We start from the raw sequence: 144,179 nt of genomic DNA on the forward strand, positions 1-144,179 counted from the left end.
AAATATACATGCACACACATTGTCTTCTAATTTTCTAAAATAGGATCAGACTATACATAACACTCTGCAGTTTTCTTTTTTCACTCGGTAATATTTCAAAGATACCTTTCCAGGTAATATATAGATATATCTCATGCTTAATAGTTTCACTGTAATCCATAGTGTGAATATATCATTGTTTATTCAAACTTCCCTTTTCTTTGAACATTTCAGTTGTTTGGTGACATTTTTGCTACCATATCACATAAGTATATGATATATATACATGTATCAATTAAAAGGTTTCCCAGGTGGTTCAGTGGTAAAGAATCTACCTGCCAATGCAGAAGACGCAAGAGAAAATGACTTGATCCCTGGGTTGGGAAGATCCCCTGGAGTAGGAAATGGCAACCCACTCCAGTATTCTTGCCTGGAGAATTTCATGAACAGGGAAATGGGACGGGCTATAGTCCATGCGAGTCACAAAGAGCTGAACATGACTGAGCAACTGAGCATGTAAGAACTAAGCAAGTTCATCTACTACAACCTCTTGCTTTACAAGTACAGAAGCTAAGACCCAAAGACATGAACTTATTTGCCCAAATCTCACACCACCTAAATAAATGGACTGGAAACTAGAACCCAAGTCACTTGCCTAGTATCCATTCCCCCTTTACCTAGTAACAGCTCCCTGATTGAGTGGAAGGTAGTGGGAAAAATATTGGGCCCCCCAAAAAAATATCTGTGACCTAATCCCCAGAACTGTGAACATGTTACCTAACATGGCAAAAGGGCTTTTATGGTGTGATTAAGTTAAGGATTTTGAGATGGGGAGATTAACCTGGATTTATCTGGGCCAGAGTGAGATGATTTCCTGCTTTGAAGGTAGAAGAGGGCCATGAGCCAAGGAACGCAGGCAGCCTCTAGAGGCTGCAAAAGGCAAGAAACAGATTCTCCCCTAGAGCTTCCTGAAGGAATGTAGCCCCGCTGACACCTTGACTTTAGCTCAGTGAGATTCATTTCAGAATCCTGACTCCCAGAACTGTAAGATAATGAACTGGTGTTGCTTTAAATCACACTGTGCTAATTTGTTACAGCAGCAAAAGAAACAAATATGGGGAAAGGACCAGCGTCCTCCTACTCTGTAGTTATTTTAATTTCACTAATAAACTCAGCATTCAGAAAGCTAAGATTATGGCATCCAGTCCCATCACTCCATGGAAAATAAATGGGGAAACAATGAAAACAGTGAGAGACTTTATTTTCTTGGGCTCCAAAATCACTGCAGATGGTTACTGCTGCCATGAAATTAAAAGACTCTAGCTCCTTGGAAGCAAAGCTATGACCAAACTAGACAGCCTATTAAAAAGGAGAGATATTACTTTGCCAACAAACATCCATCTAGTCAAAGCCATGGTTTTTCCAGTAGTCATGTATGGATGTGAGAGTTGGACTACAAAGAAAACTGAGCATAGAAGAATTGATGCTTTTGAAGTGTGGTGTTGGAGAAGACTCTTGAGAGTCCCTTGGAGTGCAAGGAGATCAAACCAGTCATCCTCAAGGAAATCAGTCCTGAATATTCATTGGAAGGACTGATGCTGAAGCTGAAACTCCAATAATACTTTGGCCACCTGATATGAAGAACTGAATCCTTGGAAAAGACCCTGATACTGGGCAAGATTGAAGGCAGGAGGAGAAGGGGACAACAGAGGATGAGATGGCCGGATGGCATCACCGACTTGATGGACATGAGTTTGTGCAAGCTCCAGGAGTTGTTGATGGACAGAGAAGCCTGGCGTGCTGCAGTCCATGGGGTCGCAAAGAGTCGGACTTGACTGACTGAACTGAACTGAACTGAATATACATAAGTCCACAACAAAGAAGAGACACAGAAAATCGCGGTATATACAGAATTTGACTACTTACAATACATTACAATAAATAGGGCATTTTATAAATAATTCAGTATTGGATTAGAATCTTTCCAGGGATGGCTAATTCTAGTTAGCAGAAATATTACAAATCCATTGCTATTAGGATGACAAAAGGCTTTCATTGTTGCTATTGAGTACTTTAAGCTTAATGTTATTAAATCTGAGTTTTCTGTGATTTTACATTGTAATCAATGTTTTTTAAGGAAAGCAATTTAAATCTAACAGTGTTTACTCTGATCTTAGTTGAATTTTTATAACAAAGGTGAAACTTTTCTCCATACCTCATTTTTCTTTTTGCAAAAGTAAGAATCATTTAGAAGCTTGGTGTTATATTCCTCTTCACCAACTCTTCAGTTTATTTAGGGAATATGGAACAGTCAGCCAAGGACATATTATCCAGGCTTGGGTAACCAGCATATGCCATGCCTCAGGCCAAGGTGACTTGAATCAGCAGGTCAACAATACTGGCCTATGAGAGCCAGACCCAAAGTTTGTACTGAAACCGTTTGTTAAACAGAATTTCTATTTTCCACTGGATTTTACCTGAAAGCATATAAGCTTGGAACTTCCCAGGGCTCCTATGAGGGGAAAGCCTGCCTGAGAACAGAACAGCACAGAGATGGACGATGGACAGAACCAAGAGATGGACGTAACAGCTCCCTCCCCAGTGTTGTCTACACACTTGATCAATCTGAGTATGAAGACAATTTCAGTCTGCTTTTCATTGTTTGTAGCCTAAAACAGTTCTGCCTAGTTCACCAAATTCTCAGTCTTCTGTCATTATGGTTCTTTCCGAAGAGAATTTTAAGCTATTTTTTAAGGCAACTGACATACTAGAAAATGATACAAAGCCATAGAACTATCTTAAAAGCTTAATAATTATTTAATAAAGCATTAACCAAGATGCCAGGGTAGTAAGTTCCTTTCCTTAAGTGTAATAAGGAGCATCACGTTGCAGTTAAAGCAGAATGAATTTAAGTTTGACACAGAAAAAAAAGAACTTATGGACTTCATGGTTGTAAGATATGAACATGCTCTAAAATTAAAATGTTTTCCAGAAATCATTAAGAGTATTCAAGCCACTTAGGGACAAATACCAGGGGGAACAGTAAGTACCTCTGGCTCTTTTCTCCGACCCTTGGAAAGAAAGTTCATGTTCTAAACCAGCCTGTTGGTTACAGATATAAACCTGATAGAGCAGGGGTAGCCAGTTAGTTTTGTAAATAAAGTTTTATTGGAAAATATCCACACCCACTTGTTTTCATATTGTTGATGGCTGCTTTCCCAGTACAAAAGCAGAGTTGAGTAGCTGCCCACAAAGCCAAAAATATTTACTATGTGGACCTTTAGAGAACATTTGCCAACCTTTGAATGAGAGTTGCCTTATTCTGGATCAGGCTGGGAAATAATGGCTTCATCAGAAGTATGGTTAAAGGTAGGGAAGCAAACTAACTGTCCATCAACAGATGAATGAATGAAGAAGCTATGATATGTATATACAATGGAATACTATAAAAAAGAATGAAATTTTGCCATTTGTCAAACATGAATGAACCTGGAGGGTATTATGCTTAGTAAAGTAAGTCAGACAAAGAAAGACAAACATATATTATCACTTATATGTTGAACCTAAAAACATGAAACAAATTAATCAATATAACCAAATAGAAAAGAAGAAGAAGAATTAGACCAGTCTACCAGAAGGGTTAGACCTCACATCAAACCAAACACTCCCCGATGCTGGAGTGCCTGTTATGTGCAGGTACTGTGCTAGGTGCTGGGAGTGTAAAGATGAAGAGCATTCAGGCCCTGATGTCTAGGAGCTGAGGAGTCTTCTGCCTCCAAGAAAACACAGATACATAAACAAACGTAGCACAGCATGATATGGAATTTGAGAGATGCATTTAAACAAAGCAACATGCAGAGAATGTTTGGCCAGTGGCTAATACTTCAGTTCAGTTCAGTTGCTCAGTTGTGTCCGACTCTTTGCGACCCCATGAACTGCAGTACGCCAGGCCTCCCTGTCCATCACCAACTCTCAGAGTTCACTCAAACTCACATCCATCGAGTCAATGATGCCATCCAGCCAACTCATCCTCTGTCGTCCCCTTCTCCTCCTGCCCTCAATCCCTCCCAGCATCAGAGACTTTTCCGGTGAGTCAACTCTTCGCATAAGGTGGCCAAAGTATTGGAGTTTCAGCTTTAGCATCAGTCCTTCCAAAGAACTCCCAGGACTGATCTGCTTTAGGATGGACTGGTTGGATCTCCTTGCAGTCCAAGGAACTCTCAAGAATCTTCTCCAACACCACAGTTCAAAAGCATCAATTCTTCGGCACTCAGCCTTCTTCACAGTCCAACTCTCACATCCATACATGACTACCTGAAAAACCATAGCTTTGACTAGACAGACCTTTGTTGGCAAAGTAATGTCTCTGCTTTTGAATATGCTGTCTGGGTTGGTCATAACTTTCCTTCCAAGGAGCAAGCGTCTTTTAATTTCATGGCTGCAATCACCATCTGCAGTGATTTTGGAGCCCAAAAAAATAAAGTCTGACACTGTTTCCCCATCTATTTCCCATCAAATGATGGGACCAGATGCCATGATCTTCGTTTTCTGAATGTTGAGCTTTAAGTCAACTTTTTCACTCTCCTCTTTCACTTTCATCAAGAGGTTTTTTAGCTCCTCTTCACATTCTGCCATAAGGGTGGTGTCATCTGCATATCTGGGGTTATTGATATTTCTCCTGGCAATCTTGATTCCAGCTTGTGCTTCATCCAGCCCAGCGTTTCTCATGATGTACTCTGCATAGAAGTTAAATAAGCAGGGTGACAATATACAGCCTTGACATACTCCTTTTCCTATTTAGAACCAGTCTGTTGTTCCATGTCCAGTTCTCACTGTTGCTTCCTGACCTGCATACAGGTTTCTCAAGAGGCAGGTCAGGTGGTCTGGTATTCCCATCTCTTTCAGAATTTTCCACAGTTTATTGTGATCCACACAGTCAAAGGCTTTGGCATAGTCAATAAAGCAGAAATAGATGTTTTTCTGGAACTCTCTTCCTTTTCCCATGATCCAGTGGACGTTGGCAATTTGATTTCTGGTTCCTCTGCCTTTTCTAAAACCAGCTTGAACATCTGGAAGTTCACGGTTCACATATTGCTAAAGCCTGGCTTGGAGAATTTTGAGTATTACTTCACTATGTGAGATGAGTGCAATTGTGCGGTAGTTTGTAAGCAATTAATAGATGGTAGCTCTTTTTGTTGTTCAGTTGCTAGGCCATGTCTGACTCTTTGTGAACCCATGGACTACAGCATATCAGGCTTTCCTGTCCTTCACTATCTCCTGGAGTTTGCTCAGACTCATGTCCATTGAGTCAGTGATGCCAATGGACTCTGCCAGCTCTATGGTAAGGGCTAGTGGCAACCTCCTCCAGGAGGACTTGTGCCAACATGCCACACCTCCCAGGACTGCTGCTGCCAGTGCCCCCTGTTGCCACAGCAGGCCGCTGCTGACCCACGCCTCTGCAGGAGATCCTCAAACACTCCCAGACAGAAGCTGAGCACACATTCTCCTACTCTGCCATCAGCGGAAAACTGAATGAAAGATTTACCTCGCATGGCCCTGCCCACGAGAGCAAGACCCAGCTTTCCTCACAGCCAGTTGCTCCCATCACCAGTAGCTCTTAACTTTTAACAGTTTTTACTGTAACTCCTCAAATGCTCTGAGAGCTACCTAACCCTAACAAAGGTCAGAGAGGTTTCTCCAGTTTAGTCTCTGAAGCAACAGAGCAAGCAGGAACAGCATGACTCCAGGCGTGGATAATTCGCCTGTGAGTATGAAAAATACCTATTTTGTCAGCATGTAGTGAGTAATCTGAAAGTCTTAGGCTTAGCAATTGCAGAAGGGAAGACTCTCTTAAAGCATCTGAGACTCAACCATGAAGGATTCCTTGTGTTTCTAACAAACAAAGAGCAAAAGGATGAAGAGAGAGACAGGCTCAAGAAAGAGTTCGTTTTAGGATAAAGAAACACTCAAAGGCTTGTAGGCACAGAGAAGGGAAGGAAAAGGAGACAAAAGCACAGGCCTTGAGAAGTAGGTGTCTTCCTGTGCTGTGCTAAGTCGCTTCAGTCACGTCTGGCTCTTGGCAACCCCACGGACGGCAGCCCATCAGGCTCCTTTGTCCAGGGGATTCTCCAGGCAAGAATACTGGAGTGGATTGCCATTCCCTTCTCCAGGGGATCTTCTGGACCCAGGGATTGAACCCGCTTCCCCTATGTCTCCTGCACTGGCAGGCACGTCCTTTACCACTAGTGCCAGCTGGGAAGCCCAGGTGTCTTGCTGCTGCTGCTAAGTCGCTTCAGTCATGTCCAACTCTGTGCGACCCCATAGACGGCAGCCCACCAGGCTCCCCCGTCCCTGGGATTCTCCAGGCAAGAACACTGGAGTGGGTTTCCATTTCCTTCTCCAATGCATGAGAGTGAAAATTGAAAGTGAAGTCGCTCAGTCGTGTCCGACTCTTTGCGACCCCATGGACTGCAGCCTACCAGGCTCCTCCGTCCATGGGATTCTCCAGGCACGAGTACTAAAGTGGGGTGCCATTGCTTTCTCCAATGTGTCTTCCTAGGAGAAAGAAAAGAAGGTGTTGCTTCAAAATCTGACCCCATACGCTGCAGGTATGGAGAGACCAAAGGAAGAGACTGGTCACTCACTCCAGATGGGTAGGTGGCAGGTTTAATAAGCATGGAACTTATGTACAAGGCTGGTCCTGGGAGCTGTAAGATGAGCAGACCTACACACTGGTCAGCAGGATCTTAAAATGTATATAACAGCTTTAATGGGGTTCAGTCCTGTATTCAAAAAACTAAGATCATGGCATCTGGTCCCATCACTTCATGGCAAATAGATGGGGAAACAGTGGAAACAGGGGCTGACTTTATTTTTCTGGGCTCCAAAATCAGTGCAGATGGTGATTGCAGCCATGAAATTAAGATGCTTACTTCTTGGAAGGAAAGTTATGACCAACCTAGATAGCATATTAAAAAGCAGAGACATTACTTTGCCAACAAAGGTCCATGTAGTCAAGGCTATGGTTTTTCCAGTAGTCATGTATGGATGTGAGAGTTGGACTATAAAGAAAGCTGAGCGCCAAAGAATTGATGTTTTTGAACTGTGGTGTTGGAGAAGACTCTTGAGAGTCCTTTGGACTGCAAGGAGATCCAACCAGTCCATCCTAAAGCAGATCAGTCCTGGGTGTTCATTGGAAGGACTGATGTTGAAGCTGAAACTCCAATATTTTGGCCACCTGATGTGAAGAGCTGACTCATTTGAAAAGACCCTGATGCTGGGAAAGATTGAGGGCAGGAGGAGAAGGGGACAACAGAGGATGAGATAGTTGGATGGCATCACTGACTCGATGGACATGGGTTTGGGTGGACTCCGGGTCTTGGTGATGAATAGGGAGGCCTGGCGTGCTGCGGTTCATGGGGTCTCAAAGAGTCGGACACGACTGAGCGACTAAACTGAATTGAACTGAGTCCTGTATAAAGACTGTCCAGATAGTCTCAGCCATGCATCGCCATCTCAAGGCCCTGTCCTTGGGGCAGCTCTTAGTGGAGGAAAGGCAATCAGACACCTGTGCCAAGGACAGGGGATGGGGGAGGGGCCTCCGGCTGCCCGGCTCCAGCACGAAGGTCAACCAGCAGTCACGTCCTCTCTGTGACTTCCTCCAACACTCCACCTCTCAGACAGGCTCTCATAACCTTACACAGATCCTTCAGCGTTAGCATTAGAGGCCCCTCCTCCAGTGGACCTCTGACTATCCTGGAGGTAGGCCTTAGAGCAGCAATAGAGGCACACACAAGAGAAAACGCAGATCAAGATAATGATTTCCAAATAAGTAATTTTTTCTACCAAGAGCTCCATGATCTGAACCACTGATCACTTAGTTCACTGGCCTGGGGGTCAGATCAGCTAGGATGTTCACTTGTGTCTGCGTGTGATTTTACAAAAATGATATATTAGCAGACTCATCAGCTATGGACACACAGCACTTCATCTGGATGATGGCACAGGTGAGGCAGTCATAGTGTCCAAGGTCATCCTATTTATTTTTAATAGTTAGTTTTTATTTGGCCGCACCAGGTCTCAGTTGCAGCATGCAGAATCTTCAGTTCTCGTTGCAGCACGCTGGATCTTTTTAGTTGCAGCATGCATGATCTAGTTCCCTGACCAGGGATCGAACCCAAACCCCATGCATTGGGAGCATGGAGTCTTAGCCACTGGACCACTAGGGAAGTCCCAAGGCCATCCTATTTTAAAGGACAGCTTTTCTCGTTAGAGGCATTTCAGTGTTGCCTAAGAACAGACTTTGACAGCCATCACTAAAGACTTGGTGAATTTCGCAAGAGCTTCTATGTGTGCCCTCATGTCCTCCAGGCCAGTGGAGCAGCCAAATGATGGAACCAATGGAACACAGACCATCTGGCCTTGAGGAGAGGGGGGCTGGAGGCATTAGGAATTTGATCGGATTGTACAGATCACACATGTTGGCCAGGGGAAGCAGCGCTGTCTGACATGATATGAACAGGGTGTGGGGGGGAGGGGCGGAGTTAGGGTTCAAACCAAAGCTTTCCCAACTCTAGTGTTAATGACCATTTCCCATAGTGGTTAGCAATCATCTCAGGCTTCTGACAGTTTAACTGAAACCATGGCCTTCTCTCTTCAGCCACTTGCCAGCGTTTGACACTATCCTCCACCTTCCTCCCTGGCTCCAGCACTCTTTCCTAGTCTCCTTGCAGCCACTGCCCCACCTGGCCACTCACTTCACATGCCCTGCACCTGATCTTCCTTTGCTTGGCCACACCTCTGTGCATGCTCCTCTTCCAGCCCAGTCCTGTCAACACAAATCCTTGTGAATTTCTTGCTGAGTTCAAATGAAATACTAACCTAAAGAAAATTTACAATATAGCATCATGACAAGAAAAGAGACAACATTCTGGTTTATAAGTGTTACCATTTTAAAGATTATTTAAGATTAGCCACTGAATAAGAAAAATTGTAGTGCCTAAAACCTAACAGTTCTCTCATTGGTGAAGCACATTTGATAGAAGCTTTCTCAATTTAGCAATTCTAAAAATTTACAAGTTGTGAAACTAAAGGAAACTTTTCTTAAATATCAATTCAGTTCAGTTTAGTCACTCAGTCCTGTCCAACTCTCTGCGATCCCATGAACCGCAGCATGCCAGGCTTCCCTGTCCATCACCAACTCCCAGAGCCCACCCAAACCCATGTCCATTGAGTCAGTGATGCCATCCAACTATCTCATCCTCTGTCATCCCCTTCTCCTCCGGCCCTCAATCTTTCCCAGCATCAGGGTCTTATCCAATGAGTCAGCTCTTCACATCAGATGGCCAAAATATTGGAGTTTCAGCTTCAACATCATTCCTTCCAAAGAACACCCAGGACTGATCTCCTTTAGGATGGACTGGTTGGATCTCCTTGCAGTCCAAGGGACTCTCAAGAGTCTTCTCCAACACCACAGTTCAAAAACATCAATTCTTTGGCGCTCAGCTTTCTTCACAGTCCAACTCACACATCCATACATGACTACTGGAAAAATCATAGCCTTGACTAGACGGACCTTTGATGGCAAAGTAATGTCTCTGCTTTTTAATATGCTGTCTAGGTTGGTCATAACTTTCCTTCCAAGGAGTAAGAGTCCTTTTAATTTCATGGCTGCGGTCACCATCTGCAGTAATTTTGGAGCCCCCAAAAATAAAGTCTAACACTGTTTCCACTGTTTTCCTACCTATTTCCCATCAAATGATGGGGCCAGATGCCATGATCTTCGTTTTCTGAATGTTGAGCTTTAAGTCAACTTTTTCACTCTCCTCTTTCACTTTCATCAAGAGGCTTTTGAGTTCCTCTTCACTTTCTGCCATAAGGGTGGTGTCATCTGCATATCTGAGGTTAGCGATACTTCTCCCAGCAATCTTGATTCCAGCTTGTGCTTCTTCTAGCCCAGCGTTTCTCATGATGTACTCTGCATATAAGTTAAATAAGCAGGGTGACAATATACAGCCTTGACATACTCCTTTTCCTATTTGGAACCAGTCTGTTGTTCCATGTCCAGTTCTAACTGTTGCTTCCTGACCTGCATACAAGTTTCTTAATAGTCAAAGATAAATTCCAGTTAATGACATTAGAGGGCAGAGGGGATTACCTTTCTATTCCACTAAAAACATAAGAAAATGGCGTCATATGAAAAAGAGATCAGAGAAAAAGCAGCCAAAAACTGTACCGGGAGAAGTGTTATATAGAGGTATGCCTGGGAACTATTAATGATTTTAAAATATTATCTTTCTGGACACTTTCAGTTTGTAGCATTTGTCATCTTTTTAAAATTTTTGTTGTGATTTGTTCTCATTCTAAATAGTCTCTTTTGTAATTTTGAATTTTTCTTAAAGTTTTGCATAAGTTTTAGACCACAAAAGCTGAATCACCCCAGCTAAGCTGAGATGGTATATTAGTTTTGTACAGGCAAATTACCACACACTTAGAGGCTTAAATGACACAGATTTCCCTTACCGTTGTGTAGATCAGCAGTCTCACATGGGTCTCACTGGCTAAAATCAGTAGCAGGGCTGTATTCTTTCTGGAGGCTCCAGGGGACAATATGCTTCCTTGCTATTTCTATGTTCTGAGGGCTGTGAGCCCTTCCTCCATATTCAAAGCCAGTGATGACAGTCAGGTCCTCTCACATAGCACCACTCCGACCTTCAGTAGTCACAGCATCCTGTTACCCTCCCGCCTCACTCTTCCACATTTAAGGAACTTTGTGACTCCATTGGGCCAACCTGGATAATCCAGGATGTCTCTCTATTTTAAGGTCAGTTAATTAACAACTGTAATTCCATCTGCCGTCTTAATTCCCTGTTGCTATTATGTAAGTAACACATTTACAGGTTCCTGGACTCAGGACATGGACATCTTTGGGACTTATTCTTCTGCCTTCCACAGAGGGTTGTTAGTCTGGACTACTGTGCACCAGACTTCTCCACACCCAACCCCAAAGGCCAAAGCTATCAACAGAAAAGAAAATAAGAATAAACCCCAGGAGGTGGGCAAGGTGTGTAATGAAGAGAGGAAGAAGGAGAGAGGGAGAGAAGGAGGAAGCATTCACAAGCCCTGGTCACACCAAGTCCCTGACTCCACCCACTATTCTTCCTTGTCCTTCCGCTTGAGCAAGTTTGAGTTCAGTTTCTGTCACTTGCCACCAGCAGAACCCTGATTAATAGTCATTATTATTAACAGTCATTTATTGAGTCTACACTATGGAAAGCACTGTGAAAAACTTCCCACACACTTGCATTTTTTTAATCCTCATAACCATTCTGCAAAAAATATTAGTTTTTGCATTTTAAAAATGAATATGCTAAGGCTCTATGAAGGGAAATACCTTGCCCCAGGTCACCCACCAAGGCTCAAACCTAAGTCTGTCGAAAGATTTAAACAGACTTTATAGATGGGATTTGGGGCTTCTCTTTTGTGGGTCTTTTCCTTCTGGAATTTCCCCCCTAACTTTCTGTCCTGTGGTTCTTCAGCCAGAAAGAATACAGGTTTTCTGTTGGGAGTTCTAGCTGTTCGTAACTAGGGCCTGACTCAGGCTAGATGCCAGAAAACAGAAATCTCAGACAGTGCTATTCATTTTTTCAGAGCCAACTTCCATCCAGGTTTTTCTTTTCTTTTTTTTTTTTTTTTCAAGTTTCAGACTATTTATTCATCAGTGTAAACCCCAACACAATACACCAACATGATTTCGTGCATTTAGAGGGGAAATATTTCCTGGTTAAGTGGAAAATTGTGCGGATGGCTTCTGGAAGACCTTCATTCTAATCAGCTTTATAGTGAAATATTTCATTTAGAAGTCTGGACCTTCTTTCTTCAGTTTGCTGTAATCTACATTCACAGAGTAGAACTTGTACTGATCATTAGGACCTAGTTTGTTCCAGGGTTCTGGGTTATTCTTTCTGTCCCAACTGACATCGGGATTGAACAATGCCAGGCGCATGACATACAGTGCTGCTCCAGTCCCTCCTGCTCCAATAAATATGAAGAGGGGAATCAAGCTAGGATGCCTCTTGGCCTGACCGATGATCTGGCGGAGCATGGTTGCGACAGTGGCCTCGATTCCAAACCGAGAGAAAAACTAAGCCGCAAGGCCGGGGATTAAGCACTCACCGCCATCCAGGTTTTTCTGAATGGTCTCTTGCCAGTGCCCCTCTGTGTATCAGTCACTCAGTTGTGTCCAATTCTTTGTGATCCTATGGACCATAACCCATCAAATTCTTCTGTCCATGGGATTCTCCAGGCAAGAACACTGGAGTGGGTGGCCATTCCCTTCTCCAGGGGACCTTCCCCACCCAGGGACTGGACCCACGTCTCCTGCACCGCAGACATTCTTCACCACCCAAGCCACCAGGGAAGCCCTAGTCTGCCGCCTTCCGATCTGTATGACTACCTGCCTTCGACACATTGCTATTTGAATGTCTCAAATCCAGTCATTCTTATTCCCAGAATACACTGTTCCTTCCGAATTTATTGTAGTGGACAACCATCTAAACCAAACACAGGGCAGGCATCCTGGACTTCTTCACTCCCTTACCTACCAAATCCTATTGATTCTCTCTCCTTAACATTTCAGTTTCATTCCTATTGAATTACCTGAGTTCAATTCCTTTCCATTTTTTGCCAAAATGCAACATTTCAAACTCACTCCCTACTCCTTAGTCTACCCCCTTCTCATCTTCTTTTTACACTGTGGCCAAAGTGAATGTTCTGAAATATGTATACCTGCTCATTTGACTCCCCAGTTTAAAACTTTTCGGCAGTTTGTTGCCTCCAAGAAAATCTGCCAGATGTTTATTTGAATAGTCAAGATCTCTGCCTGCCTCTTTAGCTATTCCTCCACACTAGCCCTGTTGTTGAAACATCCCTTCCTCCACCATCCAACTAACACCTAATTATTCTGCAAGAAAGGATCAGAATTTTACCTCTGCAGAGAATTTTCAGACATGCCTTTATGCTTGCCACAGCACTTACGACGCTGCCTTGTTTTTAACTTTGCTGTTCCCTCTCTAGGAGAAGAGCTTCGTGAAGGATGAGACTCCCTTTTCAATATCCATGTTCCCAGAGCCCAGGATAATGGCTGATACGTATTAGACTCTCCATAAATATTTGAACAAATAAATGAAATAAAATGTTTTAAAAATGGAAGGGTGGTCATATTGTAAATATACTCTGTGGATGGGGGTATCCTAGAATTTTCCCTATCTAGATAAAAATTTTAGTTCTTCCAAACTTTTAACACTTTGGTGACCTCCATCAAAAAACAAACAAAAAAATCTCTTCAGCGTCCTCACATGGCATTCAACCTTGCAAGTATAAAATTCTTGGTTCTTTCCACTACACTGACCATCAGTGTGACTGAGTGATCTGAAAGTCTTTTTAATAATTTGGGTATTATAAGGAACTCAATACACCTAAGGCACATTATCATCACTGCCGAATTTGTTAATAATAACTGGGGAGAGCACCCACATTTTCCATTTATGTAAGAGTTCCCTGAAAATAAATGTGGTCACCTTTGCTCTTTTGGTTACAATATGTGCACCTACAAAACCACAGAGTAAAAAAACTCATTTATTTTGGAACAGGTATAACAAGATAAAATAATTAAACTCAATTAAAGGAAAATTTTAAATACAGTGGAGATTCGTAATATGAAATAATGTCTGCTCTCAAAAGAAATATAGACCCTTTGCAGGGTGAAATAACAAAGATTTGAATCAAAGGCAAGAGGTAATTTGAGAATATCAAGTACAAAACTCACCTCTCTCATCAGAGAAAACTAGCTGCAATGATCAACTTTTCTTGGCAACAGGAAAGTAAAAAACCCTGGAGTATAGCAAATTGGTCAGCATCTTAATGCTAGTAAGAAACTATTCAGTAAAGAATATTATCATTTCAACCTGTATCAACATGAAATGGGACATAAAAGTGGAATACAAGAATTTGTTTGACACTTGTAAGATAATTTAGAGTGGAAGAAAACTCTTATCAATCCAGAGAAGCAACAACCTAGACCCAAATTAGGCTCAAAAGTAAAAAATAAGGCATGCAGTGTTTTCCATAAGCTGCTTTGCAGTACTATGCCTCTTGAGGGCACCAAAGATTTTTAAATACTTTCACCATGTTTTCTGATGAAATAAAAAATTCTCAGATTTTTTCAATAAACATTTACTGAACACTGTTAATATGTTTTATGGACAAGGAGCCATAATAAAGATGCAAAAATAAAACATGATCACTTCCTTGGTGAGTAAGCTCAAGGTCTGGTGGGAGTGGCCTTAGCACTTTTATTAAGATAATGGAGAATGTAATTTGTTGAACTAACTACCGGCATTAGGTATAAGCGTATCTAATCTAGCCTTGACAGGGGTTCTCTAAGTAGGGGCCAGACTCCTGCGGCTATGAGTCCATTTTCAGGTCGGGAAAAGTCAGAACTACTTTCACTGTAATACTAACATGTTTTCACTTCTGTAACTTTCATTTTTCCATGCATGTATAGGGGAGTTTTCCAGAGGCTAAGTGACATATGATAGTGTTATTGCTCTGCTAACTAATGGAATGTGTATTTGTATATTGTAAATTTTTTTTTAGAAATTTCTAAGGCATAACTGGTTTAGGGTAGGAATTCCTGCATTTTCAAAGATGGATTTTGTCCTCTGTTCTCCTACAGGGCTGTTGCTAGCTATCTTCAGTTATACTTGCTATGTTTTCTGCTAATTCATTATCCAATAAATCATGATTCTGAAGCCCACAAGATGTTCTTGTAACTCTGTGGAAACAACACTACTGAGCATAATTTGATATTTTGATATTCTTTAATATTGAATATAAAATTCACTATTTTAAAATTCTTGAAATTATTTTAGCGTTTTACATAAAATATTAGGGTAGCTTAATATTTTATATGAAAATTAACTATATATTTTTCTTATGTTTTAGAATAGATGCCTTAAAATAGGGAGATTGAAAGACTTTTTTTCAATGCACACTTGTGCCATCTACGTTTAAAGATGTTGAAAGAGATGAAATCAACACCCATGGAAGGGTCCTATCTCATGGAAGGGAGAAGCATCTACATCTACTCCAAAGAAACTGGGCAAAACTATAAGCAAACTAAAGTACGATTAAAACTATCTTCCCCTTGGCTTTACAGATGTTTATAACTTGCCTTATTGTGCCTTCTCCTGTATAGGAGAATATTTTCATATAGTTTTTCAAATAGTTTTATAGTGCAACTTAAGTTGCAACATCATTTTGAAACCAGAGTTTAAAGAAAGTATATACAGAGTTTAAAGAAAAAGGGATTGAGGACCACTGAGTTGTGTGCCGCCCCTCAAGTTCATGTCTACCATGAAAGTGAGAATGTCATTTTATGGAGACAGGGTCTTTCAGATGTAATCAACTAAGATGAATCATAATAGCTTAAGCCCTGTCAGAAAACACCGGAAGCTAGAGACAAGGAGGAACCCTCCCCTAGAAACTTCGGGAAGGGGATGGCCCTCCCAACACCTTAATTTCAGGCTTCTAGTCTCCAGAACTGAGAGACAATAAATTCCTGTTGTTAAAAGCCACCTAATTCGTGATACTTTGTTATAGCAGCCCTATTATTTTTAACATGGACATGATGAGCTCTTTAAAAGCCAAAATAGTTTTAGGCATTTCCAAACTGGAAATGAAAAGGTCATCAAAGCATCTTACAGGCTTTTGTATTCCACTAACTAGAGAAACCCACACATTAGCTGAGAGGCATTCAATTTCAAGCCCTGATAGAACAGATCACTATGGAATGCCTGAAAATTCAGTAAAGAAATCACAAGAGTGCCATTTTCCAATGATATGGTAATTTGTTGAATTAAAATTTTAGCTGCAAACCCGGAGACTGCACTAATAGCTTATCTTTAAAATTGTACTTGCCATGTAAATGACTGAATTTGGGATTTTTTTTATTGTTTTGCTTATATTCACCTGGTATCAATATCAATTAATTACCAAAGAATATCTTCTCCTTTTATGTAAATGCTTGCCAACAAACAAGTTATTCAGTGCTTAAACAGTCAAAGCACTGAATAATTTCTTTAAAATATATAGTTCATACTGGAACAATTATGTTGAATGTGTACACCAATGGTACTTAGCATGAATCGAGGTGGAGGCATCAAACATTAGTAATCATTGTATCTCTTCACTCCCAGGTACTAACAGTAAAGGAAAACAAAACAAAATAAAACACCAGCTTCTTTTTAAAATGTTCTGCATAAAACAAAAAGTTATGTTTACCGGATTTCAATTCTTGAATATGTGTCTTTTTAATATTCTGTGTGATGCAAAGGGACACACACCTAAGGCTAAATATTCCAGGTCATGTTAGTTATATAGTACTATTAGAAAGCATGAGGCAAATGAATTACACAGAACATCCAAGGGAGAAGCAGCTGAAATTATTTATGACCTTGTGATGAGACACCATAAAAAATGACAATTTAAAAAGCATGAGTTAACAAATTTCCCCTACATGAGACCATACAATCTAAGTCAAAAGGGCTGTTTCAGTTATCTAGGTCAAGATTTTCCCAAATATTAAAAGCCCTTAATATCATCTATCAAAATTGGTCACCCAGCTCCTGCTTGACTACTGTCACTGCTCATACCCTCTCAAGGAAACCACTTTGTAAGAACTCTAGTAGGAAGATTTTTCATTCAGTGAGTTAAAGCCTCCATCCCTCATCCAACATTCTCGGACTGGCCCTAAAGGTAGCTTGACCTAGTAGAAAGCACACTGAATTAGGAAATTAGACGGCCTCATTCATAATTTCCAGTGTACCCACGTGCTAGGAGGGTGACTTAAGGCAAATTAGTAATCTCCTTGGATTTCAGTTTGTAAAAATAAGAGTACTTAGTCTTTTCAACTACACTCCAGCAACTGGTGTAAGGACCAGTAAAGAATATGTTTAAAACAACTTGCTAAACATAAAAATAATGTTTACTCATATGACACATTTATTTAGAAAAATATTTGCTAGATTTCTCTTCAATAAGCTACATAGAAGAAAAATAATAGCAAAAGCTAATATTGCTGGTTGTTGACTACCTGCCAAGCTCTTAAAAGGGCTTTACATGTTTGAGAGGTTTTGTTCGTCTTCCCCCAAATTTTATAAGACAGCTCCAAATAGCATCCAATTTTTTACCTAAGGAAACTGAGGTATACACAAGTTAGGTAACTGAACCAACATCACACAAAAACTATCTAATTAATCCCTCTTTTTCTAAGAGTGCTGCAAACTCTTAAAACCAGTCTTCTTACTTGCTCTCTACTTGCCTCATCTTTGGGGGACCCGTGCACACACATTTATCTTTTGCTCAAAATAGCCCAGAGTCTAAGCAATTGATAGATGGACCTTCTGAGACCCAAGGATGCCTGTGCTAATTAGATTCAAAAGATGAATGAATGCCTGTGAAGAGCCACCCAGCCTGCACTGAGAGATATGATAGGAAAATCTAACCTCTCTTCATAATTATCTCCAAGTCAAAAATAACAGATTGGAAATTTGCCAAAGTTAGCAACTGCAATTTCAGCAATACTCCTGTCTACCAAATCAGTAGCTAAAATTCAAGGCAAACAACAAGTAATACTCTAGGAATTTTTTATTAACATTATATCTTATAAAATATGTGATTTTTATTTTTTTTAACAAGCACACTGGAACTGGACCATCCAAATGACTATTATTTCAGAGTAATCACATTGGCAGGCTGTACACTTCCGAAGACTCAGGAGAAGAGCTGGGCACACCGAAGTTGCTTAGATGTGCAAATAATTTTGGTGATATTGCCATTACTTAGACCATTTTTGGAATTCTTTTGGTTCTGTCCTCCAAAGCCAAGACGTATTTATTTAAAATAATCTTTGATAGGAGCACTTCTTGGTCTTAGAGGATACTGCTTAGCACGTTGTGAATTTCTTCCTCTCAATTGTGAAATAAACCACAGAAAATTATATACAACATATGAAGAATTTGAACAAGCTTTAAGTGTAAATTCAATTTATTTTTGGAAATAACAAAACTACCTATTCAAAGAGATTTTTTTTAAACAAACTTTCAGATACTAAGACTGTATCTAGGTAAGATGTACAAAGAATCAGACTTATCTTCCCTGGTCTTAAAAATACAGATATTTAGGTAAAAAGAGCATGTCTCTCGAGGAAGGATCACATCTTTATATGTTGAGTCTCCTCATTCACTAATCCTACATTTTGTTTATGGTTATTGTCAAATAATTTTTAACTATTTGCTTTTTAGTATGAGTTACTTTGGACTACCAGGAGCTGACTGTGGCTCGGATCATGAACTCCTTATTGCCAAATTCAGACTTAAACTGAAGAAAGTAGGGGGAAAACCACTAGACCATTCAGGTATGACCTAAATCAAATCCCTAACGATTATACAGTGAAAGTGAGAAACAGATTTAAGGGACTAGATCTGAAGGACAGCATGCCTGATGAACTACGGACGGAAGTTCCTGACATTGTACAGGAGACAGGATCAAGACCAAGAAATGCCAAAAAAGAAATGCAAAAAATCAAAATGGCTGTCTGAGGAGGCCTTACAAATAGCTGTGAAAAGAAGAGAAGCAAAAAGCAAAGGAGAAAAGGAAAGATACACCCATTTGAATGCAGAGTTCCAAAGAATAGCAAGGAGAGATAAGAAAGCCTTCCTCAGCAATCAAAGCAAAGAAACAGAGGAAAACAATAGAATAGGAAAGATTAGAGATCTCTTCAAGAAAATTAAAGATACCAAGGGAACATTTCATTCAAAGATGAGGTCGATAAAGGACAGAAATGGTATGGACCTAATAGAAGCAGAAGATATTAAGAAGTGGTGGCAAGAATACACAGAAGAACTGTATGAAAAACATCTTCACAACCCAGATAATCATGATGCTGTGACCACTCACCTAAAGCCAGACATCCTGGAATGTGAAGTCAAGTGGATCTTAGGAAGCATCACTACAAAGATAGTGGAGGTGATGGAATTCCAGTCGAACTATTTCAAATCCTAAAAGATGATTCTGTGAAAGTGCTGTACTCAATATGCCAGCAAATGTGGAAAACTCAGCAGTGGCCTCAGGACTGGAAAATGTCAGTTCTCATTTCAATCCCAAAGAAAAGCAGTGCCAAAGAATGCTCAAACTACCACACAATTGCACTCATCTCACACACTAGTAAGTGAAGTGAAGTCGCTCAGTTGTGTCCGACTCTTTGCAACCCCGTGGACTGTAACCCACCAAGCTCCTCTGTCCATGGGATTCTCCAGGCATGAGTACTGGAGTGGGTTGCCATTTCCTTCTCCAAGGGATCGTCCTGACCCAGGGATCGAACCCAGGTCTCCCACATTACAGGCAAACACTTTAACCTCTGAGCCGCCAGGGAAGCCCACACGCTAGTAAAGTAGTGCTCAAAATTCTCCAAGCCAGGCTTTAACAATATGTGAACTGTGAACTTCCAGATGTTTAAGCTGGTTTTAGAAAAAGCAGAGGAGCCAGAGATCAAATTGCCAACATTGGTTGAATCATCAAAAAAGCAAGAGAGTTCCAGAAAAAAACATCTATTTCTGTTTTATTGACTATACCAAAGCCCTTGACTGTGTGGATCACAATAAACTGTGGAAAATTCTGAAAGAGATGGGAATACCAGACTACCTGACCTGCCTCTTGAGAAACGTGATGCAGGTTAAGAAGCTACAGTTAGAACTGGACATGGTACAACAGACTGGTTCCAAATAGGAAGAGGAGTATGTCAAGGCTGTATATTGTTACCCTGCTTATTTAACTTATATGCAGAGTACATCATGAGAAACACTGGGCTGGAAGAAGCACAAGCTGGAATCAAGATTGCCGGGAGAAATATCAGTAACCTCAGATATGCAGATGACACCACCCTTATGGCAGAAAGAGAAGAAGAACTAAAGAGCCTCTTGATGAAAAAGGAGAGTGAAAAAGTTGACTTAAAGCTCAACATTCAGAAAACGAAGATCATGGCATCTGGTCCCATCACTTCATGGGAAATAGATGGGAAAACAGTGGAAATAATGACAGACTTTATTTTGGGGGGGGCTCCAGAATCACTGCAGATGATGACTGCAGCCATGAAATTAAAAGACGCTTACTCCTTGGAAGGAAAAGTTATGACCAACCTAGACAGTATATTAAAAAGCAGAGACATTACTTTGCCAACAAAGGTCTGTCTAGTCAAGGCTATGGTTTTTCCAGTGGTCACATATGGATGTGACAGTTGGACTATAAAGAAAGCTGAGTGCCAAAGAATTGATGCTTTTGAACTGTGGTGTTGGAGAAGACTCTTGAGAGTCCCTGGGACAGCAAGGAGATCCAACCAGTCCATTCTCAAGGAAATCAGTCCTGAATATTCATTGGAAGGACTGATATTGAAGCTGAAGCTCCAATACTTTGGCCACCGGATGCGAAGAACTGACTCATTTGCAAAGACCCTGATGCTGGGAGGGATTGGGAGCAGGAGAAGAGGACGACAGAGGATCAGATGGTTGGGTGGCATCACCGAGTAAACTCCAGGAGTTGGTAATGGACAGGGAAGCCTGGTGTGCTGCAGTCCATGGGGTTGCAAAGTCAAACACGACTCAGTGACTGAACTGAACTGACAAAGGAGAGTTTACTTATTGAAAGAGAAAAATCATTCATTAGAACCTCATTTTTGTGGGGTCATTACCTAACATGGTATTACTGATGGGCTGCCTGGGGGAACTTCTCTTGTACAGATCAGACCCTTGTTCAACCTTTCCCCCAACATGCCACTTTTAGTTTGCCTCTTCTATTGCTAACATGTACCCCTCAACCTAGACGACTTTATGTACTCAAACCTGCATGACACATTGGCAAGTTTTCCCTCCTACCTGTCCCTGAGTTTTAAGAAAGCATACATATGAACCTTGACGTAAAAAGACTTAAAAGTTCAAACTTAAACTGAACCCCGTAAGGTTTCCTGAACTCAGTATGGGCCAATTCCCATAATTCACCTAAAATTCCCTTCTGTCTTCTGTGTGCCTTATAAATTATTATTCGTTAATACCAAGCTAAGACATCTTCTGGAAAGCCTCCCCTGAGACCTCTTACACTACCCCTAACTCTACACACTGCACATATTTTGAAAACTCATTTACATTAATTTACCCTACAAAGCCATGATCAATTTCAACACAGGGGTTATCTTTACTCTTTGTACTTTCAGCACAGGGCCTAGCCTGGTAGGCCCTCCTTTTACTGACTTTTCTATTTGTTTTAACTTGGGAAGTTCCAGATATAAGGAGTATTTACTGCTAAATAAGTCACTGATCAAATTTAAATGTAAGCTAACAAGAGTTATTATCTCCACATTTTTTCATTCTCCATTTTAGATCAAATCCCTTCTTATCTAGGTTGGATGACAGAGTATTTAAACCTGGAGCCAGTTAGAGACTGTTTAGTCCTGTCCCTTGTGAGTTAGGGCTGGGTTCAGTCATTGCCGCAGGAACTTTCTCCTTACTCTTTCCTATGGATTTAGATCCCATGCAGTATCTGTGCGGTGGCCTAACTGCACTGTTTCGCAGCTTTACTAGCTGAGGACACTGTTTCCTATCATGAGTTTCCAGGTTCAGATTCAATACACTAGTTTTACCTTTTTCCCTGTTAAGAGACCTGAGATCCTTCCTTCACTCCAACTTGAGGAATAATTTTGTACTGTCCTCTGTGCCAAACTGCTGGTCTGAACATGCACTACTGAGAGATTATCCAAGGTATTATCTAGGCAGTCATCTAAGCAGCCATCATACTTCAAATGAAGGGACCAAAAATCTAATGGGAACCTGATGTGTTGGAATAGTAACTTCCAGTACCAAACAGAGTTGCTTCTCTCATGTTTAACAGATAAACTGTTCTTCACCATAAACGGTGCCGCTTCAGAGAAAAATTCTAATTTCTACCAAAGGCTTTGCCTAAAGGCTTCTCCTTTAAAATAAATGGTTCATATTACTGTTAACAAAATAAAAAATGAAAAAAAAATTCCTTTTTATGTTTATAAACACATGAAGTCCAGAATGCTGGCAGAGTAACAGAAGTCAGGAAAGAAATTACTGCGCTTTTAGGGGAGAAAAAAAGTTTATATTTCTAAAACTCTCCATGTGTTACTAAAGTTTCTCCATTTTCTCAGTAGTCCCTACTTACATGGTGTTGATAAATCTCCATTTCTTTTGATGTGACTCAGGATGCAATGTATTTTATCCTGCATAGATATATTACCACAATCATCTTTACAAAAACAGGAAAAATATTTTAAAGGTTTTTTTAACAAGACAAAAAAGCATCCAGGTAATGGTGCAAAGATCAAATACCACAATCCAAATTTTACTCATTTCCAAAGGTCTGGTCCTTAAGACTGAGGATTTGTTGTGCAGCCACTAAGTTACATCCGACTCTGTGACCTCAGGGACTGCAGCACGCCAGATGGATTCCTTGTCCTTCACTATCTCCTGGAGTTTGCTCAAACTTGTATCCATTGAGTCAGTGATGCCATCCAACCATCCCATCCTGTTACCCCCTTCTCCTCCTGCCCTCAATCTAGCAAACTACTGCCCTTAGATAGCTAGTTTTACTAGAACACAGGACACAACCATTCATTCAGGTATTTTCTGACTGCTTTCATGCTATAATGGCAAATTTAAGTAGTTGCAACAGACCATATGGGGCTTCCCTGGTGGCTCTGATGGTAAAGAATCCACTTACAATGTAGGAGACACAGAATCAATCTCTGGGTCAAGAAGATCCCCTGGAGAAGCGAATGGCTACCCACTCCGATATTCTTCCCTGGAGAATTTCAGGGACAGAGGAGGCTGGCAGGCTACAGTCCATGGGATCAGAGTCGGACCTGACTGAGCGACTTAACACTTTTTCAACAGACTATATGGCCTAAAATATTTACCATCTGCTGTTTTATAGAAAGTCTTAAAAAAAAAAATCCCCAAGAAGGAAAGTATAGACATCTTAATGGGTGGCATGAAGCCTTTACATCTCTATTTGGGCATAAAGATGGGTCCTATCTATATGCCTTACTTCTCAGTACACAGGTTTTATCTATTCTGCCAAATGACTCTCTGCTCTACAACTCACTTCACGAAAAATATCAGTGCCATTGTCACGACATTTAAGCTCAATTTTGAGGAGAAAGTACTAATTCCAAATAAAATACTTTTTCACCTCACCAAATCAGCTTCTTATAAAGCAACTACTACTATTTCAGCACCCAGACTAACTGAAGGAGGCGTTTAAAGTGTGTTTAGTCTGTCAGTTGTGTTGGATTGTTTGCAACCCTGTGGACTATAGCCCACCAGACTCCTCTGTCCATGGGATTCTCCAGGAAAGAATACTGGAGTGGGCTGCTATTTCCTTCTTCAGGGGATCGTCCCAACCCAGGAATCAAACCTGGATCTTCTGCATTGCAGGTGGACTGACTCTTCTTCACCATTTGAACCACCAGGGAAAACGCCAGTTAACTGCTAGTCTGCAAATTTCTCCTCTTTAAAGAAAACCACGTTCAGTTCAGTTCACTCACTCAGTCGTGTCCGACTCTTTGAGACCCCATGAATCGCAGCACACCAGGCCTCCCTGTCCATCACCAACTCCTGGAGTTTAACCAAACTCATGTCCATCGAGTCGGTGATGCCATCCAGCCATCTCATCCTCTGTTGTCCCCTTCTCCTCCTGCCCCCAATCCCTCCTAGCATCAGTCTTTTCCAGTGAGTCAACTCTTCAAATGAGGTGGCCAAAGTACTGGAGTTTCAGCTTCAGCCATCAGTCCTTCCAATGAACACCCAGGACTGATCTGCTTTAGGATGGACTGGTTGGATCTCCTTGCAGTCCAAGGGACTCTCAAGAGTCTTCTCCAACACCACAGTTCAAAAGCATCAATTCTTTGGTGCTCAGCTTTCTTCACAGTCCAACTCTCACATCCATACATAACCACTGGAAAAACCATAGCCTTACCTAGATAAACCTTTCTTGGCAAAGTAATGGTTCTGCTTTTTAATATGCTGTCTAGGTTGGTCATAACTTTCCTTCCAAGGAGTAAGCATCTTTTAATTTCATTGCTGCAATCACCATCTGCAGTGATTTTGGAGACCCAAAAAATAGTCTTGCCATTGTTTCCACTGTTTCCCCATCTATTTCCCATCAAATGATGGGACCAGATGCCATGATCTTCATTTTCTGAATGTTGAGCTTTAAGCCAACTTGTTCACTCTCCTCTTTCAAGAGGCTTTTTAGTTCCTCTTCACTTTCTGCCATAAGGGTGGTGTCATCTGCGTATCTGAGGTTATTGATATTTCTCCCAGCAATCTTGATTCCACCTTGTACTTCATCCAGCCCAGCGTTTCCCATGATGTACTCTGCATAGAAGTTAAATAAGCAGGGTGACAATATACAGCCTTGACATACTCCTTTTCCTATTCAGAACCAGTTCCAACTGTTGCTTCCTGACCTGCATATAGGTTTCTCAAGAGGCAGGTCAGGTGGTCTGATATTCCCATTTCTATCAGAATTTCCCACAGTTTATTGTGATCCACACAATCAAAGGTTTTGGCATGGTCAATAAAGCAGAAATAGATGTTTTTCTGGAACTCTCTTGCTTTTTCCATGATCCAGCGGATGTTGGCAATTTGATCTCTGGTTCCTCTGCCTTTTCTAAAACCAGCTTGAACATCTGAAGTTCACGGTTCACGTATTGCTGAAGCCTGACTTGGAGAATTTTGAGCATTACAAAACCATGTTAAAGCTGCATTAAAGTTGTAACAACAAAAGTAAATTCCCTACTGAAAAAAATACTCTAACTCCTAAAATGTCATTACAAGGGAAACTTACTACACTGTTGGTGGGAATGCCAATCAGTACAGCCACTAGGGAGAAAGTATGGAGGTCCCTTAAGAAACTAAAAACAAGAGCTACCATATGATCCAGCAATTCCACTCGTGGGCATATATTTGGAGAATACCATAACTCAGAAAGATACATGTACCCCAATGTTCACTGCAGCACTATTTACAATAGCCAGGAAGCAAACTAAATGTCCACTGGCAAAAGAATGGATTTTAAAACCTATAAAATCCATTTATAGGTTCTCTACTCAAGGCTCTGTAATGACTTATATGGGAATATAAAAAAAAGTGGATATGTGTGTAACTGATTCACTTTTCTATTCAGCAGAAACACACTGTAAACGTATATGGTAAGTACATATACATAGGTCTTCCCTGTAGCTCAGACAATAAAGAATCTGCCTGTAGGAGAACCAGATTCAGGAAGATACTCTGAGACTGGAACCAGAGTGCGTGTGCATGTCTGTGTGTGTGTGTGTGTGTGTGTCCACTCCACTTTGTGTGTGTTGCTGCTTAGTTGCTATGTCATGTCCAACTCTTTGCAACCCCATGGACTGCAGCACACCAGGCTTCCCTATCCTTCATGAACTCCCATAGTTTGCTCTGATTCATGTTCATTGTGTCAATGAGGCCATCTAATTATCTCATCCTGTTGGTCCCTTCTCTTCCTGCCCTCAATCTAGATAGGTATCTATATATTTAGATATAGATTTAGATCTAAATATATAGATTTTTATCTAGATACATACATATACACACAATGGAGTATTAGTCATAAAAAAGAGAAATAATGGCATCTGCAGTGACATGATGGACCTAGAGACTGTCATACTGAGTGCAGTCAAAGAAAAGAAATATATCGCTTATATGTGGAATCTAAGAAAATGGTACAAATGAACCTATTTACAAAACAGAAAGTCACAGATGTAGAAAACAAATTTATGGTTACCAAGGGGGGAGGCAGGAGAGTTGGAAAGGTAAAATTGGAAGGTTGAGATTGATATATACACAATACTATAATAAAATAGATAATTAGAACCTACTGTGTAGCACAGGGTTCTCTACTCAAGGCTCTGTAATGACTTATATGGGAATAGAATCTAAAAAAAAGTGGATATGTGTCTAACTGACTCACTTTCCTATTCAGCAGAAACACTGTAAATCAACTACACTCCAGTAAAAACTTTTTAAATATTACAAAATCATAAACTTCTTAAAAGTTGATACCTATAATCTAATTTTCCTGTGACCGAGACCTAGTAAGCTTGTCCCATGATCTAGTGTCCATTTAAGGATAAACAGCTTTTAAGAAGTCATATTCCTCTCATCAAAATTCTCCAGATTATCTCTGATCACCTTTAGTGAAAGCCACTCAGTCGTGTCCGACTCTTGCAACCCCATGGACTGTAGCCTGCAAGGTTCCTCTGTCCATGGGATTCTCCAGGCAAGAACACTGGAGTGGGTTGCCATTTCCTTCTCCAGGGCATCCTAGAAAAAGGATAAAACCTTCAGAAAAATAAACTCCAGCTTAGAATTATTTCTACAAAAAATGTCACTATTAAATGCAATTCTATTTTTAAAAACTTGAAAGCACTGAAGCCCTTTGTAATTAGTTGACAAGAATATGATTTACCACTAAAGTTTAATGACTGCATTTCAGAAAACTAGTAAACTTCTCCTTAGAGTGAGAAAAAACATCAAGTTTAGTTCATAACTGAGCATAAAATGAAGTGGAAAAGAAACAAGTCAGTTTAGTAAGAACTCAACCAGTTGTTTTACACTACATATAACCACTTAGAATAGTTTGTTTAATCTAACATGTAACTTTAAAAAATATGTACTACATGCTTCAAAATCACTGCAGATGGTGACTGCAACCATGAAATTAAAAGATGCTTGCTCCTTGGAAGAAAAGCTATGACCAATCTAGACAGCATATTAAAAAGCAGACACATTACGTTGCCAACAAAAGTCCATCTAGTCAAAGCTATGGTTTTTCCAGTAGTCATGTATGGATGTGAGAGTTGGACTATAAAGAAAGCTGAGTCCTGAAGAATTGATGCTTTTGAACTGTAGTGTTGGAGAAGACTCTTGAGAGTACCTTGGGCTGCAAGGGGATCCAACCAATCCTAAAGGAAATCAGTTCTGAATATTCATTGAAAAGACTCATGCTGAACTTGAAACTCCCAATACTTTGGCTACCTGATGTGAAGAACTTACTCATGTAAAAAGACCGATGCTGGGAAAGATTGAAGGTAGGAGAAGGGGACGACAGAGGGTCAGATGGTTGGATGGCATCACCGACTCGATGGACAAGAGTTTGACCAGGTTCTGGGGGTTTGGTGATGGACAAGGAAGCCCTGCATGCTGCAGCCCATGGGGTTGCAGAGTTGGACACCAACTGAGCAACTGAACTACATGCTACTGGGAGTTCCTGTTCAATTACATGGTATTAACAGTAGTGATTAACAGCTAAAATTCAAGAACACCTACTGTGTGCCCAGGATTTACACTAGGTGTGATTCTCTTCATCCTTACAGTAATTCTACAGAAGAGATATTAACATCTCAAGAAATTAACTATCTGGATTAAGATCAAAGCTCACATAAAGGGTAAAGCCAGGTTTCAAATCCAAGTGTGACTACTCTACCATACTGCATGTCAATACATTAGAATCTTTTTTTAAGTTCTCTAGTAACACTAATGTGTAGACAAATTTGAGAACTACTACTACAGCGAGTCTTATGTATACCCAAGGATAGGGACACTGCTGCCATTCAACATGCTACAGTCATGTCCTTCTAAGATGATTTAACATTATAAATTTCAATCAGTTTCAGATTAGGTTTCTACAAAACAAAGATTATAAATGGATAGGTACAGTGAAATCTACAGGATAAATTAAATGTCAGCAAGTGATGAACTGCACAAATAGTGATTAACTGCACATTGTATCTCATAAGGAGAGAATTTCAATTAGAAAACTTTTTAAAGTAGGTAAGTGGATTACACATATTCTCAAGCCCTTAAGTAATAACACTTTGGGTCCATGTGTCAGCAAACAAAATTATCTACTAAAGTAATCAAAGTTCTCTCGGGAGACCCATCATTTTTCTAAATTCTAGCATTCAGCCCTAAGGCAAATTTACATTAAGTAGCAAAATAGAATAATGGAAACTTCTCTACAGCCCTCGGAGATTTTTATGGATTTTGCTAATTCTTGAAATGTCCTGCTCACTCACTCCTGAAGAGCCAAGTAATGATCGCAACCTTCAGAAATGTACTGTTTTCAAAAGAAAATGTCATAATATCCACCTCTCACAATTAGTGATATTCTTATTTAAAAGCCTAGCAATATATTCCTAGGCCTTCCCAGGTGGCGCGAGTGGTAAAGAACCCGCCTGCCAATACAGGAGACATAAGAGACGTGGATTCAATCCGGTCATGAAGATCCCCTGGAGGAGGGCATGGCAACCAGTATTCTTGTCTGGAGAATCCCATGGGCAGGTGGTGCAAGTGGTCATAACCTGCCTGCCAATGCAGAAGACAGAGAGAGACACAGGTTCAATCCAATCAGGAAGACGCCCTGGAGGAGGGCATGGCAACACACTCCAGTATTCTTGCCTGGAGAATCCCACGTACAAAGGAGCCTGGCAGGCTATAGTCCACAGGGCTGCAAAGAGTTGGACATGACTGAGGCAACTTAGCAGCAGAAGCAATATATTCCTAAATGTATATGGCAAAATAAAAACCTCACTTTAAAGAAAAATTTCACAAGTACCTTTTCTAATCCAGGTAGCTGAATTCTAATAAAGCACATTTTAAAAAACATCTTTTACAAAGTTTTAGAGTAAGGGATAATGAACCATTCAGGCAGAATACGAAGTCAGGTCAAGGTTAGTTGTTTTTTTGGGGGGAGTCAGTAATATACACTTCCACTGTATAATCATAAGGGATAAATCAAATTCCTTATGATTACACAGTGGAAGTGAGAAATAGATTTAAGGGACTAGGCCTGATAGAGTGCCTGAAGAACTATGGACAGAGGTTTGTGACACTGTACAGGAGACAGGATCAAGACCATCCCCAAGAAAAAGAAATGCAAAAAACCAAAATGGCTGTCTGAGGAGGCCTTACAAAAGCTGTGAAAAGAAGGGAAGCGAAAAGCAAAGGAGAAAAGGAAAGATAGACCCATTTGAATGCAGTTCCAAAGAACAGCAAGGAGAGCTAAGAAAGCCTTCCTCAGTGATCAATGCAAAGAAATAGAGAAAACAACAGACTAGCAAAGACTAGAGATCTCTTCAAGAAAATTACAGATACCAAGGGAATACTTCATGCAAAGATGGGCTCAGTAAATGACAGAAATGGTATGGACCTAATAGAAGCAAATATATTAAGAAGCAGTGGCAATACACAGAACTATCCAAAAAAGACCTTCACGACCCAGATAATCACAATGGTGTGCTCACTCACTTAGAGCCAGAAATCCTGGAATGTGAAGTCAAGTAGGGCTTAGGAAGTATCACTTCAAACAAAGCTAGTGGAGGTGATGGAATTCCAGTTGAGCTATTTCAAATCCTAAATGATGCTGTGAAACTGCTGCACTCAATGTCAGCAAATTTGGAAAACTCAGCAGTGGCCACAGGACTGAAGAGGTCAGTTTTCATTCCAGTCCCAAAGAAAGGCAATGCCAAAGAATGCGCAAACTACCACACAATTGTACTCATCTCACACGCTAGTGAAGTAATGCTCAAAATTCTCCAAGCCAGGCTTCAGCAATACATGAACCATGAATTTCCAGATGTTCAAGCTGGTTTTAGAAAAGGCAGAGGAACCGGGATTCAAATTGTCAACATTCGCTGGATCATGGAAAAAGCAAGAGAGTTCCAGAAAAACATCTATTTCTGCTTTATTGACTATGCCAAAGCCTTTGACTCTGTGGATCACAATAAACTGTGGAAAATGCTGAGACATGGGAATACCAGACCACCTGACCTGCCTCTTGAGAAACCTATATGCAGGTCAGGAAGCAACAGTGAGAAATGGACATGGAACAACAGACTGGTTCCAAAAGGAGTACGTCAAGGCTGTATATTGTCACCCTGCTTATTTAACTTCTATGCAGAGCACATCATGAGAAACACTGGGCTGGAAGAAACACAAGCTGGAATCGAGATTGCCGGGAGAAATATCAATAACCTCAGATACGCAGATGACACCACCCTTATGGCAGAAGTGAAGAGGAACTAAAGAGCTTCTTGATGAAAGTGAAAGAGGAGAGTGAAAAAGTTGGCTTAAAGCTCAACATTCAGAAAATGAAGATCATGGCATCCGGTCCCATCACTTCATGGCAAATAGATGGGGAAATAGTGGAAACAGTGGCTGACTTTATTTTTGGGGGCTCCAAAATCACTGCAGATGGTGACTACAGCCATGAAATTAAAAGATGCTTATTTCTTGGAAGGAAAAGTTATGACCAACCTAGACAGCATATTAAAAAGCAGAACCATTACTTTGTCAACAAAGGTCCGTCTAGTCAAGGCTATGGTTTTTCCAGTAGTCATGTATGGATGTGGACTGTGAAGAAAGCTAAGCACCAAAGAATTGATGCTTCTGAACTGTGGTTTTGGAGAAGACTCTTGGGAGTCCCTTGGACTGCAAGGAGAGTCAACCAGTCCATCCTAAAGGAAATCAGGCCTGGGTGTTCATTAGGAGTGATGTTGAAGCTGAAACTCTAGTATTTGGCCTCCTGATGCAAAGAGCTGACTCATTTGGAAAGACCCTGATGTTGGGAAAGATTGAAGGCAGGAGGAGAAGGGGACGACAGAGGATTAGACGGTATCACTGACTCAATGGACATGGGTTTGGTTAAACTCCATGAGTTGGTGATGGACAGGGAGGCCTGGAGTGTTGCGGTTCATGGGGTTGCAGAGTTGGACACGACTGAGCAACTGAAGTTATTTAGGACATTTGTATTTAAACTTATCCCTAAGTAAGTTTAAAATGCTTATGTAATCTAACAACAGTACAAACACAAGCGAGGAAATTTAAAATGTTTATAGATACCAAGCCCTTCAACACACTGAATTTTAATAAGGTATACCTGATGCTTTCAAATCTGATTTTTTTAGATTAACATTTCTATATTTATTTCAACTTTAATAAAAATATATTTATGGAAATAAGTTACCCTAATCCTGAATATAATACAAGATATAATTTTGGAAATGCTATTTAAAACCCATTATCATAAGAATTTTGCTCATTAAAAAAAGGCTGGGAAGAGGGGGTAGTAGTAGTAGTAGTTAAAAGGGGAAGATTACAAAGAAGGAAACATTAAACTTCTCAGTGTGACATATATTTTCACTACCCTGACTCCAGCAATGGTTTCCACAAGGCAAAGATAAAATATATGCTTCAAATATGTAGTTTATGCCAATTTATACCACAATAAAGTGGTTGCAAAAAAGAACTTGCTGCAGAGAAACAGTCTGAAGCAATTAAAAGCAGTAACTTTTCCCCCCAGGCCTCCATGTCCTGGGTTTGACAATTTCACACTAGATGTACAATTTAACTAGTTTCCATAATACTTATGGGCTCTCTTTCAAACAATACAGTCCAAACTCTTACCAGCTGCCCATATTTCAAGAGCAAGTTAAAATCATACTACGCTTTAAACATTCTATCAAAATAAAACACATCCATATGGCTCCATCTACTCAGTAGCCGAACTGGTTAATGCTATCATTAAATACATAGAATAACCATACCATTGTATCTTACCACAATGGCAACATTCAATATCACAATATGTGAACGCACAATAAACAGTAACTGCTGAAAAATGAGACTTAAGGCAAAATTATCTGAAAGCAGAAAACAACAAAAAATTGAAAATTATAAGAATCTTTTCTAAAAGCTATTTAGAAAACACAATAAATTAATTTCAAACGTAAACCACATTTTTCAGATCCCTTTGAGCTTGTGCTAGCAAATACAATTTGCATCTGATAACTTTATTAAGCCATAAACCAAACAGTGCAATCTAAGAGTTCCAAAAACATTCAATATGATACTGACAGAGCTTTGTTTCAGTTTCCCTGCGGCTAATGCTACCTTTCACTGTAAGTGATTAGACTGGTTTTTGGCATATTATATAATAAAAGCCTATTATAAAAGATAAATTTTAAGATATATTTAATACTAATATCCACTTTAATTCATCCTCAGAAGTTTTGTGGGGGTGAAATTTGTGTTTTGTTTAAATTTCCCCATCACCAGCAGTCTCAATGTGAACCGAAAAATCTGGCTTCTGGTGAAAGCTGGGGATCCTGTATAGGATTTCTAAAATGGAAAACAGCAAAAACATTCCAGCTTTCTGAGAAAACATCTTGAGGATGTTAACTTAAACATTTTTGCTTTAAGATTATGCTCTTTATAATCAGAATATATTTAAACATGAAGTGGGATGGAAGAAGCTAAAAGAAATGTGGGTAAACAAAATCAGAACAATCAAAAATACTAAAAAAAGAAAGCAAAATTACTCTTACAGTGAGCAGTAAAGAGAAAATTCTATAATTAATGTGCAAATGAAAAATAAAGTGGTTTTTTACCATTCATTCAATAAACTTGTTAAGCAGTTGATAATAAAAGGGCTATTTTAAGTAGTTTTTTCTCTAAACTCAAAAGTAATCACCATAAAGGAATAAAGTATAACTTTGTTTTAAAAAGTGAATAAACCACAATGTGTTTAGAGACCAATATCTTGAACACTACAGAGAACGACAATATTCTGAAAATCCAGTTTATTTTCCACGTGGACAGATCCAGTCAGTGTGATCAGTTTTTCTGCATGTGTAATAATTTATCAAAATAAGTTTTCCCACAAGACTCTTTTCCATCAACTCTGAAAATCCTGGTCTTACAATATACCCAAATAAAGCTCTTGAAAATCACCTCCTTAAATTTGGAAGAAAGTGTGGCAAGTCTTTCCTGTTATATTTACTGAACTACAAATGGCTAAAGAGCAATTTATGTTTTAAAACGTGACTAGCACAACAGTTGAGTTCAGGAAATTAACGTTTTAGTGCACTTTGCTCCAGTTTTAGCCAACATGCTACATTGTCCTTTTTTGGAGGGGGAAGGCTGGGGACAGTGCCACACTAAGTGGACTTGAGGATTTCCATTGTACGAAAAGGTATGACTCTGCAAGCAGAACAGTGTAAGCTGCCTTTTTTCTTAAGACCTGGACATTTTAAGACAGAAGCTTTGCAAAACATTACACAATTTTTTTATTATTAAATGAGAAACTCTCATTTGTTACATCGTCACATTGCTAGTCAGAGAAATGCTGCAGTGATGAAGAAAGTCAATGTTGGATCAACCAAAGTCCTCATTTCTACAACATTCATTTACAAGGAAATAATGTTCAACACAGCCCAACACAACATTCTTGGTTTTCTTCATATTGAAGTCCCCCAAAAAATCATCTTCTAATGGGGTATTTTACTACATAAATTATAGTTCTTCATTTTTACAATTCACCCCAAACTGTATGAGAGATGTATCACACTAAAATTTCTAAAGCTGTTAGGAAATCCTTCACACATCGTCATCATCTGATGTGTCACTGCTACTTGTCTCTGTGTCGTCATTCTCAATAGTGGGTTTGAAAGTGCTGTTTTTCCAGGGTCCAAACTTGAAGTCACAGATCAGGCCATTTTTCAAAATACCATTTTTCCTCAGACCATTCTTCTGTAACTAAAATATCAACAGAAGTAAACTGAATAAATAAATTATCCTCCAAGAGTTACTACAAACTAAGAATGCTCTAGAAACTAAATGTAACCAAGAACACATTAAAGGTAAAAAAACTCCACAGATTACAGTATCATTTCCGAAAAACTAGCTATATAGGTAACTATAGATCAAACCAATATAACAAAATATTTCCTAGGAATAAATCACTACTCTTGGGAGAGCTGCATTTACAGCATACCAAACCATTTACATATATACACATATATATTCTAATGTTTTGGGGTGTGTGTGTATATATATAGACAGACAGACAGAGAAAGAGATACTACTTATCAATCTATACCCATGCAGATAGATAGGTATCTATACACCCATATTCACACAGCATTATCTACAACAGCCAAAGGTGGAAGCACCCCAAGTGTCCATCAATGGACGAATGGATAAACAAAATGTGGCATATACACATACAATGGGTTATTGTGTCTCTGAAAAAAGATACTCTGACTGACCCATGCTACAACATAGGTGAACCTCGAAGACATTCTGCTAAGTGAAATAAGCCAGTCACAAAAGGACAAACACTGCATGATTTCACTTACATAAGGGGCTAAGGCAGTGAAATTCAGAGACAGAAACCAGAGTGCTGGTTTCCAAGGGTTGGGAGGAACAAGGAATAGAGTTATGGTTTAATAGGTACAGAGGTTCAATTTTACAAAACGAAAAGACCTCTGGAGGTGAGTGGTGGTAATGTCTGCATAACAACGTGAATGTACCTAAATGCCACAGAACTGTATGCTTAAAAATGATCTAAACGGTAAACTTTATGCTATTTGCATTTTGGCACAAATTTTTTTTTTAGGATGACAAATCTATTAAGTAAATATAACTAATTTCCTCAAAAATTTCATTCAAACCATGTGAAAAGTGTTTTGAAGATTATTAACATTGATAATACTTCTATATAATAGAAAATTACTTCTATATGACCAGAACTATTTCCAAAAAGTATAATGGATTTTTTAAAAAAAATTGAAAAACTCCCTGAGATTTCCCTCAACTCCACCATGCATCTTCTAAGAAATACTCCCTGGTGGCTCAGTGGTATAGAATTCACCTGCCAACATAGTAGATCAGGTTTGATCCCTGGGTTGGGAAAATGACCTGGAGAAGGAAATAGCAACCCACTCCTATATTACTGCCTGGGAAATCACATGGACAGAGGAGCCAGAACAGCTATAGTTCACTGGGTCAAGAGTCGGACAGGACTTAGTGACTAAACAACTCTTTCAAAAGAGCAACTATGAAGACATTAAAAATATATATTTAAGATGTTACAGGATATCAAAATTCCTGTGCCAAGAAAAGGATATAAGATGAAATTACATTTAAGAAAGCTACTGTTTTTCTACTTATCACCAAGTCATTTTTTAAATGCCTAGAAAATGATAAATCAGACACATTCTTTACACTAATTTCTAAGCACTGCAGATCCATGGATTTAAAGAAATTGGCCTTGAAGACCTATTTAAAACAAAGGCAAATCTGACCTATAAGGTGATGCTCAACAAATCCCTAAATAAAACTTCTATCTCACCCCTTAAAAATGCTTAGTTATATGTTGTTCTGATTAAGGAAGGGCTATTTTTAAAGTGAGCTTACATCACTCAGTTCTTACCTGTTCACTAATAACTTGGAATTCTCTCATTTCATCCTCAGTTAAGGGTGCACATGTTTCATCATTTTCACTGTCTTCTTGCCAACCCATCTCCTTTAACAATCTGGAAAGGGATGGAAATGAATACATTTAATTTAGAATTTCACCCAAATTAAGTCCTTTTATATTATGTGCAAGAAAACATGATCCATTATACAAAGTCTGCACAAAAGATGTTAGGGTTTATGCTTTAAATATCTTTCTGAAAATGAATAGGTAAGATTATGCCCAATAAACTGTTTTAAATAATAAGATCAGAATGAAATGCCTAATTACTTTATCTTTGATGTAAGAGGTTCTTTAGGCTAAAAACTGAAGAAAATTTGCTAAATTCTTATACTAAAAGTAGAAGCAATACACCTCCCCATCTTCTTTAGGGCCACTATAGTTCATCATGTTCTTAGCTATTCACTAGGTTTTCTACTTGTTTTTCTTTTTTTTTTTTTTAAATAATTACATCCCTTAAGCACTTGTTACTCCTTTTTATACCTAACTCATTTTTCAAACTGAACCTGTCACAAATTGACTACTCTGTAGATCTTTAATACTGTAAAACAATCTCATAAAAAACAAGTGCTCAGAGACTTGAAATATACCCATAATTTCACCTAAAGCCTTTGACTGTGTGGAGCATCACAAACTGTAGAAAACTCTTTAAGAGATGGGAATACCAGACCATCTTACCTGTTTCTTGAGAAACCTGTATGCAGGTCAAGAAGCAACAGTTAGAACCTTTTTATGGAACAACTGACTGGTTCAGGATTAAGAAAGGAGTACAACAAGGTGTTTATCGTCATCCTGCTTATTTAACTTATACACAGAGAACATCATGCAAAATGGCAGGCTGGACGAGTTACAAGCTAGAATCAAGACTGCCAGGAGAAACAGAAACCACCTCAGATATGCGAATGATACCAGCCTAATGGCAGAAAGCGAAGAACTAAAGAACCTCTTGATGAGGGTAAAGGAGAGTGAAAAAGCCAGCTTAAAACTCAGTATTACAAGAATTAAGATCATGGCATCTGGTCCCATCACTTTATGGTAAACGGAAGGGTAAAAGGTGGAAGCAATACCAGATTTCCTCTTCTTGGGCTGTAAGATCACTGTGGATGGTGACTGCAGCCATGAAATTAAAAGATGACTGCTTCTTGGCAGGAAAGCTATGACAAACTAGATAGTACAGTAAAAAGCAAAGACATGACTTTGCTGATAAGGTCCATATAGTCAAGATTATGGTCTTTCCGGTAGTCATGCATGGATGTGAGAGCTGGACCATAAAGGCAGAGCGGCGAAGAACTGATGCCTTCTAATTGTGGTGCTAGATAATTAATGTTCTTGAGAATCCCTTTGACAGCAAGGAGATCAAGCCAGTCAATTTTAAAGGAAATCAACCCTGAATACTCATTGGAAGAACTACTGCTAAGCTCCAATACTTTGGCTACCTGATGGGAACAGCCAACTCGTTAGAAAAGACCCTGCCTGATGCTGGGAAAGAGTGAAAGCAGGAGAAGGGGGCACCAGACGATGACATGGTTGGATGGCATCACTGACTCAATGCACGTGAGTTTGAGCAAACTCCAGGAGACAGTGAAGGACAGGGAAGCCTAGAGTGCTGCAGTCCATGGGGTTGCGAACTCGGACATAACCTGGCAACTGAACAACAAAACACTATACCCACATTTTACAGATGAAGAACCATGATCATGTAAGTAAAAAATTTTGCCTACTTGATAGCAAAGCAGCAGAATTCTGGTTTTCTGCCTCCCCAGTTAATATACACTGCACCAAACTCTGTGGCCTCTGGACTAAACCCACAATTAGGAACAGATCATAACAGTGATCTGTACTTTGCCTTTTCATTAGCATTTCTTCTCATTCTCTTTCAAACTATTATCAAATCACTCTAATATCACTTTCACAATTACCACCCTCTGCCAAATATTTTCAACAGCTTCCCAATTCCTGAAAGAGCAAACTCCATAACACACAATGACCACAACTTCAAATTCCTTACATTAGAAAAAGCACAACACTAGAAGTGGAAGACTTTGAGTCACAAATCCTACTCAAAAACCAGGTATAAGACAGAGCTCCTTCTTCATCTAAAGCATTCAGATAGTTTGACTAGATCTCTAAGACCCTGCCTTTGCAATGTATCTCTAACTCCATTTAGGACTCCACACTATTGTCAAGTTATGCTATACATCAGCCCTAAAACAAACCATGCGTGTATTCTATTCTAAACATCTTTTCATACCCCCATTTCAAAATGACTACCCAGTACCCTTGCTTGTATTGTCTCACCCTTTAAGATTTAATTTAGGTCCCAATTAAAACTTTCTAACTGGTACTCAAGCCATAATGCTATCTAACCCCAAATTCCTCTGAATTTCTCTGGAACTCATTTCTATTAATTCATTTGGTGCTTAGACAAGGTAACAATTACCTCTCTGATGTTGAAACTATCCTCAATATTGTGATGGTATACTGAAACTTGATAACTAGTAATATATATGCCAAATTATTTCATTTTAAATTTTAATTAACACATCTGAACAAAAAAAGTCATCCTTGAGAACTGTATCACTGATACCTAACTTTTTAAATCAAGCTACATGAGTACTTATGTATGTATGTTAACTTAAGAAAGTTTACAGGGAGGTCCCTAGTGGTCTAGTGGTTAGGATTAATGCTTTCACTATTGTGGGCTGGGTTCGCTCCCAGGTCGGGAAACAGATCCCACAGCCCTCCCCCCGCTCCCCGCTGAAGAGATTTACAGAAAATCTGAAGCCATGGAAAATAAATAGCACTCAATTTTCAGAGAAACACATGCTACAATATGGATGTACCTTGAAAGTATTACTGAAAGTAGACTGGTGGTTACCCAGGAAAGAGAGTAACAATGAGTAACTGTAAATGACCATGGGGTTTCTTTATGGAGTGAAAGAAATGTTCTGACTGTGGTGACAGCTACACAACTTCAAATACACCCAAAATTAACGAACCGAGTAAAAAAATTAAGAGTGTATATAAATTATATCTCGATGAAGTTGTTAAAAAAGAAATCAATTTTCCATGTAAAATCAAAATTTTGGGTAGAGAAAAAAGTAAAAACACCGACCTGTGTTCTGCTTCAAGTGAACTAGAAAGAACATCAGTCTGTGGGAAGGTTGAAGACCGAATGATCTGTTGGGAAATTACTGAGGCATTGCCATTCTCTTGTGGAATTTCATTTTCATCGAAGTTTCGGTTTATATCCCTTTCTTGGTGAGTACTGTTGCTGTTATGCAAATTAAATGAGTCGTCATCCTGATTTTTGAAGAGTTAAAAAAAAAATTAGAGAATAGTTATTAAAAAAGGAAACTTTAATAGATCCTGGTTAGATCTTCATGGATAAAACATAACTGTGATGTTTATATAATCATGTAGAAAACAGTTTCATAAGATGTAAAACTAAGTTGTGAAGGGAACTTACTAACTTCAAGTATTCACATCTATTCAACCAAAAATTAAAAGGACAAAGGCAGGCAAGATGGGGAAAACCAAAAGTACAAATATGAACAGGAATCTTTTAAATTTCATTTTTGAACAGCAACTAGAGTAAGAAAAATCTATTCAGAAAGGAATTCATTATTTATGCAAATAGCTAACTAGCCTTGCTTTCAGAAATATGAAAATATTCGAAGATTCTAAATAATATCTGTCCAACTATTCCAATGACATGCTAATGTCAAGCCCAAGAATTACACTACACGTTCAATTACCTTTTCTGAGCCCACATGGCTTTCATCTTCATGTTCCTCTTCCACTCTGTCCCTTTTCAATGCTTTCAAAAACTCACTCTTTTTATCTGTGCGCATTCGTGTCAGTTTGGTTAGACGAGGCTGCTGATTAAGTTTGTCAACAGGTGAAGAAGAATTTGAGCGATTACACTAGGAAAAAAATTTAGAATGTTGATAAATACATAGAGAACTAATATCAACATAAAGTTCACAACTATAATGACTTTCTATTTCACTTTCTTCACAATATACAACAAAATTGATTTTAAATTCTATTTTCTACTATCCTTATTATTTTTAATCTATCTCACTGAATGATCTTTCTTATCCGAGAAACAAAGTCTGATAATACTAAGATCTATGATTCTAAATTAGGAGTTTTAAATATTATTTTATAAAATGGATCCTGAAATTGTTTAAATATTTATATATAGATATTTTTTAAAGCAGTTTTTAAAACTGTGTTCCACAGAGTTCGAAGGTTCTATGAACTAGTATAATTATTTATGCACAGGTACACTAAGGGTTTATCATATAGAATTTCACAAGGGAAGTTTTGTGGAAGAGCAGAGGAGCGTGGTAAAGGGACATGTACTGGAGTCTTTTTATTTTTCATATATTGAGAGTGGACTACAGAAGGAAAAAGAATGTTGGAATTCTGTGTCACAGGAATTTTAAGCCTTGGGAATAAATCAAAATGCTTAACTTAGCAATAACATCTGCAGACTATAATGAATTGAAGCCACAATTAACCAGCTGGGAATGCTGGTCCTTCTAGCACAGCTCTAAAATCCTATGACTGAGAACTAGTCAATGAGGGGGTTATAATATTCCAATATAGTAACCCAGAACAATCTCAGTTATTACAATATAGTCACAAGTGTCTTTTGTCCCTGAACTGGTCAGGGAAGTCCCTCATCTAGAAGTTTCACAAAGCTGGCCAAATGAGAAAGAAATGTGTAAGCTATTAAGTATTCAAAGTCAGTAACCATGCATCTTTCTCTCTTCTTCCTCCTCTCCGTCCTGAGTGTTAATACTAAGAAAATGTCCATCATCCCCAAAAGAAGAGTATGTAAATCCTGATTTTTTAGTCAAGGTTTAATCCTATATCATAGCATAACTTTATGACAAAAGTAAAAACATCTGTTTTCATAATTCTTTTCTTAAAAATTACTCTTTCTGGGGCTTCCCTGGTGGCTCAGTGGTAAAGAACCTGCCTGCCAAACAGGAGACATGGGTTCAATCTCTGGGTCAGTAAGATCCCCTGGAAGAGGAAATGGCAAACCACTCCAATATCTTTGCCTGGGAAATCCCATGGACAGAGGAGTCTGGTGGGCTACATCTATGGGGTCACAAAGAGTTGGACACAGACTTAGCAGGAGACACAGGTTCCACCCCTGATCCAGAAGATTCCACATGCTGAGGAGCAACTCAACTTGTGCACCACAACTACTGAACCTGCGATCAAGAGCCCAGGAGTTCCAACTACTGAGCCCATATGCTGCAACCACTGATGCCTAAGCACCCTAGAGCCTGTGCTCCACAAGGGAAACCCAGGCACTGCAACTAGACAGTAGGCCCCGCTTGCCAAAACTTAAGGAAAGCCTGTACAGCAATGAAGACCCAGCAGAACCAAAAACAAATAATTTTTTTTAAAACTACTCCTTCTGGTTAATGGGTTACACATGTTTATTTTACCATAGAATTTTCTATACTTTAGGTTATTTGGACATTGTGTTAGTAATTTTTAAAATTAGCCCTCCTTAAATTGCAAAATTAGTTAGCAAACAGAGAGAAGTATCTGAATTGTGGAAGAACTAAAGTCTCTTAATGAATTTGTTCAATGAATCTATGCCTTTTGTTCACTGTTAATTAAATTATCATGATTCAGATACATTTGGCTCCTCAGGAGTACTTTTATTAAATGCCATACCTCTTTCACTGAAGTTGCTGATGGACTAAAACTCTTGGCAGTTGATTTAAAAGCATTAAAGTTGCCAACACCATATGTAGACTCATGAGGGAAAGAAGTCCCAACTTTGTTTTCTTTAGTTTGGCTTTTCCATTGTGTAGGCTAAAGAAAAAACACACAAACATTAATTAATGTGTATCTAAACAGATTACATAGAGGAAAGAGAGAACAAAGTGAATACTATAAAATAACTAAATATGACTTAAAAAATTATTTTGTATTGTATATTAATCATTTCTACATGGTTCTCTCTTTTTTTTTTTTTTAAACAAATAAAATCAAAATCTGGTATTCAGATAAAACATTTAACTACCTTGCTTTTTTTCCAAGTTTTATCTTAAGTTAGGTTTCTTTTGCCTAATACCAAGAAAACACAAGTGAGAGTTTCAAAAGCCTAAAACTAAAGATTAAGTACAGCATTTTATACCATTATTAAGCAAATATATCACAGACGCATCTGGCAAACAAGTATTTACAGATTTCATTTACTACTGACTATTATAACAAGAAAACATACACAGACAAACACACAAACCACTTAAAAGATAATTTAAGGATACACACTGGCCCAACACTTTCCACTTAGAAATCAGCAGCCCACCAATACCCTCCCTACTTCGATGTGAATTTTTCAACATTTTTTTGGCCAAAGTAATTCAGTTGATATCAACTTGTAACTTGCATGTTAAACAATTTAGAACTTACTTTTGTAGGTGGAGCAGCAGGCTTAGGAACTAAGCCTTTATAAACACTTGGACCAGTCCCATTCTTAACTGGCTGTGACTGAAGATTTCCTACTACTGGGAATCCAGATAGTTGTAAGTCTTTTGTATTACCTTTCTTAATGACCAGCATCCTCTGAGTTCTAGATTTAGGATTCGGGGGATATTCTGTATAAATAAAGCATGAGCAACAGTTATACAGTTTAGATTTTAGCATAAAATTAAATCACCAAGAAAAGCATATTCCAAACTTTACTATATTTAAAAATAACAGCTGCTTCTTGGATAAAATGGCTAAGCTATGTAACTATGAATTGTATTCTTGCTTGAGAAATAAAGCTTCAACAATCATCAGACCATAGCAAGGAACTGAGCAGTGTCAAGTAACATTCTGAGATGAATTCAGTTAGACAGTGGCCTAGAATGCTAACTATGACCAAGCCAAAATTAATTACATTCGAGTATATTTTTCAATTATAAATTTCATCCTAACAGCTCTTAAGACTTGAAATACAAGATACATTTTCCTCTTTTCCATTTTGAAAAGAGTTTTACTAATTCTTTTTATTTCATTCATAAAATTATTACCAATAAGAAAGGATCTACAGTTCCTCTATTTCTAAATTCCTGCTTAATTTATGACTAATGAAAAGGGGAACTGTTTTCACAATACCAGTTCATTCAAATATTTACTGGCCATCGAAAGTAAACTGAAGGCATTGTGCAAGCTGTAGGGGATCCAACTCAATCTTTGCTTTTGAAGATTATACCAGAAAGTTTTTCTCAAAACAACTGAATTTGCTAAAATATGAAATATAACTTCTAGAGTTTAATCAGTTAATCTGTAACCAAACAGTTAATGTGTAATTAAACAGGTGTTACAATGAGCATGTTCCCAACAATGGCAGTGACATGTCTTTCTTCCTATAGAAAAAACTCTGAAAGCCATCAGTTTCACCACTGAAGAGTTTCAAAGAAAAGAATTAACTGGAAACAAAACTGCAGAAAATGTAAATTAAATTAGTTTAAGATATGATCCTATAAGACAGTGAGTAGTACATATGTATATAATGATGGCCTGCATCAAACAAACCAACCTTTCTATTGATTTATCTCAGAAACTAAACGACTACTAGGGATACAGAGGCATTCTCAAAGTCCCTCTGAAACTTAAACTCTTCAAACTATAGAGCTGATAAAGTAGTTCATTTATTGTAATGCTAAAAAAAAATAAATAAAAGAACAAGAACCTGAGCCCTGGTGGTCCAGTGGTTAGGACTCAGTGCTTTCACTGCACAAGCCCTGTGGTGTAGCAAAAACAAGCAAACAAATGACAATACAGACCACTCAAGAACCTAAAGCAAACTGAGAAAATATTCATCTTTCTGAAAGTTAAACATTGAAACTGTATCTACTAGGGCAAACATTCCAACTTTTCAGCTACCCACAAAGGCCCAGGATATGAAGGCTAAGAAAAATATTTTCAGGCACACAAGGACACTAATTACATCACCACTATATAGTTTTTCTGAAGAACTAACACACTGAAGTCAAAACGAAAATGAAGAATAATGACCTTACACAGAGATCCAATGAAGAACATTAGAAATAGTGCTAAACAATTTTAAGTTTTACAATTACTTCTGGTAAGCAGAAGGTGACAGCATAAATAAAATTAATAAAAAGACTCCTGAAATTACCAATTCTTTAAATTAGAATATAAGAGATAACAGTCTGGTACTCAAAATCTAAGTTAATGAACCTCAGGAATCTGAGGGATGACTGACTGATGCTGGGAAATGCAAAAAGTCTTAGAGTCTCTACGGTCTGATCTCAGAAAAATCCAAGTGCTGAAGTAGGAGGCGGTTTTATCTGTGCACCACAATAAGTTCATACATAACTGGCAAAGACTTCTATCCCAATATCGTCTATTAAGCACACAAGTTTACCTTCCTTCCCTTTTAGATCCTTATGTTAAAATTACCATAATAAGGGTTAGTCGCTCAGTCACCTCTGACTCTTTGCAATCCCAAGGACTGTAGCCCGGCTCGTCTGTCCACGGGATTCTCCAGGCAAGAATACTGGAGTGAGTTGCCACTCCCTTCTCCAGGAGATTTTCCTGACCCAGAGATCTAACCCAGGTCTCCTACATTGCTTGCAGGCAGGTTCTTTACCATCTGAGCTACCAGGAAGCCCCTCAAACTATAATGAAGGAGTAAACAAATACAGCAATAAAGAACAGGAGGAAGTTCCTCAACAATGAATGATATCAACCCATATTTCTAGAGAGTAAATAAAGTAAAGAAACAAACTTCAGCTTAGTGTGTGCACAAAGAAACCCAACAGCTGAGGAGGGGACTATATAGAATCCTGGATTGTAGAGTGGGACTTGGAAATGCCATATAAAGCACAAGACAGAAATGAAATCTTTTCAGACAAAAATTAATCACCAAGGAAAGTAAATCTACTGAAGTAAAATCTTTACTAAAGCAAATCCTAAACAATGTACTTTAGGCAGAAGTAAATGATTTCACATTGAAGGCTGAGGATACAAGATGAAAAAGAAATATTTTTGTACATAAGTCATCACTGATCAAAACTAGAAGACAGAAGAGAAGAACAGATAAACACGCAGGGATGATTAAGTCTCAATGTAATTTCTGACTACAAAGTTCATCTTTCCTAAAACTGGATTTCCAGAAGAGGTCTCTGGTGCAAAGAATGAAAGAAAATCCTACAAAGAAAAATGAAGCCCAAGAAATCAGTCACAGACAAGAGGTAATAAAGTAAAAGATAATAAAGGTACCTAAAAGATGATGAAAGGGACTGGGAGGAAAAAGAAAGCAGACACAGTGCTGACAGACTGACTTACATAAGCATTCATATTCAAATAGTACAGAAATTAAGACCATGTGCTTTCGTACCAGATTTACAGAATTTTGATACTTGCTCCAACATCACTAGTTAATCTCATCTATAAAATGAAAACAGTTATTGTCTCGGAATTACAGTGAAATGTTCTTTCCACTGTAATAGGTAACTGTATTTCAAATTAAAGGTGTCTTTTTGAAGAATTTTAAACCTAAAATTTAAATTGAACAACCACAAGAGTATAGAAGATGAGAAAAATTACAACAGAAATAAACAAAATAAAGACTAACCTATATCATTTATTATCTATGCTGAACACACTATACAAACCTGCCTGTTTAACAAGAAACGTGTTCCTAGTCTGATGAGCCAGGATGGCATGGCGGCCAAAAATAGTGGTGTTCACCTGGTGACGTGCTCCCAACTGTGTGTGCCACCGGTGTCTGTGTCCTCAGGGTGAGCTGCAGGCAATTCCTACCAGCCTTCCCTGCTGCTCTGGGAGACTCTCCAAGAGCAGCAGATACAGGTTATTGAACTGCTGGTATCATGAGACTGGCTGACCAAAATTGAGAACTTGGACTTCAGAATCCCTACTTTTTCATAGAGACATTCTAGCTAAGTGCTCAAATTAATGTGTTAAATATCAATACAAGAACACAGGAACCAAAAAGATGAGAGAGGAAGGGGGAGAGGGAAGGGAGAAGGGAAAGAGGCAGGGTGGGAAAGCTGGTTCTTGATGGTAATAATCACATCTAAGCAATGGCAAAGGTGATGGCAGCACTAGTAACTTAAATCTGCATCATTTCTATTACTTATAAACTGGTTTATCTATTCATAGATTATCTCTGCAAATTCTCCTGACATGAACCTTCTGAGCTAGGTGTTGAATCTGTTGGATTCAAACAGTATCCAATGACTCTTTCTATACTTTCTTCACTTTATCAACTGGTAAACTTCCTGAAAAAGATTCAAACTGCTCTTTTTTTTTTTAAGAGAAAATTTATGCATTGATGAAAGACATGAACACTTATAAAGAAGAACTAGTGATTTAGGTGACTTCCTTCTATAAATCATATATGCTTATTATTTCATATAAAGCAGATATTCAAATTGCCTTCAAAATACCTAAAGGCAAAATGAGTTGTAGATTTTCATATCATTATTTTCTTCTATCCTCACAAACAACTGTAATCCGATGATACCTGGCTTTAAATATTGTTTTATCATCTTGTTATTTCATGATCTCCCAGTATCTTTGAATGTTGCAGTAAGTTTTGTTCCTTAAATACAAAGCCAATAGTGGAGGGGAGAGGCTCAATCTTTTGAAGAAAAATTAGAATTAAAACACACTGCCACGTATAATACAAAGTAAGTTGGCCACATGCATAAGTCAGAGCTGACATCTCAATTCCATATTCTCTTTTCTGTTTTCATGCTCTCCATACAGCTGGCTTATATTGAGTCAATCAGTTTTCCCTTTTATTTTTTAATCTATCACTTTTTGTCTTTTTGTAAATCTATCAGAATCTTCCTCACTTACTGGTTTTGAACTTAATTAGCTAACTCATATTAAACAGCTATAACATGATCAAGGATACCAATTTAACAGACAACTTACTATTAACAATGCTTTTCTCATTAGTATTAGCATAGTGCTCCATCTTCATCTCAGAGACAAGAAAATTCACTGAGATTAAGTAAGCTTCCCAAAGTCTAAATAACTAAAGAGTAGAAGACCTAATGTCAGCACCCCAAACTATCTGATAATGCACTTAACCACTATATTATAATACTGGAGAAAATGGATTAGAGTATTGGCTAGGTCAGACAGTTCAAAATGTATACCATTCTCAACTAAAATACTACTATAAGCCTATACTGAATGGTCAAAATAGGAGGCTTGAAAGTGTACACTACCAAGTCAGGGTCCGCCCTTCCCCTCATCACAGTGATGACAATTATTAGTTTAGTTTCCTCATCATGATATAAGAGGCAACTTTACTGTGTGAATAATAGTCAAGTGAAGGATAAATAGTATTTTGTTTTCACACTAATTTGAAGAGGAAACTCAATCACATAAGACAACAACATACAAATATCAGAAGCAAAGAATCGGTACCATAGCAATAAAGCCAACTGAACACTAATTTTAAAGGACAGAAATATTTTCAAGATTATTTTTCTATGATTGATATTATTTGAATATTGCTATTTTTGATATTTTAGATAATGTAAAAATATTTTGTTTTACAGTAGTATGAGACTTTTAGTCACATGAGTTTCACTGACATAATGTCAAAGAAGGGGCATGATATTCTTTCCTTTAACAAGGTACCCACATTACTCATACGAAAAAGAGCAGGCTTTCTAAAACAAAAACAATTTAATTGATGAACACTATTTCTAACTCTCTTACTTATGTCAGGTCATCTAATCAAACTCTTAATTTTCCCTTCTCAACTTTGAACATGTGCTGTATTACCTTTTTCTTACTGTTATGTTAGCAACTGTTTTCACTTGAGACACTGAAGGAACATAGACTCATACCAATATATAAATAATCTAACTACAGAATACTTTTATATAAAGCCATCTGATAAAGATTATTCCCTTCTCTTAATCCCTTTACAAAGTCACCTTAAACACTTCACTTGTTTTCATGACCTAAAACCTCATTTAGTGTTATCATGTCACTCAACCTGTATGCTAGTGACTAGTATCATTAGAATTCTCTAGATAACAATCCATCTTTAAGAACTGGTCACCAATTTGCTTTAATTTAGAAGGCTAAACAAATAAAGTTCATAGTACTATATCAAATACAAGCAAAAATTAGGAAGTTCATCAAATTATCAAGGGATAAACACAAACGTAAATGCTGAGTTGAAACAAAACTAATTAACAGTGACTAAAGGTTTTCATCGGAGAAGGCGATGGCATCCCACTCCAGTACTCTTGCCTGGAAAATCCCATGGACGGAAAAGCCTGGTAGGCTACAGTCCATGGGGTCTCAAAGAGTCGGACATGACTCAGCGACCTCACTTTCACTTTTCATTTTCATGCATTGGAGAAGGAAATGGCAACCCACTCCAGTGTTCTTGCCTGGAGAATCCCAGGAACGGCGGAGCCTGGTGGGCTGTCGTCTATGGGGTCGCACAGAGTCGGACACGACTGAAGCGACTTAGCAGCAGCAGCAGCAGAGTTTTTCATTATTTAGTATCTTAAGCACAAAATGTTAGGCTCTGTTAATACTATGTTGCTGACATATCATGTCAACACAGAATAGCCAGTAGGACTTCTAAAAACACAAGTCAATTTGATAGTTACTAATGTCTCAAACCGGAGAAGGCAATGGCACCCCACTCCAGTACTCTTGCCTGGAAAATCCCATGGACGGAGGAGCCTGGTAGGCTGCAGTCCATGGGGTTGCTAAGAGTCCGGACATAACTGAGCGACTTCACTTTCACGCATTAAAGAAGGAAACGGCAACCCACTCCAGTGTTCTTGCCTGGAGAATCCCAGGGATGGGGAAGCGTGGTAGGCTGCCATCTCTGGGGTCGCACAGAGTCGGACACGACTGAAGCGACAGCAGCAATGTCTCAAACTGCATACAAATGCATATCATTTTCTCTCTTCCTCATTACTCAAATCAATCACCCAGCTAAATTATTTAAAAATTCTCACAGAAACACTGAAGTGCCTTGATTTTTTGTTTTAGATTTAAATTGCTAGATATAGGAGATAAATTTAGTATGAATCAAGCAACAGTAATCCTGGTTAGGATAAAAACACTACAAAAGTCAGTTGCAAACTACAAGGAGTTTCCAATAAAACTAAGTTCTAGGTAGAATTAAACATATTTAACAACAGGTTTAAACAGCTTAACTATTAATTCTTCATTCAAACTATTTTTTTAATTGGGATATTATGTTTAGACTCTTGCAATTTTTGATTTACAAAAGGACAGTTTCAGGGACAAACTGGTGGTATTTGTTTTTTAATATATATTACATTTCCATTATTAAATTTTGACTTACCTGGAGGAAGTAGCACTAGAAAAGTTCTACTGAAAATTCTCTGTCTTCCTCAGGAACATAGCTATTTTAAATGTTGCAATGGGGATAACAATATTTGGGAACCCAGGGCATAAATTAAGAAAGGAATAGTGAAGTGTAACACAGTGAAAGTCTCATTGTATTCCTATGGGAAGTACTGGGAATTTAACAATTAATCAAGTCACAGTTTTTTTTTTCTAATGCAGACACACTTTTTAGTTTACCTAAGACACAGTAAAGAGTACATCGTCCTTTTAAACATCTTTTCAACTAATGCTCAAAATCCTTAGACCAACCCTGAAACAGTAGAACCAAAATCTTTATATTAATACATTTTATGCTCAATATTTTCAAAAATGTATTTCTAAATCATTTCTAAAATTATTAACCAAGGATCAGTACCAGTAGTATCTACAGGTAGTTTTATATGACAAATGCTCACTAACATTCTTGATTTTATTTACTTTCATTTTAATCAAATCCAAATTATTCCTAATTTCTTAAGAGATTTTATTTAACACCTTGCAGGTGGTTCTACATTCTTATGCAATCAGCTGTTCCCAGAAAAACTGAATAATAAGGAAACATACCTAAGAGAGGAGCTTGGGAGATTTTTTTGGTTGGGTATGTGTGTGTCTGGGCGTGTAGGCCTGGGGAGAGTGGTAGAAATACTAATTTGCAATACAGAAAAAACAATGCCATTCACATGGTTCTAACAAAAGTGTCTGACCACCCCCACCCCCACCCTCAAGAAGCCCTTAAATAAATTGGGAGATCAAAAGAAACAAAATAATTCCCCCAGCGTATCACCCCCAAATACAATAAAGAACAGCACAGGAAGTGGCAAAGTTTAAAATAATGCCTTTATCATTAGGACTATTATGCTGTCATAAGCCACGATCCTTTTGTTTTGGTAAATTTCTTATTTTCAATAGAAAAACACAAGAACGTGTGTACAAGTTCCAAAGCGGATGCATCGCCTCTGAATTTGGTATCAAATAATTAAATTTACTTTTCAGATATCAAATCTTCATATTTTAAATTATTCCATTATTTTAAACTTCACTTGAATCTTTAAAAAGCTAATTAAGTTACTCTAAGTGCAGTTTAATCTGTAGATGCTATCAAATTAAACTTTCAGCAGTTTTAAAGAAAAGGGAGTCATTACCAGAAACACTGTCAAGATTTGACAACCAAAAAGGCAAATAATTTCAAACATAGACTAGTTCTAGGCAAAATTTATACAATTACTTTTAAAACTGTCTATGTAGAACCATTTGCATTAAGTAAAAAAATTATTTTTATAGCATACTATGATTAAAAGTACTTATCTTTCCAGTTAAGTTTTCAACTTTGAAAAACTATAAATTGAGTTAAACTAAATTTTTTGTTTCAACAGATTATCAAGCTGCTCTCCAAATGATATCAATTCATTACATTTAACTTACTTTAAAAACTCATATCTGAATATATTTAATGGTACTAATATGTGTAAATAATTATCCAAATCAAGCTTTTCTTCTGTCCCCAATATCTTGTTTTTTTAAAGTGCTACCTTTTTTTTATAGCTTAGCACATCAAAAACAGGTATTTAAAAGATAAAGTTTAATTCTAGCCTACTATTTTAAAAAACACAAATCTGAAACCTAAAAATAACATTTTATACCCCTCAACGATAGATCAAAAATTACTTACCCCATACACCTGCAGCTAAAGATTTATTCTGATTTGGTTCTCTCTCATATTCAGGATTTAGAGATGGCTGGAAAAAAAAAAGGTGGAATAAAAAGAACAAATGTTTAAACTAATCATATTTAAGAAAAAAATTCCTTTTAAAAGTAATCTCAAGAATATACTGACAAATCTGACATAATGAACTCTTAACAACTAAACACTAATTATTCATAAATCTTACTTTCTACTTATTGTAACAATTAAAATGGTTAATATCTATACTCACACTAAGTTAAAGAAAACAAGGTGTCTTTAAATATTCTCCTCATCCTCAACTATGTGAAGAAAAAGTGTTAAAAAAAAAAAAGAAAGCAAATGCAGGAGAATGCAGTCTTTGCATCAATATGAGAAATCATCCTTTCTTAGGAAAGAGTTATCTACAGAAAGTCTCACGAAATGTAAAGACTAAAGATAACTGAACCAAAATAAATAAATAAACATTAAAAAATAATTGAACCTGTCAAGTGTGATCTCTGGAGAAAATGATATGTAATGATAAAATCTCCTGAGAGATTTGATGCTTAAATAGCACTTGTAGAAACCTCATTCATATTAAAATTACAAGCAACTTACAAAATCCTCAGCCTCAAACTGCTTGCGTTCTCTCTTGTCTTCTTTCCTCCCTGTTTCACTGTCAGGTATGTTGTTTTCATGTAGTCCTTGGCTTTTTCCAGAATGGAAAATACTGCTACGAGAACGGGAACTTCCACCATGGTATCCCCCTCGATGATTTATGTTTTCAGTACCATTTCTTCCATGTGTACGCCATCCATTTTTTTCTTTCCTTCCAAAGTTACCTTTTAAAAATAACGGCAAAGTATTACAAATTCAAAGATGGTTATGCTTAAAGACTCAATCACAATCAAAACAATTCTTGCAAGAATATGAAGAAAACTCTTCTTAAATTCTATTTCTCAGCAACTTTACCTCCATTAGGACGTCCAATACCAGAATCAAAGCCATCTGAAGAGTTGTGTCGTCGGCGGTTCACATCATAACGATTTTCTGTCCATGAAAAGTTTTCAGAATGCTTTTCAAAATTCAATGACGACTGAAACAAATTATAAGCATACAGATAAACATACATATAAAATTTGACTAACTTTAGAAACTAGTAATACACTGGCTTCATTTATTCCCAAGAATTTTAAATGATTAAGAAGAATATTTTATAATTATTTCAATGTGTTTGGTAACTGAAAACTTATGAGGGATTCCACTGTTCATCTATTTTTTCTACCTAAGATAAATGAGAGTACCATTCTTAAAGAGTTTAACAACTATATTCACCCAAAAACTTTAAAGGTAAAGCCACTGTAAAGGCGTCAAGACAAATATAGTACACTTCTTTTAAAATAAAACATAGTTATCGTGTATTTCACATTCTTTGATTTAAATAGCTCAAGGTTTTCTTCAAGATTAGAAAATTATGGCAAATGAAGCTATAGTTCTATTTTAAGTTCTCTATAGATTTATTTCCAAACTCTTCCCCAAAACAAGTGTTTTAAAAAAAACCTGTCAAAGGAAGAATGTTGTAAAAACCATTATTACAATTCTCTCCAGGACAAATAGAAAAGCTCCTCAGTTTTAATACAAACACACTGCACACACTCTTTTCATTTAACTAGGCTCCTCCACACTGGCCACTGTGGGACTTAATAGTGCAAGTTCCTCTACTGCTCCTGGCTGCATCCTCATGCTGCTTCTATGCATGAAGGACAAAGCCCTTCATCTGTCTTCCACCAGCATCTACGAAACAACAGTGACAACCCGGCTTGCTAAGCTTTTAATTTTAAGTAGGGTAAAAACCCAAACACTTCACAACCCTACCAATTATGGTGATGAAGATACCATGCTCTCAAAGCTAAAACTTTCTAGAAAAACAAGGGTAGGGTCTCTTAGGCCAGACGGGGGCACAGGATAAGATTCTTCAGGACCTGGCAACAATTGTTCTCATCCAAATGATGGGTGGAAGTAAAGGTTCCTCACTGTTTAGCAACTAAGTAAGTGGCAAGGGGCAGGACTGAAGCAAGATGTCCAAATACTGCTTTAATGCTGAAATTCTCCTCTGAGTAGAAGGAAGAGATGTATTATCATGAGATGGGGTCCCATCTGAAAGGCAATATGGCTGCAGCCACTAAAGTCAAGAGGTCACCAAAGCTGAACAGCAGTGAGAATAGAGAGTTTGGGAAAGACTGAAAACATTAGAAGTAAATTTGTTAAGGCCAAACTGCTACTGACACTGGAAACGAAAATGCAAAGCCTAGCTTTCTGGAGTGGATGTATTCTGTGCTCTTTGTACTTTCTGACTCCTTTCTTCCCCACATCAAACTCAGCTGCTTTAACAAGAAAGTCAGTGTGCACCAGAACTTAAGGCAAGAAAGAAACAAACTCTTATAGTTCTGCTTCACACAGGTACCCAAGTTAGCATCCTACCCACTCCCATGGAGGGGAGACAGCATTAAGCACAAGAGTAACTCAAACTTTTCCGTACAGGGCAAAGCCATGGCACTGTGGTACACAGGGGCATGAAAGGTACCAGCCTGGGGTGTTTCCTGGGGCCAGGAGGTACATAGAAGAGAACTCAACACCAATCCTGGCTTGAGAAGCCACAAGAGAAAAAGCCTCCAGGCCACCCATGCAACCCCCAAAGGAATAGTCTCCCCCTCCACCCTGAACTTTCCCACATTCCATGCTAAAGAAATCATGAGCTGTCCTGAAAGCTTAGACTGTAACTCTGATAGGCACATACATACTAAACTCCTTAGTCTAGGCAAGAATATACAACAGAGAAAAGACAATCTCTTTAACAGGTGGTGCTGGGAAAACTGGTCAACCACTTGTAAAAGAATGAAACTAGAACACTTTCTAACACCATACACAAAAATAAACTCAAAATGGAATAAAGATCTAAATGTAAGACCAGAACTATAAAACTCCTAGAGGAAAACATAAGCAAAACACTCTGTGACATAAATCACAGCAAGATCCTCTATGACCCACCTCCCAGAGTAATGGAAATAAATGCAAAAATAAACAAATCGGACCTAATTAAACTTAAAAGCTTTTGCACAATGAAGGAAACCATAAGCAAGGTGAAAAGACAGCCTTCAGAATGGGAGAAAATAATAGCAAACAAAGCAACTGACAAAGAATTAACCTCAAAAATATACAGGCAGCTCATGTAGCTCAATTCCAGAAAAATAAACCACCCAATCAAAAAATGGGCCAAAGAACTAAACAGACACTTCTCCAAAGACCTACAGATGGCTAACAAACACATGAAAAGATGCTCAACATCACTCATTATCAGAGAAATGCAAATCAAAACCACAATGAGGTACCGTCTCACACCAGTCAGAATGGCTGTTATCAAAAAGTCTATAAACAATAAATGCTGGAGAAGGTGTGGAGAAAAGGGAACCCTCTTACACTGATGGTGGGAATGCAAACTAGTACAGCCACTACGGAGAACAGTGTGGAGAGTCCCTTAAAACACTGGAAATAGAACTGCCATACTGCGCATACACACTGAGGAAACCAGAATTGAAAGAGACACGTGTACCCCAATGTTCATAGCAGCATTGTTTATAATAGCCAGGACATGGAAGCAACCTAGATATCCATTGGCAGACGAGTGGATAAGAAAGCTGTGGTACACATACACAATGAAATATTACTCAGCTATTAAAAAAAATACATTTGATTCAGTTCTGATGAGGTGGATGAAACTGGAGCCTATTATACAGAGTGAAGTAAGTCAGAAAGAAAAACATCAAGTATATTAACACATATATATATAATTTAGAAAGATGATAACGATGACCCTATATGCGAGCCAGCAAAAGAGGCACAGATGTAAGGAACAGACTCTTGGACTCTGTGGGAGAAGGCGAGGGTGAGATGATTTGAGAGAATAGCATTGAAACATGTATATGACTATATGTGAAACAGATCGCCTGTCAGGGTCCAGCCCCTGCAGGATCCAGGGGAACCCGAAGGAGAAACAGCGTTGGCAAATGAATGAATCAGAGAGGAATAGAGGAGAGAAAAAGGCTGATATTCCTTGGTTTACACAGAAAGCCAATAAAGCCCCGAGACAAGGGGCTCGCCCTGTTCATGGAAGCCACAGGTGCCCTCCCGGTCTCCCAAGGGAGTGAAGACGCAGAACTTCTTCCCGTTCAGGTCTTAGAAACCCGGGCAGATAAGTGAACGCAGGGAGCCTCTACGCTCCAAGGGCTCAGCCTGAAAAAGAGAGTAAGAGAGAGAAAGAAAAAAAAAAAAAAAAGACACGGGGTGACCAAGCTTCTTCAAGTAAGGCCCGTTACTTTATTTTCAAAAGAGACTTTTATACCTTAACTTGTACATAGAGGGAAATGAAAGATGTAAGGTCATACAGTCAGCCCAAACATTCCAGGAATTTTGCCCTTATCGAAACCAGGATTTTTTTCTGCAAACCTTTCCCACAAATGATGTTGTGTACATTATCTTCTGGCCTTGGAGGCCTGTAAACATTTTATGACCCTCTTTTGATAAAGGCTGCTCAACCAGAAAACTTATTTTCCCTCAAAGTGTTTTTTCTTTATATTTCTAATCTATGTCAGCCTCAGAAAATGCTAAACAGAGTTACACTTCTCACAGAGCAAAGGTGCAGTGACTTACAAGAAAGAACCAATTAGCTCAAAGGTCTGATGTGGTTAAATTCAAGGCTACACTTGTTTTTCTTACATTCCAACTATGTTAACTAATGCACTCCCAGGTGCACAGTGGGTAAGAGATATGGGAACTTAGCAACAAGCATTGGCCCAGTAATGAAATCCTATACCAGCACTACTCTAATAACTTTTAACTCTTTGAAAAGCTCTATGTTTTAGGCTTCCCGTGCCTCTCACAGTTGGGAGGCTGCAAATAATCACATGCGTAGCTCCAAGAATCTGGATAAACCTGCCAAGCAAGCTAGAATGCTAACAGAGGGGGTTTGGTTTGAAATATTCCTCTCATGTCCAGGAGACTTATTAGCTAGAGCCCCTAAGTTGATTTTCTCCAGAGAAAGGTGGTCGGGGATAGCCCCCTGTATGTCAGGAGAGTTGGTGAAAGGCGCAAAACAGTAAGACAGACAGATTCTGGTTTTGGGGTAGATGCTCGAGCTGGTCTAGGGAGCCCCTTGAGTCCTGAAGCCTTGCTTAACAGTTCTCTTCCACACGACCTTGTCATGGGTGGGATGGCCCATGCTGGCTCCCGGCAATCGCCAGTCCAGGTTTGATGCATGAGACAGGATGCTCAGGGCCGGAGCACTGGGATGACCCTGAGGGATGGGATGGGGAGGGGTTGGGAGGGGGGTTCAGTTTGGGGAACACATGTACACCCATGGATGATTCATGTCAATGTATGGCCAAAACCACTAAATATTGTAAAGTAATTCACCTCTAATTAAATAAATTTTAGAAAAATAAAATAAACAAACTCCTTAGTCTGTGTGCCCACGGTGGGAATGGACCCTAGTATCCCAACATGGCTGATAAAAATCTGGAAAAATCTCAGCAGTTTAAGAGTGGGAAATTAAAGTGATTCTGCAGTTGGAGCCACTAGGCCAATTCAGTACCAGTGTGTTTCATAGTTGATGCTAACGTTACATGCTTGTAATAAAAATGCTCTAGATTCTCCCATTCAGGAAATGTCACAGGGTGACAGATGATTCCCATCCCCTTCAAAATGGTCTAATAAAAAGTACAGCTTCCAGAAGGAAAGAAAATAAATCATATGCGGCTGAAGACTTGGCTCTGCAGTATTCAGAAAGACTATTTTCCAGTACAGCAATGTTACCTGCCTGACACACACACCAAGTACACACTCCTTTTAAAAATTGAGTCCCCCTGGTAGCCTAGTGGTTAGGATTCCAGGCTTTCACTGCCATGGCCAAGGTTCAGTGTTCAATCCCTAGTCAGCCAAAAAAACAATGTGGCTCCTGCCATAATGCTGAGCTCTTACTGAAAGCAAACTTAAACTAAGGACTAACCAATAAAAGAACCCAAGAGGGCTCTTGATCAAATGGAAATCATGTGTTCAACAACACAGCTGGCCTCGCCCTTCAAGTACCAGCCATAAATTCGCAGTATACTTTATTCCCCTTCCTGCCACCATGACAAGCCAGTGTTTCAATAAGGCTCTCAAATCAGAAAAGTTCCCCTAAATGACTGAGCCTGGTTCACTGATAGTTCAGCTAAGTTAAAAGATGATGGTACACACAGTAGCCACCCAGCCCCAACAACTCTGGAAAACCAAATGAGTAAGTGCCAATCACCTCAATGGAATAAAAACTATGATCCTTGCCTTAGATATTCTTAAGGACAAGACATTTTATTTTTTTCTAACTCTTGTATCGTTGCTAATGGCCTCCTCATCTATCACTGAAAAACTATAGACTAGCCAATTAAAAACCTATCTTGGGGTCACACATGATGGGAAATTGCAGCTGCTGCTGAGACAATCTGAGTCATTCATGTTGATTCAGTAAGGCTTGCTATCTGATGAAAGTGAATGGCATTGAGAGTGACTGAAATCAGAATGCTGATCAAATCTTTAGGATACCACCTAGACCCATTATCACACCAGACATGGAACACACCCACTATCACAGACTGGTTACAAAAGAAAGGACTTTATCTTTCTGATGCAGAGACCTCTACTGCATGCCAGCTTGTGACTCCTGCCAAAAGCTGGTCCATCTGTCTCACTGTAAAGAACACCACATCACACGGAACTACATCAAAGATTTGACTTCTTCATGGAGTCCTCAACGGAGCTGGATCACTACTTAACTTTTTCAGGTTACATTATTACTGCTGCAGTCTGATGGGCTAACTCTGGTCACAGTATTGTGTCTCCTGAAATTAATTCATGTAATGGGTATATTCTAGACCAGGAACAGTCCATTAAACAGTACATCTTTTGTCAAAAAGGTCATCCTCCAATGAATCAATATTCAAAGTACTCAATGGACGTTTCATACTCTCTATTATTCACAAGTACAGACAAGCATTTTAACAGTCTCCTCAAAATTCAACTCAGAACCATTTACACTACACCTCTATACCCCTCATCTCGTCCCACATCTTAGTAAGATGAATGAATGCAGCATAACCAAAAGGGGATCATCTTCTCTTGGCCACTTCTTGTGTAGTAATCAGGATGACAGAAGTGGAAGAGTTATGACAGTACAGACTTACACTAAAAATTCTGCTCTGATTATCCCTAGATATGTTTCTTTCTTTTCCCCAAGAACAACTACAGGCCAGGCCACCCCACAGGGTAATGGCTAACCAAAAAGGAATTCAAACAATTTGGCCATCTGGATTCTCCTGTTGAACTGGCATGGTCCTAGACATGTAGACAACAGCCATTTGCTTGTGTACACTTCTCACGGAATCGCCGCCTACAGTATCCAAAGTAGATCAAGATGAGGGTGAGGTATCTTTAAAATGGGGCCTCTGAAAATTATTTATAAATGCCCCTGTCCCACTCACACCCAGTTCCTCTAGATTAAAATATCTAGGTACAAGAAGAGTTTTAAAGTGAAGTTAGAGCGATGGGAATGGGACACTGCATACAGATTACATGGCTAAAGAGGGAGAGCAAAAACCCTAGCAATTGGGAGAAGAAATATCTTTAACACCAGAAAGCACAGGTACAAAGGAGAACAATTAATGATCTCCTTATCCCCTGGAACAAGGGTCCCCAAGATGCCAGGCCATGGACCTCTACAGGTCCGTAGCTTGTCAGGAACCAAGCCACAAGCAGGTGAGCAGTGGGTGAGTGAGAGAAGCTTCAACTGTATTTACAGCTGCTCCCCATCATTCACATTACTGCCTGAGTTCCACCTCCTGTCAGATCAGTGAAAATATTAAATTCTCATAGGATTGCAAACCCTACCATGAACCATGCACAGAACGAACCTAAGTTTCACACTCCTTATGAGAATCTAATGCCTGATGATCTGAGGTGGCGCTGAGATGGTGATGCTAGCACTGGGGAGCAGCTGCAAATACAGATTACCATTAGCAGAGAGGTCTGACTGCACAGTGAAAGTCACTCAGTCCTGTCCAACTCTTTGTGACCCCACACGGACTATACAGTCCATGCAATTCTCCAGGCCAGAATACTGGAGTGAGTAGCCTTTCCCTTCTCCAGGGGATTTTCCCAACCCAGGGATTGAACCCAGGTCCCCACATTGCAGGTGGATTCTTTGCCAGCTGAGCCACAAGGTATGGACTTCTGACTGCACAGAGACCGTAATAAATCAACTGCTTGCAGGTTATCATCAAAACCCTATCAGTGAATGTCAAGTCACAACAGGGCCGCATCTGGTGGCATGCTTTATAGTGGCAAATGAGTTGATGTCCTTCAACTGTACAGCTGCATCTGGTGAAAACCTTTAAGTTAGAATCCAACACTTATTTTAGTCTGTGTGTAGGCTGCCCATTATTTTATTTACCACTTCCATCCGTCCTTCCTTCCCACCCCGCACATTTGTCTGGGTCACAGGTTTTTTGGTAGGCCCTCAAAACCTGTGCTGTGTTTAGTCACTCAATCGTGTCCGACTCTTTGTGACCCCATGGACTACAGACAGCCAGACTTCTCTGTCCTTGGATTCTCCACACAAGAATACTGCAGTGGGTGGCCTTGCCCTCCTCCAGGCGATCTTCCCAACCCAGGGATCGAACCAGGGTCCTGCGCTGCAGGCAGATTCTTTACCAGCTGAGTTACCAGGGAAGCACCACAAAAGATAACCCTAGCCAAAATGAGTAAAAAAACAAACACTGCTGGAGCACTTCTTTGAAAAGTGGGCAAAGACCCAGGTGAAACAGCAGAAGACTCTTAAGACTGCCAACAAAAAAGAAAGCTGCACTTAAGAATCCTACTTAAATTACAAGTACGCTGCAACAGGTGATTCACATTCGCCAAGTCTACCTTGTATATTATGTGCTGACCCAATAAAGCCATGAAACCTTCAAAACTGCTTCACCAGATGGAGACCAAGCACCCTGCATTAAAAGACAAGCCTCTGGAGTTTTTCAAAAGAAAAAGACATGAACATGAAGAACAGAAGCAATTATTGAAGGCCTCCACTTCATCAAACATGGCTGCACTGAGAGCATCATTTTTAGTAGCTAACTAAAAACTGCTAAAGCTAAGAAGGCCTTTATTGTTAATGAAGAGCTGATTCTGCCTGCTGCTAACGACAACTGTCTTGGACTTTCAGGAAGGCTGCAGCCCAAAAGGTAGCATGTGTTCCTCTTTCAGCTAGCACCACTGATGAAACAGCAGAAGATACTGAGACCCAGTTGTTAGAGAGGATTAGAGAGTCACCAGAGTAAGCAATGCAGGGTGACGTGAGTCTACCGACATGAACAAGGCAACAATGCTTGTTTTTGAGTGATCTGTTTTTCACCAGGATATGCATGAGGATATGTTATGTACACTGATGTTGCCAACCAACACCACAGGGGCAGAACTATTCAAATCTCTGAATGGTTACATATCAGGAAAATTCAATCAATCACTTTGTATGGGGGAGAGGGAATAAGCCACAGAATGTTTTCTATTGAGGGTAAGGGTTGCTTTTTGACCCACTGTATTGCCTCTATAATTGTAGATAATAATAATACCAAATTTTTTTTTGGTGGGGGCGAGGGGAGACTTAGTTCCCTGACCAGGGATCGAACCCATGCCCCCTGTGGTGCAAGTATGCAGTTTAAACCACTGGACCACCAGGGAAGTCCCTCCCTTGAGTGGATTTTAAAGGATAACAGAGTGGCCTTAGACCATATATTGGTTGGCTGAAAAAAATCATTTACTAGTGCCCCTTAAGCTATTCACAACTGCCTAAATCCTGGTCTCACTCACTGCTGCTTGGGACACTGGTAGTAGCCTTAATTGCTGTGTAAGACAATTAAATGGATTTGGTTCTGGTCTCTGTCAGATTAATCAGAGTAGCTGAGAGTGCTACAATCATGCGAAATTCAAGTTTGGCTGCAACATGTATGGACTGTTGGGACAGGCAATCATCATGGACCCTGAGCATCCCTCAGTTTAGTCGCTCAGTTATGACCAACTCTTTGCAACCCTATGGACTGCAGCACACCAGGCTTCCTTGCCCATCACCAACTCCTGGAGCTTGCTCAAACTCATGTCCATCGAGTAAGTGATGCCATCCAACCATCTCATCCTGTGTCATCCCCTTCTCCTCCTGCATTCAATCTTTCCCAGCATCAGGGTCTTTTCCAGTGAGTCAGTTTTTCACATCCAGTGGCCAAAATATTAGAGTATCAGCTTCAGCATCAGTCCTTCCAATGAACATTCAGGACTGATTTCCTTGAGGATTGACTGGTTTGATCTCCTTGCAGTCCAAGGGACTCTCCAGAGTCTTCTCCAACACCACACTTCCTTTGTCAGCAAAGTTAATGTCTCTGCTTTTTAATATGCTACCTAAGTTGGTCATAGCTTTCCTTCAAGGAGCAAGCATCTTTTAATTTCATGGCTGTAGTCACCATCTGCAGTGATCTTGGCGCTACAAAAGAAAGTTTGTCACTGTTTCCATTGTTTCCCCATCTATTTGCCATGAAGTAATGGGACCGGATGCCATGATCTACCTACATTTTTTAAATGTTGAGTTTTAAGACAACTTTTTCATTCTCTTCTTTCACTTTCATCAAGAGGCTCTTTTGTTCTTCTTTGCTTTCTGCCATAAAGGTGTTGTCATCTGCACATCTAAGGTTATTGATGTTTCACCTGGCAATCTTGATTCCAGCTTGTGCTTCATCCAGCCTGGCATTTCACATGATGTACTCCGCATATAAGTTAAACAAGCAAGGTGACAATATACAGCTTTGACGTACCGCTTTCCCAATTTGGAACCAGTCTGTTGTTCCCTATCCAGTTCTAACTGTTGCTTCTTGACCTGCATACAGATTCCTTAGGAGGCAGGTAAGGTGGTCTGGTATTCCCATCTCTTGAAGAATTTCCACACTTTGTTATGATCCACACAGTCAAAGACTTTGGCATAGTCAATAAAGCAGAAATAGATGTTCCTCTGGAACCTCTTGCTTTTTCTATTATCCAATGGATGTTGGGAGCTTGATTTCTGGTTCTGCCTTTTCTAAATCCAGCTTGAACATATGGAAGTTCTCAATTCATATACTGTTGTAGCCTTGCTTGGAGAATTTTGAGCATTACTTTGCTAGTGTGTGAGATGAGTGCAATTGTGCAGCAGTTTGAACCTTCTTTGGCATTGCTTTTCTTTAGGACTGGAATGGAAACTGACCTTTTCCAGTCCTGTGGCCACTGCTGAGTTTTCCACATTTGCTGCCATATTGAATGTGGCACTTTAACAGCATCATCTTTTAGGATTTGAAACACAGCCCCACTCATCAACAGAAAATTGGATTAAAGGTTTACTGAGCATGGCCCCGCCCATCACAACAAGACCCAGTTTCCCCCAGTCAGTCAGCAAGCTTCTTATCCTTATCAGAAGGCAGAGAGAATAAAAACCACAACCACAGAAAACTAATCAAACTGATCATATGAACCACAGCCTTGACTAACTCAATGAAACTATGGGCCATGCCATGTAGGGCCACCCAAGACAGACAGGTCATGGTGGAGAATTCTGACAAAATGTTGTCTACTGGAAAAGGGAATGGCAACCACGTCTGTATTCTTCCCTTAAGAACGCCATGAACAGTATGAAAAGGTAAAAAGATATAATACTGAGCATCCCTCCATGTTCTTATTTGCATGCCAAGAACGCAAGGCCTTGACAGCTCTTTCTATGGCCCTTTTCTCAGGGTTATGTTTGTAAGGAATATTGAGGGTCAGGTAATGTCCTACTCCGGGACAAAGAACAGGATTCTTATAAATGTGGCAGATATACAAGGGAGGCATATACCTGAGCTGCTCCATGTCAACTCCCAGAGGTTTTAAGGGACAGGAAGAACCAGTGCCAAAATCATGCTTATGCTGCCTGCTGTGCTAGTAATAATAATGCACTTTGTCTCATGAGACCTGGAAGTCTCATCTCTGCCAGCATCCATGAAACAGTAACAAGCTAGCTTATTACAGTTATCTTGAATGCAGGGTAAAATTTCAGACCTTTCAGACTCTGACATATAGCCAGCATAGTAAAATACTGAATAAGAAACACAAGTAACAGGATTGAAAATATAGAAAGAAAACTGATATTATTTGTGAATGATTGATTTTCCACATTAAAAATTCCAAAAGACATTAAAGGAAAAATTAATCAATGTTGCTAGAAACAACATTACTACTTCAAGATACACACACACACACACACACACTCTCTTTTTCTCTCCCCCACCAAACCAGTACTCCCCCAAGAAAGGCAGCCCAGAAGAAATAATAAACAAAGGATGTGAATAGGCAATTCACAGAAATATAACCCAATGTCCAAGAAACAGTAAAAATACATTTCATAACAAAGACTGGCAAAAATGTTAACTCTGATAATCTGACAAAGTCTTGGCAAGAGAGCAAGAGTACAAAGTAAAAAGAATAGTTATGTACAGCATACAGGAGTATAAATCAGTATACCAGATGGAAAAGAAATTTGGCAGTATGGAACTGAATTCCAGCAATTTTTCTTCTAACTATAGGTCAGAGCCTTGCCGGAGAAGGCAATGGCAACCCACTCCAGTACTCTTGCCTGGAAAATCCCATGGACGGAGGAGCCTGGTAGGCTGCATGCAGTCCATGGGATCGCTAGGAGTCAGACACGACTAAGAGACTTCATTTTCACTTTTCACTTTCATGCAGTGGAGAAGGAAATGGCAACCAACTCCAGTGTTCTTGCCTGGAGAATCCCAGGGACGGGGGAGCCTGGTGGGCTGCCACCTATGGGGTCGCACAGAGTCGGACATGACTGAAGTGACTTAGCAGCAGCAGCAGAGCCTTGCCATTCACAATGTGGTCCAGAGACAAGCACAATCAGCAATACTTTGAAGACTGTCAGGACTAGGACCCCATTAGAAATTTACTTCAATTAGAATATGCATTTTAACACAATTCCCAGGTTACTTTCATAGCCATTAAAGTCTGAGAAGCAGGAGTCTAAAGAATTCTTATCCATGCATGCAAGGAGACAGTAAAAGAATAGTCAATGCAGTATTCATTATAGAGTTCAGTGGCTCAGTCGTGTCCGACTCTTTGCGACCCCATGAACTGCAGCACGCCAGGCCTCCCTGTCCATCAACAACTCCCGGAGTCCATCCAAACCCATGTCCGTTGAGTCGGTGATATCATCCAACCATCTTTTCCTGTCATCCCCTTCTCCTCCTGTCCTCAATCTTTCCTAGTGATATAAACAATCTCAACTTAATGAGACAAACACAGTGTGATACAGAGGCAAAAAATAGAATACAGAGTTTTGAGGATCCCCTGGTGGTTCAGACTGAAGAATCCACCTGAAATGCAAGAGACTCGGGAACAGTTTTTAAGATAATTACAGCAAATCTGCAGATATCAACATGGGGGGAAATCTAAAAGATATAAATAACAAATATAAAAACAGGTTCAGAATATGAATGGTAATCATTTATATTAATGTTCTATATGTACAGAAAACTCTTTTGATATCCAGCAGAGTACATCATGAGAAACGCTGGACTGGAAGAAACACAAGCTGGAATCAAGATTGCTGGGAGAAATATCAATAACCTCAGATATGCACATGACACCACCCTTATGGCAGAAAGTGAAGAGGAACTAAAAAGCCTCTTCATGAAAGTGAAAGAGAGCGAAAAAGTTGGCCTAAAGCTCAACATTCAGAAAACGAAGATCATGGCATCTGGTCCCATCACTTCATGGGAAATAGATGGGGAAACAGTGGAAACAGTGTCAGACTTTATTTTGGGGGGCTCCAGAATGACCGCAGATGGTGATTGCAGCCATGATATTAAAAGATGCTTACTCCTTGGAAGAAAAGTTATGACCAACCTAGATAGCATATTCAAAAGCAGAGACATTACTTTGCCGACTAAGGTCCATCTAGTCAAGGCTATGGTTTTTCCTGTGGTCATGCATGGATATGAGAGTTGGACTGTGAAGAAGGCTGAGCGCCGAAGAATTGATGCTTTTGAACTGTGGTGTTGGAGAAGACTCTTGAGAGTCCCTTGGACTGCAAGGAGATCCAACCAGTCCATTCTGAAGGAGATCAACCCTGGGATTTCTTTGGAAGGAATGATGCTAAAGCTGAAACTCCAGTACTTTGGCCACCTCATGGGAAGAGTTGACTCACTGGAAAAAACTCTGATGCTAGGAGGGATTGGGGGCAGGAGGAAAAGGGGACGACAGAGGATGAGATGGCTGGATGGCATCACCGACTCGATGGACGTGAGTCTGAGTGAACTCCGGGAGATGGTGATGAACAGGAAGGCCTGGCGGGCTGCAATTCATGGGGTCACAAAGAGTCGGACACGACTGAGCGACTGAACTGAACTGAGTAACAATATAAAAACATATACTGAGAATATCTCTGGGGAAAAAACGAAAACAGAAAAAGGACTGTGAAGAAGTCAACAGCAGACTTCAATTGTTTATTTCCATAAGAGACACACAGATAAAACTGCAAAATGTAATGATGTGACTTATTCTCCATGCTTCTCTGTACGTTTAAATATTTCTTTAGAACTATCCACATGGTTCTTTTAGAATTATTAAGACAAATATACTGTAGGAAAATATATGCAGAATATGCATCCCCTCAATATGAAAAGAGCTATTACAAATAAACCACTAAGAAATACGTTATATGAATAACATTTCCTAAGACAAAAATGTTCTCAGTCATAATTAAATAATGCAAACCAAAACAATGAAGTGTCATTTTTCATTGAATTTCACAAATATGAAAAAATGGGACAACAGCCAGCATTGCCAATAGTGAAAAATCTGCCCCTCTCCATAAAATTTTTATAGGATTACAAACTGGTACAACCTTTCCAGACAGCAATTAGGCACTATCTACCAAAAGGTATAAACTTCCTAATTCAGGTTCTACTGCTAGCAATTTCCCCTACAAATACATTCAAGAGATGCCCAAGCATTCCTGCAACTTAGTCCATTTTGAGGTCCAATTAATCTATGTAGATTCACTCAATAAAAGATTAAGGTTGACAGTTGAAAAATGCAGGGAGTTAGGGGTGCCGACTCTTATGTATGATCAAAATCAGTATCCACAGATCACGCAGTTCTACAGTACATTACTTATTAGGGAGGAAAAATCCACATAAGTGGACATAAATAGCCCAAACCCATATTGTTCAAGGGTCAACTGTACACAGCCACTGCAGAGTAAAGACACCCATGTACTAACTACAGAAATAGATTATTGGAGATGCTATCCTTGAAGGAAAAAAAAAGCAATTTCATTTGCTTATCCAAACCAAGATAAAATTATATTCTGATATATATATTAAAACATCCCAGTATTTCACTTCAGAAAATTAGTCTACTTCTTAATCAAACAAAGAAAGTTATTAAACATAAATATTTAAAGTCAAGCACACATATGTTCCTATGCTAACTCAAGTACTTTGGGTCAAGTTACTTGTTTCTCTCAACCTCAGTTCCCCATCTGTTTACATGGGTTGGGGCGAGTGGTGCTGGAAGAGCAGAACCGTATTTTACCTTTTATGCTTTTGTTTGCCTTCTTATAAAGCGCTTTACACAGTGACTGGTATGTAGTAATGACTCGAGAAATATTAGTTACCACATTTTAAATCTTTTTCTGAATTTTTAAAAATAATATCATAATTTTCTGATTCCTAGAATATGTGAGTCAACAGTTAACAACTACTTAGTAAACAAGAAGTTTCAATGAATTCAGCTACCAGTCTAAATTTTCTCATCCTTTCTTAGCCTAAAGTTTAAAAAGCACAGTTTCAATGCAAACTGATACTACTTATACTATTGAAGGAAAGTAATTATAATTCTATTTTTCAAACTGCACATGAGGTCTCATTATAAAAGACACATAATTAGAACAATTTGTATTTTTTTAAGCATTTTTTTTTGACTGGAATAAAAAGACTCCAAGAGAAAGAAGAACACAGGTAAATGACTTTTTAGTTACAGCTATGTGCATATGAAAACATGATGTAAAATTTCTTATCGGGTCCTAATGAACAGTTCAAATGCCAGTATAGAAACAAAAACATGCAGTTTAAAATTTCACCACATGATGGGGCTAAAATTCTGCACACCTTAGAAAACTCAGGTGCAGTGTTGAAAACACTGTTAACCCTTAATTCAAGTACTCTTTTCATCTCTTCAAAGAATAAAAGAAAAGACAACACAAAGCTGAAAAAGAGAACCCAACAGTTATTTATGACTATCCCATTTATTCAGGATAAGATTAAAAGGGCTCTGTCCGAAAACAAGAATTATAACTGAAAACCCAGGAATAGTGATTTTGAGCGATACAGACAGTGTAAGTCATTACTAAATGATGTGTGTATTTATTTGTTTGTTAAAACCACTTTCAGAAAGGTCTAAGAAGATAATTTCAAATATTGCTAGTTAAGAGTTCAAAGTGACATTATTTACTGTAAGTAATCTAAAATAAATTAGAATTAATTGAAAATTTAGAATTGGCAAAATCAAGACTTCATTTCATGAGGGCCTATATCCAGATCAAATGTCTGGTTCTAGAAAGCATTAAGAATTCCACCACACATAACAAAGTCAATCTTACTCAACCTTAATCAACACTTCAATGAAGACAAGAATTATCCTCAATAATGTTTGTAACTAATTTTCCAGGTGCTGATAATTTTTATTGATATGTTTAAAAATGAAAACAAATCTTAACTCATTTCAAAGAGAAAAGGGAAACAAACAGAGGAGCAAGAAATTCATGTACTTCCAGGCTCTGAAGTAGGTCTGGGAAAAACTGAATCCAGGAAAAGCATAGCTGACAGCAACCAGGGGGGTAGGGTAGACATAAACAACGAGAGCAAAGCAAATTTCAGAGACCTAAATAGAAGAGAAAAGGCGGGCAAACAGAGTCTGTAACTAAGAAATGGTTTTCCCATTTCCTAACAACTGTGATCCCATCTTATAATCTATGAAATAAAATGTTTTCATCATTTTTAAAAATGCACAAATGAAAATACTACAAAATAGAAAATGCATCCTAGATTCTAGTCTAGGCTCACACTAATTATATGAAATCAGGCAAGTCAATGAGCCTTCCAGAGAAGCCATCTGCATAAAATAAAGTCAGTTCATATGCTGTGTCTCCAGTGCAACTTTTCCAATATATTATGATCGGACAAGTCCTTACTGGGGAACAACTCTGCAAATTATAAAATTGTTCCCATAAAAGCTGTTTCGGCAAACTGTTCTATAAGAACTGCTTGGACCCCCAAAAGGTCCTAGATGAATGCCTTAGCATGGTAGAAACTGATTAACAGGTAAGCAGATGATTAAGACCTCCCTCTTGATTCCTTTGCACTATGGAAAAACAAAGTGGAAGATAGTATGAAGCCAGATAGATTGATTCTAATCAATTTCAACATCCCTCTCAGCAATGCTTATAAGCAGATGACAATTTCAATGTCAAGCATGTCTTATACACTAAATTCTGTTTCGGTTATATAAAATGAACATTTTAAAATCAGCGAGTCATCTGATATGTAGCAACACTACAAAGCTCTCATAACTCCTAAAACTGAGTAATATGCCAAAGTCTCATTTATTTGAAAAAGAAGTCTTCCAGTTGTAAGGAAAGACTTAAAAAACTTCTGATTATTTTTAACGTTATCTATAGCAAAGTAAGCAAAGTTAGTTATCAGAAGAATAGTACAGAGTGAGGTAAGCCGCAAAAGTAATGTGCAATGTATTTAACTGGCTTGAATTTTAAAATGTAAAACTTTAGCACAAAAGATAACTTTTGAAGTAAATGGTTTAGAATGTTGATGGTATACTGAAAATTGACATATATAGATAAACCAACACATTAAATATGAAATAACTTAGAAAGTTTAGGTGTTTCTCTGCAAAACATTAAGCTTTAGTTTAACTACATCTGTGTAGAACATGAACTAAATAAAAGCAGATAGACAAAAAGAAAAGAGATGCAAGAAAAGAATACCTTTGTTGATGATGGTGGGGTAGGAAAATTAAGCCAGGCTGGAGCAAAGTCATGCTGCGCCATTTAGGTCCAGTCTCTCCAACTCAGCGAAACAAGGTTTCAACACCTCATGGCAAGTCCCTGTCATACAAAAGTGGAAAGCATTAGATCTATATAGTTCCTGGCCAAAGTTATCTTATACCTCCTTTAAATTACAATGATCTGACTACTATAAGATTTCAATTATAATTCTAGAAAAGGCAAAAATATAGTGACAAACCAGATCAGCACAGTGGAGGGTAAAGGGCCTGGAGAGAAAGGAAATGACTACAAAGGGAAGAAAGAAATTTTCAAGGGTAACTGGGTATTTATCTTAATTGCGGTGAAGGTTATTATACAAACGTAGACACTTGTTAAAACTCACCAAATTATGCACTTAAAACTGGATAATTTTATTATAAACTACCTCAATGAAGCTTAGTTTTGAAATTACAATAGTCTTAACACAGACTAGTTATAAAGTGTCTCCTGATGTGACACCATATGATGCACACAGCACGTATTCTTCCCCCTGCCCCACACAGAATCTGAATTCTGATCTCACTACCTATTTGCAGGAAATTCAATACAGATAATAAATTAAAGGACAACTGAGGGAAGTAATCCCATCAAATGGAGATCACAAGATATTCTACAGGTCAAATGTCCTGGCTTCTTCAACAAATACATGGATTTCACAGACAGATCAATCAAATACATGTGGACCTTACATAGATCCTTATTCCAACTAAATTCAAAAAGTAAAAATTATGAAACAGTCCAAAATTTGAACATGAGCTGAATATTAAACGACTTTTAAGAAATTATTAGTCACTGTAGATGTAACTGTTAGTGCAATGATGGTACAGTGGACCCTTCAACAATAAGGTCTCAAACTGTCACGGTTTGAGATACTTATATACAGATTTTTTTTTCACTAAATATGTAATACAGCACTACATGACCTGAGGTTGGTTGGATCCAAAGATGTGGAGCAGCAAGTGGAGAGAGCCAACTGTAAAGATTTTTTGACTTCTCAAGTCAGACTTTTGAACTGCGTGGATGGACAGCACCCCAACCTCTATGCTATTCAAGGGTCAACTGTATATAAAAGGACATGTACTGAAGTCTTTGCAATTAAATCCATGTATCTGGAACTTGCTTTGGGGCAAAAAACAAGGAATATGGAAGTCACTGAAAAAGGTTATCCATGTGTTTATAAATGTTAGTAAAGGGAGGTGCCTAAGTAGTCCCTCTACTTAATGTATGTTTGAAAATTTCCACAATTAATGATTTTTTAAATTACAATCATCACAATGGGCATCCACTACTCTTCTACATTCTAAATTTAACGTTTTGGAAGGCTCTCTCAATTGCATCAAAAATTTCAAGTCACCAGTGCAATCTAAACACAGTAAATTCACAGATTTTTTTAAAATGGGGAAGAAGCCAACTGGGCAACTATACTCATTTCAATATAGAGCTCAGAAATTAGTCAATGAAGAAATCAAATTTCCTGAACATTAATGTCTAAATTTACTAATGTCTTATATTTACAACTGCAGAATAATCTCAAAAGGGAAATTTTAAAAAGCAAAATTATTAATACCACTGCTAATCATCCTTTTTCAAAATTCTTTCAAATATAAGTGCCATGGCAGAATTTAAGTCATACCAAAGTATTTCCTAAAATAAAAATTCTCGAGATACTACACAAAAACTCCACTTCTACTATCCAATGTACTGGAAAGGGGAAAGGGCGGAGGGAAGGTCAACAAACGTCAGATATAATAAACAGAAACTGGTTAACTCACTAAGGTAATGACAATGTTTACATAATTAAATGAGCAGGGCTTCGTTGTTGGTCCAGTAGTTAAGAATTCGCCTGTCAATGCAGGGGACACTGGTTTGATCCCTGGTCCTCGAAAATCCCATATGCCACAAGGGAACTAAGCCTGTATGCTGCAACTACTGAGCCTGCGCACCCTAGAGCCTGCGTAAAGCAACAGAGAAGCCACCACAATACCAAGCCTGCGCACAGCAACTAGAGAGTAGCCCCAGGAACCATAGATTAAATGGTAAGTTAAACACTCAAACTTATTCCTAAGAGACAAACCACCACTATTAACTCTGTGTATCTTTATGAATTATAATTTAAATCAATTCTTAAAGAATAAAGCATAGATAGCTAATGGCATAAGTTTTCCTGTTCTGAAAAAAGGTAAAGAGCAATACTAATTAACATCACATTTACAGAAGTGTGTGACGAGATCAGGATGTGCCATCCCCAAAACAAGCCATTTTGATATAAGAAAAATTGAGCTGAAGGCATGCGAGTTCCTAAAATTCCTTATCAACCTAAATGCAGAGCCTGCCAAAAGAATTTCTTAATCTCCTCTCCTGGAGCAACTCATCTCTTTTTGGGAGAACAAAAAAAAAAAAAAAAATTCAGCACCACACTCAGACACTGCCACAAATGCCTACGGACCCCGTTATCCATTTTGTCTCAAAAATTATTTGCTTTTTTCTACTAAGTATTCTTTCCCCCTGTGAAGTTAGGTATACAGATTCCAAATTCTACTCATCCTCTTTCGAGTTACTCACAGTGAGAGGTACTGCCAGGTGACTGCGTGCTAATAAACTTGTTTGTTTTCTCTTGTTAATATGTCTTTCTTCAGTTTAATTTACAGATCCCCAGCCAGAGAACACAGGAAAGGAGAAAAGAAATTTTTCCCTGGTGGCTGAGGGGTAAAAGAATCCGCCTGCAATGCAGAAGATGCAAGAGACACGGGTTTGATCCCTGGGTCAGGAAGATCCCTTGGTGGCAAGCTCAGCAACCCACTCCAGTATTCTTGCCCAGAAAATCCCATGGAGAGAGGAGCCTGGCAGGCTACAGTCTATAGGGTCGCAAAGAGTCAGACACAACTTAGCAGCTGAACAACAGAGGAACTAAGATGCCACATGCTGCAGGGCAACTAAGCCTGCAGTCACAACTACTGAGTCCACATACCACAAATAAGAGCCCAGGCACCACAAAGAAAGATCCCGCCTGGCACAACTAAGACCCAATGCGGCCAAAAATAAATATTTAAAGGAAAGACAGAATACCCTAACACAGATCCAATAAAACAAAGACTAGAAGAGTTCTTATTTCTTTTCTTTTGTTTTTATTCCCTTTAGGCTCCAGACACATATCTGCAACAAAACACAAGTTGGACAAGGTAACGATGGCTCTTGTTTGAAGAGCTCTGAAACAGCCATATCTACGGACAACTGAAATAAAACTATTATATTGCCTTGAAAAACCTTTAGTAAAGTCTTATTAAAGGCTGCAACTTGTCTCAGCTGTGCTATGAGCACTAAGTTGATTTCTTGCTTGCCTATGTGTGAAGGATTTACAACCTTTAGACAATATACTGAGCCTGATAACTTATTCACCATGGACTTTTTGCATTAAACTTTATTAAAATATTATTTCTCTCAAACAACAAAACACTAGGTGATTACAATCTGAGGGACAGAGACTTCAGAAACTACCCAAAACAAAGAATACAGACTTTCAGAAATAGTTTAGAAAAGTCACTTAATGAACACACAACCACAACCCAATAGTAAGCAACTCCAAAGATGGGAAGAAAAAAATATTTGACTCCTAGAGTCTCCAACTTATTGATTCAGTATTCAAAATGCTTGATTTTCTAACAAACATTACAAAGCATGCAAAGAAACAATACAGTACAGCCCACAGGGGGTGGGGGGGAGCTGTGACATTAGCAGAAACTGCCACTGATGAGAAACAGACATCAATTGTCTTAAATACAAAGGGCTAAAGGAAACCAGAACAATGTCTCAACAAACAGAGTATCATAAAGAGATAAGAAATTCAGAAAAGAACCAAACAAATTCTGGAACTAAAAAGTACGCTAACTGAAATGAAAATTTCACTACACAGTTTAATAGCAGATTTGAGCCAGCAGAAAGAAGAATCAGAAAGAGTGAAGAGGTTAATTAAAATTACCAGATTAAGGAGCTCGAAGAAAAAAAAACTGAACAAAGACCTGTGGGACATCATCGAGCATACCAACATACACATAACAAAAGTTTCAGGAGAGAAAAGAAGGGAGGCAGAAAAAGAAATCAAGAAATAATGGCTAAATACTTAGCAAATTAGCTAAAGACACAAAATATACATGTCCAAGAAGCTAACTGAACTCCAAGAAAGATAAACACAAAAACGATTTACACCAAGACACATAACCATCTAGTCAAAGCTATGGTTTTTCCAGTAGTCACGTATGGATGCGAGAGTTGGACTGTGAAAAAGGCTGAGCGCCAAAGAATTAATGCTTTTGAACTGTGGTGCTGGAGAAGACTCTTGAGAGTCCCTTGGACTGCAGGGAGATCAAACCAGTCAATCCTAAAGGAAATCAACCCTAATTTCTGTATCTGTGGGGAAAACTATTAGAGCTAATAAACTCAGCAATACTGTAGGATACAAGATCAACAAAGAAAATTCAGTAGCATTTCTATATATTAGCAATAACAATCCAAAAGGAAATGAATAAACAAGTCTATTCAAAAATTATCCAGAAATAAATTTAACCAAGAAGGTTTAAGATTTGTTCACTAAAAACTACAAACCATTGCTACAGGAAAATTTTAAAGATCTAAATTAATATAAAGACATGCTTTGTTCAAGGACTGAGAAACTTAAATATTAAGATAGTAATCACAGATTCAACATAACCTCTATTAAAATTCCAACAACCCTTTTTTCAGGAACAGAAAAGCCATTTTCAATTCATTTGGAACTGCAAGGAACCCCAAATAGCCAAAACACTACTGTAAAAGGAGAACACAGTTACAGGACTCACATATCCCTATTTTGAAACTTACTACAAAGCTATAACGATCAGAACAATTTCTTACTGATATAGTGTAAGGGTTAGATATATAAACCAATGGAACAGAACTGAGAATCCAGAAAAAGTTATACATGTATGGCCAATTGACTTTTTTTTAACCAAACTGCTAAGACCACAACAAATGGACTTCAACAAGTGGATACCCAAAACACTCCTATTGATATCTATAACTCAAAATGGATCAAAGACCTACAAAAGCTAAAATTATAAACTAGAAGAAGAAAACAGAAGTAAAGTTTCACTAATTTGGATTTGGCAATGGAATTTTAGATACAGTACCTTTGGATTTTACTAAAATTTAAAACTTCTATACAAAGGATATCATCTAGAAAGTGGAAAGACAACAGAATGGAAGAAAATATTTGCAAATTTAATCTAACAGGTGTCCAGTGTTCAGAATATATATATAAAGAATTCTTGAAGACAATGTAAAAACGGGCAAAGGACTTGAACAGACATTTCTCAGTCTCCCTCCAAGAAAGGGGAAAGAAAACAGAGTTAAACAGTAAATGTCAGACAACCCTGGTGGTCCAGTGGTTAAGAATCCTCTTGCCAATGCAGGCAACATGGGTTTGATCCCTGGTCCAGGAAGATTTCACACGCCACAGGACAACTAAGCTCATGTGCCACAACTATTGAAACCTGCATGCCTAGAGCCTGTGCTCCACAACGCAAGAGAAGTCACTGCAATGAGAAGCCTGCCCACTGCAGCAAGAGTAGCCCCACCTTGCAGCAACTACAGAAAGCCCAAGTGCAGAAAAGACCCAGCACAGCCAAAAATTAATTAAATTTAAAAAAAAAATAAGTGTCTGTACACCCATGACTGATTCATGTCAATGTATGGCAAAAACCACTACAATATTGTAATTAGCCTCCAATTTAAATAAATTTAAATATATATAAATAATATTTAAATAAAATTTAAAAGTATATTTAAAAATAACAAGTGTTGTCAAATGCATTAAGAATCTGGTACCCTGGTACATTGTTAACGGTAAGGTAAACTGATCCAAGTGCTGGGGAATAGAGTTCGATAATTCCTCAGAAAGCTAAAAACATATAGCATATGACTCAGCAACACCACTGCATTCAAAATAATTGAAAATGGATACTTAAATACTTGAATGCTGATGTACACAACAAATCTATTCACAACAGCCAAGAGGTGGAAACATCTCAATGTCCACCTATAGATAAATGAATAAAAAACCAACCGTGTATGTATTCAATAGAAGACATACTCTATTACGATTAACCATGAAAATATGCTAAGCCGCCAAACACATCCAGAAGCCAGATCACATGCTGTACAATCCCAATTTTTATGAGATATCCAGAACAGACAAATCCACAGAGATGAAAAGCTGAGACCTAACCAGGGACTGCTGGGAAGGAGGAATGGGACTGGCTGCTAAATGGATTTAGATTTTTCTTAGAGGGTAATGAAAATGTTCTGGAACTTGGTTTCACATCATTGTGAATGTATTAAATGACACTGAATTATACATTTTTAAATGGTTAATTTCATGTAACGTGGCTTTCACCCCATAAAAATAAATGTACTATATTATAACCCCTTGAATAAAACACTATGAATCCAGATAAATATATATACAACTGAAAAATTTTAGAAGAAAAAGGTTATTTATACAATTTCTAAGACCCTCAAAAAAAAAAAAAAAGGTTAATACAGTTTTGCAATGAAATGGCCTGGCACATAGCCTGGGAAATCCTTAATCAACAGATCAAAGTGAATATCATCAGCAAAAGAACAAACTGAAATTGTGTGCCAATGAGCAAGTCAGGGCACCATTTCACTTCTGTAATATCCTAACCAAAGCACAGCCTGTCTTCAACAGGAGAGGAGCTAACTTGAGACACATTGAGACACAGTTCAGTTTATTTGCTAAGTCATGTCTGACTCTCTGAGACCCCACGAACTGCAGCATGCCAGGCTTCCCTGTCCATCAACAACTCTGGAGCTGGTGACATTATATGAGACACATTGTATGTACTCTAAGAACTAGCTCAAAATCTTCAAGAATCAAGTTTTTCTTTTTTTATCATTTTTTAAAAATGAGGAGGCTGTGATATGTTTATTCTATATATTTGAGTCATGTTTTTAACAATTTTTAAAGCTTTTTTTTGGATGTGGACCATTCTTAAAATCTTTATTGAATGTCACAATATTGTTTCTGTTTTGTTTTGGCTTTTTGGCCCTAACGCATGTGGGATCTTAGCTCCTGACCAGGGATGGAACCTGAACCCTCCCTTCTTTGGAAGGTGAAGTCTTAACCACTGGACCACCAGGGAAGTTTCATGTTTTTAACTTTTGAAAAGTATACTCTGACATTTTATTCCACTGTTGTGTCTGCTTTACTACTGCAATATCACTAATGAAGTCTGATTAACATTTAGTAAGCTCTAGGTGATTTCCAGTTTCCCTAATAAAAAGTAAAAGGTCCTTCCGCTATAGATTCTGACTCAACGGGTCTTAAGGCTGAGAATTCTATTCTTAAATGAGTACTTAAAGTAATAACAATCAGGAAAAAATGGTAAATACTGTAATATTTACTAAGAAAAAAACTCTTGCCTAAGGAACATGGCCTCTAAACATAGGAAAACAATCTACTGCTCTGTTTTTTGCAGTTTCAGTTATGAAACAAAGTGTCTAGTATCTTTTCTTAGTTATCAAATTCTCAATTACAGATTAGACTCTCAAATATAAAACATCAGCAAATTTCACAAGAGATCTAGAGTATTAGAAATTTCCATCCTTTAAAAAGTTTCATATTATTGGCTTACTTAACCTTGAATTTTGTTAGGTCCCCTACCCTCCTCAGCTTATCTCTTATTAAGCTGTTCAGAACCTTTCTGTTTTAGTTACATATAAAAATAAAAAATGGAGGAATTTTATGAGAATTGTTACTTGTTAAATTGCTACATGTGAAAATTGCTACTTTCACCCCTACAAAAAGTCTATTTAAGGAGAAAAAAAATTTACTGGAAACAGCATGCTTTCAATTCTTGAGATTTTAGATTACTAAAGGCTTAATACACAAAATATAACTTAAGTACTCCAAAACTTATAATGAGCTAACAATTTTCATACAAAATGTACCACTATAAAAAAATAACCCTTACTCTATAAACAAATTTTTACTCACTGAGCTTCTCTTTCAAGCTCACAATACTAAACAGTTTAAGTCATCCTTGAATGAGGTCTTTTTTTAAGGGCTGGTAAAGATACATTTTAATTTAGAATTACACTACAAACAATTTGGTCTACATAGGACAAAATTTAATTCAAATCAGCTCATTTACTAAACAGCCAATGTAAGCAAAAACAAACAGCACTAAACACTGCTGAAGGTACTAGATTTAAAAGGTCAGTCTTCCCTCTTTAACAGCTAACAAGCTAACAAATGGAAAAAAAAGTTGCTGCCTCATATCCTTCATAAGTTAAGGTATAAACAAATTACCCATCTGAAGTATTTAACCAAAAAAAAGCACAACCCGCGAGCGTGCACTCCGTCACTCAGCCCCATCCAACTCTTTGCAACCCCACGGACTGTAGCACGGAATTTTCCAGGCAAGAATACTGGAGTGGGTTACCTCTTTCTATTCCAGGGGAATCTTCCCAACCCAGGTTACCCCTTGACTGTGAACTAGTCTTACTAGCTTGCTTCTAATGAAAAGAATGTGGCAGAAGTGACTTCTGAGACTAGGTCATAAAAGGTACTGCACACTTCTACCTACTTTTCTTCTCAGATCACTTCCTCTGGAAATGCAGCTGCCATGCAAACAGCTGAAAATCTACATATGCAAAGGAAATTGAGTCCTCTAGGCAACAGCCAGAAGCAACCTGCTAGCCCAAATAGGAACATCTTCTTAGAAGGAGATCCTCTAGGCACCAGTCAAGCCTTCAAATGACAGCAACCTTTGAGATTTTTATGAAAAACATAGAAAAAGCCAGAACCACTCAGCTAAACGGCTACCAAAATTTCTGGCCCACAGAAAATCCATGTGCAAAAGTATTTTAACTCCCTTGTTAAAAGAATATACAGTTTAAGAAAAAAAAAATGATGTTTTGCCATTAAGAAAATGCCAATATTGTCACAGTTCAAATAAAGTAAACAGATACATTTTAAAAAATAAATGTGACATCAGCTTATATACATTCTCTGAAAGGGGTGGGGTGGGGCACAGAATAGGAAGAGATAATTTACCCCTAGACTAGGCCCTTCCCAGGTGGTTCAGTGGTAAACGATTGCCAATGCAGGAGAAAGCAGGTTTGATCCCTGGGGGTCAGAAGAACCACTGGAGAAGAAAATGGCAACCCACTCCAGTATTCTTGCCTGGGAAATCCCACGGACAGAGGAGTCTGGCAGGCTATACAGTCCATGGGGTCACAGAGTCAGACACAATGTAGCAACTAAATAACAATAAAACTACAGAGCCTGTTATGATATGAACTCAAATCTTCCTGCCTCAAAACGATGCTCATTGTTCATTATCAGTATATTTCTCAAACTTTTTCCCACAGAAGTTACTTACAAAGTTAACAAACCTACCCCCTCCAAAATGTATTTTCATAAAGTAACCAAAACAACTCGTCCTCAAGTCCTATTGTACAAATTCATGAAATTTCTGCACTGTACTTTATATGTTTCAATATAAAAAATTTTAAATTATTCAAGTAAAATAACCTTGAATCAGAGGTGACTGGTTTACCTTAAGGTTTCTTAAACCGTGTGTTTGAGAAAACACTGCTGTAACAAGGTAAAATTCCAGAGATGACTTAGTTCAACTGGAATATAAACATGAGGGAAAAAACAGAAAGATGTATGACTATGGTTAAATATATATATATATATATCTTAAATACAACTGATAATGTTTCATATAATATAGAATTTTTTAAAAACATGGTATTATAAATTAGAATAATTACCAAGAAGCTTCTAAATTACCATCCCTTAAGACTTGAAGATCTTGTTATTTAAAATGTTCAAACTTATTTAGCCCAAAACACAAAATCATAATGTTTAATGTCTTGTTTCAATTAAGCAGAAAGCAGAAAACAAAATTACACTCTCTGGCACTGACACAGAAAGGAAATGGAATTTATCACTATTTCTCCTTGTCTGTCCCCACACCTTGGCCAGTAACATAATCCTAAAAAATAAAAAGCCTGAAGGAGGGAATCCCCTGGTGGTCCAGTGGTTAAGACTGTGCTTCCGCTGCAGGGGTTGTGAGTTCAATCCCTGGTTGCGGAACTAAGATCCCACATGCCATGTAGTGCAGCCAAAAATAAACAAACAAAAAAAAAACCTGAAGGAATCATTTTGTGTGAATAATTTAGAGTAAGCACAGAATATTTCTATATAGGTCTCAAAACCACTGGGGGACTTCCCTGGTGGTAGAGTGGATAGGAATCTACCTGCCACTGCAGGTGACGTGAGTTTGATCCCTGGTCCAGGAAGATTCCACATGATGCAGGCACATCATGGTTGTGGGACACAACCACTGAGACCGAGTGCTGAAACTACTGAAGGCCACACGCCAGAGCCTGTGCTCCTCAACAAGAGAATCTACCACAATGAGAAGCCTGAGCAGTGCAACAAAGAGTTGCCCCCGGCTCGCCACAACTATCAAAAGCTCACGAGCAGCAACGAAGATTCAGCATAACCAAAAATAAGTATTTAAAAAACAACTACTACTACTGGGGGTTTCCTTTCTCAATGGTACAAAGTCATTCTGTTACAAACTTCTTTAAACTAATAAATCTAGCCAACAGACTCTCAACGCATCAACCCAGTAATGAACATGTCAACCAACATCACGCAACATGCCAGTATATCTAAAACCAAGTAGAGAAAGTACTCTGGGGACACTACGTACTGCCTTGAACAGCACACAGGAATGAGAAATCGGAACTAAATTCAGCAGGCAAGGGAAGCACCCAGAAGTTTTAAAGTTACAACTGTATGTCTGGAAATGTGCTTAGAAAAAATAAATCTGGTATAGTTTGTTGTAAAATAAAGGGAGCAGGAAGGATTCAGAAAATCACCTTGAGAGGAAAGGTATTGGTTCCCATTACCACTCACTCGTAACAGTTTTCAAAAGTTGTGTTACTTGAAAAACTCCAATTTCAGTGGAAAAGAGCAAGCTTCCTTCAATTTTCTAAAAACTGTAATATAAAGCCAAACTGAAAGCTCTCTTATAAAGAATGGAAGTAAAGAGCAAGAATAAGGAGATAGTACACGCAAATAAATGAAGTCAGAACACTCTCATACCACACACAATAACAAACTCAAAATAGCTTATAGACAAATATAATACATGACACCGTAAAACTCCTAGAAAAGATCATAAACAAAACATTCTGACATAAATTGTACCAGTGTTTTCTTAGGCCAGTCTCCCAAGACAATAGAAATAAAAGCAAAAATAAACAAAAGGGACCTGATAAAACTTATAAGCTTCTATACAACAAAGGAAACCATACAAACTGGGAGAAAATATTTGCAAACAATGTGACCAACAAGAGCTTAATTTCCAAAATACACCAACATCTTATACAACTCAATAACATAAAACAAACCCAAACAAAAAATGGGCAGACGACCTAAATAGATATTTGTCCTCCATATCTGGAGATATTCTTCTCAAAAGAAGATACACAAATGGCCAAAAAGCACATCAACAAATGCCCAATATCAATATTTCTTAGAGAAATGCAAACCAAAACAATGAGTTATCAACCTCACTTGGTCAGAATGGCCATCATTAGAGAGTCTAGAAATAACAAATGCTGTGAGAAGTTGTGGAGAAAAGTAAACCTTCCTACACTGTTGCTGGGAATACAAATTGGTGCAGCCACTGTGGAAAACAGTATGGATGCTCCTTTAAAAACTGAGAGAGAGTTAACTGTATGACCAGCAAATCCCTCTCCTGGGCATCCATCTGAAAAACACAAAAACTGTAATTCCAAAAGACACATGCACTCTAATGTTCGCAGAAGGATTATTTACAATAGCCAAGACGTGGAAACAACCATGGACATTTATCCATACAGATGAAAGGAGAAAGAACATGTACATACATACACACATACATAGACACACACACACACACACACACACACACACACAGGAATATTACTCAACCATAAGAAAGAATGAAATACCATTGGCAGCAATATGGATGGACCCAGACATTATCAAACTAAGTGACATAAGCGAGAGAAAGACAAGTATTATATATCATTTATATGTAGAATCTAAAAAACAGTAGTAAAAATGAATTTACTACAAAACAGAGTCATAAAACTTACAGTGATCAAAGGTGAATGGGAGGCATAAACTGGGATTATGGTATTAAAAGATGCACACCACCATATATAAAATAAACAACAAGGGTATAAACCAACTATACTTCAAGTAAAGAAAAAAACAACAAAAAAAAGAAAATAATAAGGGGGTAGTAACGATGAAAATGATGTGGAGGAGGGGAGACAGGGAGACTGCAGAAACACAATCTACAGGTGGGTGACTGCAAAGGATTGGATGTGAAGAGGTAAGGAGACAGAAACAGAAGATGAAAAACATTTCAAAGTTAGAAAATGAGGACACAAACATTTGGGGGTGCTAGTAAACGGTGTTAATATGCGGTGTTCACTTTGTGAACACACTGCACACTTAAACTTTGTGTGCAGTGTCCATTAGTGCATGTGTGTCACAAATGAAAACTTTTTACTGACAGAAAACCAGAAACAGAATTTTCAAGAACTACTGGGCAACTTGCAGCAAATCACTAAAGGCCAGTGATTTAATCACTCACTCCTAGGTACTAGAACCTCTGTAAAAACCCTAAAAGAATGGGTTTGCAGAGCTTCCAGGTTGCTGAATGTGCCTACTTGCTGAGGGAGTGGTATACCCCAAACTCCAAAGGGACTATTCCAGATAGCACCCTATGTACTGCTTCATTTGGCTGTTCAGTTGTGTCTTCTAGAATATCCTTTACAATAAACCAGTAACAGCAGTGTTTTGTTGCATTCCGTGAACCACTACAGAAAAATATGGAACCTGGGGGGTGACAGGGGGGAACTGGTGGTGGTGGTGGAAGGGGTGTCCATGGGCATCTCTAATTTAAAGCCAAATCAGAAAGAAGTGTGGGTAACCTGAAAATCTACTACTTGAGATTCATATCGGAAGTGGGACCAGAAAGGCAGTCCTATGGGACTGAGCCCTTAGCCTGTACAGTCTAAACTAACTCCAGGTAATAAGTGTCAGAAAATCCGCACTGAATTCAACTGTAGAAAACCCAGTTGAGTATCCACAAAAAGAACTGGAGAACTGCTTGCTGCTTGGTATATGAATGTACACAGAGTATCTAGCAGTACTCAAAAAGAAAAGAACGGAGTTGGGGTAGATTCTCCAAATAAAGAGCTAAAATGGGCACTACCACCACAGATATTTGGCTTTTCAGAGTCCTTCAACATAACAGCCATTCAAAAAGCACTGCTCACATACATAAAGTCCCAAAGAGCTTTTTAATCATTTTTAAATGTGAAGTAATAACCTAACATTTTAAGGAAAGTGGCAACAGCAAAGAGACCACTAAAAACCATGAACACAAAGGAAACATAATTCAAGAAATAACTAGCAAAATGGAATTTTCAAAACCCCCAAAATACAGAACAACTTCTTGAGAGATAAAAACAAAACATCTCCACATGAAGGGGGAGAAAAATCATACTGCATCAAACTTCTTAAACATCTCATGCTATAAGACAACAAAATAGCAGTGAAGGTGCTGAGGAAAAAAGTATTTTGAATCATGAAAGCCATACTCAAAGTATCAAAAGTGAAGCAGATAAATGCATTCTTAGACAAGCAATTCCTAACAACCAGGAGGAAAGATAAAGAAGCGTGGGACTTCCCTGGCTATCCAGTGGTTAAGACTCCAGGGTTCCAACTGCACAGGGTGCAGGTTTGATCCATGATAGAGGAACTAAGACCCCACATGCAGTGTGGCACAGCCAGAAGAAAAACAGACTAAGATCAGTGACCAACATTTTCTAGTCACTTTATGGACAGTTCATAAAAAAAAATTAACCATTAGGGGCTTCTCTGGTGGTAGAATGGTTAAGAAATTTGTCTGGAAATGCAGGGGATGCACGTTCAATCCCTGGTCAGGAAACTAAGATCCCACATGCTGTGGAGCAACTAAGCTCCCAGACACCACAACTATGGAGCTGGTCCACTATGGAGCCCGTGTGCCACAACTAGAGCAGCCAAGTGCCACAACTTCTAAAGACTGAGAGTGGCTCAAGACTCCTGGAAGCCTTGAGCCACATACAACTAGAAAACCCAGGCACCACCACCACAACAATCACATACAATGCAACAAAGATCCTGCATGTTGCAATTAAAAACCCGAGGCAAATTAAAAAAAGAAAAAAGTATTAAACGGCAAAAATGTCCAGCTATTTTCATAACAAATTAAAATACTGGAACTACTCAGCTACCAAACTTAACAAAACTCTTTGTTACGGTGAGTCCAAAAAAGTGTGTAGTCTAGAGTTAATTTTGCCCCACTAATTGGAGCTAATCCTTTTGAAGATTTTGCCTATATTCTACTTACTGCCTACGCTCCAAATCTTAGGTGGGTTTTCCACTGAAGCTAATGTAAACAAAAACCTCTCCTGGCCCTACGTAAATCTTTGGAATTGGTTCACCTACTCCTTTCTGGTGGTTCTATTCCCTGGCTTCAGTCACTTCCAAACATGCACATGCAGGTCCAGTTTTAAGTCACAAGCCTTGAGTAGATTCTTCTGAGTTCTCTCTCCACTCAACAGTTTCCTATTACTTTGCCCCACAAATTCTATCTACTTTAATCTTTCCAAATTTTCAGCTGTCTCCTCAACTTTTAGTAAGACTACCAAACTGTTTGAATTCACCCCATCACTCCCCTGCCCTGTGCTATAACCTATTACTTTTCTTCAAACAACGAGGGCTTTTATTAAGACTGACCACCTCCTGTTATCCAATGTCTAAAAGCCTGTAACACACGTTTTGTCTGGCTTTTTAAATTTCTAAGATGAGTGGGTAAACCTGGTTATCTGGTTGTCTGTTATTCTGTCATAGCCAGAATTTTAAAACTGCATGCCAATTCAATTTTACTATTACAGGATTTTCACGAAATTTAAAGTTTTACTTGTATAAATTTCCTCATATAATTTTTCTTGAAAGGATCCAATTCCAGCTTGTTTCACAAAGCAAAGTCCAATGACAAAACCTAACACTTAACAATGTGAAATTCATAATCTTTAGCATTCAATCAAAAATTATCAGTCACGCAAGACTTCCCTGGTGGTCCAGCAGTAAAGAATCTACCTGCCAATGCAGGGGACACAGGTTTGCTCCCTGGTCCAAAACGATTCCATATGCCGTGGGGCAACTGAACCTGTGCATCACAACTACTGAGACTGCACTCTGGAGCCCACATGCTGCAGTTACTGAAACCTGCACACCTACAGCCTGTGTTCCGCAACAAGAGAAGCCACCGTGATGAAAAGCCACCGCACCGCAACTAGACTAGCTCCAGCTCTCCACAACCAGAGGCCTGCTTGCAGCAACGAAGACCCAGAGAAGCCAAATAAACAAAACAAAATTAATTAAAAGTATCTGTCACGCAAAAAGGCAGGGGGGAGTGGGGGGGCGCTCCCGTACAGGAAAATACTACCAATAACAAGAGGAAGAATCTACTTAAAGACAGTGAGATATGATGGATATGACAGCATTAGCAGACAAAAACATTAAACCATTATAAAAATGTTTAAGGACAAGGAAAATAGGAACATAAAGGAAAAATAGAGAACATAAAATAATACTTCTAGAAATAAAAAGTGAAAAACACTGGACAGGATTAACAGCAGATTAGATAATGCATAAGAAAATGATCAGTAAGTGTACTAACAGGGTAGCATTCAAACTATAAAGCATTAAAGTAGACAAAGACAGACTTTATAACCGAAATGTACAATAACAAGGTAATTCTAATATTTATGATCCCAGTAACAGTGATACACTTTCATAAAACATAAAATACAGGTGATACAAGAAAAATACAGAAGACTTGAACACATCTTGCTCACTCCAATACAAACCTAGTGGATAAAAAATTAGTAAGCACATAGAAGATTTAAACCATACTCATTTAAATTTTAACAGATTTTATGTATCAAATGCTAAACCCCTAAACACAGAAAGTATATCTTCTTTTCTAGCACCCATCTCAGGCCACCAAGAAATCTTTTATAAATGTCAAACATACCTACAAATGACATTACCCGACCACAATTCAATTAAACTAAAAATAACAAAATCAAGCCTCTTCCACATGCAATTTTTAAACAAAATAAATGAAAAGAAGCAAAGTCACAAAACCAATAGTTAATAAATTGGAAAAGCTGAAGAACTATAAATCCAAAACTGCTGTGGGGTGGGGGAAGGGACAGATCAATAGAGAAGCTACTAGCACAAATATATAAAATAAAAAATGACAACATTTAAAATCATAAACCATCTGAACTCTGTGTAATTAAAGCTGAAAATATAGAAATGGACAATTTTTAGCAAAAGACAATTTACTAAGAATATCCCCAGTAAAGAGGAAATCTAAACAAATTACCATGAAAGCATCCCATTACCAAAAAAAAAACAAAAATCCAGACTAAAGTGTTCTTGAGTACCAAGATTCTAAACGTTGAAAAAAGGAAAATACACATGTAAGACAGAAGGCAATAAACAAAAACCCAGTAGTCCTAAACTTGAACTGGAAGTTATCAATATGAACTCTACAGTACTGCAAAGTAAATAAATATACATTAAGACTGGTTTATAATTTAAATTGTGCTTTAAATATCAAATATTCAAAATTTAACTCAATGTGATAAACTACTATTATCTCCAAGAAACTTCCATCCACAGATGAATGGATAAAACAGCTGTGGTACCAAAAAAAAGGAAATCTTGCCATTTGTGACAAAAAGAGTAGACCTTGAGGGCATTATGCTAAGTGAAATAAGTCAAGGAAAGACATACACTATATGATCTTACTTTTATGAGGAATCTGTTTAAAAAAAACAAACAAACTAGAACGAGATCAGATTTGTGGTTACAGAGCTGGAGTGAGGAACCCAATGGAGAAGCATAATCAAAAGGTACAAACTCCCAGTTACAAGATAAGTACTCAGGATGTTATGTACAGCATGAGAAAATGGATGCTAACTAAACTTACTGTGGTAATCATTTCACAATATATTTTAAGTGAAAACATCCTGCTGTACACTTTGAACTTACACAAATTATATGTCACTTTATATCTCAACAAAACTTAAAAAAGATTAAAGGCATAAAAATTTTTCATAAGAAAAACTTGAATCATTTCACAAGTTATTTATCAAAAGATTCAGCATAAATATATGCTATTCTATTAAACAACTAAGGTTCCCATAAAGAAATATCTGACGTATTTGTTTTCTGTATAACAAAAATGAAATCTAGGGAGTCAAAACTCCAAACCAACACTCTAAAAGAACATCCTTCAAAAGAACACATACTCGTACAGAATGAATGAAGAACTGGATGGAGAACACCAGAGAGGGAGGGAAGAATTCATGTCCTGTTCAGAGAATAATGGGCCTGATAATTTGCATTTCAAAGGCAAATCAATTTTCTAAAATTAGGAAATAATAAATTAAACATTAAATATGTAGTTCCTCAATTACAGAATAAATGGCTTTTTAACTCCTTTTTTATTTAACATAACCCAACTTTAAAAGTCACAGTGACTTTAAGGCACCATAACATTAATATGTGAACAGAAAGAAACCTCAGTGAAAGAAAGAAAAGTCCACATAGACAACACATACAGAAATTTAGTATAAGAGGAAGTCTGGACAACTCTCCTACTTCAAAGTTTACTCAAAATAATCAAACAGATTAACGATTTAAAGGAGAAAAAAGTCAAAGTCATTACAGAAAAAGTAAATTTTTATTTATCTCAGAAAAGGGAAGGAAGGCCTTTCTAAGTATGACACAAAAGAAGAGACTAAAACATATTTACATATAAACTCAAAAAGCATTCTATTTGATGAAAATCACAATGTCAAACATCATTATACTGGGGGAGGGCAGGGAATACTTGTCACACAAAGCATATATAAAGGTCTTTTACCTTCATACACAAACGTTCCTATAAATCAACAGAAAAAGAACTCATAGAAAAGAGAGAAAAATGAGAAAAGGATATAAAGAGTTCACAGAAAAAGATCTTATATATAAAATTTTCATTCTCAGGAGTTTCCTCATGGTCTACTGGTATTAATATGGAATAATCTTCCAAGATAATTCCTTAAGTAAAAAAGGTTAGATAGCAAGATGGAGGGATTTTCCCTAGTGGTCCAATGGTTAAGAATCCATCTTGCAATGCAGGAGACACAGGTGCAACCCCTGGTCTAGGAACTAGGATCCCACATGCTGCAGCACAACTAAACGCGCACACCACAATGAAACCCAACTCAGACCAAAAAAAAAAAAAAGAGCAAAGTGGACATCATATTACTACTTGTATTAAAAAGAAAAATATCATGTGCTTATATATCCATAAGATCTCTAGAAAAATTCATAGAAAACAGTTTCTTCAGACAAGAACTATAGCTGGACAAAAGGAGGTGACTTTTCTATTAAAAAAAAAAAAAAAACCGTGTACTATTTGTAATTTGCACTAGGTGCATGTATTCAAAATAATTTTAAATACTCTTAAGTCTGACTCAGCTTTACCAATTCTTGACTCCTCAAACACTTTAACATAATCCATCTTTAATTTAAAGATCTGGGGAATTCCCTGGCGGTCTAGTGGTTAGGACTCTGCTTCCACTGAGGGCAATCTCAGGGAACCAAGACCCCTCAGGCCACACAACATGGCTAAAAGTAAAAAAATTAAAGTAAGTTTTTAGAAAACAATTCAGGGAACTTTTTAAAGGAACTAAATGGTTATGAAGACAAAATATGCTATATTCACACGCACACACTATTTGTTAGGCAATCTGCTTAGGATTTTACAAGTATTATCTCATTTAGTTCTCACTATCCCCAGGAGACTGATACTATCTTTTCTTCAAACAACAGGTTTTTAGATGTGAAATACATTTTGAAATTCCCAGGGTCACAGTACTAATCAGTGGTAGCTCAAATTCTTAATCTCTATACACACCCTCAGTTCAGTTCAGTCGCTCAGTCGTGTCCGACTCTTTGCGACCCCGTGAATCGCAGCACACCAGACCTCCCTGTCCATCACCAACTCCTGAAGTTCACTCAAACTCACGTCCATCGACTCGGTGAAGCCATCCAGCCATCTCATCCTGTCATCCCCTTCTCCTCCTGCCCCCAATCCCTCCCAGCATCAGGGTCTTTTCCAATGAGTCAACTCTTTGCATGAGGTGGCCAAAGTACTGGAACTTCAGCTCCAGCATCATTCCTTCCAAAGAACATCCAGGACTGTTCTCCTTCAGAATGGACTGGTTGGATGTCCTTGCAGTCCAAGGGACTCTCAAGAGTCTTCTCCAACACGACAGTTCAAAAGCATCAGTTCAGCGCTCAGCCTTCTTCACAGACCAACTCTAGCATCCATACATGACTACTGGAAAAACCATAGCCTTGACTAGATGGACCTTTGTTGGCAAAGTAATGTCTCTACTTTTCAATATGCTATCTAGGTTGGTCATAACTTTCCTTCCAAGGAGTAAGCGTTTTAATTTCATGGCTGCAATCACCAACTGCAGTGATTTTGGAGCCCCAAAAAATAAAGTCTGACACTGTTTCCACTGTTTCCCCATCTATTTCCCATCAAGTGATGGGACCAGATGCTATGATCTTCATTTTCTGAATGTTGAGCTTTAAGCCAACTTTTTCACTCTGCTCTGTCACTTTCATCAAGAGACTTTTGAGTTCCTCTTCACTTTCTGCCATAAGGGTGGTGTCATCTGCATATCTGAGGTTATTGATATTTTTCCTGGCAATCTTGATTCCAGCTTGTGCTTCTTCCAGCCCAGCGTTTCTCATGATGTACTCTGCATATAAAGTTAAATAAGCAGGGTGACAATATACAGCCTTGACATACTCCTTTTCCTATTTGGAACCACTACACATACTGTAAATAACCCAGGGTACATTAGGTAGAGACCATGTGTTATATAAAATATTAGCTTTAACTTTAACAAGTAGGTAAGTCAGCCTCTATTTTTTGAGTTTTAAGTTTCTGCCTTACCTGTCAGGCTCCATCTTGAGTTTATAGCTTTATATCCACAAGAGTCACAACTTGCTTTCCACTAACCCAGCCAACTTTATCTTCAAATAAGACTCGTTCTCTCATCAAATTCAATCCTTGGAAGGCCCTAATTTAAAGTACTAAGGTGAAAACATTTTTACTCACTTTTCCCCATTTCCACAAAGTGCCTATAAAAGGAACTCATTTTAGATGTAGATCAAAGAGTACATAATGTGAAAATCTAAACTATGAGTTAAAAAAAAACCTAAGGCAACTAAGCTTGCATAGGAAAAGTCCTTAAGACATCTTGATAATCAAGTAGTTTTCAACCTAGCTAGTGTTCATGAAGCAATGCTTTCATTACTCACCTAATGATACCTGCTACAGCAGCCTTAAGTTTACCATCCTACCAGAGTTTTATTAAATAAGCCCCCTTGGAAGGGATCTAAAAGATTCAAAGCCAAAACTAAACTGAGAAAATCTGCAATACCATAAATAATTAAAGCTCTATGGACATAAATCTGCATTTGCCATCTCTGAGAAGGAAACGTAAAAGGATTATGTTTCCTCCTTAAAGACATCAGTTAATATAAATGAATTGTCATGGCCTTCCTGATTTCTGAAAATGAGCCTAAAATCAACCACCCACATATTTCAAGGTCACTCCTTGAAATGTAAAGTGTTGTATCTTTTTAAGCCTGAGAGGCCAATTCCACTGAATTTCAATCCCTCTGACTGAACATTTCAAAACTATGGAAATTTTTTAAAAGGCCAGGGTTATAATAAAAAGAAGTCTTTATCAAGCAGTCCCTTCAGAAAGGTTACAGCAAACCCAAAGTTAGCCTTGAATCTAGCAAACAGACTAGAAGTTCATGAAACAGTTATTTAAGTCTAGGCACATAAAGAACTTTGCTGGTGGCTCAGACCATAAAGAATCTGCCTGCAATGCAGGAGACCTGAGTTTGATTCATCGGTCCAGAAGATCCCCTGGAGAAGGAAATGGCAACCCACTCTGGTATTCTTGCCTGGAGAATTCCAGGGACAGAGTAGCCTGGTGGGCTATATATAGTCCATAGGGTTGCAGAGTCAGACACCACTAAGCAACTAACACTTACTCTCAAGCAGATAAAACCGCTTCTAAATGGTCAGACAACAAAGAAATTCACCTGCAAATAATCCCCTAACAAATTTTACCTAGCCCCCAGGCAGTTAAACAGAAGTTCTACAATAAAATACCGAGGGTGGTGGTGCAGGTGGGGGATGGATTACATTATCTAAGATGTCTTTGCGCTACATTAACACACAGAGCATATAACAATAAACAAATGAGACAAGGTACCTGTCCTCAAAAGTTTATGCAATAAAGATAGGTGAGAGGAGATAATTAAGACTGATCTGAATGTAATACAGTAACGAAATCAAAGGTTATATGAAGGGGGTTGTCCACTTCACACAGAATTAGAAAGGCATTCAGAATGTAACATATGAGCCAAAACTGAGCTAAAAAAGGAAAAAGAGATGGAGCATAAAGGCCCAAAGGCAGGAAGGAAAATGCCTGGTGTATTTGAGGAAAAAAACGGCGGAAAGTCAATGGTCTAGGATGACAGTAACCAATGTTGCAGAGAAAAAGAAGGGACAAAGAAGTTGCTTGTAGGCTACAGAGTCTGCATGTTATTCTTAGGTCCAATGACAAGACCATGCTCTGGGAATAATGAACTATAAGAATGGAAGAATGACACAATTATAAAGTTACAAGGCTACAACAAGTAGTTCAAGTAAGAGAAAATCAGGGCGTAACAGTGGAGCAGAAATGGATATATCTGGGAGAAAAAAGAGACTTACTAATTGACTAGATGGGAGGAAAAGAAATCAAAATGAGACTTGACTAGTCTGAATAGGCGGATACGGTATCCATTTATTGAGCAATAGAAGCAGAGACAAAGAGGCTGGGAAAGACTCAAAGACAAGTTCAGTTTTGGATATGTTAAATTTGTAAATGAAATAAAGAAGTCAAGGTCGGTTAAATTACAAGCCTAGAATATGGGGAGGCGGCCTGGACTGGAGATTTAAATTTGCGATCTTTTGCATTAAGATGCCATTTAAAAATATGGTACCATATTGCAAATTAAGCAATTACCTCAGAAGAGTGTAACCACTATGGTTCAACAATTTTAAACAGGTCATAAATGCAATCTAAATATACCTGGTTTCTGCTCAGTTCCCTACTTTCCCTTATCGAAAATCTCCCTCCTGGCTGATCACATGATCCTCAAATGCTACTAGCTATATGGCCCAGCCATAACACTACTACTACTACTGCTGCCATCATTTTACAATTTCAAAGCATTTAACATTCATTATTTCACTTGATTGTAATGATAACTTTGCGAAGCAGGGAAAAAAACTAGTTTTACCTGAGCAGAAAATAAAGTCTTAAAAAGGCTGGCCTGGCCAACATTAAATAGCTATTATTCACTAGATGATATGAAATCAGCATTCAAATTTAAGGACTGTGTTTACTCTATATTCACAGAACTTCAGAGAAGACAAACTACATGAGTTTAGAAATCTTATATTATTACCTGGTTTGCTACTAAATGCCCAGCACCAATCAAAGTACAGGCTACTAAATGCCCAGCACCAATCAAAGTACAGGCACATAACAGACAAACATCTACCAGGCAATAAATATCTCTAGCACACACTAATACTCAAGAAATAAAAATCCCAGATCCACTGTTGAGCCAATATTTTACCATAAATAAGATGATATGCCTGTATCTTACTTTCTCATTTGCAACATAAAAATGCTGTCATTTATTTTTCAAGTACGCTTATGTATAAATTAGATAATATCTAACATTGCAAGCCATTCAAAAAACAATTGCTCCATGAATTCAAGATGGTATTATTGTCCAAGAGGTCATATTTCATATCCCCACAAAAACAATTTCCCCTTTTAATCCAAATTTCCTATAAAAGATGTCAATCAGGTTTTAAAATAAAGCAGAAAGAAAAAGTCAAAAGCTACCATTTGTATTTATCAACTACTGCTTTGTGGAACTGACATATATCAAAGAAACCACAAATAGTTCCACACATAAGGTCAACTGACATTCAACAGAGGTATTTCCATCAACATCATTCAGTGGGAAACAAAATCTTTTTAACAAACAATTAGGAGAGTAGGACATCTATATTTATAAAAGAAAGAAATGAACCTCAACGCTTTCACATGCAAAAAAAAAAAACTCACTCCAAATGGTTCACAGATATAAAAACATAAACTACAAAACTTTCAGAAGAAAGCTAAAAATCAGGAGAAAATCCTATGAATTCGGGTTAAGTAAAAATTTATTATGACACAAAAAAGCACAAATCATGAAAGAAAAATAACCAATTTTACTACAAGTTTTAAAATGTCTGATCTCCAAAACACAGTTAAGAAAATGAAGACAAACCAGAGATGGGAGAAATTTGCAAAATACATGATCTAATATACTTATAGCCAAAATAAAGAACTCTAACAATAAAACAAGCTAATCTTTTAATGGATCAAAGACTTGAATAGACACTTCACCAAAGCACATTAAAAGATGCTTATCATGTCACTACACTGTATGATAGCTTTAATGTTGACTAACTGCCCACTCAACTACCCTAGCAGTAAATACTGTTAAAGGAAAAATTAATCAACTTGAGGAACTTTTCCTCCTTAAAGGACAAGAGTATTTTTATTAGATCATCTGCTTCTTTTTAAGAAGGGCAAATAACCTGTAGAGTATGGTCTGGAAATTAGGGGGCAGAGAAGAGGGTATCTGATCATACTTATGCTATTATATATTCAAACACATTATCATAAATGTCTATTTTCTTATTACAGATGTATAACACTGTGATCTTACTATATTCATAGGCTATTTTATTGCAGGATAGTATGGAGCACTTTAAAAAGCATCTGTCACAAACAGTTAGGAATCTGACAGAATTCTATACCACTACTCTAGAGCAGTGCTGTCCAATATGGCAGCTAGTGGCCATAGGCTGTAATTTAAACAAAAATTAAACAAATCTTAAAATTCAAATCCACATCTCCATAATGACATATTAAGTCTTGAAGTGTTAGTCGCTCAGTCGTGCCCAACTCTTTGCAACCCCATGGACTGCAGCCCACCAGGCTTCTCTGTCCATTCGATTTTCCAGACAAGGATTACTGGAGTGGGTTGCCATTTCCTTCTCCAATGACATATAGCTAGTGATTATTATACTGAAAGAATAGACACAGAGTCTTACACCTTTTCACAAAGTTTTGTTGGATAGCACTGCTTAAGACCTACTACTTAGAACCTTGGAATGCTAAGGAAGCTAAACGTAACAGAAGAATGTAAATAATCCAAATTATGGTTCCCTCACTGAGAAGCTTGCATAAATTATTTAATTTCAGACTGACTTTCTTAAACCACTGAATGGAAATACCATTTATTTTACATGATAACTGGGGAAAACACTTTCTAAATTAAATTGCTATATAAACATTAGTAATGAGGTGATTCTAAAGGAAAATATTCCTGAAAAATAACTTATGTGAGCATTTCATTAACAAGTCACAACTGTATCACATTAAGGAAAATAAAATTTAGTTGCTGGTTAAGAATAAAGTTTCTAAATTCCTGAAATAGAACAGAATTTGACTTTCTTCCTACTGTCATCCTAAAACTAACTATAAGCCATAATGGTTGGGAGTTCTGGGTTCTGGATGCAGAATGTATGGATTCAGAAATCCCACTTACTGGCTGTGTAACCTCAATAAGCAATTTAAAACCTCTGACTCTCATTTCTATAAAATGAGAATAGAACCTTCCCACAAGCTGTACCTATGAGGATCAAATTAGTTAACACAGTTAAAAAGCTTTGAATACTGCTTGAAACACGGTAAGCATTAACATGGATTAACCCACTCATTATGGTAGATGTTGATATCAAAAATAAAGAACTCCTATAACTCAACAACAAAAACAATCTGGTTTAAAAATGGGCCAAAGGCTTGAATAGGTGTTTCTCCAAAGCATACAAATGACCAATAAGCACACCAGACATCACTTATCACATTACTAATCATTAGGGAAATCCAAGCCAAAACCATAACAATACCACTTCACAACCATTGGCACACAATACACAGAAAACAACAAATGCTAAGAAAAATTTGAGGAAATTGGGACCCCTGTGCATTGCTGGTAGAAATAAGAAACGGTGCAGCCACTATGGAAAACAATATGGTGGTTCCTCAATTAAAAACAGAATTACCGTATGATCAGCAGTTCCACTTCTGGGTATCTATCCAAAAGAACTGAAAGCAAAGATGCAGACAAATATTTGTACTTCCATGTTCACACAGCATTATTTACAACAGTCAAAAGGTGGAAACAACCCAAATGTCCATTAACAGACAAATGGAGAAACAAAATGTGGTACATATACATATAAAGGATTATTTATTGTGTCTTAAAAAAAAGGGTATTCTGATTGACCCAAAGTACAACATGGATGAACCTCAAAGATGTTCAAAGGAAATAAGCCTTTGGATAAATCTGCATGATTCCACTTATATGAGGTACCTGACTTCCCTGGTGGCTCATACAGTTAAGCGTCTGTCTACAATGCGGGAGACCCGGGTTCAATCTCGGGGTCGGGAAGATCTCCTGGAGAAGGAAATGGCAATCCACTCCAGTACTACTGCCTGGAAAATCCCATGGACAGAGGAGCCTGGTAGGCTACATGTAGTCCAGGGGGTTGCAAAAATTCAGACACGACTGAGCGACTTCACTTCACTTCAAAGTAGTTAAGTTCATAGAAACATAAGGAGAGTGGTGATTTCCAAGGGTTGGGAGGAGCAAGGAATAGTTATGGCTTAATGGCTACAGAGGTTCAGTTTTACAAAATGAAAAGCTCTGGACGTGAGTGCTGGTAATGACTGCGTAACAACATCAATGTACCGAAATGCCACACAACTATACACCTAAAAATAACTGAAATGCTGAATTTCATGTTATGCGTATTTTGCCACAAATCATTCATTAGAACCAAAAAGTCTACTGTATTATAAACATATCTAATTTCCTTGAAGATATCCTTCAAAATATTTAAGAAGTGTTTCAAGGAGTACAATATCAATAGGTAAGAGGTACCCAGAGTAGTCAAATTCATAGAAAATACAACAGTGCTTGCCAGGGGCTTGGGAGAAGGGAAAATGGAGAGTTAATGGGTAGCATTTCAATTTGAGAAGATAAAACCACGTTCTGGAGATGGATGGTGGTGATAACTGCACAATGTGAAGGTACTCAAGGTCACTGAACTGTACACTCAAAAATGGCTAAAATGGTAGATTTTATGTTTATTTTACCATAATAGAAAAGTTCCTCATTACACGGATTGGGAGATGAGTGCAAAGGGGGCCGAAGATTTTACTTCTCTATGTCATACAGTGGCTAAAAAGGCAGAAAAGACTTTATATCTGCTAAACTGATACAAATTTAGAGTCTATTTTCTTCTCTAAACTTAAAACAACCTATTTGTGGGGGTGAAGACTTTATTTAACTAATTATATTGAAAACGTGTGGGTGTCCTCGGTCACTCAGTAATGTCCAACTCTTTGCAGGCCTTGGACTGCAGAATTCTTGGTTCATGGAATTTTCCAGGCAAGAATGCTGGAGTGGACCGCCATTTCCTACTCCAGGGGAATCTTCTCAACCCAGGGATCAACCAACCCACCTCCGCCTCTTGCATTGGCAGGCAGATTTCTTTACCACTGAGCCTCCTGGAAGCCCCCATATTGACAACAACAGGTTATAAAGAATTACCCCCTAGTTTTTTTAACTATGTCCACAAAATCTTTTGACAAAAGGTGGAGCCCAACTTCTCACTCCTTGACTATGGGCTAGACTTAACAGCTTGCTTCTAATGAAAAGAATGTGGCAAAAGTGACTTCTGAGACTAGGTCATAAAAGGCACTACACACTTCTACTACCTTTCTTCTCAGATCACTTCCTCTGGAAATGCAGCTGCCATGCAAACAGCTGAAGATCTACATATGCTAAGGAAATTGAGCCCTCTAGACAACAGCCAGCAGCAACCTGCTAGCCCAAAGAAAACACCTTCTTAGAAGGAGATCCTGTAGGCACAAGTCAAGCCTTCAAATGACAGCAACCTTTGAGATTTTTATGAAAGACAAAAGAAGCCAGAACCACTCAGCTAAACTGCTACCAAATTTCTGACCCACAGAAAATCCATGTGTAATAGTATTCTTGTAACTCCCCTGTTTAAAGAATACACAGTTTTAAGCAAAAAAAAAAAAAAAAAAAGTTTTGCCACTAGAAAAAAAAAAAAACAAGAACATACAGTTGACCCTTAAACAACATAGTCATTGGAACTGTGCAGGCCCACTTACATGTGGATTTTTATCAATATTAAATACTAGACTACTACACTATCCAAAACTGGTTGAATCTGTGCATGCAAAACTGCAGATACTAAGAAACCTCAGATATAGACATTTGGCCTACTATATGCAAATCTTCCAATTCAAAGGTAGGTGCCTATAAGACCCGTGTCATTCAAGAGTCAACTGTGTTATTTATGTTCACTGAAAGCTAACTTGTTTTTACTAGTATACATACATACGTAAAGATAAAAAATGACAATTTTTCAGTTGAGTAATTTTCTAAAGGTATCTGCGAGGTGCAACCAAAACAATCCGTTTAACTAGAATTTTTAACTTCTAAATACGGTTTTAAAAATACATAACCTGGAAACTGCCAATTAACGGGTAGGAAATGAAGATGAAAACAATGCACTGCCCAAGTTGTGAACAGAAAGAGGACTAAAGAAACTGGGGCTTCCCTGGTGGTCCAGTGGTCCACCTGCCAATGCACGGGACATGGGTTTGGGTTTGATCCCTGGCCTGGGAGGATCCCACATGCCTCACAGCAGGAGCGCAGCTACTGAACCAGTGCTCTGGAGTCCAAGCAACACAACCAGAAAAAATCTGCACACAGCAACTAAGACCAGCACAGCCAAAAATAAATAAATAAAAATTTTTAAAAGAAACTGAGTATCATCTCTTATATAAAAAGATGCAGAAAACAGCAATTACTTTAAGATACAGCACAAAAGCTTGTAAATATTCTGCTGGGTGGGGCAGCTAACAAAAGGGGGAAAGCAGGCAGGTAAAACTGAAAAGGAGATCCAATCATAAAAGGTCTTATCAGTAATTATAACATTTTGTGTCTCATGATCCTGCTGTTGAAACTGCTCTCCAAAAAAATACATGGAAGCACCTTCAAATACATCTATTTCAGAGACTTCTCAAATCAGTCTCCCATCCACATAGCCAAAAAGAATTCAAGTTAGGAGTCCCTCACACATGAAACATTAAAAGAGGGGAGGACATAAGATAACCTCTCTCTGCAACTTGCTCTTTCCGAAATATTCCAAAGATATGAGCTGAAAGGCTGCTAAAGTAACAAAACCAAGAACTGTAATTTAGGGAGATTTCTCTGGCCACAAGAAAAGACTTTGTAGAGACGTACACTCAACTAAGGACCTCCTTGGTGGCTCAGACTGTAAAAAATCTGCCTGCAATGGGGGGAACCTGGATTCGACCCCTAGGTTGGGAAGATTCTCTGGAAGAGGGCATGGCAACCCATTCCAGTATTCTTGCCTGGATAATCCCCAAGGACAAAGGAGCCTTGTGGGCTAGAGTCCATGGGTTTGAAAACAGTCAGACACAACTGAGCAACTAAGCACACACACACAAACTCAACTAAAGTAGGGTATTTCCTTAGCCAAAGATCAAGCTAGGACGATAGATTAAACTGGAAATGAGGAGGAAAGCGTGACTAGGATGCAGGTAATGCCATTAACAGAAACAAGAGACAGAAATAATTTCAGAGACCATAATATTAGTTTAACATGTAAAATATATTAAACAGAATTTTAAAATGTAACATATACAATAAAGCTTTACCTATATATTACATCTCACAATTAACAAAAAAGCCTTCACAAACATTATTTCCATCATTTTTATGAAAAAAGTAAAGCCAAAAGAGGTTAAGTAAATATGTGCGTGCATGCTAAGTCACTTCAGTCATGTCTGACTCTTTACAACTCAAAGGATTATAGCCTGCCAGGCTCCTCTGTCCATGGGATTCTCCAGGCAAGAACACTGGAGTGGACTGTCATGCCCTCCTCTAGGGAATCTTTCCTGTCTAGGAATCGAACCCCCATCTCTTAGGTCTCCTGCACTGACAGGAAGGTTCTTTACCACTAGCATCACCTGGGAAGCCCTCAAGTAAATATGCAAGTCACGAAGACCCTTTTCTAATATTCCAAATCCTAGACCAAAAATCTCCTAACTCCCCAAAACTACCCTTTTCCTACATCACTACCCCTAACTGGATCTAAATTATCTAAACGGTTTTATTAAAAAGTGGTTGCGTCAAAGACAATTAGATAATCTGGCCTGTTTAGGTTCTATCCTCAGTTGTAATTTTACTTTCAGATTAAAGGTTCCCATCCTTATTCCCTTCCCTTGTTGAATTTTATTTTCTTCTCTCTTCTGTTCATTTCATAATCTGAAACCATACTTTAATTTTTAGCTAACCAAAGTTAGCACTCAAATAGCTACTAACAAATAGTAAAACAGTGGTTTTTCTTCTTTTAGCTGGTCTCCAAGCTCCACTAGTAATCATTATTAACCAAAGAAAAGCAGTAAATGAGAAGAAAAAAATATCAGTGATAATGTTCAAACTGAACTAATAAACGTAAAATCCACATGAAGACAGTATTAAACATAGCTAGTGATTAAGTTTGGGTCTCTCTAGTTCGACTTGGAGACTTGGTCAAGATTCCTACATCAGTCTCAGTCTCCCTAAAGTTTTTAATTTCTCACCTATACAACTAATAGTTTTCTCTACGATATACTACTATGTACCACACAATCATTATCTATAAATGATAATCATTTTAATTGTTATTTTAGACCTATATATTGTTCAGGCACAGAAGTGGGGAAAAAAGAGAGAGGTATTTTGGGGGGGTGGGGAGAACCCAGCCATTATTTCAATTACTCTGGTACTGTATATTTCAATGCCAGGAAAATAATGAAATATTTATGCAAACACTCAAGTTGAATAAAGCTGCCCTTGAACAACAACTGTAAGCAAATATTACTATTCAAGGATTAAAGTTAATTGTTAAAAACCCTGGTCACTAGAGTCATCTTTATCCTGATACTACTGCTTGGAGCAACAGGAGAAATTTAAAGAAAAATAATCACAAACAGTAAATCTTATGTGGTTCTTTTCTATAAAAAAAGGCCATTCAGTTCCAGTTCAAATTCCTAATCACATTCAAAATGCATGTTCTTAGATAAATACCTTGAAAACCCACTAAGTTTAAGGAATATATAAAATACAGGCTCTCTGAAGCAAAGAAAATGGCAGAAGGGGGGTTGTTCTCATCACAGGTTTATATAAATCAAGGTGGAAACTCAATTAGAAGTACTACACAAAGCTCTGAGAGAGAACACAAGAAATATCCTATCCTTTTCTGACAGATTTATTTAACTCTAATCTCAATTTTGTATCAGAAAATAAAATACCCCGTATGTTTAAATACCTACCATCTTTTGGACTCTCCTACCTCTCCTGCTTTAAGGGAGCTAACAGGATTCAACAGCATAACAACAACAAAACAATAAATGAGCCAGATGACCAGTTATTAGGCTATCCTGGCAAAGTGTGCAAATATTACGGTATTTTTTAATCTGAGATAATTAAGTGAAAAAAAAATAACACTCTTAACTTTAGCTACATTCGTCTGTTAATATAAACTGCTTCAAAAATAAATTTTAGTCAATTTTTTAAAAACAAACACTTCTACTGAATGCCTATGACTCACTAAAAAAAAATGCAGTAACAAATCATAATACCAGTCAATCCTCAAATAAACAATTAAAAGATAATACTCTTTTGTCAAAGGATTTTTATTACAGCAATTAATATTGACAACCTTTTTTTTAAACCAAGATTTCTTTATAACTTAAGGCAACATTACCTTCTGGAGGCAGAAAATGTATACTCTTTTTTTTTTTTTTTTAAGTTAAAGGTTCTTAGTGTACCTTCTCTTCCTCTCAGTTTCTATTCCTAGTAATGACTTTTTGAAACTTTCTGGAACTTAACGAACAATCTGAAATACAAAGCCACTTCAAATTTTGTTTCAAAAAATTTCTATAATGGATAGGAATTGTTATCCCTTAAAACAATTTACTTCATGAAAGACCAGATTAAAAGTCAAGCCCTGTAATTTGTTTAAACAACTACCTAATTCTACACTGAACACTAAACTGCATTCAGAATGTAATCTAAACTCATATTTAGGCAGTAAAGTGGCTATTTGTTGAGTTTTTTCCTACCTTTCTATTAATCCATAAAGCCATACTGACCGTATGGATTTGTCTATTTCAGAAGCACAAAAACTTCAAATGTGAAGAGTTTCATCTGAAATATTCTTAACAATTCTTTCTGCAGTTCAATTTATCTAACAGTTCTTTTCAGACTGCCCAGGAAACTGAAGCCAAAGAATCTTACTGCAAGAAACTGAAAGGCTTCCAAAGAATAACATAGAATAAAGTTGACTCATTACAGTTTACAAATGAACATTTGATTTGCTCACCATGTAGTACTTACAAATTCCAACAGGACTGCACAGGAAGGTGTTGGCTTTGTCTCTGTAATCTTTATGTTTTCCAGTTTGTTTTTTTATTTTGTATCCTCTGAAATAATATCCAAGTTCTTTGAAGACACTTAACCTATGGCTATTTGACATAGAGTTACTTCAGTCAGCTACCCATACTTCTGTTTTAAAGTTTTCATATGGCTATCGCCAGAATTAGCCAAGTTCCTTGGATTTTAAGATTTTAAAGTCTTCTTTATTATTCCATGTACTTGTCACTGTTATCCACTCCAGATGAAATAATCCAATTTATGAGTCAAAAAGAAAAAACAAAATTTCACATCTGAAGAGCATTCCTAAACATCAGCATAAACAAGAGACACAGCTATCTCAATACTACCATGCTGCTGTGAAACTGCCACATCTTAAATTTCCACGTAAATAAAAGATAAAAGCAAAAAAACTCTGTATTCATTCAATGTCTTCATTTAGAAAAGCTGTCCCATTGTGACATGAAAAGGACTGAGATCAAAAATTCCTAAAACTTTTAATAAAGGTAAAAATAAACTGCCATGAAACTTCAGCAATATTTAAACAGTAATTCGAAACTGCCGAAACTACTCAGTACACAAATCAAACATATCTTACAGTTTTGGCTGAAGAACAGAGGGGAGGGGTTGGGGGGAGGCAAAAATACCACCAGCTGAAACACTTTAAACCAGTTATATAATCCGTTTGAACCAAAATACTGAAGAAATGCCTGGATCTCTTTTTAAGTAGCTTGCAGAATTGTTCACTACTATCAATTCACTTCAGAGATGATTCTTGCCAATTTTAATAAACTTCTGGGATGAAATTATCCAAAAACATTGTAATTCCAAAATGGCCACTTGAAATATCCGGGGCCTTTTACACAAAACCTAGAAGATGATCTTCATATCTGAGTAATTCAATCACCTGTAAAAGTTATAAAAAAATTTAAATTACACACTGAATTTTAATTTTGAACTAAAAATTAATCCCCATCCTCAACAGTCAACCTCTGGAGAGAAATGCAGTTCCGCACCCAAAGAAGGTCTACTGTATGAAAAGGACTTCAAAATATGTTGAGGGGGAGAAAAATCGGTGGGAGATGGTATTATGGAAGACAAGTGCTGATTCCAACTGGGAAGGGTGTGCGGATGTAAGGTAGAGGGATTATATAAGCAAACCTTCTTATACTTTGAGTAAATGTTACAACGAGCAAACAATCTTCTAAGGGATCTTCCGTATTTTCTATTCAAATCTACCAAAAGAAAACGCAAAGACAGGTGTGCTGCCACCGAGCATTACTAAATGCAACTTAAGCGAATGAGGGATATAAAGAGAGAGACGCTCCCTCCAAATCAGAATGTCCAAAGGAAAGGGGCACATTTTCCCCATTCAGAGTAGGAAGGTAAGTGGCCGGGAAGTGAGACAAGAACATTCCTTAAATTCGCCCGAGGGTGAGACTTACCCGGCAGCCACGAGATGTGAGGGTTCCCATTTCCTTGAATTAAGAAAACAGGTTTCTTTCAACACTGAGGGGGTGGAAGGTACTGAGCCCTTCTCGTATACCACGTTAAGAGTGCTTTTCTCCCCAACCAGACCGAGTCCCCTCAGACCTACAGGACTCAGAGGGGCAAGGCTGCGCTCGCCTCGGTCCACAGCCACGGACCTGGAGAGGCGGGCTGAGCGGGTGCGCGGAGAAACAACCAAAGGCCACAACTCGGCCTCGACTCTCTCAACCCTCCGACAGCGGCAGCGGTGCAAAAGGAGGCGGGCGCCTGCGAGAGGCCGGAGCGAGGAAGACCGAGCACGAAAGGCGTCGGACCCATTCCCAGCCTCCGCCAAACAACACCCCCCCTCAACCCGCCCGAGCCACCCACCCCCTCCCACAACCGCCACCTCCGCTCCACCCGGACCAAGTCAATACCTAGAGGGGCCTCGCCGCGCCGTCCTTCCCTCTCTGTCCTCGCTCTCCCGCCACCCTCCCCCCGTCCTCGGGCAGCTTCACACCTCACGCCGCCAACGCCGCTCCCGACCCCTCAAACCTCAACGCCGACACGGGTACCCCCTCCCATCCCTAGACCCTGGCGCCGAGCGCAGAGAACGCTATTACCTTCTGCCACACCAGAGGTGCCCCTGGCCTTGGGGTGCCGCTGCGCTCGATCCCGGGAGGAGGTTTTCGGTACTTTGAATAATCCCCTTTTGCCGCTTTTCCCTCCCCCACAACCAGTCTCAGTCCCAAAATGGCGCCGACCCGATCCGCAATGTTCTGGGCCAAGTCTCGCGAGATCGTGGAAGGTGGCGAGGCGGGGAAGAAACTAAAGGGGCTGAGGAGAAGGGAGGGGAAAGGCGGGGCGAGGAGGAGGAGGAGGGAGATAGGGTGTGGAAGAAGCGGTGCGAACGAACCTACTGGGCGGGGCAGCAGGAGGAGCGTCTCCGCCAGAGAACCTTCTGGCCTAAGCAACCGCTCACGCCCCGGCCAAAGAAGCCCCGCCCTCTACGTCGAGCGGCTGGGGGAGGGGAAGAGGGCGTGGTTATGCCGAGGGGAGGGACTTCGAGGAGGTCCCGGAGGCAGGGGCGCGCGGGGGGCGGTGGCTCCGCGCGGTGACGTCAGGAGCAGCTGGAGTCGGGGATTACCCCCTGCTGCTGACGTGAGGATGGTGAACAATCGGGAACGTTCGGTGGAAGGGGGAATTCCCCGCTGCTCCCTGAGGAGCCCCTCCTCCCGCCCTTCCCCCCATCCGCGGCCGCCCCGGAGCCTGGGATGGTGGGGCTGCGGGAGGGCGAGAGGGGAACGATGATTCGGAAGGCGGCTGCGCCGGCTCGAGTGGCTCGCGCCGCGGCGTCTACCCTGGCTGGATGTTCTGAGGAGCCGCGGCGGGCGCGATGCGCCAGATACCTCGCTCAGGCCTGGGAGTCTGAGAGATCACATGCTCGCCGGTACACAGCCTTGCGCGGGCGGAAGCCGGCGGAGTTGGCGCAGGACTAATCCGGCGCCGTGAAGCAGTGGATCCACTGTCGTTTGCAAACACGAGAGTGTCGGACATAAATAATATACGCGAGGCCAGTGACAGGAGACGAGACACGCTGGTTGGGAACGAAGCCCATATTCTCAGGGATAAAAGTGGCTACTGGATATAACCGTGCTAATTATCGTTTTTCTCTTTATTATATTAAATCTACAGCACGGTAGGATTATTTCAGCAGTGTCTCGGTCCCTCACAGCTCGTAAGATTCGTTATAAAGAATTTTGTAGGCGTTTTCTAATCTCGATACCTTTTTGCCTTGAAACTGAAACGTTGAAACCTGTGAAATCAGCCTTTCAAGGGGTATCACAAAGTAGGAAAAGTAACCGTATTTCTTTAGGAAATATGTGGGGGAAGGGTGTCTTAACGAGCGAAAAACCAGAGAAGAAAAAATTCTTGGCTCTTCGCCCTCCTCCAAGCCATGAAGATTTCATACACGGAAACTTTATGGTTCTTTTATGTGCATTATGGGGTTCATAGTTTAATGAACTGCTTCTAAAAGCTACCTGAAAGAATGTTTGAATATAAACTCACCAAAAATTACACCTCCCAATCTTTTCGTTTTCGTAGGAGAGATGGACACTTGGCAATTAATAATGCCTCGCTGAGTGCAAAGAAATGAGAATTAACACTTGCTGGATTCCTTGTCTGTGCCAAGTACTTAATTCTTATACTAGTCTCTGAAGTGGTGGTGTTTTCGTCCTTTTGCAGATAAGGAAACTGGTTAAGGTTACACAACATAGAATGTGGGTGCCACCACTTGGCTATACCAGACTTTAACGCAAATGTGTTTGGGTCTTAATTCACGTTCTTTACACCACACCACATTGCTTCTATAGAAATAACACGTATTGGGACAAGACCTGCTGCTGCTTCTATTTCTAAGAATGGTGTCAATTCAACAAACAAAAGAAAATATTGACGCTTTGAAAACACGAATTGTACCTTTCATATGGCAAAAGATATAAAGCTGAAAACCCAATAGTGAATGGAGAAAGAGTTGTAACATGGATGACGAAAGTGTTAATATTTATATACAGTTGGTTAGTATCCGAAGTATCTAATAATGTTTAATTTACATAATAAATACATTAGGAGCTCTTACAAATTATTAAGGAACAGGCAACCATACTCTTAAAAGGTCAAAGTACATGAAGAAGTACTTCATGTATGTGTCAGTAATTATATGAAAAGATGTTCTACCTCACTAAAAATCAGAAAAAATGAAAATAAAACTAACAGTGACATACTGTACTACATTTCACCTAGCAGACTGGCAAAGATTTAAAAAGAATAAAAACTAGATGAAGGTATAAGGAATAGGCATTTATGTATCAACAGCTATTCTACATCTGAGAATTTTTATTAGTAAAATAATAGGAAAGGTGTCCAACAATTTATAAAGATATCCATTGATAAATTGCTTATCATTACAACAGCCATTTAAAATGATGATATACTTCTTTGTAAAAAATGATAACATGAAAAGATGTTCAGAGCAGACATTACTGAAAAGTCAGTTACAGGACTGTCCATTTTCTGTCACCTAGAAAAACTTTACATCAAAAGATTAAGTCTGACTGAATAGATATCAAAATGTTACCAATGTTTATTTCCAGGTAGAGAATCTTTATACTTGTTAAGGGGCTGTGTTACTTTTCTAATCATTAAAAAACAAGCTAACTGAAAAAAAATACAAGAATCTGTCTTCAACCAGTAATATGGTTTCCATTATTTTATTCATTTAGTGAAATGTAAACAAAGGACTTATCACATAATAGATTATTTTAATTTATTAGTTAGCATAACATTATAATAGTTAGAAAAATGCTTTTTTAACCAAGCACTGTATAAGAAATAAGGGCTTCCCAGGTAACTCAGTGGTAAAGAATCTGCCTGCCTATGCAGGAGATGAAAGTGATCCTTGGGTAAGGAAGATTACCCTGGAGTAGGAAATTTTAACCCATTCTAATACTCTTCCCTGAAAAATTCAATGGACAGAGAGCCTGCCAGGATACAGTCCATGGCATTGCAAAGAGTTGGACACAACTGAGCATGCACATACACTTCACTTTATATAAGAAATAGTGATAAATTTGACAACTCTTTCAGTGATTTTATAAATATTAGTCATAAAGAGATTAAGTAACTTCCTTCAAAATAATGTTAGCTCGAGTATACATGATATGTAAATGAAGGTATTCATTTCCAACTTATATGTAACAGTGAAAACCAGAAAACCTAACTGTCTGCCAACCAAGTGTGTGTGAGTGGTCAACTCTATGCGACCCCAGTGCTCAGTGGTGTCCAACTCTTTGCGACCCCAGCGACTGTAGCCTACCAGGCTCCTTTGTTCATGGGATTTTCTAGGCAAGAATATTGGAGCTGGTTGCCATTTCCTACTTCAGGGTATCTTCCCAACTCGGGGATGAACCTGCCTGCAGGTTGCATCTCCTGCACTGGCAGAACGATTCTTTACTACTGTGCCACCTGGGAAGCCCCTACCAGCCAAGTACTGGTTAAAAAATTAATGTGCATCCATATAGTAGAATATAGCTGTTAAGAATAAGGTAGGCCAATATATGCAAAGATATTCAATATGTTAAGAGGTAAAAGTATGTGACAAAACAATATATACATATAGCATCAGAATCTTTTTTAAAGTATGTATATTTATATAGCAATAATGAAAGAATAACTTTACTATTCATTAGATCAAGATTTTTTTGTTTTATTCACTTCTGTGCTATTTGAATATACTATTTTATAATAATTTGATGTTTAAAACTTAATTGCCAAAAATCTAAAGCAGTTGGGAAGCAAAATATTTCTGTAGGAAACCTTGAATCTTTCCAAACTATATCCAGTGTTCCTTTTCTGTGTTCCCATTATGCAATCCTGTGTTCATATCTATGATTACCCATTTTTACCTCTACCTTGATCCTCGAAAGTGTCTAGGAAATTCCTTATCATCCCTCTACATGTAATTACAATTGCTGATTTCCTTACTTGTCTCTACCACGGAACTCAAAGGTCCCTGAAAGCAGCAATTATGTTTTTCATATTTATTCATAGCAACTAGTATAGTTTTGGCCACAGCATAAATATTTGTTAACTGCATGACTTCCCCGCCTTATTCTTTGTTTTTGCCACATACTATTATACTTGTGGGCTTCCCTTATAGCTAATTTGGTAAAGAATCTGCCTGCAATGCAGAAGATGCGGATTAAGTCCCTGCGTTGGGAAGATCCTCTGGAGAAGGAAATTATAACCCACTCCAGTATTCTTTCCTGGAGAATCCCATGGACAGAGGAGCCTTGCAGGCTACAGTCCACGGGGTCACTAGAGTTGGACACGACATAGCGTCTAAACCACAACAATAAGTTTTTAAGTACAAAAGTTGTACATGCAGAACGTTTGACAGATACAGAAGAGTATAAAGAAATAAAAATTACCTGTAGTCCACGACCCAGAAATAATGGCTCTTAAGCTTTATTAATGTATTCTTTTCAAGGACTTGTTCTTAGTATGTCTTTGTATCATCGTATATGTAAAGCTAACCTTTATATCCCTTTTTTATTCCATATGTTCAAAACTTCCCACACTTAAAAAATTCTTTTGTCTATGGTTCATTTTAAGGATTAGCATAACATTTGATATCTAGTCTTTATGATCTGTTTATTTTAACACAATAAGGATGGCCATTATTTTTGAGCCACTTTTCTAACCTACCTTTCCCTAGAAAAGGTTCCTGCTCCTGTTAAGTTTCACTCAATTCATGATTATAAATTTAAATTTACCATGTATTTTCTCCTTTTGATGAGTTTTTCAGTTGTGACAGTGTTAGTCACTCAGTCGTGTCCAACCTTTTGCTATCCCATGGACTATAGCCTGCCAGGCTCCTCTATCCATGGAACTCTCCAGGCAAGAATACTGGAGTGGGTAGCCATTTCCTCCTCCAGGGGATCTTCCTGACCCAGGGATCGAACCCAGGTCCGGCAGATTCTTTGTCTGCTGCTGCTGCTGCTGCTACTAAGTCGCTTCTGTTGTGTCCGACTCTGTGCGACCCCATAGACAACAGCCCACTAGGCTCCTCTGTCCCTGGGATTCTCCAGGCAAGAATACTGGAGTGGGTTGCCGTTTCTGAGCATAGAACTAATTGCTGGAGAACTGACCACTTACTCCTTACTCAAAGCATATATGTGAATTGACAAATATTCTCTGGGCTCCAGTTATGGGTTGGCCCAGTTTTGCTAATTGGCACTTCCACATCTGTATTCCTCTCTTTGTTCTAGGAGATATGAAGGAACACCATTAGCATGGGCACAATTGTCAACAAAATTTTTAAATGTTCTCTCCAATATGTGACTTTCAAAACACAGACTCTTCTTGCATGGTATCTATAATTTTAAAGCTATAGCATGTAAATGTATGTAAATCACTGATGATAAAGTGAAGAAAACACTTTATAGAGTTTTTAAAAGTCTTGGAATCTATTTCAATATGTTCCTCTGTGATCTCTGAAAATGAAATATAAGGAGCCCTGGAGATACAATAGCCACCATCACCTGCACCTTGTTACTGACTGAGTGACTTGAGAGAAACTGAGTCAAGAGCTGGGCTATTCTGCTACCTCTTGACTCTAGGCACAATAAATATGTGGGAAACTGCTTAGGAACATTCTCCATGATGGAATTTCCCTGGTGTTTTTCCTCTTAGGTTTCCAAGTTCATCTTGGGGTAGCTCCATCCTCTTTTGGCTCTGAATATTCATTCAGTGAAAGGAAATCCATCACATACTTTAGAAGGTTTACTGAATCAATAGCTTCCCAGGAAAAATGAGTGGCAACACCACCCCCCTACCCCACCCCACCCCAGCAAATAATTCTACTTAAATGCATTAATGCCACTTGTAACACTAAGTCTAATTGCCTAATACACATACAGGGATACAGACTGGAGGCTAAATGGCCTGGTCAAAAGTCAGTAAAACAGATCTGGAAGTAAAACTAAAGATTTCTCATTTAAGTTTCAGAATTAAGTAATACTGCTAAGTCAATTCAGTCGTGTCCGACTCTGTGCGACCCCATGGACAGCAGCCTACCAGGCTCCTCTGTCTCTGGGATTCTCCAGGCAAGAACACTGGAGTGGGTTGCCATTTCCTTCTGCAATGCATGAAAGTGAAAAGTGAGAGGGAAGTCTCTCAGTCATGTCCGACTCTTTTCGACCCTACCAGGCTCCTCCGTCCATGGGAGTTTCCAGGCAAGAGTACTAGATCACTTCAACTTTGCTAAGACTAGAAGCTGTGCTCAAACTAACCAGCTTTTAAAACAAAATCATAGGAATTAATATGGTAATAGTTTATGTTGTCAGAGCATCTTTTATATTTTCACCCTTATCTTCCTTTTTGATTATGAAAATGATACAAGTTTATTCTAAAATCAAACAATACAAAAGTATATAAATTGAACAACCATGTCCTCCTATATAACACAGAGAACGATGTTCAATATCTTGTGCTCAGTCAGTCAGGCGTGTCCGACTCTTTGTTGTAGCCCATCAGGCTCCTCTGTCCATGGGATTCTCCAGGCAAGAATATGGAGCCAGTTGCTATTTCCTCCTCCAGGGGATCTTCTCCACCCAGGGATCAAAGCTGAGTCTCCTGCATAATAAACTGTAATGGAAAAAAATCCAAAAATACATATACGTACCAACTGAATCACTTTGCTATGTACCAAAAACTTTAAAAAACTGAAAATCAACCATACTTCAAAAAAACATTAAAAAATTTTAAAAACCTAATGGAGATAAAAGACATTCATGGAGGACTTCCTAAGCATCCGTCTTCTGCATAGATGGCTCAATGTATCTTAGGTTAAGGATCGTTCTGAGAACCTAATGATGATAATGTACACTATCCCTGGGGGAAAAAGCACATTTCTACATACATGCAAAAGGTATCTGCTGTGTCAGAGGGTGCACAGTCAGTCCCCCATAGCCCAGCTGACAAAGCTCTAGGTGAGTCAGGGGGGTCTCTAACCAAGAATCTCAGTCCTACTTATAGACATAGAAAACAAACTTGTAATTACCAAAGGGGAAAAGACAGGGGAGGGATAAATTAGGAGTTTGAAATTAACATATGCACCCTACTATATATAAAGCATATAAGCAATAAGGACCTACTGCATGGTACAAGGAACTATATTCAATATCTTATAATAACCTATAATGGAAAAGAATCTGAAAAAGAACAGATATACACATGTGTATAACTGAATCACTTTGCTGCATACTTGAAACTAACACAACATTGTAAATCAGCTATACTTTAGTAAAAAGTTGTTTGTTTTGAAAAAATATATATAAATGAGAAGATCCTACTATACCTCCAGAATGAAGCTTTTGTGAACAGTTATGATCCTTGTAGATTTTTTCTTATTCATGTATGTATCCTATCCATATATATATTTTAATAAAATTGGTCTATACACATTATTCTGCAACTCGTTTTTTAAACTTAGTAATATATGGTCATCTTTCTTTGTCAGTTGCACTTAGTGCTAACTTAAGAATTGTATAATAATCCTTTGGAAGAATTTACCTTATTTAACCAGTATCTTATAGAAGAACATTTAGATTGTATCTAATTTTTTCTTCTATTAAACTGTATAGTGATAAATGTTTCTGAATTTAGAGTGTGTGTCTGGAGAGGAAGGAGAGAGAAGTGTTGGAAAATTAAGGTAATATGCCAGAGGGTGACTCATAGAGCCAAAGATGGTAGTTTAAAAGGACGATTTGGCAAAATAACATTATTTATTGAGCATTTAAAATGAACCAGGTCCTGGCTACTTATGATCCATGCTGCCATTTTTCTTTAATAGTGTTACTATTTTTACTTTAATAGACTCAGATTCATCTGGATTCCACATAGTAGTGGAAAGATCATGGACTTTGAAATTAGGCAGACCTGGACTTGAATACTAGCTCAATTCAATTCAGATTTAATTATATTTGGCACTGTTGGACATCTGTTGAGGATACAGAAATGATTAAGGCACAATCAGTGCTCCAGATTCTCATAACCTGAGGGGTAAAGCTGACCTAATATCTATTTTGTTCACTACAGTATCCTCCAGTGCCTGAAACAGTGCTAGCAATAGTAACCACTCAATATTTATCAAATGAATGGATCTCAAGACTTTGTGCCAAGTGTTATGCTAGAGGCATGCAGAGTGCTGTGAGGTGGCTTTCCAAGAAGAAACCTTTAAAAAACTGAGTCTGATGAGTTGAACATAATTCTAGGAGGGAAGGGCCTTCAAGTTAGAATCTGTTGCAGAGTCAGAGGTACACAGATGAAAATAAGCCAGAGCAATAGGGTTACAAAGAGTTAGATACGACTGAGGGACTAACACACATACACACAAACACACGCAAGTCATTTTCAAAGATGCAAATGAAGTGACTGCCACCACACAGACTGCTAGGAACCATGAGGGAGAACAGGAGAAAAACACGGGAGAACAAATCCCAAGGGCCTTGACTCTGTGCTAGGGAGATTAGGTGTTTATCCCGAAGGCTTTGGAGAGTCTTTAAGTAAGAAAGAAACATGTTGGATTCATGCTTTACAAAGAGCCTCCTTGTGATCCTCTGAAGAAGAGATTAGGAAAATGAAAGTCCACGAAGAGAAAAGCTAAAATGCTATGGCAGTCACCCAGGTGAAAGACAATGATGTCTCGAGATTGCTGCGGCCAGTTTCTCCTACACCCGGTAATTCTCCTCCGTGATCCTTCTGTACATCACAACTGTGTAAATGGTCGTCACACAAACTTCCTTTTGGCTGGAACACAGGTGATCTCCCACTTTCTGCCAGTTCTCACAAGGTTTCAAGTTTCAACTTAAATATCATTTCCTTAGGTAGTCATCCCTGAACTCCTTGTTCCCCTTGTACTCATCCTTATAGCACTGATCATAACTATGAAGTTATTTTTATGGTTATTCATTTGATATATACCTGGCCCAGTGGACTCGAGATTTCTTGAGGAATTGAGTGAGTGGAGTAGGTGAATGGAGAGGGGAAGATTCGAACAGATTCAAGGGTGGATGCAGAAAATGTTATGTTAAATGTTTGTGAAGATTGGCAAGTAAAAACTAGTTTCTAATTTGGTCATCTGCGTTGATGCTGGTGGCATTTTCTGAGTTATGAAATCAAGGCACAGAAACAAATTAGGTGGAAGATGGGAATCCCAATTCAGATTGGGACTTACTGTGAATTTGAATCTCAGATCACAAACTCCAGTGGACAGCAATAAGAACTCAGCTAGCTTTCCATAAAATTCCCTATATCCCAGTTAATTTCAGGATCTCCCGTGCTGATTCCAATGATAACTAAGGCTACTGATTTTCTCAGTAATAACTATGCTGCTGCACTCTTGGGAGTTATTTTGCATCTGTTTTATTTGTGTCTCTTCTTTTTTTTTTTTTTTTCTAATTTTCTCTCTTTCCAAGCCATAAAGTCACTAAAACAAAGTTGTCATAGCTGTTTGACATCTCTATCAAGATTCCAACACAAAAGTAAATTAGAGCATGAGTAATCTTGATTGGAACTAGAGATGATTTCTGATAAAAAATTTACTAAATATTGGAATTAATAACAGGATTTTTTTTAAGAAATTGCCATCTTTTAAGTGTCAAACTTGAAAGAAGTTTAAAGTGGAGACCCATAAAAAAATACTAATGGAAGAGTAGGGGCTGGGCAGTACTTCTTTCCTTTGAAAACTTCTAGAATATCTGTTTCGAAAGAGGCCCACTCTGTGTAGTATGATTTGGGACCGACCCCACCCCTCAGTTACAGGTATAATGCTGGATCCTATCCCTGACTAATCGGAATACTGTCTCCATGGCTACAGTGCTGATTTGAGGCACCTCTCTCAAGCTAGACTCATCAGAACCTACTCTGAGACTTTTCTACAGGAACTATCAAGAAAACATTCTCTTTCTATTAGGGTTACTAAAAACGGAGGGAGGGCAAATTTCCAGTGCAGAAACTCTGGAATTCTTACCCTGCCCACTATGTGGCTCTTAGAGGTAAACATAGTTAGAACCCTAATGTCCTCTCAGTCCTTAGATCTAGTCCTACCTGAAATAATGACCATCCCTGGACTTTATAGTAATGCAAACAAATTTTCTTTATTGCTTTACTAGTTTGTGTTACATTTCTGTCACTTTCAGTTTAGGAGTGTCTATGAATTTAGGGTCTTTGTCCTGTAGGCTGGCTGATACTATGCAATGCTTTCTTTCATCCGTGATATCCAAAGTCAGTTGTGAAAGACCTTCAGTTTCTGGTAAAGGAACTGGCCATCTGAAACAGCCAATGGGGTAAGTGTAACAATTCCGGTGTTTTTCTCCCTTTTGTGTCAACACTGTGGCTAGCCCAAAGAAGAATCAAATTCACTTATCCTATCTATAAATAAGTTTCCCTTTAAAGCAGGATTTCTTTTGTGGAAAATAAATTGAAAAGGAAACAATTTATCCTATCCAATTTCCCTCTATTAGCCAGGGCAGACACTCTTTTCACTTCCACAGAATGAAAGGGGCATCTGAGAAAGACTCTGGGAAGTCTCCCTACAGTTAGCATTCTTTTCTACTGTAAAGAATGGATTCAGCCAGACTTCTGGCGTGTAAAATGAATAGGTGAAGGAAGGCAGTCACTTTAAGGGGAAAAAGTTGGTGACTCAAAGAGTGAGAGAAAAGCATAATTGGAATAAGAAAATAAACTGGATAAGAGAGAAAGAAAACTGAAACAGAAAAATAACCTTATTTAGAATTTTCTTTGTTGTTCTTTGCCTTAACTTACATGCAAAAAATTTATATATCAATTCCATAATCATTCATCCATTAAAAACAAACAACAAAGTCCTATAAAGCCTACTCTGACCTAGGCAGAGGCTAAATGCTGAGGACGAAACAAGGAATAAGATACCCATGACTCCCTCTATATTTATAAAAATCAAAGTTTGATTGTAGGCAGGATTGAGGAGAGGAAAGAAATAGATGAGGGAGATTAAGAGGTGCAAACTTCCACTTACAAAATAAGTCTCGGGTACGAAATTTACAGTGTGAGAAATACGGTTGATAATTATGTAATATCTGTGTATAGTAACAGATGTTAACCAAGTTTAATGTGGTGATATTTTCAGCATATTATATGTAATATATAACATTTCACACAACATATATTGTATAATAATATAATCTAGTATTTTAATGCATAATTATGTGATCTATTATATGTAATAGATTACTTGTGTAATCTATTTATATATAAATTTGTACAAATTTATAAATATATATTTACAAATATATAAATTTGTACTGAAAAAAGCAGTATTACACATTCTTTTCAAGCATATACTGAACATCACTAAATATCATCAAGTGGTCTTCCCAGGTGTCTTAGTGGTAAAGAATTTACCTGCCAATGCAGGAGACACAATAGAAATGAGTTTGATCACTGGATCCCCTGGAGAAGGAAACAACAGCCCACTCCAGTATTCCTGCCTGGAGAATCCCATAGAGGAGCCTGGTGGGCTGCAGCTGAGCAACTGAATATACTCATCCTCAGCATTTAGCGTTAGATCACAGGCAAGTTTCAACAATTACAAAAAAACTGAAATCCCAGTAGTTTGTTTGGGTCATTATAACAAAATACCATAAACTGGAAGTAGTCAAAGTGAAAGTTGCTCAGTCATGTCTGACTCTTTGCAACCCCGTGGACTATATAGTCCACGGAATTCTTCAGGCCAGAATACTGGAATGGGTAGCCTGTCCCTTCTCCAGGGGATCTTCCCAACCCAGCAATCGAACCCAGGTCTCCTGCATTGCAGGCAGATTCTTTACCAGCTGAGCCACGAGGGAAGCCCACCCAGCTGGCCTTCCCAGAAGGCCACAGAAATGTATTACTCAAGTTCTAGAGGCTAAGTCCAAGATCAAGATACCAGAAGTTTCACTATCTTCTGAGAGTCTGTTTTCTGGTTCACTGTCTCCTCATATGGTAGAAAGGTCATGGTGATCATACTGAAATGTATAGAAATATAGAATCACTATGTCGTATACCGGGGACTAAATAGTGTTGTATGTCAACTGTACTTCAAAACAAATAAATAGACTCATAGAAGAAGAGATCAGATTTGTGGTTTTCAGCGGTAGGAGGTGGCGGGGAGGGGGAACTGGATGAAGGTGCTTAAAAGGAACAAACGCCCAGTTATAAGGTAAATAAGTCCTAGCGATGTAATGTGCAACATGATAAACATAATTAACGCTGCTGCATTGTCATCCATACCAGCCCTTGAGAGCTAAAGTATGCTTGTGTTAATTTATCCCCATGTTTGTTTCTAAAGCACCTGGCATTTGACAGAGATGTTTTCCATCTGTGCTTTAAGAGAAATGCTGTGGTCAACTGCTCTGAACCGGTTGGCTCTGATTTGACCACAGAAACATACCTGAGCAGATGAGCCCTGGAGGTATCCGAAAGTTACCTTTGCTTCATTACCATGCTAAGATCTCTCCCCAAGGAGGGATTTGTTCTCTGCTAGGTACAATTTGTACCATGTGCAAAGAATTGTGGAAGACTGTGTTAGCCCCAGCTGCCCTTGGCTGCTCAAGGAAATCTATCTCCACCACTTTATTAGAGCCCTGATGACAAGTCTCCCTCCTACTCCTTAAAATTTCCTGGGGAAGAAGGTGTTTTTAGAGCATGAACTCTCTCTTCTCCATTCCTTGGTCAATGAATAAAGTTTCTGCTCTGCTATGCCAAAGTCAGTTTCCTTTGATTGGCATTTACAACTCCAGGCAAAGGACCCAAATTAAAGGATCCTTGATCCATCGGGGATTGGTAACAGTATGTTATATATAAAAGCTGATAAGAGAGTAAATCTTGAGAATTCTCATCACAAGGGAAAAATATATCTATACATCTATCAATATATCTATTTCTTTAATTTTGTTTCTATTTGAGATGATGGATGCCCACTGAACTTACTGTGGTAATCTTTTCCTGACATTCGTTTTCATTTCAAATCATTATGCTGCACACCTGAAACATACAAAGCACCCTGTATCAATTATATATCAATAAAGCATAGAAGAAAAGTTTAAATTAAGACCAGATGAATTTTAAAAAATTGATTGTAGGAAGGATAGAGAAATGAATAGCAAGAGTCCACTGTATCATTGTGTTGATGTTCTCCTAATCCCAGGAGGGTGCTTAGGCCATTCTGAAACCAACCAAGAAGGAAGCTTGGAAGACAGGACACTTGACTCAGACCTGAAGGTCTCAATGTTGTGGTGAGCTGCTTTTCCGACAACAGAGTTAAGCAAGAGAACTCTGTTGGGAATGGCCTGAACCTGAAGTTTGGTGGGTTAGGGGGTGCATAAGTGACCCCAAAACCATACGTAGACGTAGGGAAGGGAGCTGGACTTGGCCCAAGATGATCACCTGAAAGGGTGGGGTGACTTCAGCAAAAAGGTGGGTCACCTGAATGCTAAAAACTATCAAAGAAAAACAAAGCCAGATGCTGGTTAAAGTGGTAAGGACGGATTTTAGTTAGCACTACACTGTTGCCATACGGAGAAGATTCCAGGGTAAACTGAGCCCAACTTTTAGTGGGATTTGTGCAGAGGTGGCTGGGCAGTTAAAGGGGAGAAAATGGAATAGGGAGGGGGAGGGCCTTAGAGTCAGGGAAGTGAAAAATTATAAAAAGCTAGAAGGGTGGGGTGGTACCTGTGAATCCCATCTGTGTTTGTCAGTTGGCCCTTATCAAAGTCTCTTTTCCCACAGAGAGGGAGGCAAGGCTCTATCTTCAGGTGTTGGCTGCAACAGTCAATTCTTTTGGCAGCATGAAGTTTTCTAGGGAGGCACTTTAAGGGAGTGAGACTCATCCTAGGGATGTGGCCTTGAGCTGTTAGAAACTATGTTCTAATCTTTACAGGCCAAGGTTGAGGCCTACTCGAGAGAGGGCTCAGAAGTGCCTGGCTGAAAGGTAGTCAAGAAGAGAATCTTTGTCAAAACTCATGTGAAAGTGACGGTGAAAATACTGCGGAGCATGCCCAAGATTTTGTGCTGAGACAGACAAGAGCCATTCTAGAGAGTTTAAGGGACTTCCCAGGTGGCGCTAGTAAAGAAACTGCCTGCCAGTGCAGGAGACTTCAGAGACGCGGATTAGATCCCTGGGTCGGGAACATCCTTTGGGGGAAGGCATGGCAACCCACTCTAATATTCTTGCCTGGGGAATCCTCATGGACAGAGGAGCCTGAAGGGCTATACTCCATAGGGTCGCAAAGAGTCAGACACAACTGAAGTGACCTAGCACGCAGCAGGAGGAGAGTTTAAACATAAGGCTGCAAAGGAATAAGGGTTGTTTTCTGTTTACACTGGTCCAATTTTAATAGTTCAGTAAACTATTCACACACATTTATCTAGTACCTCCTCTTCCAAATATCCCTTAAGAATGAATCTATTTGCATATACAAAGGGTAAGGTGCTTATGCAAGTGTTTATGCTTATATGTAAATGTATAAGAAGTCTCCTGGTTTTCATGATCCTCTTAAAGGTCTATTGATCCCAAAGTAAAAAAAAAAAAAATCTTACCCTAGGCCAACGGGTCTAAGCTCTACATATCTACACCCTCCTCCCTTTTTTAATAATGTTCTGTGTCACCCCCTTTACTTTAAAAAACTGGAAGTAATTTGTAATAAAACACACAGTTGGATGTGTAAATGCTTAGTCACAGTTTTACTGGAATGCATAATGGAATCGTCATATGTCTGTAGTGTTAAAAAATAAGACAACAGGCCCAAAATGGAATCCGTTATGCCAAGGCCCATGTTGCCAAACCAAAACCTAATTACAGTTTCTGTTCTCCCAGAAATGGAATCTTAAACTAGCTAATCAAGAATCATCTGATCAGCACCAGTTGGGTAAACTACTTGACAGACTCCTGCCATCAACTGAAGGAAAGTAACCCTGCAATAACAAAATGCTTCTTTCTTTTTTTTTTTTTTTTTTGCCTCCTCTAACTTCCTTGTTCCTCCACCCTTCTACAGATAAATCTTTCATGTTGTACAGCTCCTCAGAGCTCCTTTCTATCTGCTAGATTGGATGCTGCCCAATCCTAAGCATTTTTTGCCCAAACTTAAAATTTTTTATATAGCTCAGTAATTTCCTAACAGTTTCTGTATGTGGAGCTTTTGACTGCAAAAGCTATAAATGCAGACTAAAACAAGTGTATTATTTTGACTTAAATAACATTAGTTGACATGTTACTACTGGTATTATTTCAAAAGTTCTGAATGTTTCTTGGTAAAGTGCTCCATAAAAGGAGGTACAATTTTCCTTCAGTATATTCAGTAGCTGCAATCCCAGAAAATTCAAAGTACATTAGAGTCAAGCAAGAAAAACTTGGTATTTATCTTTTAAAAGAAGTAACATTGATTACATTTAGCTTTAGTAAATGCTACCTTTGTAACACTCAAAAAACACTCTCACAAATTTCCAGCTCACCCTCAGGGGACTATCCTGCCTTTGGGTGCTGTTGCTCTGGGAGGGTCCTTGAAGGTCATCTACTCCCACTTCTCCCTCCAGCCTTTTCAGTTCCTGCCTACCCCTCCCTCCTACCTTTCCAGTTTAAGGGGAATTTCTGGATTAAAGAGAAACCACTTTGTAGTGTTTTTCCTTTAGAAAAATTGAGAAGATCTTGACATCTGATTATCCTATACAGAAAGCCAAATCTTGACTATGTTTTAGATGCTGTGTGTGTGCTTGGTCCCTCAGTCCTGTCTGACCCATGAACTGTAGCCCACCAGGCTCCTCTGTTCATGGGATTGCCAGGCAAGAATACTGGAGTGGGTAGCCATTCCCTTCTCCAAGGGATTGTCGCAACCCAGAGGTCAAACCTGGGTATCCTGCATTGCAGGCAAATACTTTACCATCTGAGTCATCAGGGGAAGCCTAAAACTCCCCAAGTCACTCAGGTTCTCAACCCTCCCTTTTTAGTGATTTTGCTTTTAGAAGATTCTCTGTCTCTATTTGGGGACTCTCCTGCAGAAAATCCCAGAACCATGCTGACTGACCTTATTACAGATTTACCTCTCTCCATTTCAGGTCTCTTGGAGCAGCGTATTTTCTCGGCTTCTCTCATTTTCCTCAACCCTGATCCCCAAACCCTGTAACCAGTTCATCACTCCAGCTGAACGTCAGCTGAATGTTTCTTGGTAAAGTTCCTACCTCAGTGAGATAAAGTTGTATAATCCTTCCATTTCCTTGCTTTTCTCACCTGCCAGAGCAACAGCTTTCTACAGTAGCATGCACCCTGGCACCCTGTTATGGAGGACGAGGTGGAATGCTGAATGAAGATTTCTACTGCCAAGCAGGAGGATGCCAACCCAGCTGAGTCTGGTCTCCAGGGGATGAAACTGGAGAGAGAGAAAATGGAGTCCTATCTTAAAGCCAAAAGCCACAGTCTCTACCCTGTTTTAGGGCAGGGTTGCTGTGCCCAAGGACTGAGTGGGGCTGGAGGGCATTTGCCTCAGGAGCTGAACCTTCAGCAGCTTCTGCTTCCAGCTAGCTGGTCAAAGGCAGTTTGAAACTTCCTTCCCTGGTGGCTCAGAGGGTAAAGCGTCTGCCTGCAATGCGGGAGACCCGCGTCGGTCCTTCGGTCGGGAAGATATCATGGAGAAGGAAATGGCAACCCACTCCGGTACTCTTGCCTGGAAAATCCCATGGACGGAGAAGCCTGGTAGGCTACAGTCTGTGGGGTGGCAACGAGTCAGATGTGACTTCCCTTTCACTTTCCTTCTTCTTGGGCTTCCCTGGTGGCTCAGCTGGTAAAGAATCCACCTCCCATGCGGGAGACCTGGGTTCGATCCCTGGGTTGGGAAGATCCCCTGGAGAAGGGAAAGGCTACCCACTCCAGTATTCTGGCCTGGAGAATTCCATGAACTGTATGGTCCATGGGATAGCAAAGAGTCAGACCTAACAGCAACTTTCACTCATTCCTCTTTGTGACACCTCTAAGCCTCCATCTAGAAAGAACCAGAAACCCAAATAGAAAGTAAAGTGGCAGAAATTTCTTAGAGATAACTTTATCATTCATAAATTGGGTAAATAAATAAATTTGCAAAAATCATTTTGCTACTTACAGACCCAAAGGAAAAGGAAAATTGTTTTGAGTGTTTATGTGTGTGTGTGTGTATATATATACATATACACATTTTTATGTATTTTAATTTTTAGAGAGTGGATTTTTTTTAATTGAAGTATAGTTGATTTACAATGTGGTGTTAGTTTCAGGTATACAGAACATATATACATATATGCTCTTTTTCAGATTCTTTTCCCTTATAGGTTATTACAAAATATTGAGAGTATAGTTCTTTGTGCTACGAGTAGGTCCTTATTGCTTGTTAGAGATGGATTTTTTTTTTTTTTTAGGTAAATGGTTCTACTAACCAGAATGGCAGAGTTCTGAAACACAGTCATATGAAATTAAAAGTGTCATATAGATTACGACCAATGTGTTGTAATGTTCTGCTCATCTGAGATTTTACCCTTCTGCATCTGTGTGAAGTACACTTATGGTCCCTGACTTTTCTTTGAAGAATCTGATATCACTTGTTTTCAAGTGTAGTATTGATATTTGGCTTTCAGATGCCACCACTTTAACCTTCATAAAATGCTTAGATGGTTGGTCCATTTTCCCTTCACTAAGAAATGGGTACTGACATTTAAGAGTAACCTCCAGGTGGTTAAATTATGAGTAATTATTTTACTATTTTGTATCTTCCAGATTTCAAATAATAAACAGGTATTGTGTGTTTTCATTTTTAACTTTGAGATGGGAAAAGTACAGAAAAGTGCAGACAAAAACATAATACTCATGTTTCTATAATCTTAAGTTCATCCATAACATTTATATTAATAATTTACCAAGTAATATAAAATGAGGAACAGTTACAGAATGGAAGCATGAGATGATATGCTTATCTGACAGGCTCAAACCCGCCAGGTGGACTTTCAGCATGACCTCCACTCTTTGTGCTGCTGATTTTTTTTTTCTGGTTATAAATAAAATAAAACTTTATCTTGTAGAACATAAAAAGCCAGAATGACAGCAGAATCTGAAGAGAGAGGTCATTACTGAGTACAGAGGTTCTTTTGGAATGATAGAAATGTCTTAGAACTAGATTGGCTGCACAGTTATTTAACTTCTTTAATTTTTTGTTATTGTCTTTTTAGTCTTTTGGCTATGCCCCTCAGCATGTGGGATCTTAGTTTCTGAGCCAAGGATTGAACCTGCACCCCATGCACTGGCAGCATGATGTCTTAACCACTGGACCACCACCAAGTCCCTTATTTAACTTCCTGATATGCATACAGTCTATCGACACATTCTACCTGCAGCTTTCTGATAAATAAGGAATGACTAAGAAGGAAAGGAAAAGAAAACATGAGTTGTCTTATGTTCAATCCCTGGGTTCAATCCCTGGGTTGGGAAGATCCCCTGAAGAAGGAAATGGCAACCCACTCCAGTATTCTTGCCTGGGAAATCCCATGGACAGAAGAACCTGGCAGGCTACAGTCCATGGGGTTGCAAAGAATCAGACATGATTTAGTGACTAAACCACCACCACAATACAAGGATTACTGTTTCTTAGAACACTGCCCTTTTTTTTTTTTTTTTTTCCTGTGTTGGAAACTAGTTCCAGTTCAAGCAGATAACCTGGCCCCTGGGGGCTGTCAGGGCTTCATTCCTTACTCAGTCATAGATGCAGTATGCTATCTTGCCCTTGGTTTGAGTCTTATGGAACTCCCACACATTGTGAACCCACGGAAATTGTGTGACCATGGGCCTCACAAATTGTATGTGCAAATAGAACAGCAACAAGTAGCAGACACATCTATTGTACATATCTCTTCTGTTGATGCACAGGCTTCATTGTCTCAACAAATTTCTCTTGCAAAACACAAGTTCAAAGATAAAATTTTTAAGAGTTTCAAGACTGTGACAGCAGAGCATTAAACTCTTTCTGAGCTCACTGTCCTGTGTCACTGTATAGGTTGTATGTCCAGGAAGCCCACTCATTCCAGAGCCCAGATTCAGCCTTCTCAGGACGTTGACTGGGTCCTGAGCAAAAGGAAGAGCCTGGGAAATTACTGTGATATTTGGGGACATCATTTGGAATCAAAATAAATTTTTAAAATCATTTTACTTCAACATGGGATAGAATATTTAATAGAATTATGGGTCAAAAATTTAGATATTGCTAACTGGCAACTCTCTCCCTTAACTCCTGTCACTGTTTAATTTTCTAATTTCTGTTTCTTTATATATTCTATTTCTCTAGTTTAAACTGAAATATAATTGACATTTAGTACAAAACACAGATCTTAAGTGTACAGTTCACTGACTTTTTACCTATGTATCCAACTATGTATGTATAGGTGCAATATGGAAAGTTTCCATCACCCAAGCAAATTCTCTTGTACCCATTAACAGTAACCACCAATCACTCTCCAAAGTTTGTGTTCTTTGCCTATTTGGCTTTTCTAGGACTTCACAAAAACAAAAGAAACAAAAAGTAATTAAAAACAACAACAGCAAGAAAATAATTTTTAAAAAGGAAAAAGAGAAAACAAAGTCTGATAGTGTATATTCATTTGTGTCTGCTCTGCGTAATGTTTTCTGAGATTCATCCATGCTGTTGCAGGTAGAAATTGTTTACCCATTCCAGTGTTAATGGACGTTTGGTTTGTTTCTAGGTTAGAACTACTGTAAATTAAGCTGCTATGAACATCTGTGTAAAAATCTTTGTGAGGATATTTGTTTCCATTTCTCTGGGTAAATACATAAGAGGGAAATACTGTGTCATAGAGTGGCATATATTGTACTTGAGTAGAAATTGCCACAGAGTTTGCCTAAGTAGTTATATAATTTTACACTCTTGGACTTCCCTGGTGGTCCAGTGGTAAACAGCATGCCAGTGTAGGGGATATAGGTTTGATCCCTGGTACAGGAAGATTCCGGGGCTTCCCTGGTGGCTCAGAGGTTAAAGCATCTGCCTGGAACGCTGGAGACCCCGGTTCGATCCCTGGGTCAGGAAGATCCCCTGGAGAAGGAAATGGCACCCCACTCCAGTACTCTTGCCTGGAGAATCCCATGGAGGGAGGAGCCTGGTGGGCTACAGTCCATGGGGTTGCAAAGACTGAGCGACTTCACTCACTCACTCTCACTCACAGGAAGGTTCCGCATGCCACAGAGCAGCTAAGCCCTTGGGCCACAACCACTGAGTCCAGGCTCTAGAGCCCATGCATTACGACTGCTGAAGTTCATGTGCCTAGAGTCCATGATCCACCACAAGCTGCTGCTGCTGCTAAGTCGCTCCAGTTGTGTCCGACTCTGTGCGACCCCAGAGACGGCAGCCCACCAGGCTCCCCCATCCCTGGGATTCTCCAGGCAAGAATGCTGGAGTGGGTTGCCATTTCCTTCTCCAATGCATGAAAGTGAAAAGTGAAAGTGAAGTCGCTCAGTTGTGTCCGACCCTTAGCGACCCCATGGACTGCAGCCCACCAGGCTCCTCCGTCCATGGGATTTTCCCGGCAAGAGTACTGGATTGGGGTGCCATTGCCTTCTCCTTTAAATACTCTAGCAATGTATAAAAATTCTTTTCATTTTTCCTTTTGTTTTGCCTCCTTGCTTCCCCAGCTTCATAATAATTTCCGTATAATTGAGAGGAAAGGTCTTAATTTAGGAACAAACTATGTACATGGCCAAGAAGAGAAGGATTTGAAAATCTGAGGGTCCTAAGCAATTTAATTCTTCTTTTAAAAAATTTATTTACCTTAATTGGAGGCTAATTACTTTACAATATTGTGGTGGTTTTTGCCATACATTGACATGAATCAGCCAGGGGTGCACATGTATACCCCCATCCCGAACCCCCCTCCCACCTCCCTATCCCATCCTTCTGGGTTGTCCCAGTGTACCGGCTTTGAGTGCCCTGTTTCATGCACAGAACTCGAACTGGTCATCTATTTCACATATGATAATATACATGTTTCAAAGCTATTCTCTCAAATCATTCCACCCTCACCTTCTCCCACAGAGTCCAAAAGTCCGTTCTTTACATCTGTATCTCTTTTGCTGTCTTGCATATAAGGTCATCGTTACCATCTTTCTAAATTCCATTTATATGCGTTAATATACTGTATTGGTGTTTTTCTTTCTGCTTATTTCACTGTGTATAATAGGCTCCAGTTTCACTGACCTCATTAGAACTGACTCAAGTGCATTCTTTTTTATAGCTGAGTAATAATCCATTGTGTATATGTAGAAAAGGTGCACTTGTGTGTGTGAGTGAGTGTGTTTGTGTGTATGGAGGGAGCATGTGTATTTCATGTGTTATTATATAATTCATAGTGCCAACTAACTTTAGGAACAAATATTTCTAAAGTTCCCACTCAACTGAGAACTTTAAAAACATTGAGCATATTCCCCTACTCTTCATATTTCAATTTAATATTAAAATATTAGCCATTCTAGAATAATGCAAGAAATTATTTTATTTAAAACATTCAGATATTTATCAATGGTGATGATGTGCAACCAACAAGTGACATTTTTAGAAGAGATAACAGATAGTACTAGATAATGTTATCTGTTTTTATTGAATTCACTTAATATTTATTGAGATTCCCAGGTGACTCAGTGGTAAAGAATCTGCCTGCCAATGCAGGAGACACAGGTTTGATCACTGGGTTGGGAAGATTCCCTGGAGGAGGAAATGCTACCCTCTCCTGTATCCTTGCCGAGAAAATCCCACGGACAGACGAGCCTAGCAGGTTACAGTCCATGGGATCGCAGAGAGCCAGACATGACTGAGCATGCTCATACACACACACACACACACACACACACACAATGGTTTATTATTTTAGAGGACTCAGCATTTCTTTTTTTCTTCCATAAAATCTTCTTTGTTGGTAAAATAGCTACAACATTTAAGAGGTGAATATACAGGTAAGATAGCATTGTTAGATCTTATGGCAGCAGAACAGTCCAAATACATGGTTGTGATTATCCCACCTGTCCCAGGTCAGAGGGAAGTTGGGAGAAAGGGGCTTTCTGGCCCACAGCAGTGGCTGAGGGACCTGTCCCAGAAGAGGGCAGCCAAGAGCTGAGGAGAGACTCGGCTGAGACCGAGGGTGACTGTGAAAGAGACTTTCGTCCATTAGGGAAGTTCCCAGAGTCTGGGGCCTGATGAGCTCCAACTTGACTCGACCAGGAATAACAGTTAATAGTGGAAGCTAGGGTACCAGCTCACGTAACCCAGAGTGAGATTGTGAGAAAGCAGAAGGTTGCTGGCCTAAATCAAAGTCAACTGAGAGATGGTACAAGAGATCCACAAGAAGAACAGATCAACTCACAACCTTTTTCTTTTTTTGGCTTTTTCTATTTTTTAATAAAGTAGTTTTCCTTTAAAAATATTCACAGTCATTATGATACACTGGAAATTACAACAAAGGTTTGTTCTAATGATGAGTTGGGGGATGCTTTTAGAAGATCGTTGTGATCTATCACAGCACCAGGCCTTCAAGCTCCCTTGGAGTATGTTTGGGAGTAAGTAAGGGCTAATGCTTAGTTAAAAGTGACCCAGATGTTAATTGAGGCCTCCTATATTTAATAGACAGGATTGGCCTGCTTACTGTGGGAAGTCCAATCCCTCTCTGAGATTGCTGGCAATCTCTGGGAGAGAAGAGGCAAGTGCTGGGTATTATATTCTCATGGTCACCCTCTTCCGTGAAAGGCAAAGCATTTGGACAAATCTTGGCACATTTTACAAATGACCATTATTTCCCTCCTTCATCTTCCTTTCTCCTTCTCTTTTGCTTCTTCTTCCTTCCCCTTGTTACTGTGATGACCTCTGGTTCTGAGTTCCTGCTTCCACTGGACACCGGTCAGTTAATAGACTGTTTCACTATTTCTTACTCAAGTTGTCATGTTCTGCACCAGGCACATCTATCTGTGAAGCTCCCTTTCATAGTTGATACATACTAATAACACTACCATTTCCCTCTCCCCCTCAATATACACAGATGTGTATGTATCTGTTAACATGAGATATTTTTGTTTTTATCAGAATTCAGTGCAAATTGAGGGTGACAAATGGGGTATGAGCATTCACAGCTCAAAAATGAACTCCTACTGTCCATCCGAAATTATTACAATATTATTAATCAGCTATAGTCCAATATAAAATATAAAAAAAAATTTTAATGAACTCCTACCATTGAAAACTTGATTCTTCTTAAAAGTTCTTTTCCCAGGAATTGTTCTATTGGCTTTTCATCCATATAGGGGCTCAGCAACACACTAGCTAGCTTGTTTCTCTTCCTCTCCCCTGGGTGCTATCTCCTCAGCATCCTCTCCTTCCTGGATTGCAGCCTCTAATGCAAAGTCTTTATTCTTTATGCAGAGCACACAGTTCTGGCTGGGGTCTACTTCCAAGCTAAGGTCCAGACCCCTTTTGCATATCCAAACCTATAGAAATATTCAACAAAGCAAAAAGGTTCTTGTTTACCATGCTCCATTCTCCTTCTTGGGCTTTCCCAGCAGCTCAGTGGTAAAGAATCCACCTGCCAATGCCGGAGATGTGGATTCGATCCCTGGGTTGGGAAGACCCCCTGGAGAAGGAAATGGCAGCCCACTCCAGTATTCTTGCCTGGAAAATCCCATGGACAGAGGAGCCTGGGGGGCTGCAGTGCATGGGGTTGCAAAAGAGTCTGACACGACTTAGCAACTAAACAACAACAACATTCTCCTTCTTACATTGTGGTTGTAAATTTAATTTTCTACTTCTTCTTTGCTCCAGGCAAGTAGAGTGAGAAAGATTTAGTAGGAAGCAACAGGGAAGGCAATGGCACCCCACTCCAGTACTCTTGCCTGGAAAATCCCATGGACAGAGGAGCCTGGAAGGCTGCAGTCCATGGGGTCACTGAGGGTCAGACACGACTGAGTGGCTTCACTTTCACTTTTCACTTTCATGCATTGGAGAAGGCAATGGCAACCCACTCCAGTGTTCTTGCCTGGAGAATCCCAGGGATGAGGGAGCCTGGTGGGCTGCCGTCTATGGGGTCGCACAGAGTTGGACACGACTGAAGTGACTTAGCAGTAGCAGCAATAGGGAAGAAGACACACTGGGAGAGAAGTGGAGCATCCTAGTGAAGAGATTAACATTTGGACAAAAGTATCAGCAGTAACATGGCAGTTTCAGCCTGGAAGCCCCAAACTTAGAGGAATTCAGTTTGTAGGGAATAACAGATACTAAGGGCTTCCCTGAGGTCCCAAAGAGTCAGACATGACTGAGCGACTGAACTGAACTGAAGGGCTTCCCTGGTGGCTCAGACGGTAAAGCGTCTGCCTGTAATGTGGGAGACATGGGTTTGATCCCTTAATTGGGAAGATCCCCTGGAGAAGGAAATGGCAACCCACTCCAGTACTCTTGCCTGGAAACTTCCATGGATGGAGGTAGGCTACAGTCCGTGGGGTCACAAAGAGTTCGACATGACTGAGCAATTTCACCACTACTAATACATACTAAGACGTTTATCCAAAGCAGATCAAAGAAAGAGTAGAGACAAGACCCCCAGAATAAGGCTAATAGGTAAGATAATCAACCAATTCCATGCAATTATAGTCTTCAGTTGATAGCCATGGGGTATTGGTTCCAGGAGCCCCTGTGGGTACTAAAACTTGGTGGTGCTCAAGTCCCTTATATAAAATGGTGTAGTGCAGTTGGCCTCGGTATCCACAGATACAGAGGGCTGACTGCCCTTGGGGACCTGTTAAAGCTCATCCATATTCCTGGTATCTGTGTTGTGGGGCCAGAAGAAAGGGTGTGGAAGAAACCCCAAACTTGAAAAATCCATGTGAAAAGGATTTAAGTAAACAACCTAGCTGCTTGATATGGATTTGAAGACTCTCTGACATTCATGATGTAATCAGTATTTTTCCCTTTTGTGAGAAAACAAGTGTCATTAAATAAAAAACGTATTGCTCTCTATTACTCTTAAAGAAGTCACACTAATCACTCCAGTTACCTTCCCCATCAGATAAAGTGTTCCTAATACAACAAGGGTAAAGAAAATGTAGTTGTAGCATAACTTCACTGGAAATCTATGGTAACGAGAGTATAGCGTTAGTGCAGGCAGACAGACAAAGCAGAGGAGCACAATGGAGAGCTTAAAAATGTAACCGTGGCATTTGACAAAGGCAGCACCGCAGAGCAATCTGGAATGGACAGATAGATGGTTCCTAAGGTAGTATGAGAAAGCTGGATCACTGTACAAAGAAAAACTGAGCTTGATCCTGCATGCTTACTATATGCTAAGGGGATTCAAACTGAATTTTACAACCTATTAACCTAATAGAATATGAAAGGACTCTATGAACCAGGGGGAAAGCTTTTTAAGCAAGACCCAAAAATATAAACATGAGATAAAGAAACAATTATTATCACTGCATAAAATTTGAAGATTTCTGTTCAATGAAGTATAAACTTAGACAAATGACTAAGAGGAGATATCAGCAATGACTAAAATCTACAGGGCATTAAAACTAAAATATACAAACAACAAAGACCAACTGTATACACAGTGAACTATACTCAATATTTTGTAATAACCTATAAGGGAAAAGAATCTGTAAAAGTATATGTGTGTGCGCGTGTGTGTTTTAAATCACTTCAGGTCTGTCCGACTCTTTGCGACCCCCACAGACTGCAGCCCACCAGGCACCTCTGTTAGTGGGATTCTCTAGGCAAGAACACTGGAGTGGGTTGCCATTTCCTCCTCCAGGGGATCTTCCTGATCCAGAGATCAAACCCACATCTCATGTCTCCTGCACTGGCAGGCAGATTCTTTACCACTGAGCCACCTGGGAAGCCGTCATAAAAGGATATATGCATATATATATATATATATATACATACATATATACACACAGATACATTCATATACAACTGAATCACTTTGCTGTACACCTGAAACTAACATAAATATTTCAATTAAAAACAAAAAACTAGAGGGATTTCCCCAGTGGTCCAATGGTTAAGACTCTATGCTTCTAATGCAAGGGACATGGGTTCAATCCCAGTTGGGAACTATGATCTCACACGCTGTGCAGTGCAGCCAAAAAAGAAAAGCTAGAATATGCGAAAAGTTTCTGTAAATCAGCAGGAATAAAATTGGAAACTGATTATAAAAATCGATAAAAGATATGAATAGGCAATTTGAAGCAAAGGAAGCCCAAAGGGCTAACAAATAATAAAAAGATACTCAACATCACTAGTAAGCTGATATATCAAAATTGAAGCAAAAATGATACACCATTTTACACCCATCAAATTGGCAAAAATTGGAAAAGATGCATATCAGTTTGGCAAGGATACGGAGAAGTAATGTAAACTGGTGCAGGTATTCTGGAAGGCATTCTGGCAGAATTCAGTAAAAATTCTCTAGGCAGAATTCAGTGCATGCCTCAGACTCACTTATCTCAGGGAATATACATACCAAAGAAATTCTTGCATGGATCTGAAGGAGAGTTATCCAGGGACATTTGTTGCAGTGTTTATGGTAGAAGTATGCTAGGGGATGGGTACATAAAATGTAGTGAATGTGAAATGCTATGCAGGTAGAAGCAAGATATATTCAGCAATATGGGTACCTCATAGAAAATTAATGCTGAGGAAAAAAAAGAACTAGAACAGAAAACATAGCATGTATCATTTGTGTAAATTAAAAACACAGAGATATATTGTATAAAACTATGTATTTCACAAGAATATATGCATATTTTACAATCTGTATTAAACACATTAGGGTGAGGAGAGGAACATGGGATTTAGATTGAGGTTAAAGAAAATAAAATAGACCAGGAATAACCATTACATAAATGATGTTGATATTAAGCAATGAATTGAGAGGTATGATTAAATTTTCTATAATCGAGGTCTAATATGAAAGTAGAAGATAAATGATGAAAACATATGCTTACTGAGCAATAACCACCTTGAAAATATTATAGTAAAAGTGATAGATAATTACAACAAACATAGTAAAGATATATTTAGGAAAAACTGCATTACTGGATATTTAAAGATGACACGCACCAAAGGATTTTGGAAGGGGGAAAAAGAAAGCAAACAAATACCATAAATATGTTATTCTTTCTAAGTCAATTTATAGCTTAATATCATTCCAATCAAAACACCTATAGGATTTTTCTTAGAAGAAGATAAAGCTGATGGAAAGTTCACTAAAGTGTACTATTTAGGATAAGGTCTCAAAACATACCTGCAAAAAGAACAAAGAGAAGACAGTAGTTTTCAAGATGGCAAATGATAGTATGATACAACAAAAATTTATATAATGGCACAAAACAGATCCACATAAGTGAATAGAAATTTCAGAAACAGAACATTATTACATACCATAATTAAATATAGAATTAAAAATATATTGCAAAATAAAGGCAAAGGAAAGAAAGATTTCATAAGACAACTAGATTATAATCTAGTGAAAATTAAGTGAGAACCATAACTTATATAAGTACCAAAATAAATTTGAAGAATATTTTCTTTTTTAAATCAACTCTTGCAAGTAATTTACATGTAGTGTTCCATTCGCTCTTAACAATAACTGTGGTGATGGTGATTTAGTCGCTAAGTCATATCTGGCTCTCGCGATCCCATGGACTGTATCCTGCCAGGCTCCTCTGTCTGTGGGATTCTCCAGGTGAGGATACTGGAGTGGGTTGCCATTTCCTCCAGAGGATCTTCCTGACCCAGGAATTGAACCCTGGTCTCCTGCATTGCAGGCAGATTCTTTACCAACTGAGCTATGAGAGAACCCCCAATAACTCTGTAAATAGATATAATCATTGTAATAATTTTATAGATGAAAAACTGAGGAAAAGAAAATTAAGAAAAATTTTTTGACTGTATTTTTGGTTTGCTTTCTGCAAATATCATTAGTCAGCCTAACACAAATGTCTCCAAAGTGTCTTTACTCCTTTTGTTGGTTGGAATGACAGTCATTCTCACCCAGAGGTTTTCTTCCTTCTGTGCCCAACCTGTGAAGAAATCAACTTCTGCTGTCAATCCAGGCCCTAACAATGACTATATAAACTGGCTATACCTTGAGGGAAAATTTACTGGAGATCTAAGTAAGATCTTTGGGCACTCCAAGACTTTCATTTAAATCCAGTCTTGAATACAAGTATTGTAATGGTATGCAGAGTGTTTCTTAGGGCTATTTCCAAAGGAAAAAAATAGGTCTACTGAAGGTCCTAATAATGGGATTTTGTTCTGAAGACTGATTTTGGCAGCTGAAGAAGTTTGTATGCCTTTGCTACGACGATTAAAAGAACCAATGCTATCATCTCTCATGAGATCCAAAATCAGTGTTCTTTAAATTTTGTTACTTTCCTTGATTATTCTACTAAATTGTTTTTGTCCCCCTCAAATTGTGCTTTAAATCTGTATCTTTTTGGCCAGGAGCTATGTGAGTTGTATTTGTCTGTGCTTTCTGCAGGACAGATACCACAGATAATTTTTTCAAAGGAGAAATGACAGCTTGAAAAGCACATCAGAGTTCTGTTAGCTCATGGCCTCAGCTTCCCATTGTGTATGTAGTTTTGTTTCCAGAAGAATTAGTTGCTTATAATTTAAGAATGCAGCTGCTGCTGCTGCTAAGTCCCTTCAGTCGTGTCCGACTCTGTGCGACCCTGTAGATGGCAGCCCACCAGGCTCCTCCATCCCTGGGATTCTCCAGGCAAGAATACTGGAGTGGGTTGTCATTTCCTTCTCCAATGCATGCATGCATGCTAAGTCGCTTCAGTCATGTCCGACTCTGTGCGACCCCATAGACGGCAGCCCACCAGGTTCCTCTGTCCATAGGATTTCCCAGGCAAGAATACTGGAGTGGGTTGCTGTTTCCTTCTCCAGTAACTTAAGAATATATAAACATAAATTTAACCAAGCAGGTATCAGGTATCACTGAAATTGCAGTATGAAAATTATCTCTCTCTCCTTTGGGGAGAAAAATTAAAATGAAAGTACTGTGGTTAAAAACTAGAACAAAATGAAAAGAACTGGTAGAGTAAGATCAATGAAGCGAAAATATCATATGCATGGGGATTATAGCAAGGTACTTCCCAAATTAAAGTTAATGAGAAATGAAATTGGGTAGATTCAAGAATGTAATGGATGAGTTCAACCACTTGTACAAATGATATAACAAAGAAATTGTCTTTAATATTAACTGAAGAATTAAGAAAATATCCAAATCCAGTCAAAGAGTCTTGTGTTTCAGGAAGGCATGTTAAATGTTGTGACCCAGAAAATATCAGCTAGGGGTCAAAAATTCAAAGACTCAAAGAGAATATAAAGACTCAGGCAGTTAATATAAATATAAATCAAGATGAAATTTTAAAAAAAATAGCAACCTACTGGGGGCTTCCTTGGTGGTCCAGTGGCTAAGACTTCTTGCTCCCAATACAGGGAGCCCAGATTTCATCCTTGTCAAGAAACTAGATCCCACACACCACAGCTAAGAGCTTGCATGCCTCAGCTAAAGATCCCACATGCTGCAACGAAGTGCCTCATATTCTTTAAAGTCATTGAAGAATAGCAACCTACCGACTGAGATATTTGCAAATCATAGATTCTATGAGGCTAATATCTAGAATATATTTTTTTAAAAATCTGAGAATTCTCTGACAGTCCAGTGGTCTGCCCCTTTCTGCCATCTTTCTGTGCCACCAGAACGGTGGCTGATGCTCTCAAGAGTATCAACAATGCCGAAAAGAGAGGCAAAGGCCAGGTCCTTACTAGGCCGTGCTCCAAAGTCCTCGTCAGGTTTCTAACTGATGAAGATGCATGGTTACATTGGCGAATTTGAAATCATTGATGATCACAGGGCTGGGAAAATTGTTGTGAACCTCACAGGCAGGCTAAACAAGGGAGGGGTATCAGCCTCATATTTGATGTGCACCTCAAAGATCTAGAAGAAGGGCAGAATAACCTGCTGCCATCCCGTCAGCTTGGTTTCACTGTACTGACAACCTCAGCTGGCATCATGGACCATGAAGTAGCAAGACGAAAACATACAGGAGGGAAAATCCTTGGATTCTTTTTCTAGGGATGTAATATATACAAATAAAATGCCTCAGAGGACTCTGGTGCTTCCTTACGTCATTTTGAACTTAGCAAAGAGTGTCTTCAGGAGTATACAGACTTTGTGTTAATTGGTGAATGCTGTTTCCTTGAAGTACAAGAAAGTTTCGACTTGGTGTAACTTTCACCATCACCCTTGTGGCTCACCAGAGGAAGGTGTGTCTGGCCCTGGATGGTTGACTCTGGTTTGGGGTCCAGATGGTGAAGCTGCCTCTTCTGGAGTCTTAAATTAACCCTCGAATGAGTGGTGCCTTTCCTATTTTTAGCTTGATAGAATATACATTTCATGCCCTAAAAACATGATAACAGTTATAGTTGACTATGTAAGTACTCATAAGGAAGCAGATAATTAGAGCCCTACAGCTCGCTAAGACTCAAAGTAAATTTGGATGGCATATCAGGGACATTCCAGCAGTATGTGCTTATAAAATGTCATTCTTTTGGAAAAACCAGTACTGTAAACCTATCACCACGTGTATTCTGGAATTGGGCAGAATTAGGGTTGCTCAGAGTCGGACATGACTGAGCAATTTCACTTTCACTTTTCACTTTCATGCGTTGGAGAAGGAAATGGCAACCCACCTCAGTGTTCTTGCCTGGGGAATCCCAGGGACAGGGAGCCTGGTGGGCTGCGGTCTATGGGGTCGCACAGAGTCGGACACGACTGAAGCGACTTAGCAGCAGTAAGAGCAGTGCTGTGCAGTATGCATCTGACAAGAGCCTCATGTGTATTAAAACTTCTGGAAGCCACATTAAAGCAAGTAAAGAGACACTTTTTTCCCTTAAAATAACATTTTGTGTTCAAAAGTGAAAATTTCACCGTATAGATAATGTGGGGGGAAAAAAAAAAGACTCTGTGGCCTCACTGCTGAGGGCCCAGTTTCAATCCCTGGCTCAGAAACTAAGATCCCATAAGCCGTGAGGCATGGTCAAACAAACAAAAAACCTGTAACTCAACAATAATTTAAAAACACAAAAAATCCAGTTAAAAAAATGGTTAAAGAACTTGGGCTTTCCTTGTGACTCAGCTACTAAAGAATCCGCCTGCAATGTGGGAGACCTGGATCTGATCCTGGGTTGGGAAGATACCCTGGAGAAGGGAAAGGCTACCCACTCCAGTGTCCTAGCCTGGAGAATTCCATGAAGTGTATAGTCCATGGGGTCTCAAAAAGTTGAACATGACTGAGCGACTTTCACTTTCATTTAAAGAACTTGACTAGATATTTCTAAGAATGTCTACAAAAACCCAATAAGTACATGAAAAAACACTCAATATTACTAATTGTTACAAAAATGTAAATTGAAACCACACTGAGATAGTTTTTCACACTCATTAGAATGACTACTATTTAAGAAGCAGAAAATAAGAAACACTGGCAAGGATATGGAGAAAATGGAATTCTTGTGTACTGTTGGCAGGGAATGTAAAGGGGAGTCATTGTGGAAAACAATATAATAGCTCATCAAAACATTCAAAATAGAATTACCATATGATTTCAGCAATTCCACTTCTGGGTAAGTATATACCCAAAAGAATTGAAAGCAGGTACTCAAAATATTGGAGAAGGCAATGGCAACTCACTCCAGTACTCGTGCCTGGAAAATCCCATGGACGGAGGAGCCTGGTGGGCTGCAGTCCATGGGGTCGCTAAGGGTCGGACACGACTGAGCGACTTCCCTTTCACTTTTCACTTTCATGCATTGGAGAAGGAAATGGCAACCCACTCCAGTGTTCGTGCCTGGAGAATCCCAGAGACGGGGGAGTCTGGTGGGCTGTCGTCTCTGGGGTCGCACAGAGTCAGACACGACTGAAGCAACTTAGCAGCAGCACTCAAAAGATAGGGTGCCCCTGATGGCTCAGAGGATAAAGAATCCCCCTGGAATGCAGGAGACACATGAGACATGGGTTCAATCTCTGGGTCAGCAAGATCCCCTAGAGGAGGAAATGCCAATCCACTCCAGTACCATCACCTGGAAAACCCTATGGACAGAGGAGCCTGGTGGGCTAAGTCCATGGGGTCTCAAAGAGTCGGACCCGAATTAGCAACTGAACACGCATGCACACACACACTCATTCAAAAGATATTTGTACACCCGTGTTCATAGCAGCATTATTTACAAGAGCCAAAAGATGAAGCCAACCAAGGTGTCAATCAACAGGTGACTAGATAAACAAAATGTGGTATATGCATACAATGGAACATTATTCAGTCTTAAAAGGAGGAAATTCAGACACATACTGCCACAATGGTGAATCTTAAGGAAACTATGCTAAGAGAAGCCAGTCACCAAAAAGTAAATATTGGATAATTGCATTTATTTGAGGTACCTTGAGCAGTCAGACTCATAGAGATAGAAAGTATAATGTGGTTGCCAAGAACTTGAGGAAGAGAGTAATAACAGGGACTTGTTTTTAATGGGTGCAGAGTTTCGGAATTGCAAGATAAAAAGAGTTCTGGAGATTAGCTGCCCAACAATATGAATGTATTCAACACTACTAAACTGTCTACTTAAAAATAGCTAAGAGGACAAAATTTATGTTCTATGTATCTTATCACAATTAAAAACAGCAGCAACAACAACAACATTATACCTGTCAGTAGACTTCAGTAAAGGAGAGACAATTAGAAGTGAGAAATAAGATAATCACACATATGTATTAGCTGATGATAAGCTAACGTCAGAGGTTTCTTGGGTTTAGATAATTTTTGCTGTACAGGAATGTGGGTCCAGTGTTGTCTAATGCTCTAGTACTTTTTAACTCTGAAATTTCATTAAAATATCCTGACAATTATCATTAACCAATTTAAATATTTTAAAAATTCTGTGCAAAGATAAGCAAAGTGTTGACAAACATAGAAGCTAGGTGATAGGCATACAGTGACTCACTATATACCCCTTCTCCTTTTCTGTATGTTTGAAATTCTTACAGTAAAAAGTTAAAAAAAAAGGAAGCCTATCTCAGCCAAATAAAATATGTCAGCTAGCCATGGGCTATAAATTATAATTATAGTGCTAAGCACTATAGAACACAAGTTCCGTGAGGGCAGGGATCTCACCTCAGTGACTTGAATGGTGCTGGGAACACAGTAGAAAGTCAGTTCATGTTTGTGGAATTAACAAATGAATGAAGGAAACATACCTTTTAATAGTGCCTGTGCAGGTGTTGTGTTAGACACTTAACACTATTGCTGTATAATTGTGCTTTATTTTTTTCTAAGGAAATATTTAGCATATACAGAATGGTCTGCATTGCCTGTATTAAAGATCAGTTAAAAAAAAGTTCAGAGAGACTGTTTTTTTTTCCCTATTGCTTCATAAACTTAGTGGCTTAAAACAACACATATACATTATCTTAAAATTTTGGAGGTCAGAAATCCCAATTGGTCTAAATGAATCAGAATCAAGATGTTTAGCAAGGCTGTGTTCCCTCTGGAGGCCCCATGGGAGAATCTGTTTCCTTGCCTTTTCCAGTTTCTACAAGCTGCTTGCAGTCCCTGACTTGTGGCTGCTTCCTTTACCTTCAAATCCAGCAACAGCTGATTCAGTCTTTCTCACCTTGTGTCACTCTGACACTGAGACTTCCACCTGCCTCTTTCATGTTTAAAGACACTGTGAGTATTGGCCCTCCAAGATAATCTGAAATAATCTCTCTCTCTCTTTTTAAGGTCTGCTGATTAGCAGTCTGACTAGTGTTGCACTCAATATGCCAGCAAATGTGGAAAACTCAGCAGTGGCCACACGACTGGAGATGGTCAGTTTTCATTCCAGTCCCAAAGAAGGTCAATGCCAATGAATGCTCAAACTACCACACAATTGCACTCATCTCACGCCCTAGTAAAGAAATACTCAAGATTCTCCAAGCCAAGCTTCAACAGTATGTGAACTGTGAACTTCCAGATGTTCAAGCTGGATTTAGAAAAGGCAGAGGAACCAGAGATCAAATTGCCAACATCCGTTGGATCATTGAAAAAGCAAGAGAGTTCCAGAAAAACATCTATTTCTGCTTGATTGACTATGCCAAAGCCTTTGACTGTGTGGTCACAACAAACTGGAAAATTCTGAAAGAGATGGGAACACCAGACCACTTGACCTGCCTTTTGAGAACTCTGTATGCAGGACAGGAAGCAACAGTTAGAACTGGACATGGAACAACAGACTGGTTCCAAATCAGGAAAGGAGTATGTCAGTGCTATATATTGTCACCCTGCTTATTTAATTTGCATGCAGAGTATATCATGAGAAACGCTGGGCTGGATGAAGCACAAGCTGGAATCAAGATGGCTGGGAGAAATATCAATAACCTCAGATATGCAAATGACACCACCCTTATGGTAGGTAGTGAAGAAGAATTAAAGAGCCTCTTGATGAAAGTGAAAGAGGAGAGTGAAAAAGTTGGCTTAAAGCTCAGCATTCAGAAAATGAAGATCATGGCATCTGGTCCCACCACTTCATGGGAAATAGATGGGGAAACAGTGGAAATAGTGACAGACTTTATCTTTTGGGGCTCCAAAATCACTGCAGATGGTGAATGCAGCCAGGAAATTAAAAGACGCTTGCTCCTTGGAAGAAAATCAACCTAGACAGCATATTAAAAAGCAGAGACATTACTTTGCCAACAAAGGTCCATACAGTCAAAACTATGGTTTCTCCAGTAGTCATGTATGGATGTGAGAGCTGGACTACAAAGAAATCTGAGCGCCGAAGAACTGATGCTTTTGAACTGTGGTGTTGGAGAAGACTCTTGAGAGTCTCTTGGACAGCAAGGAGATCCAACCAGTCCATCCTAAAGGAAATCAGTCCTGAGTATTCATTGGAAGGACTGATGCTGAAACTGAAGCTCCAATACTTTGGTCATCTGATGCGAACAGCTGACTCATTTGAAAAGACCCTGACGCTGGGAAAGATTGAAGGCAAGAGGAGAAGGGGACGACAGAGGATGAGATGGTTGGATGGTATCACCAACTCAACGGACATGAGTTTGAGTAAACTCCAGGAGTTGGTGATGGACAGGGAGGCCTGGTGTGCTGCTGTCCATGGGATCATAAAGAGTCAGACACGACTGAGCAACTGAACTGAACTGAACTGATTAGCAATCTTAATTCCATCTATTATCTTTAATTCCCCTTTTACATAGAACACAACAGGACTTAAAGGCTCCAGGGATTAAGATATAGACATCTTTGGAGAGGGAATTATTCTGTCTTCTCGGGGCTAAAGTGGGTATCATGCCTCCATATCTGAGCAGCCAAAAGGGCACACTAGCCATTGAGAGGATCCCCGTAATAATGCAGACTGCTGTCCCTGTCTTCCATACCTAGATGTATCTGTCTTTAATACACATGTATATCTTTCTTTCACAGATCTGTTTTTTTTACAGCTTGATCACAATACATATTAAAACCATACAATTTCCCTTTTACTAATACCACGTTCAAACAGTTATATGTATATGTAGTTATGCATGTATATTTTCAAGACACAGAGTATTCTGTCCAGGCAATATTAATACATTCTCCATTTGGCAGTTGCACATTTAGGATGCTGGTTCTAGCTTTTTGTACATTTCCTGGAGAATGAGCAGTTCATTCTCTTGGTTTATACAAAAAGATGGAGTTTTGGAACTTGAGGACTCAATTCTAGATTGTGGTGAACACAGCGAAGTTCTGCCATTATATGTGGCTATTCCCCAGTTACCATCTGTCTCTCTCACTGGACATTTCTTATAAACAAAGCAAAGACATCATAAATGGAAAGTCATCTTAAATGGAAGTTGAAATGAGTTCTGGCTTTTATACAAAGATGACATCACAGACAAAGGATAACACAGACTATCATGATATCAAAACAAAAGCAAGGACTTTTAAGGCCAAGAAGGCAAATGGAAAGAGAGCCACAGCCTGCAGAAGGCCCACTAGTTACTGGTCTTGAAGTATAACACACTGTGACTCTAAAGGAACCGCAAGGGCCAAGGAATATACTAGGAACAACACACAAAGATGGAGAACAGCACACTGGTTTTTCCTATAGCTGCCAAGGTCAACAAGCCTTGGATCAAGCATTCTCTGAAAAATCCTCACAACATTGACATGGCTGAAACTGACATCCTGATCAGGCGTGATGGAACATACATTCACCTGGCCCTTGATTCTGGTGACTTAGTGCTGCCGGCAGGGATTTCACTGGTGGTCCAGTGGCTGAGACTCCACGCTCCCAATGCAGGGAGCCCAGGTTTGATCCCTGGTCAGGGAACTAGATCCCACATGCTGCAACTAAGCCCCAGAGAAGCCAAATTTTTTGGCTGCACTGGGTCTTCATTGCTGTGTGTGGGCTTTCTCTTGTTGCTGCAAGTGCGGGCAACTCTTTGCTGCAGTGAGTAGGCTCTTCATCGTGGAGGCTTCTCCTGTTGCAGAGCACAGGCCTTCAGAGCATGGATTCAATAGTTGTGGTACAAGGGTTTAGCTGCCCTGTGGCATACAGAATCTTCCTGGACCAGGGGTTGAACCCATGTCCCCTGCATTGGTAGGCAGGTTCTTGTCACTGTACCACCAGGGAAGTCCCCAAACCCTTTAATATGGGCAGCTCATAATATTTTGAGATATTAGTTTCAAATTTCTCCCCATATTTTCCACTCGTTCTTTCCTCATTCAAGCAGATAGCTGGTTCTTCATTTCTGCAACAGGTCAGAAAACACAAGCCCATCAGATATCCTGTATATCTCCCAAATCTCAATCAATCCCATGAGGAACTGAGAGATTTCCAGAAGTAGAAAGGAAAGAGTGTGTGGGACAAAGGGTTTGGATAAAGCTGTTGAGAGAGGAGATGGTTCTTCATCCAGGGTGCAGAGAGATGTCACAGGCTGCAGGGTGGAGAGGGTACGTCTCTGGAGCTTGTTTGAGTAGTAGAGAGCCCCATGATGGTCTCAGGCAGCATCTCCAGAGGACGCAGTAAGATTTCCAAGAGAAGTGATTTCAGGGAACATGTAGGGCCAGGGACTACAAACTCAAATAGCTGTAGGGCCAAGAAGTTTTCACTAATCAGCCAAAAGGCTCTCAAGCACGAAGCCACTACTTAGCTCCAGCCTAGCGTTGTCATGTGAGAATATGGAATCCAAATTACCATATCTTTCTATTAAAACAATAAATCTGGATGTTACAAAACAAATCTCCTGATTGTTAATGTTGCAGTTCATTCACACGTCTAAATGCCACTATGTGGGCCAAAATAAAATCATCCACTGAGTCCCATATGTCAAGTGTGACAGGACTGCACAAAGCCACTGGGCGGGAACAAGCTATTTGGACAGGAACAAGGGCCGGCTCCACTGTGGTCTGTGCACAGAGAGAGAGTCAGTGACCAGAGGCCCCTACTCCACCTCTGCAGCTTTGACTTTGTTGGCGCTTTCTTTGTTGAATATACCTAGGTGAAACTAAAGAGTGACAGGTTCATTTCTTGTCAGCCCAACATGATTGATCTTGAAGAAATAATTAAATTCATTCATGAAAATTAATGGATTGTGATATCTTTCAGGTGTGAGTTCAAGGGCTGAGATTCATGCCTGTTACACAATTAAAGGTATAATGGCAACCCACTCCAGTGTTCTTGCCTGGAGAATCCCAGGGACAGGGGAGCCTGGTGGGCTGCTGTCTCTGGGGTCACACAGAGTCGGACACGACTGAAGTGACTTAGCAGCAGCAGCAGCAACCCCCCTGTGGTTTAAAAAACTTCCCTGGTGGCTCAGATGGTAAAGCATCTGCCTACAATGAGGGAGACCTGGATTTGATCCCTGGGTCAGGAAGATCCCCTGGTTAAGGAAATGGCAGCCCACTCCAGTGTTCTTGCTTGGAAAATCCCATGGACAGAGGAGCCTGGTAGGCTACAGTCCATGGGGCTGCAAAGAGTTGAACATGACTGAGCGACTTCACTCACTTACTTAACCCCTGTGGTCAGACCTATGTCCTACTTACAACCTCCTCTCCACTTCAGGCTCCAGTTAACTGGACACACTCTTATCATATTCTCTGATGACAAAGCCAAAATGGTCATTCCCTTTATGTACCCTCACATTCTGCCCAGGGCTGTGCTTACTTTGGTCCTTCTCTTGGAATGCCTTTCCCTACCCTCATTTCTGCCTATAGAAACCTGCCATCTTTCTTAGTTAACTGGAGGATAATTGCTTTACAATGTTGTGTTGGTTTCTGCTATACAGGAATCAGTCCTAACTATATATATATATAGTTATGATATAGTCATATATGTAACTGTATACACATTCTCTCCCTCTTGAGGCTGCCCCCATCTCCCATCCTGCTCCTCGAGCTTGTCACAGAGCACTAGGCCGGGCCCCCTGTGTTGTACAGCAGCTTCCCACTGGCTGTCTATTTTATACATGATGGTGCATATAAGTCAACGGTGCTGCTGCTGCTGCTAAGTCACTTCAGTCGTGTCCGACTCTGTGTGACCCCATAGACGGCAGCCCAGCAGGCTCCCCGTTCCCTGGGATTCTCCAGGCAAGAACACTGGAGTGGGTTGCCATTTCCTTCTCCAATGCATGAAAGTGAAAAGGGAAAGGGAAGTCGCTCAGTCGTGTCTGACTCTTCGCGACCCCATGGACCGCAGCCTACCAGGCTCCTCTGTCCATGGATTTTCCAGGCTACTCTCTCAATTTGTCCCACCCTCTCCTTCCCCCACTGTGTCCACAAGCCCTTTCTCTACATTTGCATCCCTATTCCTGCCCTGCAAATAGAATTCTGGGCTTCTTCGAAAGGTGATAGGATATATATGAACCCTATCATCTTTTGAAGAAACCCAGGATTCTATTCAGAATCCATCTTTTTCCTGTCTGTTCTCAAGAGCAAGTGGCCTTGTCTATACTGTGGCTCTTTAGGGAGTGGCCTTGCCTGACACTGCCATAAACGTTTCCCTGTGCTTTATGGATGAGCCTCGCCTTAAGATTTTTGCTTCTGCCATGGTCTCAGAACAGGCCTGAAAGATGATGGCTGACTGGACTTGAATGACAAAATGTGTTGTGGCTTAGGAGATGCGGCCGTGTGATTTTCCTTGGAGTTTGGAAACCAAACAATGAGTTACATTGTTTCTGCAATGGACACTGCCATGCACAGGTAGAGTCCTTTCAGAAAGGAAGGACCTATTCCCCCAGCTGCCAGAGGTGTTGGGAGGAGTCAGCCCTGGGCTGTCAGCCTTCTTTGATGATTGCTGGGACTGTCTCTCTTCAGATCACCTATCCTTTCAGGGCTGCCCTGCAGCCAATGACTAGTAAATGTGGGGCATACAGACTCTCTCTCCCCAGTTTTGGATAACCCTGAAGGGCCATCAAGCTACAGGATAACTTTGCAGGGCCCACTGACACCCTTGTTGGACCTGAGTATCTGCTAGATTTCCCAATCTTGCTTTCCACCTTCCTTTCCTCAGGTGTTGATCCTGAGAGCACTCCCTAATGGAAATCACATGCTAACTTCTGCCACAGTCTATTTCTGAGAAACTCAGCTGGAAAAAGGTTCCATGTCAATTAGCTACTATTATCTTGCAAATTTACTGCTGTTCATTCAGACAACAGACATGTCAAATCCACATTAATTATGCTTATTTTGTAATATAAATTCAGTGAAAGAGTAAAGGGAAGGAAAGATGAAAACATAGACTGGGAAAATAGGTAGTGATTACTGAATTGTAAAAGAACATAAATTAGTGTCATGAATTTAAAATTGTTTGTTACTATTTTGTTCCATGAAATAACTTGGTGTGTCAGTGATCATTTCAATAAAATTAACATTGTGTTCAGCAAAATTTACAGAGCATTCTAACAGTTGTGCCATTTGCTTTATGTTTCTCTCCTCAATTTTCTCCAATCGACAGCTCTTTGCCATGAAAGTTTGGGTTTTGGTTTGTTTCCAGGAGCATCCAGGCCAAACATTTTTTTGGGAAAAAAATTAAGTGAATTCCCTTTCAGTAACTTCATCTCTAAATGTGCTTGACAAAGATAAGGAAGAAGACTCATCTATGTCAAACAAGTGGGCAACAAAGATGCTGGCAAGATTCTTCTACTCTGTTTTGCTCTTGACTGTGAGCAGTAAGTAAGAGCAGAGATAACGTGAAGGTGGCCCCATAGGCTAATGGTGAGCTGGGAAGTGCCAAAGGCCAGCAATGAGAGGCCATGGAGCTACAGGAGGTGGACAGCACAGGAGAGGTCAGGATGCCAATAGGAAAACTGAAAGCTCTTCATTATTAACATTTAAGGGTACAGGTTCTAGATTAGTCTGCTTGGATACAGAATCCTGGTCCTCTCTCTAGCTGTGTAACCTTGAACAAGGTCACTTCACTCTTTTGAACTAGTTTCCTGAAACTTAAAATCAGGATAAGGACAAGTCTTACTCTAAATTAGTCGGGATGAGTAAATGAGTTGTTACCACTAAAGCACCTGGAGCAATGCCCGGCTATGAAATTGCTTAATGAATGTTAGTGAAAGCGTTAATTGCTCAGTCATGTCTGACTCTTTGCAACCCCATGGACTGTAGCCTGCCCTGCTTCTCCATCCATGGAATTCTCCAGGCAAGAATAGTAGAGTGGGTAGCCATTCCTTTTTCCAGGGGATCTTCCTCATCCAGGGATCAAACCCAGGCCTCTCACATTTCACGCAGATTCTTTCCATGTGAGCCACCAGAGAAGCCCCAAATGAATGTTAGGCCTGGCCCTTCTAGACTGGGAGTTGGAGGCTGACCTCCCTAGGCCCCCAGGAATGAGCAAAGTGCATAGGAAACAGCATCAGCAATAGCAGAAGATGGCCTATCTTTTATTATATTATTTAATTCAACCGACATTAATTAGCACCTAATAAATGGGGTGACCTGTGGGTACAAGACTGAGACCCTCTGTCCCAAAAGTCTAATGTCAGGTAAGGAGCATATGGTCACCTGGCTTCCGGTGCCCCATCCTTTGAAATTCACAGGGGAGTGAGGGTCAGGGTAACACTTTACCGGTCCATAGTCATTCTGTGCAGAAAGCCCTCCTTGCAGAGGCCATAGGGCAAAGGGCATGGCTGCTGGAGTA

At 39.0% G+C, this 144,179-nt stretch overlaps 1 protein-coding gene and 1 pseudogene across 4 annotated transcripts; both read right to left on the reverse strand.

Annotated features, from left to right (window-relative positions):
• Positions 1–11,677: 11,677 nt before the first annotated feature.
• LOC138929766 (cytochrome c oxidase subunit NDUFA4 pseudogene) lies at positions 11,678–12,150 on the reverse strand (annotated as a pseudogene).
• A 20,614-nt stretch (positions 12,151–32,764) lies between these two features.
• GPBP1 (GC-rich promoter binding protein 1) lies at positions 32,765–103,761 on the reverse strand. 4 transcript variants are annotated; one of them, XM_069556494.1, is made up of 13 exons: positions 102,915–103,761; positions 100,789–101,731; positions 68,757–68,876; positions 51,515–51,638; positions 51,161–51,384; positions 50,549–50,615; positions 49,444–49,503; positions 41,911–42,095; positions 41,167–41,307; positions 39,216–39,383; positions 38,573–38,760; positions 35,413–35,515; positions 32,765–33,734 (listed from the first exon to the last, which is right to left on the reverse strand). In XM_069556494.1, exons 3-13 carry the CDS (start codon positions 68,817–68,819, stop codon positions 33,576–33,578), a joined length of 1,482 nt encoding a protein of 493 aa, XP_069412595.1. In that variant the 5' UTR covers positions 68,820–68,876; positions 100,789–101,731; positions 102,915–103,761; the 3' UTR covers positions 32,765–33,575. The 4 variants fall into 4 exon arrangements, with proteins under 4 accessions (XP_069412595.1, XP_069412596.1, XP_069412597.1 ...); XM_069556495.1 differs by having other exon boundaries at positions 100,775–101,731; XM_069556496.1 differs by lacking the exon at positions 49,444–49,503.
• Positions 103,762–144,179: the final 40,418 nt, after the last annotated feature.

Source organism: Ovis canadensis, chromosome 16, assembly GCF_042477335.2.
Source record: "Ovis canadensis isolate MfBH-ARS-UI-01 breed Bighorn chromosome 16, ARS-UI_OviCan_v2, whole genome shotgun sequence".
NCBI lineage: Eukaryota > Metazoa > Chordata > Mammalia > Artiodactyla > Bovidae > Ovis > Ovis canadensis.

Bases quoted from the DNA above. Each gene is read 5' to 3' on its own strand.
- GPBP1 (XM_069556494.1), bottom strand. From the start codon at position 68,819: ATGGCGCAGCATGACTTTGCTCCAGCCTGGCTTAATTTTCCTACCCCA. The intron at 41,308-41,910 runs GTAAGTTCTAAA...TTTTTTCTTTAG, and splicing joins CTGCTGCTCCACCTACAAAA to CCTACACAATGGAAAAGCCA. The intron at 38,761-39,215 runs GTAATTGAACGT...TTCAAAAATCAG, and splicing joins GCCATGTGGGCTCAGAAAAG to GATGACGACTCATTTAATTT.